This window comes from Pteropus medius, unplaced genomic scaffold (genome assembly GCF_902729225.1).
Source record: "Pteropus medius unplaced genomic scaffold, Ma_sr-lr_union100, whole genome shotgun sequence".
Classification (NCBI taxonomy): Eukaryota; Metazoa; Chordata; class Mammalia; order Chiroptera; family Pteropodidae; genus Pteropus; species Pteropus medius.
Window position 1 is genome coordinate 5141046 of NW_024352784.1, and position 115820 is coordinate 5256865.

The 115820-nt window shown below is 46.8% G+C and overlaps 2 protein-coding genes, 2 non-coding genes and 1 pseudogene across 9 annotated transcripts; 3 read left to right on the plus strand and 2 right to left on the minus strand.

The window, feature by feature from the left end:
• Positions 1-7848: 7848 nt before the first annotated feature.
• Positions 7849-75594, minus strand: ARRB1 (arrestin beta 1). 5 transcript variants are annotated; one of them, XM_039848061.1, is made up of 15 exons: positions 75422-75594; positions 29078-29108; positions 27145-27205; positions 25382-25426; positions 24389-24585; positions 22994-23053; positions 22055-22122; positions 19817-19952; positions 18856-18940; positions 18333-18405; positions 17390-17527; positions 16326-16409; positions 13934-14004; positions 13060-13111; positions 7849-11714 (listed from the first exon to the last, which is right to left on the minus strand). In XM_039848061.1, the coding sequence occupies exons 1-15, from the start codon at positions 75439-75441 to the stop codon at positions 11603-11605; spliced, it is 1233 nt and encodes a 410-aa protein (XP_039703995.1). In that variant the 5' UTR covers positions 75442-75594; the 3' UTR covers positions 7849-11602. The 5 variants fall into 5 exon arrangements, with proteins under 5 accessions (XP_039703995.1, XP_039703994.1, XP_039703992.1 ...); XM_039848060.1 differs by lacking the exon at positions 75422-75594 and adding an exon at positions 31944-34063; XM_039848058.1 differs by lacking the exon at positions 7849-11714 and adding an exon at positions 11721-12626.
• A 14978-nt stretch (positions 75595-90572) lies between these two features.
• Positions 90573-90691, minus strand: LOC120590595 (uncharacterized; annotated as a pseudogene).
• Positions 90692-101921: 11230 nt separating this feature from the next.
• On the plus strand, positions 101922-114041 carry RPS3 (ribosomal protein S3). Of its 2 annotated transcripts, none has more exons than XM_039848076.1 (7): positions 101922-102045; positions 103209-103339; positions 103609-103702; positions 104124-104218; positions 105948-106135; positions 106611-106807; positions 113632-114041. In XM_039848076.1, exons 1-6 carry the CDS (start codon positions 102016-102018, stop codon positions 106802-106804), a joined length of 732 nt encoding a protein of 243 aa, XP_039704010.1. In that variant the 5' UTR covers positions 101922-102015; the 3' UTR covers positions 106805-106807; positions 113632-114041. The 2 variants fall into 2 exon arrangements, with proteins under 2 accessions (XP_039704010.1, XP_039704009.1); XM_039848075.1 differs by lacking the exon at positions 113632-114041 and adding an exon at positions 107203-107276.
• Positions 102915-103063, plus strand: LOC120590691 (small nucleolar RNA SNORD15). Its single transcript, XR_005649747.1, has one exon. It is a non-coding gene; the product is annotated as a small nucleolar RNA SNORD15 (small nucleolar RNA).
• Positions 106349-106493, plus strand: LOC120590689 (small nucleolar RNA SNORD15). Its single transcript, XR_005649746.1, has one exon. It is a non-coding gene; the product is annotated as a small nucleolar RNA SNORD15 (small nucleolar RNA).
• Positions 114042-115820: the final 1779 nt, after the last annotated feature.

Sequence of the window (115820 nt, forward strand, 5' to 3'; positions counted from 1 at the left end):
TGCTAAGTCTTATAGTATGTTTAAATTTGTAAGAAACTGCCAAACTGTTTTCCAAAGTGTCTGTACCACAGCACAGGGAATATAGTCAATAATATTGTAATAATTATGTATAGTGTCAGTTGGGTACTAGACTTGTCAGAGTGATCACTTAATAAGTTGTATAAATGTGTAATCACAATGTTATACACCTGAAACTAATATAATATTGTAGGTCAACTGTAATTGATCAGCACGGGAGTTTTGACCTGCTCCATTTCCGACCTGGTCCAGCTCACCCCTCCTTAGGCAACCTGGTAGTCCCCCACTCCCGGGAGGTCACCATATTGATGCTGAACTTAGTGCAGACACCCAATCGGCATAGCACACTACAACCCAGAACTCCTGGGCTCAAGCGATCCTCCTGCCTCAGCCTCCTGAGTAGCTGGGAGTACAGGCGCATGCCATCATGCCTGGCGGTCAACTGTAATTGAAAAATAAATTTTTCTGTATCATTTTGCATTTCCACCAGCAGTGTACGAGTTCCTCCACGTCCTCACCAGCACTATTTATGGAAGAGACAACAATTGGAATGCCTTTGCACCTTTTTGGAAAATCGATTGACAGTATATGTGCAAGTCTATTTCTGGTTTCTGGATTTTGTCCCACTTTTGTAGGTATCTATTCTTTCACCACTACCACACTGTCTTGATTACTATAGCTTCATAGTCTTGAGATCGGGTAGCAGAGAACTCCAATTTTGTACCTTTTAAAAATTGCTTAGTTACTCTAGTTCCTTTATCTTTTCATATAAATTTTAGAATCAGCTTGTCTACCTATGAAAAACATCCTGCAGAAAACTTGATTTGGATTTCAATGAATCTATAGTCAGTTCAAAGAGGATTGGTATATTAACAATACTGAATCTTCTAATCCACGAACATAGTACATGTCTCAGTTTGTTTCCGTTCTCTTTGATTTCTTTCATCAACATTTTGTGCTTTAGAGATGGGCACAGGGATTATGCACATATTTTGCATATTTTATTTATACAAAAATAAATGTTATATTTATACATAAATATAAATATACATAATACCATCTAAAATAGCACAGAACTAAAACTATTTATGTATAAACATAACATAAAGTTTTATTTATGTATAAACATAACAAATAGTTTTAGTTCTGTGCTATTTTAGATAGTATTATGTATATTTATATTTATGTATTTGGCATTATCTTTTAAATTTCAATTTCTAGTTGTTTGATTTCAATTTCTAGTTGTTACTATACAGAAGTACAATTGATTTTTGTGTATTGATCATGTATCTTGCAATTTATGTAAACTCACTTATTAGCTTTTTTGGTAGATTTCTTGGGATTTTCTACATAAATAATCATGCTGTCTGTGAATAGAGGTCATTTTATTTCTTCCCTTATAATTTGTAGGTCTTTTATATCTTTTTCTTGCCCTACTTCACTAGCTAGGACCTTCCTAGCACTAGGGAGGTCTTAAATGGGAGAAAATAATCATCCTTGCCTTGGAGGAAAAACATTGTCTTTCACCATTAAGAATGGTGTTAACTGTGGATGTTTTGTAGATGCCCATTGTAATATTAAGAAAGTTTAGTGTTTTTTTCTTTACAAATGGATATTTAATTTTGTCAAATACCATTTCCTCATCTATTGAAATAATTTAGCTGCATCCAGTAAATTATTTTTTTCATTTTCATTTAATTCGCAGTATTTTATAATTTTCCTTGTGATTTTCTCTTTGACCCATTTAGAAATGTGTTGCTTAATTTTCCAGTATATGTGAATTTTCCAGATACCTTTCTGTTATTAGTTTCTAGTTTAATTCTGTTATTGTCAGAAAAGATATTTCTTGGTGAATGTTCCATGTGGACTTGAAAAGAATGTATATTTTTTTGTTTTGAGGTGAAATGTTCTATTAATGTTAACTAGGCCAAGTTAATTGATAGCGTCATTCAGGTCTTCTACAACCTTACTCATTTTCTGTCTTCTGGCTCTGGAAGTGTTGTGGGTTTGTATATTTCTCCTTTCAGTTCTATCAAGTTTTGCTTCAAATATTTGGAAACACCATTACTAGATGCATATACATTTAGACTTGTTATATTCCTTGGTATGTTGACACTTTTGTTTTTTATATTATGTCTCTCTTTATTCCTGTTAGCAGTCATTATTCCGAACTCTACCTTGTCTGATATTAATATAACCACTGCAGTTTTCCTTTTTATGATTATCTGCACAACTTATCTTTGTCTTTATATTTAAAGAAGGTTTCTTGTAGATAGCATATATTTGGATCTTATATTTTTAAATTTAATCTGACAAGCTCTGTCTTTTAATTGTTACGTATAGACCATTTACATTTAATATAGTTATTGATATCATTGGATTTAGGTCTATCACTTTTACTTTTTGTATGTCTCCTCTGTTTTTTATTCTTTGGTTCCAACTTTCCTGCCTTCTAGACTATTTCAATATTTTTAGTATGGTATTTTAATTTATCTATATTTTTGGTTTCTCTAGGAGTCACAATATATATACATAACCTTTCACAGTATACTTAGGATTAATATCGTATCACTTCAAGTATAATACAAAAGCCTTAGAAAGAAATAGATCTTATTACCTTCCCCCACTAACTTTACATTATAGTTGCCATATGTTTCGTTTATATACATTGATAACTCTACAGAAAATTTATAATTTTTTCTTTCAACAGTCGCACATATTTTAAAGGACTAAGAGAGCCTTTTATATTTACCCAAACAATTACCATTTGTTTTCCTCTTAATTTCTAAAGATATAGGTTTATCTCTGGAATCATTTCCTTTCAACCTAAAGAATTTCTTTCAGCTTTTTTCGAGAGCAGATCTGCTGGTGACAAATTCTCTTAGTTTTCCTTCATTTAAGAATCTCTTTATTTTACATCATTCCGGAAGGATATTTTCACTGGATACAAAATTCTGGATTGACAGTTCTTTTCTTTTAGCACTTTAAAGATGTTCCACTCTCTCCTGGCCTCCATATTTTCTGTTGAGAAAGCCACATCAAATCATCATTCTTTGTAGGAAAAAAAAAAACATATAATAATGTGTCATTTTCTCTGGCTGCTTTCAAGATTTTAAAATTTATCTTTGGTTTCCAGCAGTTAGGTTATCTGTATCTCTATGTGGTTTTCTTTGAGTTGAACCTATTTGAGATTTGCTGAGCTTCTTGAATTTGTAAATTTATGCCTTTCATGCAAATATATTTTTCTGCAACAGTATCTCTCCTCTCCTCTGTGAATCCAATAACTTGAATCTTAGACCCTATATTATTTCATAGGTCCCTGAATCTCTTAATTATTTTCAATGTTTTTTTCCTGTTTTTCAGATTGAATACTTTTTACTGATTTAGCTTCAAGTTCATTGACTCTTTCCTCTGTCTCCTCCATTCAGCTATTGAGCCCATCCAGTGAATTTTTTATTTTAGATATTTTATTTTTCAGTCTTAAAAATTTCATTTGGCTAATTTTTTTAGTTTCCTTATCTCTGCTGAGAACTATCTTTCTGTAATTTCAAGTTATAATAGCTACTTCAAACTCTTTTCTAATAATTCCAAATCTAATTCATCTTAGAGTTGGCATATGTTGATTGTGTTTTCCCTTGAGAATTGGTCATATTTTTCTGGTTCTTTAAATGTCAAGTAATTTCATATTGTGTCCTGGACATTATGAATTTATATTATATAGACTCAGTCCTTTTATAACCCTTTATAGGATGTTGATTTTGTTGTTGTTTCAAGAGGCAATCAACTAATTTAGGTTCAGACCCTAAGTTCTGTCTCACCTTCTGTTGTTGGTAGTTTTAATCTCAGCATAAATCCATAAAAGAGAAAAGAAGGGGAAATTTACCCCATGTAGATTACTTCTCCCAATTTTGACTCTTCTGCACCGTCTGCCTGCTTTTGTTTAAATTTCAGAGTCACTAGGTAGTTGTGTTTTGGATTTAATCCAGTAAGAGAGATAAGCGATAGTGGGCTTATTCCGTTTTGAACAGAATTTGAAACAACTATCCAGTTTATTTTGGTTTACTGGAGTTTTTTTAAAAGCTAGAGAAACTAAGTCCCAAACCACCATGAAGACAGTGAAAACAAGAGAAAAGCTCAGTGCTAAGGCAATAATAAATACCTCAGCCATGCTCAGAGTCCTGGTTTGATGTCAGGGCACTCCTTCTAAATTGTGGTATCTAGGACAATGTGATTATTTCTATTTTTTTGGATGAGAAGATTAAGGAAGAGCTGGTGATTCGCCTCTTTGGTCTCTGATCTAATCCCCTGACCTCCTGCTCTGTACTGCAGGACATCAACCATTGCAAACTACATTTCCCAAGATCCCTTGAAAATTAGCTTTTAATTAGATTCTGCCAATAGGAGGCACAGGCATGCAACTGGAGGGCAGGAGAAACCAGAGTATTTCTCCCACTCTGCTTTGTGCAGCATCTCAGCAATAGCTGTGTTTCTTCTGTGGTCTAGGTTCCTCAGATACTCTCTCTCTCTCTCTCTCTCTCTCTCTCTCTCTCTCTCATCATCCCTGGGCTGCCCTGGTTCCTCAGCTCCATACCACCACCTCCTCTCCCTTGTCCTTTCACCCTACAGGTTGTCATAGTTTCCTGTTGTACCTGATCTCTGGGTAGCTTTACATCCCGTTTGCCCTTTCAACTCTTGCAACAACTTTATAACCAGTTACTTCAGTGAAATTCCTGCTCTTGAAATACTGGCATAGGCTCAGTTTATCTGTACTCAGACTGATACAGTCTATGAGACAGCAGAACGAAAACTCTAACTCAAGTCTTCTGATTCACACGTCGGTATTTTCCCATTGCCTTTCTGTGGCTGAAAGGGAGCACCAAGGAAACAGACCCCCTTTTGGCCAACCAGAAGGGCAATGCTTTGATCTAGGTTGCACATTATTTTACAAGAAGGTAAAAAAAAAATTTTTTTTTATATATATAATCAGTTTTCTAAAAAAGTCATCTTATATTCATCAGCATCTTCCTTTTGTGTTTATATAGTACATTAGAAGTTAGAACTCTGAATATCCCTCACCTATATCCTCACTCCTCCCACATGTTCTTTTGGGACAGGAAGAGGGTAAGTCATGGAAAACTGAAGTGACTTCAGAAATACCTAGCAGAGCATCAAATGAGAACCAAACAAGAACTGGGGCTGGAACCGGGGCTGGAACCGGGGCAGGGCTCCAGCTGAAGTGGTCATGCCAAAGAGAAGATGGAATTCAGTGGTGTCAGAGAGTGATCAGAGTTTTGGCAACTTTCCCAAGGCCATAAGGCTGGGAAGTGGTGAGGGAGGGGGAGGGAGAAAGCCTTCTTGGTAGTCTCCAAAAGTGGGTGGGAGAAATTGGTTGAAGCTGGGGTCACAGACGAGGGAAGAAAGAACCTGACTCAGCCATGGACCCTGTCCACTCATCCAGACTGTGAGGGACAGCATTTTCTAGTCTATGTTCTGCCAGGGGCTTATGAGACAGAAATAAAAGCACAGCCAGCATCTGTCACAAAAGACCTTAATGGTCTCCTATTTATGATTCTTTTATTCATTTTTCCTGTTAGAATTGAATAAACTGGAATAACTTATCTGACATAATAAGGAATGCCACAGGTACAACAAATAAATCTGGGAGGTGGCCCAGGAATAAGGTAACACAAAATAATTACTTAACAAAAGGGCCACAGACTTGGAGACCTGTCCCAGCCACCTGTCACTCCCTGCTCCCAGTACCTGCACACAGTCACTGTGCCAGGCTGAGTGTTGGCTCCCACTGAGTAGAAAGAGGAACCCCACCCACTGCAACGTCTGTGCCTGGGCCATAGCAGAGGTGTCCTGGTAAGATGGCGCGTCCTGTACTCGTTCCCCTGAGTGCTCTGCTGATCTGCAGTGCAGGTCATGGCTGCAAGCCAAGTCTGTGAGGCTCCCACCTCTCATATGATACCATCTCTCTTACCCACCCCTCCTATGACCCTTGTAGTAATCCCTGTGAGGTGGACAGAGACTGGCACTAGCCCCCACATGGAGGCCTGAGGTTAGTGAGTTCCCAAGGGCACACTCAGACTGAATGTAGAACACCAGTTGGCACACTTTCTCCCATTCCAAGTGGCTTGCTGTGCCCTAAGCTTACATTTTCACCTAGAATACCCTGCGGGGGAGGGGACAAGCAAGATTTTGTGCCAAGGGCTGGTTCCAGGTCTCACCCAAGTGCCTACCCCTTAGTCAGTCCTGGTGAGGGGCCCGGGAACAGAGGCAGGCTGGCAGAGAGACTGCACGTGGGGGACCAGCCCCTCTTCAGTCACCTCCCGGTGGCCCACACCCTGTGGTTATCCACGAATGTGGGAGTGGAATCCTATTAGAATTGCTGGAGGGAAACTTGCTGCCTAAAAGGTTTCTGGACAGATCCTGCCCTCACAGGACTTTTGTCATAAAGTCTTTTCTCAGCATTTCTTTTATGAAACCTGGACTTTCATCTATCTGGCTGTATTTAAAGAGGACCTTGACATTAGTTTCTCCTTCTCCCATCACACTGCTCCTTTTGTCATCCCATGGTCCTGGGCCAGGAGAGTTGGATATCATACTGGGGTGCAGACACTAGTCCTGGGGTAAGGGTTGGGCCTGTTGCCTTGCTCCACAGTTCTCCATGCTACAAGGGCCAATTTCAGGGTCAAGATCCATCTTCATGGAGCACCGGGCCCCTGCCCAAATGAAACCTAGGCTAGAGCTTCAGATGGGGGGCTAAAATGTCAGTGTGTGTGTGTGTGTGTGTGTGAATAAGCAAATGCTGGGGCCAGGGTTTGTGACCCAAGTATCTTGGTACTGGAATGCTAGAGCCATTCCAACATGAAAAGCAAGAATAGAACCGTGCTTGCTGGTTTAAGATCAAATCTCAGAATGGTGGTTTAAAGAATTGTTTCTTCAAAAGAAAGTTTGAAGGTAAAACCTCAATAGGCAAGACAGATAAAAGCAGAGTTGTTCTGTTAAAAATGGGAATGGGGTGAGGGCTAGAGACCTAGCCTATGCCTCCACTCCTCTCTTCCCACTTTACAGCCCCTGACAAAGCTCTGTGGAACACCAGGGGTTCCACAGCACCTGGTTTGAAAACCACTGTGTTAGAGTGTTTACAGATCATGGGTCCTAGGGACCTGTGCTTTGATTTCTGTTTTAGGGTGAAGAGTTGGGATAGAGTGTTGGGGAAGGAGGATACTCCCCTTTCAACAGGCCTCTCTTTGAAGCTACTGTGCAATGTCCCTGCAAGGGAGTATCAGAGGTGGTGATCCTGCCCCAACAGGTAGGCCATTTCAGTCCTGGAGGGAGGGCAAAATGATGGAGCTGCCTGGGCCAAGATAGCAAAACACCAGGCCCAATGCGAGCTTACGCATGAGGGTGAAGAGAGTCTGTTTTGGTCCTTGTTGACTTTAAAAAGTGTCAGAACAGGTATAGGCCTATGCCCATGAGACCCTATAAGAGTTCAAGATTGGGGCCTTATGCCTTCTTCCGGAAGGGGTGGAGAATGTCCAGTCCCCAGTCACTGGAAGGAGAGAAGCTGCCTTGGTGAGTTGCTGAAACCACTGGGGGATGAGTCAGCTGGGGCTCAACTCTCAGCGTTTTCCCTGAGCCCGAATTCCTCCCAAGTGTCATCAAGAGGCATTGGCAACTGCAGCTGACCCTAGAGGGGGCCTTGTACTTTGAAGGGAAGGGGCAGGCAATTTCTATTCCACCTCACCCTTGCGGTTCTTTGATGGAGTAGTGATTCCCTAACCTGGACCTGAGCCAAGGCTTCCTGGCCTCTATACAGGCACAGGCTGAGAGATGGGAAATGTGGGTGACACTGAGCCTGGGAAGGTCTGAGATGGCACCTGTCCCAATCAATGACAATATCTATATCTCGTTTCTCTGTCTTGGTTGCTGGGACCACTATCCGTGGGCATGGCATTCTTGAATAGTATCTCAATTTCCCTCTCAGCTGGGTCACCAAAGCCAGATTAGATGCATCTCATGCTGGTTGATACCCATCTAAGAGAGAAGTGGGCAAGAGATGAACAGCGGTGGGAGGAGAGCTCAGCCTACAGCAAACTCCTATGTAACCTTGTGCCACTCCCCCAACGTGGTAGGTTCAGGGCCATGCAGCCATTTGCAATTTACAGGACTGACTTTCATCTCCACTGGCTTTCATCCTTCTGGACCTCACAATTCCTTGAGCTATGTGGGGAAGAGATTACTGTCCCATTTCTCTAGTCAGAGAAACAGGGCCCAAGAGGTTGAGCGATGTGCACAAGACTACTCAGTTGGTTGGTGACAGCCAGGACTGAGAGGCATTATGGACTTCCAGGGTAGTGTGCTTTCCACTGCACCATGTGGGAACCAGCTTGTCAGCAACTTCTCCAGCTGAACCAACACCCCAGGTGAGCCCGCTGTCACCTGTCTGGGCCCTGGGGCTGAGGAAGCCTGTGAAGTCCTACCAAATAACCTAATCCTTAATTTCTCATTGTTGGCCTTCTGCCTAGGGATTTTCACTCAAGACCATGCTCTTCCTTCCTGTCTAGACTGCTACCTACATGCCACCCCCATGGCCCACTGGAAAGTCCCCGACACAGTGGGCTGGTGCCTGGGGCCCAGTGGGGCTCCCCAACCTCCAGTTTCACTCCAAAGGCTCACATGCCTCCAAATGGAGAGGGGCCCTGCAGAGAAGCTTTCAGTCATGTTGGGGGAATACAGGGGGAGTGGGGTCTGGAGTCAACCAGAAACTTGGAAAGATGATCTGGTCCTTTCTCTCAGGAAGAGGCCAGAGGAAACACTCCGGGCCTGAGTGGCCTCTGGGCTCCAGCTCTTGGCTGTCCAGGAGGGCACCCGACCCAGGGGCAAGTGGAGCTAAACTCCAGGTTGTGCGCCATTCACAAAGCTGTACATTCGAATATGGGCTGAGTCCACCTGGAAAGGGCACTGTTTCTAATTCACATCAAGGCACTATATGGACTAGCAGCAGCCATGGAGCCCTGAATGCAATGGCCCCTTATTCTTCCCCTCATGACTTTCCTCAGACCATGAACTTCCTGAGGACAGGGGCTAGGACTGACCCATCTCTTTGTCTCCAGTGCTTGGCACTGAGCAGAGAAGTTATCAGCCAAGGATGGTTAAGCCAAATTCAAATGAACTTGTCCTCTGCCCTTCTGTAGTCCTGTGCCCAAAGAGTAAAGAGCTAGACACGGCTATAATGCTTTCTACGGCTGGAAAAATTTCAGGTAAATGCTGGGATATACCCAAAAGGGTGAGAGAGATGTTAAGGGGAAGGAGGCTCATGAAACCAGCCTGACAAGTCTTGTGTGCACAAGTTAAGGATGGAGCGGGGGAGGTTTATAGGGGAGTGATTATCTCAAATTCTAAAGGATCTTGTACCAGCCACAAAGTTTCCAGAGGAAGACACTGGAGACCATATACTTATCGTGCATTGCTCTAGCATTTCATCAACTCTAGAGCTTCCCGATGAGGTGCAAAGTGCCCTGCAAGCTCTCGTAGGGGCTGGATGCCCAAGGTACCTGCAGCTAGGATCCCAGAACTGGCCAGGGGAGTGTGACTGTCCCGAGCTGACTTGGTCCCTACCTAGGGTAAGGGTCCCTAGGATTGAGTCTTCATGATTTTCAGAAGGGGAGGGCTAAGGTGCAGTGCCAAGCATGGGAAATAGTTGCCCAGTCCACCCCAGGAGGGGCTGGACTGAAAAGTGTTGAGATTCAACTTGTATAGTAAAATTTGTTGTCTCCCTTTTCAGACAAGTATGGGATAGAGATAGAAGGGAGCAGGAATTAAGAGAGCCCCTTGCCCACAAATCAATATACTTGATTGAGTATAAGGTAAACTTCAGGAGTCTGCATCCACTGGGGGCTGAGAGCTATTGGAAATATTATCACAAGCCCCTCATCCCCACACCCATGCCTCAGACAATACAAGCTCTGTCCTTTTGTAATACTTGGGCCCTAGGGCCGAGCAGCTCATACTAGCTGTGGCCACATCTTGACATCAGGCAACCCTCCGAGGGTCCAAGAAAGGCCCCTTCCAGGCCTGGGGTTGGGGGTAGGAGCTCTCCACGGCCCTGCCACCGCTAGGTCTAATGAACCCTCATTGGAGGCAGACAGAACAGTCAGTGGCTCTGGCTCCACCCACCAGACCAGAAGCTTTAATGTTTACAAATTCTTAGGGGCCAGAGCTGGGGGGCCCTTTGTGATCATCCAGTCAAACCCCTTTGTTTTCTAGGTGAAGAACTGGGACCCAGAGAGGGAAAAGAACTTGCCCAAAGCCACACAGTAAGGGAGCATCAAAGGCCATTCGAGAATGGATACCTCTGAACACTTTTTACTATATCAGCTGCCTGCCCTGTTGCCCTGGAAACACCCCAGGTCCCAATCACACTAACACTAGCCAATGGGTTCTGGGTTCCCATGACACTGGGAACTACTTGGGGGGGAGGTCATTAAGTCCCCAAGTAAACAAAGGGTTTTTGCTGCTCAGCAGCCCCCTTTCTTTTAGGTGAAGGCATCTGATGTACCCTGCCACCTTCTGGGGAAGGACCGCCTTTTGACCGTGGGCCTCAGCCACTCTCTCCCAGCCTTCAGGGCCAGCGCAGTCCAGCCCTGGAGAACCGCAAGGGGAGGCAGGAGGACACGGGTGGACCAGCCCCTCTGGACCTCCAGCCTTATTTCTCATAAGGGATCACTGACTGCTCTTAAATCCACAAAGGAAGAGAATAGGGCTGGTTCTCACCTTCTCGCCCTGCCCCCACCTCTCAGAGCCACCTTTCAGGAAACCTCTGGAGCTTTGGCTCACTCTTCTGAAGACCCCTCCCTTCTCTGTCTCTGTGCATATTTACAGATAGAACACACGCATAAGATACAATGTAACTAGGAGGTTACATCCTGACAATACTGAAATAGACTTGAGCTAGTTCACACAGTTTGCCTTAGACTAGGGAACTGCTGGTAAGAAAGTCAGTCCAGTTACCTTTCTCCACTCTCGGGATCTATACCAATGTCACTGTCAAACACAAGGGTGGGGATGGGTGGAAGGGGAGAGGTGTTTGGTGGGTCAGAACTACAAAAGGCATTGAGAATCTATTCATAGTCTGCCTTCCCATCCGGAAGAGGGTGGCCTTCAGCGTGGTCATCATTGAGCTGCCAGACTGCATTAAACACCTAGGACTGTGGACATCCCTCACTTGTCTTGAGCCCTCATTCCCACCCCTCCAAGCCCTTGTGCCCCATCCTCCCCTCTCTGCTCCCCATCCCAAGTCAAATTCCAAGGCCAGAGCCACGGTGGCCTTTCTTGGGGTCAGCAGGAAAAGAGGGGGGATGGAGAGGTGACTGCAGTGAGAGGGGTTGGCATGGTGATGTGGGGCCCATCCCGAGGCCAGAGGTTCACCACCATGACCTGGAAGACCACTGGGCCCCCCTGATAGAAACCGGAAGAACAAAGGGGAGGGGGACCAGAATAGGAAGAAGACGAATAAGCAACTTAGTGCAGGAAAGTGGACCTGGAGCTGCCCAGGGGGAGGGCCGGCCCCAGTCTATCTGTCGTTGAGCTGTGGAGAGCCGGTACCATCCTCCTCCTCTTCCTTGTCGTCCTTCATGCCTTTCAGTCTCTGACGGGCAAAGTCCTCAAACACAATGTCATCATCACTGGTGGGAAAGACAAGGAAAACGGGGTGTGTTTGCAGGGCAGGAAGAGTAGGCTTATCCAGAGGGGTCAGAGGGCTGGCCCAGCTGGATGGGACTCAGGCTGGCCTCCAGGGCTGACCTTGGGCAGAAAGGCCTGCCAGGCTGGCACATCTGGATATCCACCAGTCACAGTGGACTGTTTATATATGGCCTCTGGCCAGTTGTGGAAATACCAGAGAGAGGCATGAGTTTGCCTTTCATGCCTAAGGGCTGGAAGGTAACCCAGTTCTTGAGGAGTTGGGGTGGCGGAGAGCAGTGTGGCTGGGCTAGAGCCAGAGGAAGAACTTATTCTCGCTGTGAGAGGCCAGGCCACCAGTAGTTTCACAACATACCCTGAATCCTACAAGATCAGGCCCAAGAAACCCCACCCACTGAACCAAAGAACTACCCTCAGGAAGCATGTTTGTGCACAGGAAGGAATGGGCTTGCCTTACAGAAGAGAAAACTGTAAAGGTCCTTTCTTTAGAGAAGTATCAGCTCACATTCTACCCTGAGGGATCCTGGACAGAAAGAGGTCTGGGGGGTGGTGGTGGCAAATCTAAATAGGGAAGCAGAGGAGGGACTGGTGGAAAAAGGGGTGCCTGAGTGGGGTTTCAGGATTTGGAACTACCTCCAAGAAGAGTGAGTTCCTTTCTACCATGAAACATGTTCGCTTAGTCCCACCCGCGTCCCCTGTCCACCAGAATTCAGCCAGCTGCATAGGGTGTCCTCATGGGGTGACTTGAGGCCCCACATCCCATATTTCTCCCAGGGGACAAGGGAAGGGTGGATTTGGAGCTGGAACAAGAAAGCTGCTTGGCCCTGGAGGTGGTTCGTGATGTCGGCCCAGGTCCTGCCCCTCTGGCCACTTTCCAGTGATGCGATGGCCTTTGACTGCAGGGAAATCCGCATTGGTCCTCAGAAGTCAGAAGCAATACGATCCCCAGAACCTTCCCCACCCCACAGCCTGATTCCACTGGTTGGCTGCGTGCGAGGCAGAAGAGCCCCAGCCCAGGTCCACGAACCAGCCCTGTGTGAGCTGAGCAGGCGCTGTGGATGGACGAACGGACTGACCGACGGACGTGCAAGGACGAGGGAGGAAGACAGACCCCACCAAGGCAGGAGGAAGAGGAACAGGCACGGAGGGTCCTTCAAGTCACATGCAGGCAAGCGGGTTGCTGAAGAGGCGGGCAGAGGTGGCTCTCAGCAGACGGGGTTAGACCAGCTGCTCCTCAGGGGTTAATAAGCATATATGCAAATGACCCCGTCACCCCGCCCACTGCCCGAGGCCCGCCCCCCAGACATCTGCAGGCAGGGTTCCGCTTACTTTGTGTCAAGTTCTATGAGATTGGTATCTACGGGCGCCTCGTTCTCTGGAACTAAACACAGGGCATGGGCAGGCGCCCATGGGTTAGCAGTGAGTGGGTATGAGAGTACAGGTCCCTGCCCTGAACAATCAAGCTAAGATAGGGAGGGCAAAGTAAGAAGGGAGTGGGGAAGAGGGGCTGGTTTGGTCTCAGAAACACCCCAAACCATCCTAAAGGCGGAGAGGATGGCCCAGGGAGGGCCCCCAGAGGCCCACTGCAGCCCCAAGAGAACAGAAAATCCTCTGGGCTTTGCTCCTTTTGGCATGTCTCCAATATGACTTAAGATTCATTTCTTGTATGCATGACTTTCACTGGCTCTAACAACCATTTTCTCCCCCCCCACCCCCCCCCTCCTCGCTTTCACATCTCTGAACTTGGGTTATTTTTATAATCGATGGCATTGCATAGTTTAATTGTGGGAACATTTTTCTTTGTGGTCATACTATAATATCTCTTTCAACTGAAACAGTCTCAGACTTAATGAAGTATGGGGGTGGTGTGTCGAGAGGCCATCTCACCCTCGTAGCCTCTTCCCCTACACTTGGATGCAAGACGAGGGTTCCAAGCATGGCCAGTAGGCACCCCACCCTCCATTCCCAGCTTCTCCCCTCACCCCCATGGAGCAGAGCCAATCCTCTCTATCTCCTGGGGAGTCAGATGAAAATAGGAGTGTGGACCTCACAAAAGATCCTGGGGAGCTGGGGAAGATAGGTGACCCTGGGCTGAGGGCTGACCTAGAAGGAGATGGGGTGATGGAGAAACATGGAAGCCGGTGGAGAAGGGGGTCAGCTATCTGGAAACCCCCCACCCGAGTGACCCAAAGTTCCTGCTTACCTTCCCGATGTGGGGGTTCTTCTTTGGGCTTGGGGTGCATTAGGGTGAAGGGCAGTTCCACGGCCACATCACTGAAACGAAGACCCAGACCCAGTGAACTTTGAGCCCAGTCTCAAGCTGTGAGACTTAATGCCCTGTCAATTTGAGGGCTGGGCAGGCTTTTATGGTCAGAGCTCTGGGCTGAGAGGTAGGAAATCTGGCCTCAGACCCAGTTCTGCCACTCTCTGAGCCTCAGTCTCTCTAGGAGTTGAACTAGGGGGACCTATTCTCCCGGCTCCAAAATGAAATGAAAACCCTCTCTTTCCTGAGAAGGATCCTTGGATTCTTACAAGCTGGGAGGAGGCATAGGAGTGGGAAAAGAATGCCAAGGACAGTGTGTATACACCTTGGGCACTGGTGGCTCAAGTTAGATGGGACCCATGCTTCAGGGCTGTCTACACTGTGCATAGAGGCTTGAAGCTGTGGGGGGGTAAAGGGAGGGGGTGGTAGAGAAGAACCGGGGAGGTACTGCCACCAGCCAGTGCTCCTGAGAGAGCCTCCTCTCCCCTTGGTTCTCAGTGAGCACTCAGAACGAAGGCTGGTGGAAGACTGAGTTTGCAACCTCAGGAAATCTTTACTGAATTAAATTGAACTGAACTGAATGGAATTAATTTCACCTCTTCAAAGGGACTAAGATTTCTTGGGATGAGCGATATGCCATCTTATGACAGGAGGAGGCAAAACCATTGCATTTGGGAAACGTTCACTTTTAGAATGTACTTGGTTCCAACTGACAACATAGGAATCATGTCTACAAAAGCAGATCTCCACAGGACTTCTCCTTAGCAACACTCAGCCAGCAGTTAATTCTCATTAGTGCAGAAGTTTGAAAGCCATGAAGCCTGCGTTTCTCCAAAACATTCTGTAATTCAGACTGAATGGGAACCACTCCAGGTCATTGGAGCTGGCTTTGCTATCTGCAAAGGTACTTGTCGCTTGAGTGGGATGCAAGAGCAGGGTGAGGTTTTTAAAGGAGAAACTATGTATCCCTGGTCCCTTCTAGTCCCTTCTAGTCATGAGCCTGGCAATTGAAAGTGACTGCTAAGATTCTTTCCAACCCAGTGCCCTGCAGTTCTGGAAGTTGTGTCAATCGGGTTGAAGGGAGAAACTTTACCTGGACGCAAGATCTCCCAACAGGCTGGGTAGGTCAGAGGAGGCAGGAGAAGTGGTCAGAAGAGAGTTCAGAAAGGAAGAAAACAGAAAGCATGTTCATTCACCACCTCTGCTGCCTGTTGGGGTAGAAAAGACCCTGGGACACCTACCCACCCACCCACCCCCTGCACAGCACACTGTAACTGCTCATTCAGGGACACATGGACATGGCATTAGCCCTGCCAGGGGATCTGAGATCCAGGCCTGGCTCAGCCATACCTCCTGCAAGGCCTCGCTGAGCCCCAGGATCCTCATCTGCAGAGGAGACATAAAACTAACCCTGTGCTGCCTGCCCTGGGGAGGCCCAACTAATGACAGAAGGAAGCAATTTAGGATTCACCAAGGAGTTCTCAAGGAAGCAGCCTGAGGCAGACCGTGGGTCCTGCAAGAATCACAGGACATGAGACTTGGGATTTGCAATTCGGAGATGTCCTATAATATGTGGTCAGTATTATATGCTGCCACCTGCATGAGGCATTATTCTCATAATAAAGGGGACTCAATGTCTAATGTTATTAGCTTTACAATCTTTTTGCAGAAATTTATGAATTAGGAAAAAAAAGACCTGTGATGAATTAGAATTCTTAATTCCAGGTTTATAACATGTAGGCTCAATATGTGCGGGGAAATAGTTCTTTGTGAGCCTCCCTCCACCAGACTCAGTACCCAGCCCATAACTGAGATTAGGGGAGATTGCAGGAAATGTTTGGGGAACTGTTTGGGCCTCTGTTTTCCCATCTTAGAATGGGAGAGTCAGAACATCCCCAATCCAACTATGAGATTCTCAGCCCCTTTAGCCATTTCTCTAGCAGATCAGCATGAGTATAAGTGGGGGTTGCTGCTGTACCCCAAGTTGTGATGAGGGGCACAGAACACCCTGGAGACCACACAGCTTAGACTCTGAGGAAGTCTCCCCACCCATGTTCCCAGAGCGAGGAGAGGGAAGAGAAGGGGGAGGAGGAAGGAGAGATGAGATGGGCAAGGTGGGGCTGAAGGCCTGTGAAACTGGAGAGGGGAAGGGCACAGAGGAGGAGAAAGAAGCAGGAAGGAAGAAGAGCAGGAACAGGCAGTCCTCAAGCTTGGTTCACCCTCAAGGTGGATGCAGCTAAAGGTCCGGCAAATGGAACGGGGCAGCAGGCTGTGAGTGGTCAGGGGCAACCCCTCAGCACTTCGGGGTCCTGGGCCAGGCTGGAGCACTTACCCACCCCGCGACACCACCAGCTTCACTTTCACTTTGTAGGAAACAATGATGCCCAGGATCTCTCTGTTGGCTCCTTCCCTCAACCTGCAAGGCGACATAGGGGAGCTGGTTCACGGGAGCTCACTGGGTGGATGAGACATGGCTGGGGTGAGGTGCGGTGAGGGGGCAGGGGCCATCCATCCCTCTCCTGGGCTGTTCAGCCATGAGCAAACAGGGAGCAGTGTGTAAGAACAGTAAGCTCTGCCCTGAGGGGGCGGGAGCTCTGAGCCCTGGGTTCCATATCAGGCTGTGCAGCCCTGGGAAGCCCCATTCTTCCCTGGGCCTGAGTCCCCACGGTGCTGAGAGGGGCAGCAGGCTCCTCCTGCTCTCCAATGAATGGACTCTGCTCCTCTCATTGCTCAGCAACCCATGGGGCAGAAAGAGCCAGATAGGGATTTGGGGAGTCAGTGGCAGGGGAGGGGCCAGAGTATCAATGATGACCCTGCAGGTCTTCAACCGGGTCTTGGAGACAAGTAAGATTTGAGCCACGGTGGAAGGAGAGGGCAAATGCTCAGAGGTGAGTGGCCACCATGTGCAGAGGGTGGTGAAACATTGTTAGGGCTGGAGCACAGGGTGCATGTTGGGAGTCCTGAGCAGGGGTGCTGCAGAGGCAGGCCTGAGCCCCACTGAAGGGCCAGATTCCAGTGGGAAAGGCAAGACAGTTCCCCATACCCCCAGGTCTTTTCAGAGAGTCAGTGATGACCATGGAGAAGGAAGGATCATATGTCTCTGGGATCCCCGGGGTGCCTTTGAGGTACACTCTCACATCTGACAGCAGAGCCCAGCACTGACTAAGGGAGCTGGGTCTAGGGGTCCATCTTGTTCTCTAGGTCACCCCTGGATAGCGGTGGGAGTAAAGGTAAATTTCCGGGCAATTCAACCTCCTGAGGATGGGCCCTGGACAACACCTGGGAAGAGGGTAACCCAGGCCTTGTGCTGGCAGTGGTGGGACCAAGGTAGGTGTGGATCCACTGGGGGCCAGGTGAGCATCCAAGAGCCTGGGACCAGGGAGGGCAGGTCCTCACAGGGTGCTGGAAGCCAAATTCGTGTCTTCGTGCTTGAGCTTCCCATCCAGGGCGAGGCCCCGCTTCTCTCGATTGTTGGCCAGGAAGGGGGTCAACGTATAGACCTTGCAGAATGTTGAGCTGGGTGCCACTGTGTCACTGGGAGGAAGGGAGGCAGGTGTAGACATGCCCCTGCCCCCACCCAGAGCCAACGCAGCCCAGCCAGAACATCTCAAAGACCACATAGTAACATTTAAAAAATATTTTTAAGTTGCAAAAATACTCACTGCTATTACATGTAAATGGACACACTTACAGAAAAATTAACTGAAATGCAACTGCCCCCCAAAATTATTTGCAGGGCCAGGAGAAAAAATAGGTATGTTTTATAGTAGGAGCATCTACTTCCTTTAGGTGAGAAAACATATTTCACTTGAGATCTCTCCTCTTCCCTTAGCTGCTAACAAGTTTGGGACAAAGTTCCATGCTCAATCAGAGTAACTCTCCTCAAACCCAGATTTTTAAAAAAATTATTGTCTGCCCTCCCACACAACCCCTTTTACCTAATGAGCTAGATTATTCCTTTATCAGACAAGAAAAGCTGTGTTCCTTTTCGCCTTGGCTGCCAGGAAGCTCAGAGCAAAGTATCTTCCTTTAATCTAGGTTTCTGATGCGGTGTAATTGTGACCCCAGTACCCTTGGATTCATTAGCTCTTATTTTGTCATTCTGATATTAATGGTTTGTTTGTTTTTTTTCCTTGAATGTAGCATGCCTTGTCTTGCAGCTAAATCAAGTGGATGTTTTCTAGAAGACTGTTCAGGATTATCCACTGCAAGTGGCAAGGAAGTCTGAGGCCCACCCCCTCCAGGTGAAGAAGAGCCATCTGGGCCTGCAACTGGACCCGGGCTCTCTCTTTTCTCCATTCAATCCCACACGCCCAAGGCTGGATTTGTGCTCACTTACTCAGCCTCTTCCATGGCCACGGGGCACTTGTACTGGGCTGTGTTGAAAAGGCAGATGTCCGCATACTGGCGCACTGGGGAGGAAATGGGAAACAAGGTGGTATGAGCCACGGGTGCAGCTCCCAGGCACTCCTGGCTCTCCCGAGTTGGGGCAGTTCAGCCCCAGGCAATGGCCAGAGTCCACTGGGTGCTTCTGCAGGAGACCACCCCCATCTTCCACTTAAAGGGCAGCCCAAACACACTCATTCCCTTCCATAACCAAAAATCTTTCCCTCAAGGACAGCTTTGCCCAGGCAACTCAGGCAACCTCAGAGGAGGTGAGTAAACTCATTACCTGGCCAATAAGCAGCCTGTGTTACCAGCCTCAAAAGCCTTACCCTTTGGTTTAGAGCAGGCCCTGGGCTTCCCTGCAGGCCAGTAGTTTATTTACAAGGTTATTAACAAGGAGAGAGCCTTCAGCTACTCCCTATTCTTGGGAGGATTCCTTCTTGCCCACCCCCTGGTCTGGCCTCTTCCCCGGATACCCGAGATCTTGATCTTCTTCACTGTCTTGTTGGTGTTGTTGGTGACATGAACATTGACGCTGATGGGTTCTCCGTGGTAATAGATCTGGGAGGTGTAAGAAGGGACAAGGGTTGGATGGAAAGATACCAAAGCTCTAGAGAGGAGGCAAGAGAAGAGGCCTCACATGCATCTCGTGGGATTCCCCAGACCTTGGCCACTCTGACACTGGCCCCAAGATCATCAGCCACTTCCCACTGATGCTAAGCCACCAGGTATGTTAGACTTCAGTTCCTCTGGGGGACCTTGAAAGATAATTGAATTAGAAGGTGATATTCCTGGGCTCTAGTCCTGGCATGGTCACTGGAAATAGTGATAACAATAATAATAACAATGATAATGAGGATGAGAGTGGTGTGGCCTTGGACAGGTTACCTAAGCCTCAGTTTTCCCCTCTGTACATAGGGAAGTTGGATTAAGTGACATATCGAGTCTTTGCCAGCTCTAGCTGCCTGGAGTTTTAGATACAGGAGGGTCTAGAAGGAGCAGGAGAGAGGTGGGAAAGGGCTGGCTGCTTCACTGAGGGAACCAGCTTTGAATCTCCACTGAAGGGCCTCAACTCACATCTTGCCCCAAGCACTTGCCTTCAGCTGTCTCCTGAGAGGAAGAAAGAGTGTCCACAGCTCAAGAGGGGATGATGGTGCAGGGAGATGGCGAGAACTCAGGACCCTTCAGGAGCCATACTGACTTCTGAAGTCGGTCTCATCCTTTGGGCTCATGTCTGCCTCTGCTATGCCTTTAGGTCCCAAGAGGCTTCCCTGAATCCTCCAAGAGAAGCTCAGGTCTCCTGAGCTCTGTGGTCCTAGGGCTGGGGGCAGAAGCTCCTACCCAAGAAATCCTGAGGCCATGAGAGAGCTGGGATCTGAGGTCCCTGCCCGGGTTGAGCAGCCCCCACCCCGCCCCCACCAAGTCCAAGCCTCTTACCTCCTTATCCAGGGAGGCCTCTAGATGCAGAGGCTTGTCTGACATCAGGAACTGCCTGGTAGTCTCAGCTGTGGGCTGGGGGCCAGGCCTCTCTGGGGCATACTGAACCTTCCTGATAACCAGGCGCACAGAATTCCTAATGGAGATGGGCAGAAGGGAAGATGACTAGAGTCGCCTGCCTCCATCCTCTTTCCTTGCAATCCTTACAACCCTCCCCTGCTCAAGGGACTGCCGTGGCTCCCCATGGCCTTAGAATCTAGTATAAATTGCAGAGGTTGGCATAGGGGCCTTGTGTCCAACTGGCCCAACTCTATCCTCTCCCATTCTGTCCCCAGCTACCCTCACTTCCTCACTACCATCTTTGATGGTCTACCTAGTCTTATCTCCGAGGCTTCACTTGCATTGGGCCCCCTTCCTATAAAACCCTCCTCCTAGTGCTTCTGTCCTTATTTCCTTCCTTCTTCAAGGCCCAGCTAAATGCCTCCTCTTCCAGGAAACCTTCCTGGGTCTGCCCACTTGGATCCTCTCCTGGTCTGAACTCCCACAGCATCAGAGCTGAACCACTCCCTGGCAGCACTTCACGTGGGTCTGTGTCTTGGTGGCCAGCAGGATGGTAAGAAAGGGACTAAGTCTTTACTTCCTGCATCTCTTGTGTCACCTGACACTGTAAGCTCCTTGAGGACAGAAATTTTTGTCTAAATTGTTCATTGCTGTATTCCCAGCACCCGTGACAGTGCCTGCCACCTAACAAATGCTTGCTAAATATCTATTAAGTAAAAATATGCAGAGGGGACAAGAGCCCCATGAAGAAATGGGGAATCGGAGAGGTGACAGGTTCAGTGAAGGGGCATAGATTTGGTCAGGGGGATGAAGGCCAATGAAGAGGATAAAGACTCAGTGAGAGATGAAACCCAGAGATGAGATGGGGCTTAATGAAGGTGATGGGGGTGCTCAGGGAGGAAACAAGGACACAAGGATTGTAAGACGGGGACCCAGCGAGGCAGTCTCTGTGGCATGCTGGGTGTGCTGGCATCTTCATCGCTTAGATGAGTCGCCTCCATTCCCTGGAACCAGACAGCCAGGGTTAAAGGCCTAGTTCTCCCCTCTGTGTCTTGGGTCCTCATCTGTAAAACGGTCACAGTGGCAGGACCAACTTCTTAGGGTAGTTATGGGGATTCAATTAGCTCACACATGGCCATCACTTTGCATAGTGTCCAGCACTTACAGTGTACTCGATAAATAATTGTTGCTATATCATTATTAGTAGAAATTCTGGTATGGACTTAAAATATCCCATTGGTGAAGAGGTGAAGGTTGTGGCTCTCGGTGTTGCTCCTCTTCCTTGCTCTGATCAAGCTCCACCCCCACAACCCCCTCCTTTCTCCTGGTCTTGGGCTTTAAGAAGAAAAAGGGGACAGAGAAGCAAGGGTGAGGGGTCCAATCTCCCCATACACGTGAGCAGTCCAGGTTGGGGAGAGAGATGACCGAAGTACATGCTATAGCCACCAGGTGGCAAACTCAGCCCACTTCCTAAGAAGTAGCGGGGCCCTCAGTCAACCTCCTGTAGGACCTGTTCCAGGCAGGGTGCGTTTGAGTTGGACTCTGAGGCAAGCATGAGAGGGGGGCTGAGTACTTCACCCCAGGAGTCAGGGACAGTTGTTTTGGGCTTCCAGCTTGGGCTCTCTGTCTGCCCAGGGCTGTGCCTCTCCAGGAGATCACTCCCCCTCACTCTCTCCTGCGTGGGCTCACTTTCTCTACTTCCCTCCCTTGCTTAGAAACCTCCACTGATCCCTGCCTCCCCCTTCCTCACCACCTGCTGCTGCTGGCCTCCCAGGAGGAGAACTGGGAAATGGGACTCCAGGATGGCCTGGAAAGAACTTGGTCACTATTAAAAACAATCTGAATTTCGGGGTTTTCCCCAAACAAAGCAAAAAGACATGCAGTCTGGAGGGGACAAAACCAGAGGCAGGGAGATGCGGGAAGCAGGTACAGTGGTATAAAGGAAAAAATGCTGAGGCCTGAGCCAGGGCAATTGAGCCACCTCCCCCAGGAAGCCCTCCACGACCTGCCAGTCTTCCAGAGTGCCCTTCTCAGAGCTCCCAAGGCTAGAATGTGGGCCTCCCCACTGGAACACTTCCAGGTTTGTTATTTATCTCTTCTTCTGACTCTGCCTGGCCTGTCTCCCTTCCTCTGTCAGCAGGCAGCCCACGCCCAGGCCGGAAGCTGCACCCTTCTCACCGCTTGTGGATCTTTTCCTCCAGGTTCTCCGCACAGAAGGCTTTGACTTCATAGTCCACACCACAGGCCTGTGGGGAAGGGGTCACTGACCACAGGGCCTTGGAGTGGGCAGGATCCCAAGACCATGGTCAGCCACTCTTTCGTTTTACAAACGAAGATGCTGGAGGGAACCCCAAGCTCCCACTGCCTGATAGCCTCTCAGTCTGACTCAGGAGCCCCGTGCTAGGTCTCAGGGCTGTGCTGCCTCCTTCTACAGCTGCCTCTCCCATCTGACTGTCCCACAGAGCTGCTCCCCAGCTCCCCCAACATGGGACATCCAAAACCACCCTAACCGGGCTCCACTCTCCAGACTCCTGCCTTATCTGGGTGACCATCCTCACCAAGGCAGCCGCCAAGACATAGCAACAGGTGACTCAGCAGCCCCGTTTGGGAGGATCTCCCGGGTGCATACCCTGAACTGGTGCGATGCTTCAGCATCTCACTCCATCCTCCCCACCAAACAAGGAGGCACGTTCTATTATCTCCATTTTACGAATAAGAAAACTGGGGCTCAGAGATCTGAGGCCTGTGATGCTGGTGGTGTCACCTCTCTCTGAGTCTCGGTTTCCCCACCTGTGAGATGATTGCATTTCCACACCAAGTGTGAGGCTAGATAATAGTCCAGAGAACAGTTTGGTCGTGTTGCAGCCAACACCAAGGTCAGCGAGAGTGACTCAGGAGAGCCTGGCACCTTGACACATAACTGAAATGTGGGGTGAAGATGCCACCGTATCTGCTTCCTGTCTGAGAAGAGACTGCTTATCTTAGGTGGGATTGGACTGGCCTAGACACAAGGAGGCTTCTACGGGGAGGGTTCCATCATCTCCTACAGAGAAAGCCAGGGACCTGGGGACACAACTGTCCTGCATTCAGAAAGATGTTCCCTTTGGAGTGACCCACCTTCCCTGTGTCTTCAGGCCCCGGCTGCAATGTCACAGAGCATGGAAGGTTTGGAGGGATCTGTTAAAGAGGACAGACAGAATAAGCCTCCTGTCACGTTCACCACAGACCTGCCCTTATATCCCACCCCACCATCCCCACATTCATCAGATCAGGGGCCCCTAAGGACAGGCACATCTCTTCCATCAGACGGAGGGCTCCAGAGGACAGACTATGTCTCCCCCATCAGACCATGCCAAAGCCATGCCCCACAGGCCCCTCTACTAAAGCCAAGGACTTCAATATTTTTCTAAAGGGTTTAGCCTAGCCCAATCCTCACAAAACAACAGTTGAAAAAGACCTTTCCATGATGTCTACTGTTGTGGATGGAATAATGCTCCCTCCCCACCCCCGCAAAGATGTTCACATCCTAATCCCGAAAACCTGTGACTATGCTACCTTACAGGCCAAAAGGGACTTTGCAGGTGTGATTAGAGACTTTACAGTTGTGATGAGGAGATTATCCTGGATGATCCAGAAGGGCCAGATATAATCACAAGGGTCCTTAACAGTGAAAGCAAAAAGCAGAAGAGTCAGCGTCAGAGTGATGGGATATGAGAAAGACTCACAGGCCATTGCTGACTTTGAAGATGGGGGTTAGGGGGTAGGCTGCGAGTCAAGGAATGTGATTGGTCTCTAGGAGCTGAAAAAGGCAAGGACACAAATTTTCCCCGAGAGCCATCAGAAAGAACGCAGCCCTGCTGGCACCCTGGTTTTAGCCCCATGAGACTTGTTTTTTGCTTCTGAACTCCAGAACTGTGGGGTAATCAATTTGTGTTTTAATTGGAGGGTTTAAATGCCACTATAAGAAACCCGTACACCCACAATGGAGAGGATATCCGTACCCTCTCCCCTTCTCTAACCCTCCCAGAGAGCAAGGGGATCTCACTGACTCAGAGTCTGAGAAACAGGACATTTTAAAACCCAGAATCTTGGAGTCTCCAAATGGAAAGGTGGCAAAGCAGGGAAATCTACTCGCCACCCCTCATTTGTAAGCTGGGCTGAAGCCGGACAAGTGGACAGCCAGTCTGAGGGAGGAGACAGCCTCACAGTGACCCAGGAACAGGAAAGGGCTCCTTCTTTCTCTGCAGACCCCTGGATCCCCCTTTCTCCCACCAAGGACCTGGACTCAGGAGGGTCTGAAGAGTGGCTCAGAGGTAACGGTGACATCCCTAGCATAAGCCAGAGAAGAGACACTTACCAGGCAGCGTAAGTGACAATGCCCCGGGTTTCAACCTACATTGGGAAACTGGGTGACGTTTAGCAGCTGCCCCAGCTGCCCCCATGTGCCTGCCCAGAGGGCTTCCTATAGGTGGTGCTTCTGGAATGGGGTCCCAGGGGCCAGCAGTCCCTGACCTCAAAGGTGAAAGGGTAGGCGTGCTCGCCCAGCTTCTTGATGAGGCGTTCCTGCAGCCGTGTCAGGGGCTTCTTGTCCTCGGGGGCCGGTGGGAAGGACTGCACATTGGCCACAAACAGGTCCTTGCGAAAGGTCAGGCCCAGGACATCCAGGTCCTCTCGACCATAGCGGAAGGCGCAGGTCAGTGTCACATAGACTGTGGAAGCAGGGGGCACTGAGGAAGGGCCTGGGAGGGCAGCAAACAAGCCCCCCAGAGCACAAGCTGTAGCCCTGAGATTGGTTCAACTGGAAGCCACGGGTCTGTCCCAAAGTTCCCGTGGGGAGGGCTGCACTGCCCTTCGGACAGAGATGTTAGATACTTAGAAGAGCCCCCCACAGCCTGGCCCCTAGGAGGAGGTGGGGCTGACTGCTGGATCATTTCTGTCTTCCACCCTATACTCCAGCCCAGAGGATGTGAGATGGGGACAGGGTTGGTGGGAGCTGGAGTAGGGTGGCAGAACTGGGGAGCGGGCCTGGAGAAGAAGCATGGTTGGAGAGAGCAGAGAGAAAGGGAAACAAGTGCCGGACGGTGTCTGGAAGGCACGAGGCCTTGTCCCAGCCCGACCCCTGCCTCCTGTCTTCCTGCTGACCTTGGGCAATCCCTTCACCTCTCAGCAATCAATTTTCTCTTCTGTAAAACAAGACTCTCACTTCTGCCTTGTTTGCTACCCAGTCTTGGGATCGTCATGAGATATTGATGTGAAAGCGCTCAGGGCATTGAAATGATTCTCCCAAGTGGTCATGGGCAGCAGGGCTGCCCCAGGCCGGAGGAGGCCAGGGCACCGGGTCTGATGTGCAGTTGGGGTTATGGGAGTAAAACCAGTGGGGATGGGCAGGGAGAGGCAATAAGATTGGCAGCTGTCCTGCCTGGGGGTCAGGGAGGTCCTAGGCTGGATGAAGGCTGGAGGGGGAAGAGGAGGCCCCGGGACAGGCTGGGGGGTGGGGGGCCTCACCTCTCCTCTCCTTGAGATACTCAGGATCCACCAGGACCACACCATCTGGAGGAAGGGCAAAGAGTTGAGCAGATGCTCCCAATCTGACCTGTCAAACTCCTAAGCCCCAAGCACCAAGCCAAACCCAAACCCAACCATCTCTCTGTCCAAAAGCACCAGGAGAGAAATGGGGAGGCTCTCACAGAGCAGATGGCACCACCATACCCCACCCCCCAGCCCCAGGCTGGCCTTATGGACTCAGCTGGTGACTTTAGGCAGGTTACTTAACTTCTCTGTTTCTTCATCTGTTAATAAGAATAATAATATGGGTCCAAAACCCCTATTATTAGGTATACTTTGGAATTTAAAAGTTTTGAATTATAGAAAGGCTATACAGTACCTCTTCCGTATATTCTGTATCACACTGCAGGGTCTGGGCAGCACCCTGTGATGAAACCCATTGATATCTCTACCGGGAAATGTGAATATTTTCTCTAAGAGGCTAATCAAGGCATAAATAGCCTACTACCCTTTCAGATCAGGTTTGCTACTAAATAAATCCTGTGTTAAACTTATGAACAATTTTAGGCTTTCAAAGCTTTTTGGATTTGGGATTTGCAGGTCAGGGGTTGTGAGCCTGTAGTAACTACGTCATAAGGCTCCTGTGAGGACTGAATGAGTTAATATGTATAAAGTGTTAGGCAGTGCCTGGCACACGTGACACCACAGAGAATGTCCCAAGGCTTGGCCTTGGGAGTAGAGTCCAACCAGACACAAAGGACATTTTCTCTGCCTAGAATCCAGGAGGCTGGAAATACTGGCTTAGAGTCACCCCCTTGCCTGACATCCCCAGTCATCTCTGGCCAAACTCAACCCAGCCATATGCATTGAACAAGCAAAATTCTCTCTCTGCCCACACCCGAACACTCCCCACCCCATACTGTCCTCCACAGCTGACCTCTCAGGGAATCTCAGAGACCATGTCTGGAAGTGAGTCCCCCGAGGGCTCTCGGTCCTATCTCAAAGCTGGGCATGTCCAAGGACAGCTAGTCAGGGGAGTGTCCACCCATCCCCAAAGCCTGCCATGCATCTTCCCTCTTTTTACTGTGAGTTTTCCCTCTGTGACTGGGCACCAGGGGCTCAGTGGAAAATCAGTGCAGAGGGCATCCCAGTGAGGGCACTCCCCCAAACAAGGGTGTCAGGGAAGGCTCCCCGGGGGAAGAAGGCTGGAAATCAGGCCTTAAAGGGCAAGTAAGAGTTGTCAATTAGATGACGAAGGGGCAGCAACAAGGCAGGCAGCAGAAAGATCGTGGCTCTGAGGCTTGGGAGGGAAGATCCTGGTGGATGGTGGAGGAAGAAGGGCCAGGTCTTACTTTTAAGTGTCAATGAGATCAGGGGGCTTGGATTTGCCCCTGAGCTTGAAGTGGAACCATGGGGATAGTTAAGCATTGGGAAGACATAATTAGCTCAATGTTAGGATGAAAAATATATTTCTCACTGTGGGTTATTTGATCAACTCTGGACAAGGCCCCAGAGCTCTCTAGGCCCTCCAGAGCCCAGCAAAGGGCCTCGCATGAAGTAGGTGCTCTGTGAACCCGTGCTGAATAGCTCCTGGGGTGCTGGTGTACTGGTAAAGCTGGTTCCTCCTGTTCCTGCCCTTCCCCCAGTCTCTGTACCACTCTGCTGCTATCCTTAATAGGCCAATGGGTTGGAAACTGCACCTTCAAGGGGCCTGGCCTGCCCCGCTTCCCCTGTCCTTTCCTCCCTGGCTTCTGTAAACTCACCCACAGGGTCCACGAGGTCGATGTGGTCCACAAAGTCTCGCTTTCCCAGATAGACGGTGAGCTGGGAGGAAAGGCACAGGGGCGTTAGCAGCTGTGGGCCCAGAGAACACACCCCTAAAAAGTGTCTGGTCCCTGACCTGGAGAAAACCTTGGAAGCTGCCTCTGAAACTCCTAGACCCATCCCTAACCCTCATCGAAATTCTAACTGGTCTTGGACCCAAGCCCCAGCCCTAATACTAAGAATGACAAACCCTGGTACCATTTTGGAAGCACCTGTGAAGAAGCTGCTATTGTTCCCATTTGACAGATGAGGACGGAGGCCTGGAGTTATCTTCGCTCCAAGCACCACTAAGGGTGGAGCAGCAACAGTGGCAAAGAGGTCTGTTGAATGCGAGTGCTGGGCAAACCTCCAAGAGGACAGGGAAATCGAGGGCAGGGACAGAGGTGTGGCACCCTGGACATTGAGTTCTGTGAAGTCTGGCAGAAATCGAGTCATGTAAGGGCCGGTTTTCTGAGCCGTGAGAAATCCAGAGCTAAGGCCTAACATGGTAGCCAGCCTTCAGAGAAGACCCTGAGCTAGAATCCCTGAGGGTCATCCTAGACACTTTCTGCTCCTCCACGATCCTCTTAAATCCCGATGAGTCTCGCTCCCTCACGGTTCTCAGTCCATCCCCTCCTCTCAGGCCCCACAGCCACTCTTGCCTGAACTGCACACCAGCCCCTCCATGGTCTGCTGCTTGCAGCCTCACGCTCCCCCTTAGCCAGACCGGCCATCCTAAAATGTAAATCCAACGATGCTATCCCAATTTGAAAACCCTTTAATGGTTCCTCAGTGCCCAGAGGTACGATGACAAATGGGTTTCATTCTAAATGCCAACTCTGATCGATTGGTCCGAGCTGCCTCGGGCCCTGGGCTGAGAAAGAATCTAGGATGGAATCCTGGCTCAGCAGGAAAGGTGACTGGTAATATCTGCTGTGGGAGCACACGAGGTGCCATTTGCCAGCCCAGACCAGAAGCCCATGCTCCTAAGCCTGCCACAGGACTCCCTAGGACCCAGCCTGTAGCCTCCCTGCCTCAGCCTCCACACCCTCAGGCTCCCTCTTGGCGCTCAGACACAACTGCCATGACCCCCGACACACTCCCTAGGATTTAAGTGCTTGCCCGGAATGCCCCTTTTCACCCTGCCTTGCCTGAAAACACGTGCCTCCTAGGGGCAGCTGTCCCTGACCACCAGGCTGTGTCCTGCAGGCCCTGGGCAGCCCTTTATCTCACCCCTGCCACTTTACATTGGAATGATCGGTTTCTTTCTTTTTTTTTTTTTCACGTGGTGAACACACTTCTTTAATATGGGGGGTAGGGTACTTCTGTCTCTGAGAAATGGTCAGGTGCCACGTCTGCCTGCCTCATCTGGCTGTATGTGGCACAGGCTGTGCCTTACTTATCCGAGTACACCCTACCCCAATCCCTACCCACCCTCTGGGACCTGACATGAATGATGTTGGTAATATCTATTTGCTGAACTGAGAGGAAAGCAGGAGGGAGCCTGGGGCCTGTGGAAAGAGAGGAAGCAGGACAGGCTCTGGGAGCTGTCCCTAATGACTAGATGAAGCCAGAGTTCAGCAAAGAGGCTCCCAGGCCTCTGACACCAGGGCAAGCAGTGCCCCTGAGGCCCGTGGCATTGATCTAATTACTGCACGCACACTGAACCCTCTCTGTGATAGGAGCAGAGGCTCCTAAAGTCCAAGGGAGCTGTACCATGCTCTGTCCCCTAGGACAAAAACTCTCGTGAGAGGACCCCACCATCTGTGGTCAAGGCTTCCTAAGGACCTCAGAAGGAGGTGTGCGGAGTCCTGCATGGTCAGTAGACACGTTCAAGAGAGAACAAGAGTCTGGGGTTAGGGAGGAGCCAGGGCGCAGCTGTTGTACACTCACCTTCCCATTTGGGCTTGCCTTCTTGAACACCCTGTGGAAAGAAAGAAAAGGAAGTTTGGGGTTAGCATATCCCCCCCAGGGAAGACTCTTGCAGGCCATTCCTCAGCAGAACTGAGGACAAGGGGCGATTTTCAGGCACTGTCCAAGCCTTGAGAGCTGGAACAGTGCCTGGCATAATAAGATCCCACCAGTTCCATCACTACCCACTCCAAAGCCACCATTATTGCCATTACAGCTCTTCAGGGCTCCGGTCACGGCCCCCTTAGTCTATTCTTCAACCAGCAGGTGGAGGGAATCTTCCAAGATGTAAGTCAGATCACTTGCTCAAAGGACAAGCCTTGCCTGTGCGACTGCCCTGCTTCCTTGACTTCCTGGCATCATCTCCCACTTTTCTCTCTCGCTTCTCCAGCCACAGAGCCTCCTTGCTGTTCCTCTAACACGCCATGGTGATTCTTGCCTCAGAGTCTTTGCTCTAGCAGTCCTCTCCCTGGGGACTCCCCCCCCCCGCACCTGCCCTCTTGATCAGCTTACCCAGCCTTATATGATGGGGCTTCACCCCGTGCCCAGCCGGCACTCCCATTCCTTCTCTCACTCTACTTTCCCTTTTTCCACAGCACTTGCCACTTTCTAACCTGCTACATAATTGCTGATTGCATTTATGCCTGTCGACTCTGCTAACATGTCAGCTCCACGAGGCCTGGCATCTTTGTCTCTCCTGACCACTGATGTATCCCCCAAGTACCTAGGAGGGTGCACACAGTATGTATTCAATAAATGTGTTAATGAATGACAGGTAGCAAGCACTCAATAAATTATCAGTTGAGTGGGTGAATGAATGAATTAGTGAAGGAATCAACTGAGAAACTGAGGCCTAGGAAAGGGAGGGGGTTTGCCTGTGGCTACACACCAGAGCACTGGATGCAGAGTCAGGCAGAGGTGTGGTCCCCAGCTCCCGCCAAGTGCTCACGCTTCCGGAACACACTGCAATCTCCAGCAGCTCCCTCCACCCTCTCTCTTCAGCTGGGTCTGGGAGCCTGAAACCCCACCATCGAGCCTCAGAAATGCTCAGAGTAATGTTGGGAGGGAGAGAAGGAAAGTGAAAGAGACAGAGACCCAGGGGATGAGAGAAGGTGTTAGAGGAGGGAGGGAAAGGAAGGAAAATACAGGAGAGCGACATGGCCCAGAAGGTGTGAAAATAAAACATGGAATGAGAGATGAAAAAAACAAATGAACAAAAAACAAAGCAAAGGAGAGAGAAACAGTCACAAGCAGAGAGAGATGGAGAAGACACGGAGCGCGCGGTGGAGCAGGCCAGCGTGTTGCCGAGAGGAATCACACAGCCCAAATCCTTCCCCAGGGGCGGGAGGTCCAGCAGGCATCCAGGGCAAGGCAGGGTGAGGACCACGGTTTCACAGCGACAGTCGCTCCTCCAAGCAGGGGAGTGGGAGTCGGCCATCCCCCACATATACCCCTTACATACCCTTTACACATATACCCCTTACAAGAGACCACTGATGGCTCTGAGCTTGTCTTGCAGAGAAGGGCCTGGCACATCCCTCCCCCACTTCCCCTAGGAGTTCTGAGCTTTTCTCCTCCTCATAAATATTTATCAGTGTTTGGAGTGTGAAGATGCCATAGTCAGCTGGGGTGTAATAATTGCTAAAGTGAGAAAAAAAAAAATACAGATCACATGGTTTGAACCAGCAGCTCCCAAGTTGGGCTTGACCTGCAGAGGAGATCAGAGATCCCTAAGAGGGGCAAAGGGCATCCTGGTCACAAGAGGGGCTGGGAGCCAGGCTGGGAAGAGTGATAATCAAGAAGGGAGAAAGGGAGGGAGACAGGGAAGGGAGGCATTTGTTGAGTGCCTAATTAATTATTTCTCCTAATAGCACTATAAAATGGGCATTAGAACCCCATTTTATAGAAAATGAACTAGTGGTTCAGAAAGATGTAGTAATTTGCCCAGCAACACACAATAAGCAAGGGCCTAAGTCAGGATTCAGACCCAACCAAACTGCCTGTCTGCTTCCAGAGTCTGGATACTCTATATCCAATCAACCCTGCTGCTTTCCTAAAGCAGGTGTTTTTATCAACATCGGGAACAGAAAAGAAGGAAAATGAAGGCAGGGTGGGGAGGGGAAGAGGAAGGAATGAAAGAGCCATTTATTAAGGGATAAGAAGGAGAGTGAGGGTGACTAGAGGCAGAAAGCATGACCAATGGTGGGGAATGTCCTGTCAGCTAGCTCGATCGGCCCCCAGTGGGGACCACTCCTCAGGAAGCTGGGATACTAATGGCTTCCTCAACAACAAAAGCAGCTGCCAATGACCTGAGAGCATGTTATGCCTTAGTCCTGTCTCTAAGTATTTTCCCCAGAATACTGCTGATCCTTCAACAATGCCATTTCAGAGATGAGGAAATTGAGGCTCAAACTATGGCTGCCTGTCTCTACTCCATCCTTTCCACCCTGTCCCACAGCCAAGCCCTCTTTAAGCAACTCCACCAGCTTCCTGACCCCAATGCTGTCAGAAAAAAGGCCCCTATGGAGGTGCTTCCAGGTCACTGGGACCCCTACATGTGCAGCGCCACACAGATGGCTTCTGTCTGTCCACTCTGAAGAGCAAGCGCAAACACGCAAGACTGTGGTCAAAGCCAAACTTCCAAGTTGTGGGATGGCTGGGTCTGGTTTGCCCCTGAGTCCCATCTATGCCCCGCAAGCCTGATTCTCAGAGTCAAAACTGGGTCTCGTAAGAGAAATACCAGTGATGTTCTAGCTGATTAAGGCTCACTGGAGACAAGGAACAGAAACCCACCAAGGGTAACTTAAGAAAAGGAGGAGGGGGTATAATAAGGAGACAAAAATCTCACGGGAAGAATGCGCAGGCAGGATGCACTGGAGCCAGAAACGGGGAAGCCATCAGCCTCTCAGACGGTTGCTCGCTCTCTCCACCTCTCCCTCTGGGGCTGCATGTTCTCCCAGCTGCACTGCTCTCTGTGCGGCTGCTCCATTGTCTCTTGTGGACCAACTCTGTCTGCTTAGTCAGGGCTTTTCTGTTCCTCCATCATTTTGGCTTGCATCTAACTCTCACTCTGACCCTGTTTTACTCTGCCTCTTGCTGAGCTTCCCACTGTTAACTGCTGAATGGCCCAATTCCAAATTCCCAGGAGAGGAATTTCACTGGTCAGCTTTGATCAGGTGTTCCCACGCCTGAGCCAATCGGCTCTGCCTAGGGTGTGTCATGTGGTCCATGAGGAATGGGCAGAAGGCAATCTATAGAGCAGTGATTTTCAAACTAGTGGTCATGACCCATTAGCCGATAATGAAATCAACTTAAAGAACTGCCACCAGCACTTTGTTGTTGTTTTAACAGAATAGAACAGAAGATGTAAGCATGAGGTGCAGATAGCAAGGGTATAATAGATACTACTATATTTACCAACCCTCCATTCCCCTATAAGGCTGGGCAAATTTCTTTAGTCTTATGAAGTTAGGCATGTCCATGCGGCTTGCTCTGGCCAATGAAATATGAGCAGAAGTGCCACATGTCATTTCTAGGCAGAGCATTTAAGAGCTAGTACATGATTCCATATACCCTTTGTATTAGTTTTCTATGGAGCCTATAACAAATGGCCACAAACTTAATGGCTTAAAACAACATAAATTTATCTTACAGTTCTGTAGTTCAGAAGTTCGAAATCTACCTCACTTGATTAAAATCAAGATGTTGGCAGGCTACGTTCCTCTCCAAAGGCTCTAGGAGCAAATCTGTTTCCTCACTCTTTCCAGCTTCTAGAGGCCACCCACATTCCTTGTCTCGTGGCCTCTTCCTCCATCTTCAAAGCCCACAACAGCAAGTTGGGTTCTTATCACATCACATCACTCCAACCTATTCTGCCTCCCTCTTCTAATTTTAAAGACCCTTATGAATACATTTGGCCCCCTATTTTAAGGTTAATTGATTAGCAACCTTAATTCCTTCTGCAACTGTAATTCTCCTTTGAACTGTACTATGATCTATTCAAAGGTTCTAAGGATTAGGATGTAGATATCTTTGAGGGGCCATTCTTCTGCCTACCACACTCTCTCTCCTCTGCCACTGAAACCAGCAGTGATCTGAATGGGGCAGCCTCCAGCAACCTAGATTCCAGGGCACTCCTGCTACATGATAGACAAGTAGCATGAAAGAGAAAGAAAGAAAGCTCTTACGCCACTGAGATAGAAGGTTGTTTGTTACTGCAGCAAACCAGCTTCTCCTGGCTGATACAAAAGGCATTATTCAGTGAAACTTTCCACCTTAGGTGAACTGAGTTATAACATTAATTTCATGCTGCTAGTTTTAAAAATCCACTGTTCTAGAGAAACATGCCTAAAACAAACATGTTCTATCAGTGTCTGCAGCCTGTTGTAGCCTATTTCCTGATTCCATCCCATCAAGGTGATGCTGCCAGGTGGGCTGGCAGGTCAGCTCTCCATTAATCAGAATGTTGGCTTCTCCAGTGAGCTCCATTCCCCACCTGCAGCATGGGGTACTTGTCAATCAACTTTGACACTAATATTTGGCTGTTCCTTTGTGAGCCACCAGTCCTCCCAGTGTCTGTTATTTTGTGCCTGTAGGAAGAAGCCTGCACCACAAGGAACCCAGAACAAAGTACATTCCATGATAGATTACCCAACAACAAACAATCCTGTGTGGTAGAGCCAAATGATGGAATATTACATAGCAGTAAAATTATGGTTGCATCTTTCATAACACAAGGAAATGCCTATGGTAGTATATGAAGCAGAATAAATCAGGATTCAAAACAATATATTTGGCATGAGATCAATTTATACTCAATAAATAACAAAAGAAAAAAATGATAAGACTTAATGTTGTTAAGATGGCAATACTCCTAAACTTGATCTACAGAAGTAATGCAATCCCTACCAAAATCCCAGCTGGCTTTTCTACAGAAATTGACAGGCTGATCCTAAAATTCATATGGAAATATGACGGACCCAGAATGGCCAAAACAATCTTGAAAAAAAAGTAGAAAAAAGTTGGAGGACTCATACTCCTGAATTCACAATTTAATACAAAGTTATAGTAATCAAGGCTGTGTGATACTGACATAAAGATAAACATACAGATCAATGGAGAGAATTGAGAGTCCAGAAATAAACCTATATATATGGTCAATTGATTTTTGACAAAGGAGACAAGACAAGTCCATGGGAAAAAACAATAACAACAATCTTTTCAACCAAGACAAGTCAATGGGGGAAAAAAAACAGTCTTTTCAACAAATGATGCTGGGACAATTAGATATTCACAGGCAAAAGAATGAAGTTAGACCCCACCTCACACCATACACAAAAATTAACTCAAAATGGATCAAAGACCTAACTGTAAGAGCTATAACTGTAAAACTCTTAAAAGAAAACATGACCTTGGATTAGGCAATAGTTTCTTAGATGTGACACAAAAAGCATAGGCAACTAAAAAAAAAAAAATAGATAAAACTGACTTCGTCAAAATTAAAAACTTTTGAGCCCCAAAGATTACTTTCAAGGAAGTGAAAAGACAACTCACAGAATGGAGAAAATGTTTTCGAATCATGTATCTGATAAGATCTAGTAGCCGGGATATTTAAAGACCCTATTACTATTCAAATAACCCTATAATCAAAAAAGGACAAAAACAAGTGTTGTCAAGGATGTGGAGAAACTGGACCCCTCATACACACTGGTGGGGATGTAAAGTGATGGAGTCACTTTGGAAAAAAGTTTGGTAGTTCCTCTAAAAGTTAAACATTGTTTTAGCATATGACCCATTTCTAGGTTTATAACCTAAGAAAACTAAAAAAAGATGTCTGCACAAAACTGTATACATAAATGTTCACAGCAGCATTATTCATAATAGTCATAAAGGGTAAAAAAACAACCAAAATGTCCATCAATTGATGAATGTATTTTTTAAAAATGTGGTATATACATACAATGGAATAGTATTCTGCCACAAAAAGAGATAAAGTACTTATTCATGCTACACCATGGATGAACCTCAAAAACATTATGTTAAGTAAAAGAAGCCAGACACAAAAGACCATATATTGTTTGATTCCATTTATATGAAATGTCCAGAATAGGCAAGTACCTAGAGACAGAAAGTAGATTAGTGGTTGCCAGAGGTTGTAGAAAGGGAAAATGAGAAGAGATTGCTAATGGGCAGGAGTTTCTATTTGGGGTGATAAAAATGTTCTGGAATTAAATAGAGGTGATGGTCAGACAACTTTGTGAATATACTTATAACCACTAAATTTTACATTAAAACTATGAATATCATGGTATGTAAATTATATTTCAATTAAAAAATAAAACTAAAAACAAACCCCAAAAAATGAATGAAAGGAAAAGAAACGTGCCTAAATATTAACAGGAGTTGAAAGAGACTCCCTCCATGCACCTACTCACTTCTTTATATCTGTTATTTTTCCATTCTGTACAATAAGCATAAATTACAAAGATGCCAGGACTTCCTTAACAAGATATGTCTTATAAGAAGTCTTGGTGAAAGGAGAGTCTGCAAAAAATATTATAAGTGAAGTAGAGAAATATGGATCCTAGAGTCTGAATCCTTTGACGTTAGAGCCTCTGGTTGTATAATTTTACAGTCCAGATTCCACATCTCTGTGATGCCTCGGATCCCTCCCTAGGCCTGCTGGGTCAGCTATGAGAACTCCTGTGCTGTCTTCTGCTCAGCTTTCTCATTCTCCAGGAAGCCTTCCTGACACCCTCCAAGTCCAGGTCAGATGCCCCCCAACTCCCACACCCAGTGTGTCCCCATTCACAGCATTTCCCACACTTTATAATGGTCTGTTTACTCACGCTCTGCTTCATTTATACAACTTCAATAAGAGTAGAGATCTTATTTGCTTTATTGACATTGGATCCCTGGGGCATAGCATGGTGCCTGGGGCACAGTAGGTGTTCAATAAATAAATACAGTCTGAATGTTGTTAAACAAATGCTCTAAGAGAATTAGTCAGGAGTGAGGATGGATGAAGTTTAAATGATGGTGATGGTGAGTGGATCCAGAGATCTCTTCTGCCTATACTTCTCTTTGGCTGTCAGGGTCAATGGGTATTGGGCTTAGAAAATGCTTCATAAGGTCAGGGTTTCAGTCACATCAGGTGGAGTCAGGAATACAACTGATATATCCAAACGGGCCTCTGCTCAACTTTAGACCCAATAGCTTATTATTTACTTACCCATGTTTATACAGCCCCTACCACTGCCAGGCTCTGGGGGCACTAAGATGAATAATTCCTGGTCTCTGCCGACAAAAGACCATGGTATAGCCAAGTCAGAGAACTCCACCAAGGATGATGTCCTGCATGCATTAAGTTCTCCCTAGGAGCAAGGTGCTGTGCTAAGCACTTCACACAGGTTAAGATATTATCTTATTCCATCTAAATATTCCCATTTTCTCAGAGAAGAAACCTAAGACTCGGTGATCCTAAATAACTTATCCAAAGTCATAAAGCCAGTATCAGAAAACTCATACAGGACAGCAATCCCCTGAATGGGGCCACCTAGGGAAAATCATTTAGACAAAATATGTCTTACTCAATATCAGAAAGTCATCCTGGGGAGACTATCCGTAAATGAAGATTCACTACCAGTGACTTGAGAGCATTCCTCTGTGAGCATCGGAAAATTCATGTTGGAGAAAAATATTACGAATACAGTGACTGTGAGAAGAGCTTCAAATATTATTTGGTCTTCAGTCAACATCAGAAAGTTCGTCCAGGAGGGAAACCAGGTGCCAGTTCCTGCTCTAAGTGGGTCACAAATATTAACTCATTTGTTCCTCCAACAACCTTGTATGGAGGTACTACTATCATCCCCATTTCACAGATAAAGAAACTTGGGCAAAGAGAGTCTAAGTAATTTGCCCAAGGTCACACAGCTAAACATTAGAGCCCAGGCAGTCTGGCTCCAGAGATCGCACTTTCAGCCACTCACAATTCTACCTTGTAGGTGGGATTGTGTGGTCTGTCTGGGAAGTCAAGAAAGGCTTCAAGGGAGGAGAGAACAAAGAGAAAGATCCAGAAAAACACTCAAGAGGTAAAAAGGTGACAGCACTGCAGGCAGAGGCTTGAAGAAGGCTGCTGAGCCCACTGGGTGCTTGGTGTAGCTAAAATGTGTCTGAGTGCCTAGGAGGAGCACCAGAGAGGATGATGGGCCAGAGAAGGGTCCACTCACTGCCCGGATAGTCATGAAGCACCTCCATGGACCAGGCCTTGGGCTAGGTGAGAAGGGTCTTAAATACTGAGTTAAGGAACTTGGACCATATAGAAGGCAATGGGAGTGATGGGTATTTGGGGGAAGGAAGGATGATTGGGGAAGCAGGGACTGTATTTTCGACACAGAGATGCCCCAGACCCCATAACTTTCCCCTACCCCTTTCCCTGATAGTAATGCAAGGGGGCATTCACTCTCAGGTATATAGCGCCCTACATTCTGACCCACTTTCCTGGGTGTGAGAACAGCCATCAGGGAGCAGGGAGGCGTGAGGAGCAGGTGGCTGTGGCAGCAAAGAGGTTTCTAGGGCCCTTATCACATTCTCTCTGGTAGCAGAGTTATTTGTGTACAGGCTTGTCTGCTCTGCCAGAATTGAACAGCCCTCCCTGTGTCAGAACATTGCCTGTTTGTTTACCCACCATTAGTGCACCTGCTTCTCAGGACAGCCCAGGAGGGGGAAGGAAGGAGGAAGACAGGAAATGTCACCCCCATTTCACAGATTTGTGGAGCCTGAGAGATCACAGTGCGGCCTGCTGCATTTCCCAAATAAAGAAAGTGAATCCCAAGGGAGAGAAGAGTCTTGACTTGGGGCCAGGAAACTCAGGCTCAGAGACTCACTGATGTGCCCAGAGCCACAACAAGGAGGAGAGCCCCAGGCTTCTGGTGCTCCTGTCGCATCCCGGCTCAAAATCCCGCATGGCTCCCTTGGACCTCTACAGGCTCTCAGAACACATGGTGGTGTCTGGCAGATCTGAGTGGCAAGGGAGGGGGGCTGACCATCCCAGCCTCTGGACTTCGCACAGGCTTCTAGACAGACAGCAATTCCTTTAGCCTCCTGTCTCATTCAGGGGTTCACTTTTGTGGCCATGATTTTATATTTGTGGATATTGTCAGGGGGTGAAGAGCGAGGAAGGAGGGGAGCCACCAGGTAGCTATGACAAAGGGAGAGTTTCTTAAAGGATCATGGGCCATTTTCTGGTAATACAAGAAACTAGAAATATGAAAGCCAAAGGCTAATAAAAATTTGACCAAGCGGGCTGGTAGCTGGATCCCAAAGAGTCCACAGATAGCACCTGAATGCTCTCCAGCCTTTTCTAGAGAAGGCAGGAAGGGAAGGCTGCTGGCAGAAGAAACAGCACAGATGCAGAAGCAAGCAGACATCGCCTGAGTCCTGTGTGACTCCAGGTGAGTTTAGCATCCTCTCTGAGTCATATTTTCCCTAGTCTGGAAAATAGGGGTGACATCTACCCCATAGGTTGAAGGTCTATATAAAGACTTGGTACCTAGTAGGGAATTGATAAAGGTACTATAATTATTACCGTTATCACCATCACTCCTCTGGCCAACACTCTGCCCTCCTCTCCAGTGCCCAGAAGAGAGTTCTTGCCCTTTGGGGTGGGAGGAGGTAGTTATGTTGCCCCTGCCCTGCTAGAGACAGGGAAGTTTTTTAAGTTGTCTGTTTCCCTCCCAGTCTCAGATGAAAAACAACAGTTTAGGGCTAAACTAAACTCCAATTTAGTCCCTCACATTCCAGAAATCTCCAGGGACAAGCCCTGTTATTCCCTCTTTCTGTACTAGCCTTCCATCAGTTCTCCCAACTGCAACCCCTTCCATCCTTCCTTCTCAATGTCACCTCTTCCAAGAAGCCCTCTCTGCCTGCTTTATTCTAAACCACCCTTGCCCTGACTCCTCTCAAGGAGGTGGGTGGAGGGGGGCTTTTAATTTCTCCTTCCCCCTCCATCCTTCCCTTCTTCCTCTTTCCATCCATCTTTCCTACCACCTCCTTTCTTTTCTTCCTTTTATTTTACCAATCTCTGGCCCTGGCACTGTTCTTACCTGCAGGAAACACAGCCCCTGTGCCCTGTTCCCAGGGCACCTATGCTCTGGAGCAGGGAGACAGATGTTCCACAAATAAACAAACCCTCCCTTAAAAGCACAGCAGGAGGGTAGAATGAGATGATGATGTGCCCAGCTCAGCTCTAGGCACACAAGAGCCACCCAACACAGGTGCACCTCTCTCCCCCTTCCCTTCATCCTGCCCCATGTCCCTCAGCATCCACATGGCGCCTGCACATCTCCATTCTTGAGTAGATAACCTTGAAATTAAAATCCTGACAAACTCCAGAGAGCAGGAACCCTCTTCCTTCAGTCATTCATTTTCCTGGGTACATAGTCGGTGCTTAAAAAATATTTTGAATGAATGAATAAATGAGAGCCAAACTCTGAGCTCAAAATTGGAGAGAAATAGGACCTGGGTCAAGCAGCGAATCAGAGGCAGGTGGCATGGCCACCTGGATGAGACACAGTGGGGCATGTGCAGCCTCAGCAGGAGCCCATTAGATACAGATAGGGTAGCCGTAGACACAGGGCAGTCTGTGATTTTCCCAGCGGGAAGAGTTTATTCAAAGTTTTATTGGTTTTGTTTGACAATTTGAACATATAAACTTTTAGGAATATATAATAACATATTAAAATGAGATATTAGATTCAGAAGCATTACTTTTTTCCCAGTGTCACATTTCATAAAATGTCAGAACAGATCAGTAAGGTCAGGCATCTCTAACTCCCAACTCATCAACTACTGTGGGGGCCGGGCAGGAGCTGAGAGCCCAGTGATCGGGTGCTCTGTAAGGAACTGAAAGCTGCGTCCTAAGGTGACAGCTCTTTCTTAAGAAAGAATTTTTGGGGTGGGGGAAATCCATACCTTATATTTAGTCAGATATGGTGCCCTAGATGTACTCATACAGGCTCATAAGAGGCAATTGTCACATTCTTAGGAATTTTGCGAGCTAGTTGTCAAACACAGCCCTTACCAATGGCTCTATACTGGGGGTGAATTTGCCACCCAGGGGACATTTGGCAATACATGGAAACATTTTGAGTTCTCACAACTTTTGGTGTGGGGAGCGGGGGGGAGGCTACTGGCATCTAGCAGATAGAGGCCAGGGATGCTGCTCACACAATGCATGGGGTCAACCCCCTCCTCACCCTCAACAAAGAATCCTCAGTCCAAATGTTAGCAGTGCTGATGGTGAGAAATCCTGATAGAAACTTATAATTAAATACATTACATTAAAAACAAAGGGAATACATACTCAAAACTTATCACTTACTTTTATAAATTTTACTATGATGCTCTTGAGGTTATTTACGTCTACTAATCTGTAGAGTGAGAATGCTATATGATGGCGTCCTACTGTATTCTTTTTCCCAACTCCATGTTCAGGGACTTCACATTAGTAGGGTGAAATCTGTAGTGGGAGAATTCGTACCACAGAAATAGGCAAATACCACAACCCGAGCTCCTTTTGTTCCTGGACAGCCAATTGTCACCAGTGCGCCATTGGGTGTAACTCTGAGTAGAGAAGAGAAATTCACAGGCCTGGTGGATGCTTCTAAGTTACAGCCCAGGAAGACAGCTCAGCACCAGCCTGCTGTATGCGTTGCAGAACAAGGATCTGAAACATGGCCACATGCATAAACTCTACACGCTTCATACACACACACCATGCACACCATACCCACCCCACACCTACATCCTACACATAAACCCTGCACATACCCACAGACACCACACGCACATACTACATCTCACAGAAATACCACACACCCTACACACATACCTACAGACACCATGCCCACATATACACAACACATCACATGTCACACACATATGTATATCACACCACACCATAAATACATTGTACACACTTGCCACATACATCTACACTTCACACATACTATAACTCACACCACATGTATACCTCACACAGACACTTATACATACCACACACACACAGACACCACACACACAAATATTAAGCACACCCCACTACATGACTGCATCACACTCCCCACACACATCTCACATACAACCTCACACACCTATACCATACATGTACCCCACATAAATACATATGCTCTCCAACAGCAGCCCTCTAGCCAACAGAAGACTAACTCAAATAATGAGAAAATAAAAGAAAAACAGTTTGGCCGACCACATTCTTGAACGTTTGAGCACTGTCACCTTTACTACTTCCTCATCTGTGGCCCACCTTTCCCCATGTACCCCCACACCCAGCCTGCTGTGGTAAAGGTCTGGACACCCCCCTGGGAGCACCGCTCAGTGACCCCATCTCAGAGCTCAGTCCCCTTGGCTACTGGAGCCCTAGCTGAGTGGTCGCCCACCCTGCTCTGTGCCCGGCTCTCTATTGGCTCTGGAGCTGAGCCTGACTGGCTGTGGTCTTCAGAGTCTGGCCTCCACCCCTTCCCAGAGCCCATGACAAGTAGTTCCCTGGACGACTCCACCCACTCAGCCACTTCAGCTGCCACCAGATGCTGGTAAGTCCACTCCTCCATCTCCAACCAGACCTTCTCCGACCCTACACCCACCAGCTTTAGGACATCTCTACTCAGATGTCCCCCAACTTCTCAGACAAGTTCCAAACAGACTTCCTGTCTGCCTATGACTGTTCCTCACCTACGCACTCTGCCCCTGCCTGCTCCAGAGGTCAGCACACAGGAAGTGCTCAAGGCACATCTCAACAATGTAAAACCTATAAAGAGAAGAAAAACATACTTCCTCATGAGGCAGATAGAAAGTCTTACCCCATTTTACAGATGACAGCCCTGAGTCTCTTTGAAGTTAAGGGGCCAGCCCAGCAGCAGCAGCCAAGGCAGGGGACCCAGAACAGGGGTCTGCAGGCGGCAGCCGCCTGGGCCAGGCAGGCCCTGCAGGATCTGCTCTCTCTAGCCCCAAGCGAGGGGGTTAGTTACAAAGAAAAGGAAAAGGCGTTCCTGATATGCGTCCTGTTTCCTCTCCTCCTCTGGGCTTCTCGGGCCTTGGAGGGCGGATGTCTCTGGGCTGGCAGTGCTCGGCCTGCGCAGGCTGGCTGAGGGTGAGGGTCTCCAGGGTCTTTACCTCCCCAGCAGTCTGGCCTCACAGAGACAAGGGCTCCCTGGAGTCAGCCTGGGGCAGCCAGTGGATTCTCGTCACAGCCAGGCGCCTCCTGTCCCTCTGACTCTCTCATAAAGGCACCTCCACAGGGAAGCCTTCCATGTCACCCTTACTTGCTATGGGGACCCCTCTACAGTCCCCTTTCTTCCCTTCCTTCCTGCACCACAGCAGCCAAGCCCATCACTCTGCCTAGCTCTCTGTGGCTACTGCCTATAGACTTGGGCTTCCCATGAATCAGGTGGGGAGGACAGGCAAAGACAGAGACCATCAAATGAGGCTCCTTGAGTGAGAGTTGACAAGAGGAGCCTCCCCACTAAATAGATGGAAGAAGTCAGATCTCCTCTATAGATTAAAATTTCCCTGAGGGAAGTGGCCATGACTCCTCCATCAGATAGGAGGCTTCTGCAGGACAAAGGTCATTTCTCATTCCTCAGATAAGGAGCTGCAGGAGGACAAGAGGGCTATGTCTCCTTCACCAGATAGGAGCCCCAGAGAACAGGAGCCATGTTCCCCTACCAGACAGAAGTCTCTCTCCTGGAGGATAAGGCCATGGCTTCTCTATCAGACTTAGAGCTCCCAGAGGGAACAATCCCCATCTGCTGCCCCAACAACAGATGCCAGAACAGACCTGTGCTCGGTCTAAGGCACAGAGAAGGGCTTCCTTCTGGGGCAGAATCTGGGTGAGTCTTGCCCACATCCTCCCTTGCACAGGGCCCCATGCCAACTTCTCATTCATGCCCTCAACTCAGCTCAAGCTTCCTCACCATCCTGAAGACAGCCATGTGTCTGGGCAAAGACCAGTGGCTACCTATCCTGGCCAAGCCATCGACTTCTCTAGAGATAGTGAAGTGAGCAACTGGGAGATCCCTGACAAGAGAATTCCCAGGACAGGCCATGTACCTAGCTTTGGTCTTGATGTGCCTAGATATATGTGCTGAATGGGTCTCTGTTCTTGGCTCTGCCACTAAGGCAAACCTCTTCCCCTGTGGCCACTAATCACTCTCCTCCCCAATCTCCCAACTCTGTTAGTACTCACCACTGGCTAAAGTGGCAGGAGGCATTGGGAAGAGGGGACAGCAGGGCCTTTCCCAGGTCCTGTCTTGAGGACATCACTGGCCTTCCCCAGGGGGGCCATCCTTGAGCCTGGTCTAAGCTGCCTCCACAATCGTTTTTCCTACATGTGCCAGCTCCGGGGAGCTGCTATTAGTTAGCATCGATCCACAAAGCGCTTTGCCTGCACATTTTATGAGTTCAGCCTCACCCAGGCCCCAGGGAGCTGGGAGCAAGAGGTGGAAATGAGCAAGCCCAGGACACTGGGCAGAGCGAGAAAACAGCTGAGCCCCAAGACCAAGGCCCAGACAAGCCCAGGGCCCGCACTCAGTACATGTTAGCCAAACGTGCGTTTGCTGAAAAGCAACCTGACTGGACTTGGTAACTTAATCTGGGTTTATTTTCTTATCAAGAAATAATAATAATGATAATGATTATAACTGATGTTTATTAAGTGTTTAATACAAGCTAGGCACTATTCTAAACATTATATTAACTCATTTAATCTTCCCAAGAACCCTATAAAGTAGATACTCTCATTATCCCTACTTGACATATGAGGAGACTTAGACACAGAGATGTTAAGTAACTTGCCCAAAGACACAGAGTAGAAAATAAGAAATATACCATCTGATTGGTAAATTAAGAAGTAAAAACATAACAATGCTTCTGAATTTTAAAAGAATTAGATACTATTGAAAGATACAATTTATCCTACGTATGTTCCAAACCAAATGTATTCATTATTAGACATATTGTGGTACAGTTTAGGATGTAAGAGATTCTATACGAGAGTAGTATTACAATGTAAAACATGTGCTTATTGGTCATCTCAAAATCATAGTCATCCTTCTTTTGAAACTTTTAGCAGTAGTTTTATTAAAATTTAGGAATAAACTATAATAACAATTAAGATTTGTCATGTATTTGCCATGGGCTAGGTACTTTATATGTTTATCATGTTTAATCTGGAAGACAACTCAAGGGGGAAATAAAAGGCATTATTCCCTCGAGGCAGGCTTTATTGTGCCTCCAGGATGAGGGTGCCTATTTCATACACCTCCTTGGTGGGTGTGCCACCTCCCTCCCACCCCAGGATGGGAGCTGTTCCAAGCCAGAAACGTGCTTGGCACAGAGAAGTTGCATCACAAAGGAGTTAAGAGATTGGGGTTGGGCAGGCCTATCGCTTCATCAGCCTGGATTTCAGCTGTCTGGAGTGTTAAATGAGGCCCTGGCACACAGTTGGAGCTCTGTAAGCTGTGAAAATACTAACCACAACCACCACCACAATAAACAGACTGGCTGGTTGGCCTTGGACAGGTCTTTGCCCACCGTAGGCTTAGCTGGCTCACTGGCCCTCAGTGGGGGTCACGTTACCTCACAGGGGCCTGGACAGCGGAGAGGAGATAATGGATATGAGGAGTTCCTGGGAGGCCGGAGTGCTGGGCAGGACAAGGATGAATTATCGAGCATTTTTAAGAAATGCATTTCCATTACTTCCAAGAACACACAGGTCTGCAGATGAAGTGGTAACAGTGAAGCCAGCCAAGAGCAGCTGTCTGTGAGGCAGTGAGCAGGGAGGAGCATTCTGGGGCACATCCAAACCTCTTCCCAAACCACACCCTGGGGCTTGGTAACAAACACCCCCATACTCACCCCAAACCCTCCGTGTGTCCCTCAAACCAATTCACTTTCTTTTTCCTGGGGCATAGTAAAAAACCTGCCAGGAGGATAGTGCTGGCCCCTTCCTTATCTATCAACCTGTCTGGAGTGACAACTTTGGAACCACCTCCACATGTCCCAACCTAGATGCTCATTTTTCCCTGAGCCCAGGGACGCAAAACAAATGGTGATGGACATGAGGAAGAGCAATTGGGAACAGGGTCTGAATCTCTATCCTGTCACTTAATGGTTCCTCACTTTACCTGTCCTTACCTGGATAATGGGATAACATGAGCAACCTCCAGGGTATTGAAGGGAATGAACAAGTTGATGTCTGCATATGGCACATAGTCCAAGTTTGATATAGAAATGGATTAGTGCACTTGGAAGTGCCAGGGTGAACAAAGCTATCCAGGGCCCTGCCTTCATGTGGCTTAAAGTCTAGTAGGGGAAAAGACTTAAGTAATCACACATAGCCACACATAGTGGGGGTAGAGGAGCCTTTGACTACCATGCTTCATTCATCTTCCATCATTTATTTGGCACTCTCTGTGTATCTAGTGGACCGTACATAGGCACTGGGACATGGGCCCCCTGGGGGCATTTAAAGTGTGGTGGATGAGCTTATAAAACATGCCGCTTAAAGTCCAGACACTCCCTCCCTTAACACTCTCCTACTCCCTTGGCTCAGGTTTCACCCTCATCAGGAAACTTCACGACCAACATAGCCCCCTTAGTGTCCTGATTATCAGCAGGAGGTCCTGGGCAGTGGGCATGAGCATTCCCATCACAGAAAGAGAAAGGCCTTGTACCTAGATGTTTTGAGCTTGGACTCCTGTGAGTCAGTCATGGGGGCCTGCTCAATTCTAAGGGTTGGACTGCCATGTGGGGACCTTGCCCAAACCAGGCCCTGGGAGGCCAGCTCCTTCGCCATCCTGCCTCTGTCTGTCACAACTATAGTGACCTTGAGAAGCAGAGGGGTTTTTGGTGAATGCACTGCCCACATATGATCGGGATGACAGATGCACAAACCAACAACTAGTCTGCAAAAGGTACCACAAGATGGGGTTATAAAAAAGGTGACAATAACTCCTGGGGGGAGAACCTCGGTTCTTCACACACAGACAGGGGCTGCTGAGGAAGTTATAGAGAACAGAGAACAGCTGAGCTAGGACTTAAAAGATTAAGAGTTTGTCAAGGGATGAAAGAGAGAACATTAAAGCTACATACATATGCACGGAATTATACATTCTTATATATCAGAGTGTACATTTCAAAGCACTATCTCATTTGATTCTCTCAAATACCATAATGTTATTACATTCTTCCTCCCCATCACACACACATACACACACACATGCAAGTAAAAAAAGTGAGGTGCAGAAAAAGCAGATGATAAGCCCAAGGACAAATGGTGACTGCCTTGTGAGCAGAATGAAGGGGTAGGGATGGACGTTGGCTGAGATGGCCCTCTTCTCATGAAGGATGGTGGTTATTTTTATCAGGCAGCAATCCCTTTCTGGCCTCTGCTGGTCTGTGGCACCCTCCTCCCGTTCCCAACATACATACCGGGCCCCAGGGCCTCTCAGAAGGGGCTCTTGCAGAGGGACAGAGCGGCATGGCCAGGGCTAGGCCCAGGAGGCAGAGAAAGAGCCAAACATTCTCTAAGGTCCAGCTTGGAGGCCCTGCCTCACCCTCTCCCACTAATCCTGAGTACTGATAACTTCAACCTCTCCCAGCGTAAATTTATTCTGGCCTCTCCTCGCTCCTTGTCCCTTCTCTCACAGCCACCAGCCTCTCCCTCTCCTCCCTCCACCCCTCGCCCTCCCCAGGGATCAGTGAGCTCAGCCTTTCCCATCAGCCATCACTGGGAATGATGGGAAATGCTCGTCAGGCCAGGAACCGACAGGAGGCCTGCCCTGGCAAGGGAGGAGGAGAGAGGGAGGCTTTTTGAGGGCAGCTGAGGGCTTCCTGGGAGCAGGGCTCAATTCTGTTGCTTCCTAGGAATTCCACACTGGGCCAAGGGCACAGTTGGCCTGTCCATACTGCACACTCTAAATAAGGTGGGATCCCACTGGAGCTGGATGGGGCCTCATTTTATGGATGAGAAGACAGGTCCAGAGAAAGGAGGGAAAGAAAGTGTACTGAAAAACTGACTGCCATGTCCCAGGCACTGTTTGAACGTTTCGTGTCTCATTCAATCCTCCCAACTGCCTTGCAAGGTATGTATGATAGGCTGAATAGTGGCCCCCCGAGATGCTACATCTTAATCCTGGGACTTTGAATGTTAACCTTACATAATAACAAGGATTTTGCAGATGTGATATAGTTAAGGATCTGGAAATGGGGAAATTATCCTGCATTATCTGGGTGGACCTAGTGTGATCACAAGGGTCCTTATAAGAGTGAGGCAGGAGGGTCAGAAAGAGAAAAGGTAATGTGACAACAACAGAAGTATTGAGAGACTGGAAGATGCTACAATGCTGCTTTAAGATGGAGGATGGGGCCAGGAGCCAAGGAATGCAGACAGCTTCCAGGAGCTACAACAGGCAAATGAATGATACTCTCCTAGAGACTCTGGGGAAAAAAAACAGCCCTGCTGACCCGCTTCAGGACTTCTGAGATCTAGAACTGAAAAGAATAAATTTGTGTTGTTTTAGGCCACTAAATTTGTGGTAACTTGTTACAGGAACAGTTGGAGACTAATACAGGAGGTAGTCCCAATTTCATTTTACAGATGAGGAAACTAAGGCTCAGGAATGACACATGCCTTCCTCAGGTCCTGCACGCTCTCCTCTACAGCACACTGGTTTGCTGGGAATCGCTTTGGGCTCTTAAGGCTGGAGCCTCTCGGCCAGTGCTTCAGGGTCATGGGGAGAGTCTGAGGAGAAAGCAGGGGTTTGCTGCTGCAGGGCCAAGGTTGAGGGCAGGGAAGGGATCAGGGGAAAGTAAAGCTTTGCCTCCAAGGGGTTGTATAATGGCTGGGCCCTTTTGGAGCCAGTGATTGAGTCCTGCCCTGCCCCAAACTGTGAAGCAGGGAGGCATGTGACACAGAGGAAGGGCCTTAGCTATACGGCTGGGCTGGGTGGGCCTGAGTATTTGCAGGATTAACTGGGATTAGATGAAATCTCCCCATGATCTTTCTTTGATCCTCATATAATTCTTGGGAGAAAGGCTCTTAACCTTCTTCCCACATTACTGGTGATGAAAATGAAGTCCCAGGGTTAGTGACTGGTCCAAGTTCTCATAGCTAGTAAAAAGTCAAATCTGGATATTTATAATGACTGACTTAATGAAAAGCATCCCAACCATGACTAATAGCTATTGAATGCTACATGCCTGATACTGTGTTAACTCAGGCTGGCATTTTCTCAGTCATTCTAGAGGCAAGCCTGATCAATCTGTCTTCTGTCTAAAGTCTCTTAACTGCTCCTCACAAACCCTTTGCAGTCTGGCCTCTTCTCTCCCTTCCAACCTCTCCTCCCATGCTCCCCTACCTCTACTGCCCCTCTCCCCTACTCTCCAACCACACTGCCCTTTGGGCAGTTTCCCAGAGGCACTAAACTCTTTCTAACTTTGGAATCTCCCACAGGGCTCATGCCCCACCAACCCGAATCCACACACAGTTGTAGTAAAGAAACCACATGTTTTGGCCACTCCTGCTCCTCATGTGTAAGGGAGAGGGAGCAGGGCCCAGGGTCAGCCCCAGATGGCAGGAGGCCTGGGAGGCTGGAGCTGAAAGGGCCCGAGTAAGCAGGTCATTTCTACACAGGAAAGGCAACAGCAGCCTGCATGTGGGACAGAATGTGTGGTGTCACAAGCTGGGGAAGCAAGCCCTCCCAGAAACGCAGACCCCAGGACACCAGAAATGGAGGTAGGGGGCCTCGAAGAAGTCAGATCCCACCCCTCAGGGCGCACATGGCAACTTAGAGGCCAAGAGAAGTGAAGGACTTGCCCCCGTCCCACAGTGTAACACTATGTGAGTCTGTTTGGGATAGTGGTTAAGGCTTTGGGGTCACTAGCTGAGTGACCTTGGGCAAGGAGCAAGTCAATGATTTACCTCTAAAATGAGAATAATAATAGTGCCTCTCCTGATGAATGCATGAGAAGAATCCGTGCAGTAAGAAGTCTATGATAAATTAAAGCTGCTTTCACCATTGAGAGAGCTGGGCCTGAACTCATGACTCCAGATGGGGGCGCTCACCCCTCTCCGTGCTGTAGCTGGTGGGTTTAATTTAACCCCCAGGTTAGACCCAGAGGGAGAAATGGGTACTTAGCTGTCTCCAAAGCCACTGCTTCTGGACCCCCAAAGCTGATTAGTCCTTCATCTTGCCTGATCATCTCTAGGAAAGGGATTATCAGTCTCACTTTTCTTACAGCTAAAGAAAGGACTCCCTCACCCCAGTCCCCGACTCCTCCAAAGGAGCAAGCCTGGGCTAGAGGGGATCCTAATCCAAACCTGAACTCCCCACTTCCACATGAATGGAGGGAAAGAGGACTGAGCACTTCCTGAAGGTGGCGCTGTGCTGGTGGGGGGCTTCAGTGCAATACCTCACTTCGACCTCACCACAGCCCACTGAGAAAGGGTTATGAGGCCCTTTTTGCTGAAGAGGAAGCTGAGGTTCCTGAGCATTAATAACTTGCCTGCCTGCCTGCGGCACCAGCTGGCAAAAACACATTCCTACACTGCTCCAGGAAGCATCTAGGAAACGGCCCGTTCCTATTCTAAAGCACTGTGGTCTAGAGCAGTGGTCCCCAACCTTTTTGGTACCAGGGACTGGTGATCCTATGAAATCTAATGCCTGATGATCTGAGGTGGAGCTGAGGCAGTGATGCTAGTGCTGGGGAGAGGCTGCAAATACAGAAGCTTCGCTTGATTGCCCTGCTGCTCACCTCCTGCTGTATGGCCTGGTTCCTAAGAGGCCACAGACTGGTACCGGTCCACAGCCCGCAGGTTGGGGACTGCTGGTCTAGGGCCTTTCTGAAGGGAAGGAACCCAGAGCAGGCCCTGAGGCCTCAAGGCTGCCTTCTAACTCACCTTCAGCCCCTGTGGCCCATCTCCTCCCTCCAGGCCTTATCATCACACCTCAGCCTCCCTCCCCACAGAGATCTGTCATTAATAACTAGGAAAAGAACACATTATAATGCCATTGCCTCTATCTGCACAACGCTGTCTACCCCAACACCGAGTTCACATCCACTTCGTCTCACTTCATCTCAGATTTTTACTTATTAGGCACTTCCTCAGAAAGCCTGGTGACTCTCAACTAGGTCAGATAACCCATTAGGCACTCTCGGAGCACTTCTCACAGTGTGCATCTCTGGCAGGCTGTCTCCCTGCTCCAGAACATAAGCCCCATTAAGCCAAGCACAGTGTCTGGTTGCTGCTGTGTGGCCCCCAGAGGTGTGCCCAGCACTGGCACACGGCCTCAGGAAGCCACTCTCTACTTGCCTGGGCTGGGCACTGTGCCAACTGCTAAACCGAGGCATTACATTTAATCCTCACGATTACTCCAGGAGTTGGGGACTATAACCCTGGGGACAGATGAAGACAGTGAGACTCAGAGAGAGGAAGTTACTTCCCCGAGGATACCCAGCTGATCTAGAACATGGCTGGGACCAGCACCCAGGACCAGCCACATAATTCGTGAGCCCAGTGCAAAATGATAATGCAGGGCCCCTTGTTCATATTTCAAGAGAGACAGAAGAGCATTAAACCATTCGTAAAGCCCTTCTGAGCTCAGGGCCCTGTGCGACTGCAGAGGTTGCAGCCCATGTAGCGGACCCTCGTGTTCTGACTCCAGACTCAAAACCAGGCTCCTCCCACTGAGGTGCCCTTGGGCATCTGTCTGTAAGGCAGTGGTTCTCACGCTTGAGCACTGGTCAGAATCACCTGAGAGGCTTGCTAAGACCCAGCCTTCCAGGGCCCACCCCCAGAGTTCTCATTCAGTAGGTTTGAGGTGGGCCTGGGAATTTGCAGTTCTAACTGTTCCATTTCTAAAGGTGATGCTGATGTCGAGGACCTAAGACACTGAGACCCACTACCCTGAGAAATGCATATTTAACAGGGGCATTCCCAATCCAGGACCTTGTGGAAGGAAAGATTTAGGGATGGACTATCAGGGCTAAAGATGTCCAGAGTCCTTAAATTATGCTCAGTCCAAAAGGCCAGCCCTGCTAAGAAGGAGAGCAGTGTGGGATAGGAAGAGGAGAAAGGAGGAAGGAAAAAGGAAAACTTTACACAAGTTACCTTGTTTAATTTCTGTAACAATCTTGGGAGGTATCTTCTATTATCTTTATTGTAGAGGAAACCATAGTATAAAGAATTTAATAATCTGCTCAGGGTCACAGTCAGGAAATTATGGAGACCACAGTTGAACCTGGTTCTATTTTGCCTGTTGTCATGAAGCCTGCTTCAACCAGCTGGCCCTGCCAGGTTCTAATCCCACAACCTGCTCGGCCCAGGGGCACAGAGCCAGTAACCTTGGGATGCATTTACACAGTCTTAAGCCCTGGCAAGCCCCCAGGGCCCCCCTCTTCCACTGCCTGCCTAGCCTCCAAGCCCAGGCCAGCAGCACAAAGACATGGGACCCAGTTGAGGATGGCCTTGGAATTGCTGGCATCATTCCAGAAGGCCAGCGTGCCCACTCCCAGATCAGAGGTTCTTCCCACATCCAGGCCCTTCTCTCCAGCCTCCCCTCTAGCCACTTCCCCAACATACCCTAAACACCATCTGTTTCAGAGTCTGCATAGGCCGTCTCTCTGGAATGCCCTTCCAACCCTGCCTATCTGTCCAACTCTTACCCACCCTACAAAAACCCAGGTCCGCTGTATCTGCTCTGGGAAGTGCTCCCTCAACACTTTGTCCTTCCTCGAGGCTTCAGCATGCCACTTTCTGCTTCCCTGGATGCTCCTCCAACCATTCATTTTACAAATATTTGTTGAGCATGTGCCCTGCTCTAGGCACAGTGCAAGGTGCTGAGGATACAAGGCCCAGACTGAACTCCGTCAGGCCAGGGCATGGGTTTGCTTCACCCTGTGAACCTCTGCCAGGAGGGGCAGACAGAGAGGGGGCCAGTGAAAGTCCCCAGAAGGTGATGGGACCTCATCTGGGGATTTGAAAAGGTGGAGGGAGTAATGCAAATTCTACATTTCAAGCCACTGCCAAGTTGTGGGGAGCAGCTCCCCAATGCTCCCACGCCAGAAGTAAAAATCCTTGGCAAAGCAGAACAAAACTACTACCAAATGAACACAAGGCATGCTATGTGCCTCTGTGCCAAGGGGCTGTGTTGGCTGTGGGCTGCCCCAGGAAACCGAAGCCCAGATGGGGAAAGGGATGAGCCCAAAAACCCACGCAGAGCAGGAGGTGGCCCTGGAGTGGCCCTGTAGCCTCTTCTCCCAGGAGATGTGGGTTTTAAATGGTGGAAGAAGGAGGTGGCAATGTGTCCCCAACCTGAGGGTCGTGCCCTGCAGACCCCTCCTCTGGGCAGAAGGTATTATGGGCACACTCTGGAAAGCCACAGCCCACATAAGTCTCACGTGGGAGATGATGACTGGTGTCTGCCCAAGGAGGGGAGAGGCTGGAGTGGAGCCAGGCTGGCAGAGGAAACATCTTGAGAGGGAAGCGGGAGGAAGGGAGGAGGAATGAGAAAGGAGGAAAGAGCCAGACACGCAAACACCTCCGCCTAGTCTTTCCAACTAAAACAGAATCCCCAGTAGAATGAACCTGTGAGGAAGAAGCCAGAGATAGAAGCTGAGGCCTCAGAGGGGCAGGTGGCTGGGAAGGTGCTAGGGGCTAGAGCCTCTGGAAGCTTTAGGGGCTGGGTTGCCCTGCCAGCGGTGGGGGTGGTGGGGAGACCCCATCAACCACCAGGGCCCCCTCAGCTTTATACCCAAAAGGCCAAGGCTCAGGAGGAAGGGGATGTGGGCTCCACCTGGTCACTCCTACTGCTCCTTCAAGGCCCGCTCAGGTGTCAACTCTTCCCAAAACCCCCAGACCTGGCCTCTGGGCTGGCTGGGCTCCAGTACAGGGAATTACCACAAACTCGGAAAATACTGATCCGATGGCAGAGTTTAGGCCTAGCCCTTAGAAAGCCCACAGTCCAGTGGGAAACCCATGGAATTCAAAGGAAGGAGTGTGGGCACTGAAGCTGCTCTGGGCTCCCAGACAACCAGGGGCTAGCAGCCACTTCAGGCCAGTCCACAAAGCCACAACAGAGGCCTTTTCTCTGATAGGACACACTGCTGGGATAAGGAGTCAGGAGGAGCTGAGGGTCTGAGGAAGAGGGAGGCATCATCTGTCCCCCGTTCTCACTACTCACACACTCTCTCTCTCTCTCGCTCCTGGGAGCTGGGGGGCTTCCAAGGACCGGGGTTCTGATGCTAGCTCTGGGACTTGGAGAAACCCCTTGACGTCTGTGGGTCTCTCCATTCCCTCGCCTGTACAGTGGGGCTCTCCTATTCCATTCCCCTCAGGGTAGGGAGAAGGTGAAGAATGGACCTCCAAGCCATAAGAACTGAGGCCTCTGGTACGACTTCGGCACGTGGGAGAGAGTCCCACCCGCATCCCACCCCCACCCCATCCCTGGCTGGCACCCCCTTTCCTCAGACCTCCATATGGTACAGCCAGCCTGGGAGATGGGCTGTGTTCAGAAGAATAGGCAGCCAGGCTTGGCACCAAAGAAGGAGAGTGGCCCCAAAGCAAATCCACTTCCTGTCCAGGGGACTTTTCTCTCCTTCTCTCCCTCCTTACTCATATGTCCTTACCACCACTTGAGAGGCTTTATTGTGATGATTTAAGTCTAGGCTTTCCCTCACAATCCTCATCTGACTGGCTCTAAGCTGCTGGAATTTAAGGCTCCTTCTTTCATTAAATTTCTTATCATAGTGAACCAGTCTGCCTTGGTTGAAACCTCCATTTGCTAAAAGCCATCAGTCCAGTGACTCCTCCCCACTCAGCCTGTTTCTGCCTCTGTGAAAAAGGGCAGACAATAGAGCCTATCCTAAAGGGCCGTTCTGAAGATTAAATAAACATAGCGCCTGGCACCTAGTAATACATTAGTCTATTACTATGAATAATATTCAACAAATATTTGTTGAATACCTATTATGAGTCAGACACCATTGGCCACCAGGGACATATGGTTGACTAGGGCAGATTTGTGCAATGGAACCTGTCTACATGAAGTTTCCCTTCCGGCTAGTAGGAAGACAATAGGGCCCTGGACTGTACAACTCCAGAGGGTGCCATGGCACAGATCACAAAGCCAACAGCATCCCCTGCACATGTGCAACACAGCAGCCCTGCAAGACAGACATCGAACAAATAAACAGCATGCGGTAACTGTTTTGATAAATGATGTCAAGTGCAGTGCTCCAAGAGGCCAGGATGGGTGACCTGACCAGCCTGAAAAGTTGAGAAGGCTTCCTCAAGAAGTAGTATCTGAACTAGGAGCTAAAGAAGCAGCAGTAATAATTTTGGAAGAGGCGAGGAGTTCGCATTGAGGCAAAACAAGACAAAACAAAACAAAAAGGACCTGCAGGTTGAAGGCTCTGGGGGAAGAAGCCAGACTCACTGAAGGTACCTCATGAGGAAGATCGATAGGCTAGGCCAGCAGTGGCCGGGCAGCAGGGCCTGGTCACCGACTGGCCTCGGTCAGGGGTTGGGATTTTACTGTCGCCGTGATAAGACATTGGTGGGGTTTCAGCAGGGAAGGGACATGATGTAGTTACACTTTAATATGCTCATTTTGGCTGCTGGGTGGAGAATGGAAGGGCTGAGAAGATAGAGTGGACACAGGGAGACCAGTAAAGGAGCAGGATCAATAACAAGATTACTCTAGGTTCGAATCCCCTATCTGCCATTTATTGACTGGAATAAAGATCACGACAGCACCAGGATCCTTGGATTGTTAGGCAGATTAAATGAACAACTTCATGTATATCAAGAACTTGGAATAATACCTGGTCCACAGAGAGTGCTGTGTGTTTAGCTGATATCATTCATCCAGGTGAGAAATGAAGGTGGCCCAGATTAGAGAGGTAGCAATGAAAGAGAGACAGACATGGCCAGATTCCAGGGACAATATCACCAGCCCCTTTGCAAGCACCCAGCTGCTCCAGCCCCTTAGCCAGCTCCAAGCACATAAGAGACCCTGAGCTAGAACTGCCCAGCTGAGCATTTTCCACATTCCTGACCCACAGAAACCGGGAGGTAAGAAGATGAATATTGTTGTTTTAAGCTACTAAATTATTGGGTGATTGGTTAGGTAGCAAAAAGATAAATGGAACAACTCATATTGAGAGTTACCTGGAGGGAACCTCCTCTCCCTACCACCCCCAGGTAAGAAGCTCACTTTAGGATTAAGAAAGATGTGCAGGGGTGGGGAAGGAAGGTGGCAGCCGAACCTGGGACCTCTGCAACTTCCAGAATTCTGCCCTCAGGAAGTGACTGGATAGCTTCAAAGTTAATCACTTCAGCATTATTTACAAGAGTAAAAAACTGGAAATAATGTAAATGCCAAATAAGGGGATGGTTCAGTAAACATGCACATCCACATAAGGAACTTTTTGTGTGGTTAACAAATACGGAAATTAAGATAAGTTAATGGCATGGGAAATGCGGAAGGAAAAAAGTCAGTAATCCAAATGTCACATACAGGGTAAGCCCAGCTGTGTATATGGGGAGGTGCTGACTACACCGAAAGGGAGGCAGAGGCCCAGTCCTTGAAGGCTGGAGCCCAGGAAGGACCCCCTGACTCCCAACCCAAACCCTACCCTGGCTGGCCAGCCCCAAACACTGTCCATGCTTTCTCCCACTTTCATATAATCTTTCTTACATTCCCTCATAATCTCAAATGTATAAAAGAAACAGCACATGGTTATTCTCTGAAGCATTTATCTCAGTCTGTTGAGAGGTTGCTTCCAGGTGTATCTGCTGTCTATCTCAAATAAATTTTTATAAAAATTCAAAAAGAAAAGTCTGTCCACTTTTTATAAATCAAATCTCAGCAGATGTGACACCTCAGGCCCAACTCAGTTCTAAACACAGGCTAGTGAACTATGCAGCTCAGAGGTCTGGAGGTTGGAAAACACTGGGAAGAACCCTGGAACGCAGCCAGTCTGATCTCTCTGGTATCAGGTAGGGAAACTAAAGCCCAGGGACTTGCTAAGGTCCCCACAAACCCAAGGCAGCAGCCTTCAAAACCCAGGGCGTTTTCAAATGCCATGAAGGAGGGCTGCCTGGTTCTGGGGAGACAGTGCCTGCTCAGGCAGCTCTGGAGAAGCAGGTGATGAACACTTTTCTTTAACAGCTGAAGCTGTAGAAGCAGCAAGGGGAAGAGGGTGCTGCAGGTGTGACTCCTGCACCAGGATGTGAGGGAGCTCCTGAGAGCAGGCCCTGAGTCATGCTCACAGCTGTGTCCACAGAATGCAACCCAGGGCCAGGTTCACTGGGGGTGTTCAGTAAATGAACAAATAAATAACAATGTGACTGAGTGAGAATAACAGCAGCTAATACTTATTATTCGGTACTTTGTGTCAAGCGCTAATCTAAACACTTTACAGATACTAACTCGTTTAATCCTCAGGAAAACTTCCAGGTTTCCATAATAAAAGATTAAGATTCCCATAATAAAAACTTTATTATTCCTATTTTATAGGTGGGGAAACTGAAACAAAGAGGGATTAAAGAAATTGTCCAAGGCCACACAGCTTTGAACCCCGGCAGTCTCGTTGAACCCTTAGTCTTAACCATCTGCCACACTGCCACCCACTTGACGTCTTTACCCTGTCACAGCTGCTCACTCCTGCACCAGCTTTTCCCTAGTAGCCTCACCCCAGCACCCATGTTTCACCCTCGGTATCCTTTCCTAACAGATGTCACCTTTTTTATTAGCAATTTTAAAAAATAATTTATTGGCGGGGGAGGGGGGGTGGCGGTGAAATTCACATGACATAAAAGTTACCATTTTAAAGTGAATAATTAGTGGCATTTAGTACATTCACAGTGTTGTGTAAAACCACCACCGGCTCCAAAACATTTCCATCGCTTCACAGTAAAATCCTTCACCATTTCTTCTCCACACCCCTCCCTTCTCCCAGCCCCTGGCAACCACCAGTGTCAGTTTTCTATGTCTATGGACTATCTATCCTGGACATTTCATGTAAGTGGAATCATATAATATGTGACCTTTGCGTATGGCTTTTTTCATGTAGCACAATGTTTTCAAGGTTCATCTGTGTTGCAGCGTGAATCAATACTTCATTCCCTTGGACGACTGAATACTATTTCATGGTATATGGATAGACCATGATTTGTTTATCTAGTCATCCACTGATGGACATTTGGGCCATCTGTTTCCCCCTTTTGGCAATAGCGAATAGTCACTGCTGCCTTTTGATCCACAACATGACTCCATGAGTAAGGGCTGTTGTTCTGTCTCATTCCCCCAGAAGGTGACACTGAGATTCATTTGTGGTAGAGATGGTGACTTGGACTGAAACCCCCTACCTCCCAGACAAGAGTGTCTTTCCCTATGTTCTCATCTCCCAGCAGCCAGTCACTCATCCCCCGAGTCGCACCTTTCCTGGGCATCAGTTACCACATGCCAGGCTCTGGGCCAAGTGCTGGCTCAGGCTAAGCCCCAGTCTCCACTACAGCCTGAAGCCACAGATACAGGCTTCTGCCCAGCCCCGGCGTTCCAGGATCCAGACACATCATGTTCAAAATGAGTACAGAGGCAGGAGTGCCCTGCTCCTTTTCCTTCCTGGGTCAGCTTTGCTCCCTGCAAAGACGGAAGATGGAGGCTCCAGAGATCTGCATAGCAAGACTATCCAGTGGAGAGGAATTGCTAGACTGGAAGGGCCTTCGGGAAACATAAAACTTACAACCCTGGAAAGGGGAGGGTGTGTGGGACCAGGACAGCCAGTGAGGGCCTCCCTTGCCAATCAGTCATTTTGCCTCCTAGACATGAATGCACTAGAAAAAGCCCTTTGCTACTTGTCTTCACTATTCCTTCCTGCTATATAACCTGGAACCAAACCTTCTCTGAGCCTTCTCTGCTCAAAGGCAGGGGCTCAAGGATCAAGAATTCTCAGATTCTAGGTTTGGAGGAGTGGGTCAGCCTTAGAAGGCCCTTCCTGTTGAAGATTACACCCATTCAAGTATAAGATGGTGCGGCTATGACCACTAGAGGTCCATGGAAGCCACCCCCTTCCTGGCCTTCCAAGAAACAGCCTTCTGCCACACATTAGCCTGTTAATGGGACCATCCTGAGGGAGTATCTGACATTCAGTATGGGCACAAAAAACAGTATCAGCCCTCCTCAGGTCCCCTTCACACATGACAGGGGCCCAACAAATACATGACGGATTGATGAATGAATGAATGAATGAATGATCAATCCTTTGGTGATTTCCCAACTTCTACCCTGTCTTCTCTAGTCTATTTTTCTACACAGCTACCACGTGAACCTTCAGGTCCTGCCTGCCCGGCAATTAGTTTGCCTTGGGCAAACTAATTAATTTAGCTGAGCCTTGATTTCCTCATCTGCAAACAGGGACTCTACTTATGGGGTAAATAGGAAGATTTTAAGAGAAAGCACATACCAGCACCTCAAGGGCTAAGCTATTGAAGGAAAATGTTTCTCTTTGGCTCCTCACCTCACGCCACCCCTCCCAACCCTAATCCTTGAATCTCTCTCTGTTCCAAAGGCTGGAGGGAAGAGCCTCACCCCTGGGCTGGCCCCTGGCTGGATGTAACTGTTTACGCCAAGCCCAGCCTCCCAGGGACAAGTTATTTTCTCTGCTTGTAATTAATTGCAGAAGGTCGGCTGGGTAATAAACTCTGCCGGGGAAACATAAACAGTTTGCACAGAGCTCCAAATCCATTGTGAGGCCAGCAGAGAGGGTCTGGGGAATGGAATGTTCTCCCCGGTCTCCTCCTAGTCAGAGGTGGTGAGGACGTTGAAGGGCAGAAGTGGAAGGACCCTTGGAGAGCATTTGAAGAATTGCAGCTGACATGATTTGGGCGCTTACTTTGTTCCAGGCACAGCCGAGCACTTCTCTGGGACCACTTTTTTCTCCATTTTAAAGAAGAAGAAACGGAAGCTGAAAGAGGCAGGGTGACTTGCCCCAACTAGACAGTGGCTGGGCTGGAAGAGATACCTAGCCTGAATTCAGAGAAGAGAAAGAAAAGGACAGCCATTCATTCAACAAAAATGCACATGTGCCCTTTGTGCTAGGCACTGGGACGTGGGGACATAGCTCTGGCAGCCCTTGCATTCCAGTGGGGAAAGACAGATTTTAAACGTTGACCAAATAATGATTTGATTACAGGGATGCTAAGAAGAAAGGAAACAAAGTCGCTTGTACAGAGAATGTCACTACAAGTTACAAGTGGCCATTGGAACTCTGAGGGGCAGAGACCACACACCAGGCCTCAGCAGGAGCACATAGTAGGTGCACAGGAAGTGAGTTTCTGGCTAAAACTCAGCCCTCTTTTCTTTTGGCCAGTGCAGCTTCTTGTCAACCAATTCAAGATACCTCGAAGGTACTGTGCCAGGGCTGGGGGTATAATGATGGAAGACTAAAACATAACCCCTGGCCCCAGGGAGCCTACAGTCCAACTGGGTGCTAGCACAAATGGGTAAAGGGGTAGAGTGCAAGACAGGTTGATGAGGGTTATGGGACAGGAGAAAGGGACAATCAACATTTATTCAGCACCTACTAGTGCCAGGCTCTGTGCTAAGCCCTACATTATCTCATTTAAGCCTTACCACAGCCCTGGAGTGGAAGGGAGGATATTATCACCCCCATTTTAAAGATGAGAAAACTGAGGTTCAGAAAGATTACATAACTGTCTGAAAGTCATAATCATAAGAAGCAATAAGAGTGGGATTTGAAACCTGGCCTGACACCAAAGCCCATGTTCTTTCCTCACAGCCCGCACCCCAGTCTCCTCCCTCCCAACCCTGAAGGGGGCACTTAAGTCCCAAGGGCCTGGAGGCAACCCTTCCCTGATTCTGCAAGGGGAAAGCAGCGCCCTCTGCTGGCTCGGCTTCCTTTCTACACAGGGAAGGTCAGCTCTGCCTGCCTGGGAACTTTTCTGAGGCACAAAACTGTTCAGGCTCCTCACCCACCTCCTAACCACCACCCAGGAGAAGGAAAGTCAGTCCAGACTTCCACCCTCCCCCTCTCCCCACAAAAGGGCCACTCAGTTTACAACAGCCCCTTCCCAGGGAGCTGTACTTCACAGTTTATAAACACTTTCACCCTCTTAGCTCATCCGAGTACCACCACTGCAACCCAGCAGCCTGAATCCCCAGCAGCCAGCATCAGGCACAGCACAGCACTGGTGAATTTGAAAGACAGCAGAACTGGCTCCATCCCAGTGGAAGGGTGGGCTCCCCTGAGCCATCTCCATCCAGCTTCCACGAAAATTTACTGAGTTCCCACAACAAGCCTGAGGATGTACAGGCAGTTTTATCTGTGGCACATTATCTAAACCTTCCTACAGCCTTTTCAGGTAGGTACTATGTCCACTTTGTAGATGAGTGAGACTGAGGGAGAGGCCTTTCCAGTCTCTTATTTATACAGGAGGCAGGAGCTTCAGGCTTAGCCTGGCCCAGAACTGGCTCCCAAGATGCCTTTAAAGTCCTGCCTCAGCAGGAAGGGCTCTAACTGATGATCAGGTCCACAAGGTGGAATGAGATCTCTCTGAGGACATGCGGCAATGAGGTACCACCATCCTGGCACAAGGGACCACCCAGCCAGACTGGGGGCAGATCTAAGCTTGAATGGGCCTGAAGCTCATATAGTTTGGAAGCCTCCTTTAAAAAAAAAATAAATAAAAGTAAAAAAAAAAATCTTCCTTTTGCACATTTCACAAAACCTCTGAGCATGTAGACACATGGCTAGGCCTTGGAAAGGGCCCTGGAGCGTGAAGGGCCTGAAGCTGCAGCTGCACCAGCCTCATGGTGAGTCTGCCTCTGGGCTGGAAGAAGGATCCAGAGGCGGCTGGGTACAACCCGCCTTCACAAAGGCCCTGCCTCCAGCCCAACAGACGGACGAGGCTCCGGGGCTCCAAGGCTCCGGAGGACACTCCTTCTTGTCACACATCCTGCTGCTACCAAACCCTCCCTGCAGTTGGTCCAAGTCTGACTGTTTTTCTCTCTCTTACCATGGTTTCAGAAGAAGCAGAACCCATCTGAATGCAGGGCCTGCCCGCAGGGTATGTGTGCACATGCAGACAGCACCACTGTATTTCTTTCTGATCCTGGAGCACATACCTGGGAAGATCCTTTTATGTCTGGGTGGGCAGAGTCAGCCCCCACCTGTGCCTGAAAACCTGAGCAAGCAGGAGTAGCTCTGTCGAGAACGCCATCCCCAAATATTTGAAGAGTATGACATGGTTTACCAGTGTTCCCACATCCCACATCCTATTTGGCCCACGTAACAGCACTGGGAGGTATGCAGAGCAAGTTTTATTGTCCCCATTTACAGAAGGGGATAACAAATGATACTTGTTGTGTACCTACTATGTGCTAGACATGCCATGGTGCCTTCCATAAGTGACATCTTATAGACACCCTGGCAGGAAAGGCTGTATCCCCATGGAACATGTGGAAAAACTGAGGCCTCACTCCATCTCTGGGCCTGGGCCTGAGGATGGGGCTGCAGCCCTGCTCTTCCAGCCTCTACCCAATCTCATCTCAGTCTGGAGTGAACAGCTCAGAAGGCAGTGGGCAGACACTCTGCAACACAGTGGGTCAGGCTTCCAGCTTCTGAGGCAGAGGAGCAGCTGCGGGGGTCGCTATAGGCCTTTCCAGAAAACGTGGAAATCAATGATTGCCTTCTCTCTGGATGTGTCAGAGGAAGAGTGCATGAGCCTTGGAAGCCTGAAATATGCTTGAAGCAATAGCCTTAGAGACTCAGGGTCTTGTGTCTCCCCATAACCTGCGAAGCAGCAGAAGTCTCCATTCCTGCTTTCCACCTGCTAGGCCTTCCAGACCCTTCACAAGGCCTCTCCTCTCACCCACAAGCCAGCTGCCTAGCACTTCCTCTTGCTCGTCCAAGTCCAACCTCTGTCCTTCCCTCATGATTCATTCACTCGTGCATCTGCTCCATAAAGCTTTATGAAGAATGTAGCATAGACTGACCAATTGTCTCCATTTGCCCAGGACTGAGGGGTTTCTCAAGATGTAGGACTGAACAGCCCCAGGAGAACTGGGATGCTTGACCACCCTAATGTACCGTGTGTCTGGCCCTGTACTGAGGACACACTGGACATGGTCACTGCCCTTAGCAAGCTTCCAGTCTGAGAGTAGGTATCACTCAGTGAGGAACCACTGTCAAAGCCACCTGCTCAGCACCTCACACACATTATCAACCGCAACCTTATAACGAAGGTATTATCTCCTCTGTGGTATACATGAGAAAACTAAGGCTCAGAAAAGTGACGCGACTGGTCCAGAGTCAGAGCTGTAAGTGACATGCCAAGAGTTGAATTCAGACCCAGTGAGACAGATAAATGAAAGAGCAGGTAAGAAAACAGAAAAATATAAATACATGTTTTATTTGATTGATTTTGTAGCCCCAATATCTGGCACATCCTGGAAGTTCAGAAAATGTGTGTGGAAGGAAGAAAGGAAGGGAGAGAGAGAGGGAGGGAGGGAGGGAGGGAGGGAGTAGATGCCTTATTTAATCATCTCCAGACTGGAAAACCCCAACCCCCAATTCAAAATATATACATTTCCCTTTTCACAGTCAGTTTCAGCTGTTTCCTTTCAGCACCAGGGTCAGGAAGGAAGTGAGTGCTTCTCCTTTGGGTCAGCAACTCGGAGCTCACTTCCTCCAGGGAATCTTCCCTGACTCATTCCCCTACCCAGCCCTGTTCCCCGTTTGAGACCTCTATCAGGAGTCCAAGAGGTCCCAAACACACGTCTGCCCTCTAGCACAGAAAACTGACACGTCAACAGCCAGCTACAATATAACACGCCATCATGGAAGCCTGCAAGGCACTAAAGGAACATGGAGGAAGGAATGGACTGTCTGGGCAGGGAACATGGAGTCAAGAGAAGGCATCATGCCCAAGCATGCAGCAGGTGCCCAGTGCAGCATGTTCAATAGAACTGCACTGAGGTAAGTTTCAATCTTAAAATGTAAGGGAGATTTCGCTAGTCAAAGAGGCTGGCTTGAATAAAGGCCCAGAGGTGTGGAAAGTACAAAGAGTGGAGAAACATCCAAAACAGACAGTAGAGCCAGAGTGTTGGCTGTTGGTGGGGAGAGTTAGGAAAGAAACATGAGCAGGAAGTTTTGCACAAACTATGAAGGGACTCCAGTGCCACCCGAAGAACGTGGACTGTCCTATGGGAAATAGGGAACAACTGATCAGTTTTTAAGCTGGGGAAGGGCAGGATCAGATGTGAATTTCGGAACAAGAGGAGGTGTTACAGGGTTTAGACTGAGGTGAAGGACAACAGAAGACTACTGCAATAGTCCAGGCTAGAAGTGGAGCTTGGACTCAGCTGGTGGCAGTGGAATGGGGAGAAGAAAACCACTTGGGTGATGGGGAAATGTATCCATCACCATTAGGTTGGGTACCCCAGGGGTTAGGATTTCCCTTCTCCGTGGAGCTCCATGCATACACACCCCCATTCCTCCAGCTCTACACTCTGACGAAAGCTGAGGCTAGGGGAAGTTAGGTCAGTCTGTGGCCTGGGCCAGGGCTCAATCTAGGACTGGGTCATGGTTCTCTGTTTGAAAGTTCTTCCTACTAAATAATTTTCCTTTTTTTTCTTTTGCAAAGTTGACTCTGCAAAATGGTGCACATCAGAAATGGCTAAATTGTTTCAAGTATGCATACCGAGTCACTGTTGCTGAAGTCAGCACTTAAATAATGCAAGAAATGAATATGTGCATATTAACCAGTCAGTTATGCCCTGTGATCATCTTTGTCATTTTTAGGATATTTAAAAAAAAAAATCCGTTGCAAAGAAAAAGTCCTCCTTACTGAGTTTAAAAATGCCTCCAGGTTTCTTCCACTGCCCTGGGGCTATATAGACCCTTAATAAAGTCAACCTGCTGCTGGGTGTTTTCATTAGCACAGATGGAACAGAGAAAGCATAAAAACTTTATGCCCAGAGGCCGAAAAACTTACCACAGACACAAAGCTACTGACGGTGGGGTGGTGAGAACTCCAGGCCCCTGCCTCTCTTCACCAAACCCCAGGCCCTCAGAGCTACAGCAGTGGCACAAGCACTCCCACCCGGCTACAACCCCACAGCCCCAAAGCCTAGAGCTGTTTCTCGTATGACAGTTTCCCGACTATTTCATGTCCATCGCTCATCTGGAAACAGTCATCAGACCTCTGCAGGGTCTCTTTGCAGGAGGGAAGGCTTTGCCCGTCCCTGCCCTCTGCCAGAAGAGGCCTGGGCAGACCCTGGTTTCCAATGGTGGTTTTGCTGAGCTTGGTGTCTCCTCGTATACCTGCCCCAGTTCCTCTGTCCGAGCCCAAACACTCACTGGACGCTACATGGCAGAACTTTCACTTTCACCCTAGATTTCGTATCCTCAAGCAGTCTGCAGTCCCTGGACACCCCTTACTGACAGCAGATGAAGTGAGTGTCTGACACTGTGCCTGGCACATGGTAGGTTCTTAAGCATCTGATAAAGGAAGTCAGTCTCGGCTGGAAACATCTGTCACAAATACCACCAAAACAAGCATCCCCTGTGGCTCACCTCAAACTCATCTCCAAAGCCAGCTTCTCTTCTGAGGAGCTGCCTCTGACATCTACCCACTGGGCTTGCTCTGCTTGAATGTAAACTGATCCACATTACCTCCCTTTTTACAACGTGTTGCAACGATACAGTTCCTTTCCCCCAAAAGATACGAGCAGCACCAGGGCCGAGACTTTTCTGTTTCCTCTTCATACCTCAGGTGCCTGGCCCAGGGCCTACGATGTGGCAGATAATCACAGAAGTAGCTGTTCACAGGCACCAACTTGGGAGGGGAAGGGTGGTCAGATAGAAAGGGTATAGGCCAACCCTGAAAACACCTAGCCCAGAGGCCCCAGGAGTGGTGGTATTCCTCATTCTGATGTTCCCTGCCACCCCAGAATCCAGGAGGTCTGGGCTCCGCCCTATGAGAAAGAGCATGGTCTTAGGTAGGAGACAGAAGCAGAGCTGCTCCTTAAGTCATCCTTCCACTAGGAGAGAGACATGTCACTAGAGTGGGCCAGGCAGCTTCAGGGACCTGCCTTGGGTGGAGGTCTGGGCCTGGCACCCAGCAAGTGCTTGAGAAATGTTTGTGAAACTGAATGGAACAAACCGAAAAATGCTGGCTATTTGTTCCTCTGGCAGAGAAACCAGCTCGCCTCTGAGGGCCCTTTGCAAGCAAATTATCTCAGGACATGGCCTGTTTCCTCTAATGAGGCTTCTCCTCCTTTGCAGCTCTGCTCCTAGGAGTATGGGAAGGGGGGCAGTGCACAGAGCCAACCCTAGTGGCCTGCACTCAGGTAGCACACACAGCTCTCCTCCCAAAAATGGTATGGCTAGCACCTACCACCACCCCAGGCAGGGGCATAGACACAGAGACCTCTTGGGCCCAGGAATTCTGTGTAAAGCAGCACCTCCTCCGAGGCCCCTCTGGGGAGGAATAGAAGAAGGAAGCCGGAGTCGTACTGAGTTATGTAACCAGCTTCCTCAGAGTCAGAGGCCCTGGCATGTCACAGCCCAGCGCTTTGGGGAGAGGCTGGGGGAGGGGAGGCGGCTTTCTTTCCTACTTTTGCTGCCTCTCCTCCAGATCTTGGCAAACCTCTGCGTCAGGCGCTGCTTTCCAAGCACCAAGGAGGTACCTCCTTCTAGGGGTTGGGAACCAGGAATGGCTGTTGTTGTCCGAGTGTGTGAAACAATGGCCTGCTGGCTTCCCTGGCAGAAAACCAGGCTCTAGGCTCCTCACTGGCAACTAGAAGCAGGGGCTAAGGAAGAGAGGCCTCTGGCCCTCCACGCCGCCCACCCATTCTCCTGCCTTCCTGCCCCTCATGTCCTCCCCACCTCCTACTAGAAAATCCCCCATGGGTAAGGGGCCAAAAGGGAGGGATCTCCGGCTGCCCCAGCACCACATGGTTCCACCCCTGCTCAGCCCTGGGCAATCTCACTTCCCTTTCCTGCTATCTTCTCTGGCCCAAAGCAGGACCCCACCCAGCTGTGTGCACAGCCCAGGACAGGCCAGGAGGGAGGGGATGCGTAAGAGAGGGGGCAGAGAAAGAAAAGCTGAGATCCACTCCCGGTCTTGAATAAAAATAATGACTTTTTATCCAAGTCCTTAGTCTCTCTGCCCCCAGCTACCACATGCATTGGGAAATATTATTACACCTATTTCACAAATATGAAAACTGATGCCCAGAGACTTTGAGACCTTTGCCCAAAGATCATGGAGACAGTGAGCAATATTGCTGGACAGTAAAGCCGAGTCTGTCCAACTCAAACCCATACTCCAAATCTCGTGGCTCCACCTTCAGGGAGCCCCATCCTCACACACCTGGGGGTCTACTTGGGAAATTCTTAGACACTGTGCAGCCTTAAATGTTCACTCACTAAGGACATTAGCTTGCTAGGAAAGTCATGAGGACAGGGCGGGGATAGGGCACAACAGAGGCCGAGGGCTTGCCTGTTGCCGCCACAGTCTTCCCTTCTGATGAACCTACAGCAACTCGGTCTCAGGCTGGATCAGATCCATACACAGTCTGCCCCTTCCAGAGGACAGGGCTGCTAGAGGCCAAGCTACAACACCACCTACTGTTGATACCTTCTCCCCTTTTAGGTCTAGAACAGAGAAGGAAAGGTCCTAGAGACTTTCTGGGCCAACGCCTCCCCTGCTTCCTGCTTGACACATGTAGAAACTGAGGCCCAAAGAAGAAAAGCAGCTTTTCCATGGTATCATGGGGACAGTGAGAAGTGAGACCCTGTCTCCTAGGCCAGAGCGCCCCTGCCCCTGAGTCATGTCACTTGGGTGCTGTCCACATATAGCACCTTCTCTCATCTGTCTGTCTCTCTTCCTGTTCCCCTACCTGCTCTCCCCACTTCCCGCTTCCTTTTTCCAGCTCTGCTCAGCAGGCCCAGTTTCTGAACTCCCCCTGCACAGCATCCTTCTCCTCATGTCTCTTCTGAGCCTCACCGTTCCCACCCCCTTTCCCTCCACTTCTCGGGGCAAGGAGCAATTCTTGGGTGGTTTAATTAGCTGATAATGACCTCAGCCTGCTGGATGCAGTGCCCAGAACTCTGTCCTCAGTAATTAGGTGGGTTATGAGTACTTGCCCAGAGGAAGTCGATGCCAATTTCTGTGCTCTCCAGCTGCATAAAGAGCTCCTTGATCACCAGTGGGTCATGGTCCCCTCCTTAGGCCAGGTCAAACCACATACTGTAGCCAGATCCAGATGTCCATCCCAAAGGGGGGACTCCCTACCCTCCTGTGCCACTGCCTAGGCTCAGCAATGCCTGTGGATGGGAATGATGAATTTAGCCCACCCTCTGGGGATCAGGAAAGGATGGCTCCATGGCTAGGGCATGTATTTAGGAAGTCAGATTAGGACAAGCAGAGAGAAGAGAGGATGGCACTTTAGATGCAGGTAGCAGCAGGAGCAAAAGCACGGAGGCTGGAATGATCCACCAATACCCTCCCTTCCCAGGTACCTCTGGCTGTCAGAAAACACATTCTCCTGGCAAGGTAAAGCCAATCATCCAGCGACCTCTTCCCTTTGGTCACAAAGAATAACCTAATGCCTGTGGCTCTGGGCCACCTTTAGATATTTCAAAATCAGCAATGATGTCCCATTGTCCTCACCAACCACATTGCTTACCCGCAAGTGAAACACCTACATTCAGCCTCCTTCGCTAAACAAATATTTACAGAGCTCAGTGCCATGCCAGATCTGCACAGGTGCTAGGTACAACAGACCAAGGCCAGGTATCCTTGGCCTCACAGAGAGGACATCGCAAGTGTGCAAATAACCAGGACCCACGCAGAGAGAGGGAGAGAGAGGGGGAATGGCATGAAAGGTCACAAGGCACTCCGAGATCAGTGATCCTGTCCTTAAAGGACAGGAAAGGTATTGTGTAGGGTCAGGCCATCACCCTTGTACTGAGGGCCAATGATAAAACAGGCTTGTGCTGAGTCCTTTGCGGCCTCAAAAGTGAATCAACCAGGGTCCCTTCTTGGGGGAGCTCACAGCCTGGTGAGGGAGGCAGACCCAGCAAGAGGTCATTCATGAGTTAACCTCACCTAACACTGCCCTTGTGCCAGGGACTGTCTCTAAGTTTTACCTATTTTAAATCATTTAACCTTTCAGACAACCTACCAAGGAGGCACTATTACTATCTCATTTTACAAATGAGGGAGCTGCAGCAGAAAACGGGTTAAATAATCGGGACAAGTCACCCAGCTGGTAAGTGGCAGAGCTGGCATTTGAAACCAGGAAATCTGGTTCTTGTTAGAGCCTACCAGTATGCTAATCAGCCTGTAATCTACGCTAATCAGATCACAGAGGGGCTGTGGACATCCAGGGGAGGGTGTCCATGAGGAGGGAGCAGCCTGGGCAGAGAGAATGAAACCTTTGAGGACCTGCCAATTACTGCAGGTGCTTTGAGAGGTGGAAGGCTGCTGAGATGAGGACCCACAACCCATACCACCCAGTCCCTGCTTTCCCTGGTCTGTGGCAGAGGCCTAAGCTGCCCAATCCCCCACTCTGGTCCTCTAGAAGAAAGGTCACCCCAAAACATGCTAGAAGAACACAGAAAAGGGGTTACACAGCTGGAAGGGCCTCACACTTGCTGGCTGATTTGACTTCTACAGGAAAATCAAGACCCAGAGAAGGTAATGTCGTGCCCAAGGTCACACAGGAATGGGCAAGCATTAGAACATACCTCTGGGACCCACCTGAGATGATGTATCCCAGCTGTCCACGCCCCACCCTCTCCCCTGGTCTTTTGCCAACACCCATGCCCATTGATTGCATAGGCTGGGAGAAGGGAATGAAGCTGCAGAAGGAAACAGCATGCAGCTTCTCTCTCTCTGAGTGCACCCAGAGGCTCAGGGCCAGTATGTGAGGGACCTCCCGCCTCATCTGGGCCCATACCTATTCAGTTTCTGGGCCTCTGGGTGCATCCAAAGAGAGGAGTTGCACCCTGCACGGCCAATGAACAGCTCAGACTGAGTGAGGAGCCCCGCCTCCTGTTGGCCTGATGTCAGCCACAGCACCCCACCTTGATCTAGGCTCTTTAGCCCAAAAGACAGATCTCTCTGTAGGTACAGCAAGCCCCAAAGGACCAGCTGTGGTCTCAGCCAGGCCCAGCCCTGCCTAGGTAGAGAGAAAAGCTGCTCAATTACTGTGGTGACTTCAGTCACACAGAACTCCAGGGACCTATCTGGCCTAGTCCCTGGGCCCTGATCTCCCAGGGGCCTCATCTGGCACCAGGTCTCCTGGGAAGGAACAAGCAGTTCCTCTAAAGTGGGACTAAAGATGGGTCAGTCCCAGGAAGGAGGAGGCATGTCTCCAGAGAGATGACCCTGCCAGGACCCCTTGGGGGATGAGGGAGGGTGTTGAGACAACAGCGTCCTTTGTTTCCCTCTTGAAAGCAGCCACTCTGTCCTGCCCCAACTCCTCTATTCCACACCCCATACTAGGACACAATCCACCCCTGGGGCAAGACCTCTCCTGCACACAGGAGGGAGAGTGTCCAGGAACCTGTTCTCATTCCAGGGATGTGCTGGAGATACGCCCCACACTCAGGAGACCCCAGTCGGATGTAGGAGACATGGCTCCCTCCAGCGGAAGTCTGTCGATGAGGGAGAAGCAGGCTCTATCACTGAACCTCCATTCTGATAGGGGCGGTACATCCCCTCCCTCAGGACTTCCCAATATAATGCAGGAGACTCCTCAGTACCCAGTCTAATGTTGGAAGTATGGCTTCTATCCTTAGGATTCCCCAATGAGAAAGACCTAATGTCAGCACTTAGGGAGCTCCTAGGCTGAAAGCAAAGGCAAGAAGGGAGAAAGGAGTTCAGTCCCATCAACAAATCCCTGCCAGACATCTCCTCTGGACCCAGAGATGCGTAATGGACCAGCAAACAGGAAACAGAAATAGCCCCAAACCACAAGGAGCTCACCAGCTGGGGAACAAAGATACCTGGGTATGAATAAATGCGTAAGAAAGTGCCTTGAAATGCACCTACCCCAGCATCCAAGGCCCTCTCTCCAGGGCTGCTACCTCCCTCAGCAGCCTCACTCCTCACACTCATGCATCCCCACCCACTATCTGTACCTTAACATAGGCTCTTCCTTCTGTCTAAACCACCTAAGCATTTCCATATGCTCCAGGACCCACCTCAGGGGGCACCTCCTCCAGGAAGCCTTCCCCACAACCCCCAGCCTGAGGCAGATGCCTTTTCTTTCAGGAGCCAGCACAGACATGCCTCCCTGTGACCAGCTCACACTCCCATGATGTCCCTCACAGCCCTCAGCTTAGCCTCACATCCCCAGGTTCCCACGCCCAGAGCCCCTACTTCCTCCAGCCCATGGCCTCACATTCTTCCTCCAAGATGCTCACTCCAGCTCCAGACTCTGAGAATAGCAGAGTCTTCTCCCTCTCTTCAACCCCTGGACCTGGCCTTGTCCGCTCCATCAAAATCTCCTCACCAAGTCACCAGCCACATCTTCTGACTAAATCCCAGGGGTCTTTCCCCAGCTCATCCTCTGTTGGTTCTTCTCTGCGTCTTTGGCTCCCAGGACACAGCCTCCTCCATGTCCTCACTCCATTCTCTACCCTCAGCCATCATTGCTCTCCAAAGCCCCAGCTGTCCCTAACCATCCTCTCTTCATAGGCCATACCATCTCCTTGTACCATGTCATCCACAGTCCCCATGCCAACTACCATTTCTAAACCAAAGACTTTCAAATCCCCACCTCCCACCTCCAACCTTCCCCTCCCTCCACCCCCAGGTCCTGACCCATCTATGCAGAAGTCTCCCTATAATCTCCTCAACTTCTAGTCTGGCTTCCTGCCAAGCTACTCCCCGCTGCAGGCCTCATTACATGGTCAGCATGGTCACTCTGGCAGCAGTGGAGGATGGCCTGGTAGAGGCCAGGAAGCCATTCAGGGCATGCTGACCCTCAAGCCTGTTGTCTTTCTATTGTCACAGCCCCGAGGTGCGGCCTGCCCAGGACTCAGGACACCTGAACCCATGCGTCAACCTCTGGCAAGGAGGCCCAAACTTGGAGGGAAGAGAGCCACGGAGAAGTCTGAAGCCCAGAGGCTGGCCTAGAATTGGGGATCAGAACTCAGGGATCAGAGATGGCGGATCAGGCTGAACACTTCTGTTCCCAGCAGCCCCACAAGTGACCCTGGCCAAAGCCACAGGACTTCCCCATGTTCTAGCCAATATGGGTCACACAGAGCTTAACCACCAAGACAGACAATAGCCAAGGCTCACAGAAAGCTGGTGATTATGTGTCCTCATCACACCCACTCTCTTCCCCCGCCAAAAAAGAAGAATTCATAAACATCCGTAGGAAAAGAAAGTCTGTCCCACCCCACTGCCTCTCAGGAAGTCCCTCCTGTTATCTCACTGATCCTCCATGTTGCCAAGTTAAGTAAGAATAACAAGAACAAGATGAGAGGATGGGGCCACCAGAGAGGTGGGGGAGGCCAACTGTGAGCCAGACAAGCCCCCTCCCTCTGCGTGAGAGCATGGAGCAGCAGAGGGGCTTTGTGGGCAGGTAGGCCTGGGTTCAGAAGCTCATTGACTGAATGTCAGTGGACAAATTACTTAATCTTTCCTTGTCTATTTCCTCATCTGTGAAATGGGAACAACAGTCCCTACATTAATAGGATCATTGAGAGATCCAAAGGAGAGCATGCATGTGATGCCAGACACATACCAGACACCCAACTGGTCAGGCTAACGGGCTCCACCTCCTTACTCATGTTTCTCGGTTCCATCCTCTACACAGCCTTCATTCAGAGTTCGCCTTCTCTAGGCTCCTCCTCAGGCTCCTCCCTGGTCTCCCTGCTTCTAGGCCTGCTCCTCCCATTCACTCTCCTTGACATTGCCAAAGGCCCCCTCTGAAATGCAGATCTGCTCCCATCCCTCTCCCTCGCTAGCCTCTCTGAATCACCATGGACTTTGGGAGAACTGCCTTTCTCCTTAGCTTTGACATTCCAGCCTGTTGATGACTGGCCTGTGTTTACCCCTTAAGGCTCAACCAACATCCCAGCCCAGCCCGCAAGCTGCACATGTTGCTTCATGCCTCCAAGCCTTCATTCTGCCCTCGGCCGAATGACATGAATCCCCCTTGCTTCTTCTCCTTCAGATGAGCTCAGTAGTTCCATAGCTTCCCTCCCTGTTACACCACCCCCTCTGCCCACACACACACACACAGAGACTGGGTTGGGGACTCCTCCTTAGCCTCCCACAGTACATGTCACCCTGCATTATAATCACCTGCTCTGCTCTAAATTCTTTGGGGACAGAATGGAGTCATCGATCTTGAACTCCCAGCCCCTACCACTCAGTCAACTTTTGTTGAATGGATGCGCGATTGCTCTCAGAGCTCTTCGTAAAAGCAGTCAGCTTACTACCTGCCCTGCAATGAGTCCTATCCAGGTATTTATCGCATCCCCTCTTTCCCCCTTGACCCCGGAAGTTCCTAGAAGGCAGTGACAGTTTCTGACTAATTCCCATCGTCACTTTCATATGGCGGGGTGCAAATCTGGGTGCAGGGATGGATATGATGACTCCTGATCTTTAGAGTATTGGGTATTTGCTGTTTCCTCATCTAAGTCCAAGATAAATCAGAGTCCCATGGCTTATGGAACAAGGCAAGGTACAGCCCATTATCGATTTTGCCTTTCTCTTTGAAATTACTCAGGAAACCTGTCTGGAAGGGAGACGGAGGCCTCCTGGGGCTACAGGAAAGATTGAGAGGGGAGCAGGGCTACTGCTGGGTGGAGTATAGCCAGGTCTAGGCTGCAGGCTTCAGGCAGCACCTCTTGCCCTGCCCAGTGAATTCAGTAAACACAGGAGAGCCCTGAAAAGTTTAAGTGTTAATATTTTCAATTTACAGATGGGAAAACTAAGGTCCAGAAAGGTGAAGACAATTGCCCAAGGTCCCTAAGGTTCCTCAGTGAGTTAGAGGCAGAACGGTGCGGGGAGGGGGTCATGGAAAAGGTTCCAAAGATAGGGTCTCCAATAGGTGCCTGGCTGCTCATGGTAGTTCCACCCTGCTGACAACCCATGGCAACAGGGGACCAATGGCATTCCTCCCCAAGTCACAGAGAAGCAAGCCAAGGCCCAAGAGTCGCTCTGATGGTGAAGCAGCACAGGAGGAACGAAGGACAGGAGCAAGGGCTCCTGACTCCCCACAGGGAGACAAGTCCAATCTCAATAGCCAGGGAGATCTTGGCTTTGGGCGACATGGCTATGGTGGAGAAGAGAGTCACACAATCTCCTGCTGAGGACGGAGACCCGCTCACAGTGCTAGCCAGCAGACTGCAGTGGAGACTAGCCATCAGGTACATGCAGATGCCTCATGATCTTCCAGAGCATCCCCACCAGCCTGGGCCTCCACACAGAGCAGGGCAGCCCACCCTGGCCTCAAACTTAGGGTCCACAAGGGCATGGCAGTGCGCGAGGGCAAGTCACAGAGAAACGGGCGGAATGGGCTCTAGCCTCAGCCCTGCCTCTGATCCCTCCTGACCTTAAGCAAGTCGGGTAACCTGAGTTCTGGTTCCTCTTCCAGAAAGAGGAAAATTAATCTTGAAGAGCTGAACAGCTGGGAAGCGGTTTCTAAACCTTAGGAGCACAAGTTACATCTGAGCCTCAATTTCTTCTTCCAGAAAATGGGAATAATCTCTGGAGGACCTTTCTCATGCTGTTGAGAGTGTCAAATGGCAGTGGGTGTGAAATTGCTTTGTCAGTGGTCTCGAAACATGACAACCACTGGGGCTGTTTCTCCCTAGTCTGTTAGCTTCCTCAATGTACATCTTTGACCCCCATACTATGTGTAGTACACAGTAGGCACTCAATAAATAATTATTGGAAGCAGTGAGTGACAGAGGAAGCATGGAGAGAGGGAAGCGAGAAGGGAGGAGTGGAGCACAAAGATAGGCGAGAGGAAAAAAAGAAAAATGCAAATGAGGGCGTTGTAGAAGGTATAGGAGTAGGAGATAAAGGAGAAGCTTCTATCAAAACTTAAGGAAGTGGGTAAACTGAAGAGGCAGATCTAGAGTGACAAAACTGAGCACCTAACCAGGGCTATCTCCAGGGTTCTCCCTTCCCTAGCTGCAGCCCCCTCCCCCTTTTTGTCCCAGTTTCCCATTTCAGAGGCATAGTATCTTCCTTTCTGAGTCAAGGCAGGCTCCTAAGAAGACAGGAGCCCCTCTCGCCGTCCCCAGCTCAAAGCAGATCCTGGCCAGCCACCCAAAGCCTAGGGAGTTCAAGGGGAAAGGAAATACAATGGGTAGGATGCAGTTTTCCCAGGCTCCGGGGGGGCTCCCACCCTGTGTAGTATGTGTGTTTCCACTTCTGGCCATGCAGGGACTGGAGTGTGTCAGCAGCCCCAGGAGCTCTTAGCTTGTGACAATGTGGTGCCAGTTTGTGTGGGCATTAGTTTGATTCGTGTCTGTGGGGGTCATTGTTGGTGTGATCTTGCAAACAATGTGTTAATGAGATATGTGCCAGCACATGTGATCATTGTCAGTAAGTGTGATAACGTGTGTGCACCAGTAACTGTTACAGCGAGTGAAAGTGACAGTGTATGTGTATCACTATAGACCAACATGTGTGGGCCAGCATGAAGGTGTGTTAGAGTTGATGTGTGTTGGAGTGTGACCTGTGTATGCCCACATGACTGTCAGCAAGACTATGTTGAAAAGTGTATACCAGTGAGTATGTGTCACTGTATATGATGAGTGTGTGGCAATGAATGTCAGTGTGCGTGCCAGCATGAGCATGCCCATGGATGAGTGTGCCCGTGTGTCCACATGAGTGTGTGTGCCATTGTGTGTCAACCTGCCCCCCCCACACACACACGCACCCGTGCAGATCTGCGTCTGCTGGCCAGTGCTGGGTGTCAGCGAGTGAATGTGTGTGAGTGTGTATCGGCGCCAAGGAGCCAGGAGCCAGATGGGACAGCCGGTTCTCGTCTCCCGGTACCCCGCCCACGGCTCCAACAGACCACACGGAAGACCTCTGAGGCAGAGGAGAGCTGGGTGCCGCCGAGCCTGGCGTTGGGGTGACTGCGAACGCAGAGCCAGAATGCGGACTAGAACCCCTGCCCGTGCCCTCACCCAGGTCGCCCACACGCACCCGGCCGGGCCACCGCCCGCACTCACCGTGTCCCTTTGTCGCCCATGGTCCGAGGCGGCCGCAGGGAGGTCCGCGGCGTCAGCGCCCAGGCTGGAAAATCCCCGGCGGGCAGGAGGAGCGCGGGCCAGCCGGCTGCCGGCTCCCTGCTCCGCCTCCTCCGCTCTCTGGCCGCCGCCGCCGCCGCCGCCCCCGCCCCGGTCCCCGCCCGCCAGCCGTGCCGCACAGAGCCCAGGCCGCGGCCAGGGGCGTGGAGCAGTGCGGGGACTGTGCGTGTGTGTCTGTGTGCGCGCGCCGCCCAGCGAGCCGCCGGAGCAGGGCAGCCAGACGCGTCAGGGCTCGCAGGGTATTTGGGGGTTCACACGGGTGCGTGTCCAGCTGCCCGCGCGCGCGTATGTCTGTGTGTGTTTCCGTGTGTGTCTGTGTGTGGTGTACGTGAGGGCGCACGCTGGGGTGAGTATACGTGCGAGAGTGTGCCGGTGCGGGTACGTGTGCACGCCGCGTGCGCGGGGCGATGAGGAATGTATTCTTGCGGATGAAACCGTGTACACGTTTTTGTGCAGCTATGCGAGTGTGCAGGCGCGCTTCCCCACGCACGCCGGGGAGGCCTTTGTGTGCGCGGAAGGTGAAAGCCGAGCTTCTGCCCACCCCAAGGCGGAGCTCTTTCAGGTGCCTCTGTTGGGGTAGGCATGCGGGTCGGTGGGAGACTTTGGGTGCCTGTCAAAGCCTTCGCCCTCTGCTCCACCCTCTCCCCAACCTAGCTCTCTGCTCTTCTGTAGTGATGACACCCAGCAACCCAACGGGGACAGGAAGCAGGGTTGGCCCGTGGGGGTGGGGGTGGAAGGCAGAAGATACTGTCAATGCTGAGGAACTGAGAAGGAAGTGTGGGGGACTGGAGGGAGTAGGGTGAAAGTAGTGGCAGCCTGGAAGAGGAAGCTGTGAGAAGAGAAGATAAGGCTGGCCTGGTGGGGTAGCATGATGGAAATCACTCTGGCCCAGCTCCACTGCCTGCTGTAGGTGACCCCTGACACCAGCCTTCTGGGAACCAATCTCCAAACATGTAAAATGGGGGACTAATTCCAGCTTGCAGAATTGGTCAAAGGTGTTTGCTGGTTTCCCCTGAGTGCCTGACACGCAGTAGGTTCCCAGTAGATGTTAGCCCATCTTCCTGCAGGCCTCTTGGTGTCCTGTGAAATCCTGGTTGAGACCTTGCTTTGTCTGAAGTCTCTTCTTGTTTTTCAGGTAGTGGGAGAGTGTGAGGTCTTTCACTCCTGAGATTTGGCTAACTGGCCTCAATAAGTCCCTAAGATTGGCATATTAATGGGAAGAAAGGAAGCTATCACTTGCTCAGCTGCGATTGTGGGTCTGTAAACATCTGTAATTACACTCAGAAACAGTGCATGGTTATATATAGTCAGGTAAGGCTACCCCAGTAGAATCACTATAATTATGTTCAGATAGGCAAGTGGTTGTGGGGACAGGAGGGTACTGATAGGCAGGCAGGGTGCTCCAGGGTCTGGGCAATGTTAGGAGGGTGTGAATTAAAGCCCCAAACTCTCCTCCTGGCCTTGATATCTGGGCTTCATCCTCCGTCTCACAGGGGAAGGAGAGGTAGCCACCTGCTATTTTTGCTAAGGTCAAGGATCTTGAGAGGAGTACACCACAGTCCTGTGTGATGACAGGAGGTTCACTATGTGAGCCTGAGAGGACCCACCAGAATAGAGAGGCCAACTCCTGCCACGCTCTGCATCAGTTTTTCTACCTCAAAAACAGGTGTTCAACCAAACCACATGGTCTCCAGTGACTCTCCCCATGATGATGCCCAAAGCATTATTTGACTCAATATAAAATATAATGTTGTAAATTACTTCCAAGTAAAACAAACAGCCCGGGAAGATGCATCAGATGGTTTCAGGTAACTCCTACCTGCACACAGCTCTTCCTATCCCAGTTTGGAAAGTACGGCTCTAACATACTTGCGACATTGAATGGATTGGTTGCCTATGGAGTCAACTTGTAGTATTTTAGGTGCATCTCCACTAGCCTATAAACTTCATGAGGGGTTGTATGGTGTACCTGGCACTACTTGATGCTTGCAATTCTATGAGATAAATGCTCTTTTCCCTTTTTTATAAATGAGCAAACCGACAGTTGGAGATGTTAAGTAGTTGCCCAAATCCATAGCTTTCTCTGAACCTTGGCCTCTGACCTCCCCTCTTTGGGCCCTCCCCAAAGGGAGGCTAATATGTAGTAGAGCCAGAATGTGGCCTTTGATTTACTCTTTATTCAATAGCTTTGTTGAATGCATCATGCATGGTTCTAGGAACTTACAAACAGATCAATAGGACAAAGGGAGCTGTTGTTCCAGTGAGGGATCTAGGATGGGGAAGAAGAATAAAGGGAGTATTTTTGCTTTACCTGTCAGACTCTTCAGACAATGTTGTTACATATTCCTAGTATAATTAAAATTAATAAAAATGTAGTAATCAAAGAGACCTCTATAAACATAAACAATCTAATTTCAGGCAGTGATAAGTGTTATGAAGAAAATAGAACAGTGATGAAATAAAGCATGATGAGGCAAGTGTACTTAGAAAGAAGCTCTTCAAGGAGATGACCTCTGGGCCAAGACCTGCAGGTAAGGAGCCAGCATTGTGCAGTGTGTAGGGAGAGCCAGGGGAAGAGCTACCCAGGCAGAGGGCAAGAGCAGCAAGTACAGAAGCTGGGCCTTTCCTAAGCCTAGGAAAAAAGAAGATGCCTGGGTTTGGGTGAACAGGGGAGGAGTGGGGCAGACCACACAGGTTCTGTGGTCGGGGCTGAAGAGTTTAGGGAGACAGGGGAGATGAGTAACAGTACCTGCTTTACATTTTCAAAGGCCATTCTGGATGTTGGAAAGAGATGTCTTGGAGCCAGACAAGAGCAGAGGCAAGGCATTCCACTATTGCAGCAGGCAAGAGAGAGCAGATGGTAGTTTGGACTAAGGTGGTGGCAACAGAAATAAAGAAAAGTAAAGGAGTTCATATATATTTGGAGGTAGAGCCAACAGCACCTGCTGAGGGACTGACTGTGGACAGTGGGGGATCCAGGCTTACTCTGAGGTCTATTTGTTCTACCCTCCATGCAGGCCACCTCCCCATGCATTTCTCCAAGGGCACTGATGGTTGAGTGAACCGGAGGCTCCTTTTTTCCTATCTCAACCCCATTTGTAATATAGCCTCCACCTGAAAACCAGAATTTTTTCTAAAAGTCCAATGGATTCTACTGCTGAAGCTGATAGGAGATGGTCATTTCCAACTATGCCCCAACTTGGGCCAGTCACGTGCCTGAAATTTTACCACTCAGAATAATTTCTTACCAAAAGATAGGTAGTAGATAGAGAGAAAGGAAGTATTATTCCTGCTTTATAGATAAGAAAACAGGCTCTAAGAGGGAAAGTGTCTAAGCCAAGGACATAGCAAATAAAAGATAGAGCTGTAGCTCAAACTGAAAGCGTTTGCTTAGCTGGTCAGGTAGGTGAATGTCAGATTGAAGTATAGGCAGGCAGATAGGTGGGCGGATGAGTTTTCCACATTTAACAAAGCATATGAGGCTGACTGATGCATGCCTTGGAGATGTTAAAGGTTAATAAACTAAGGAGCTTCCCAGCTCTGCCCCAACAAGAAATCTGGATGTCATCCTTCACTCCTCGGTTGTTCCTCTCAATCCCATCAAGCCAGTCCATGATATCTACCTCCCAAGTGTCTTCCTATGAGGCTGGAGAGGTAGGCAGGAGCCAGACTATGCTAGGCCTATAGGGTCATGTTAAGGAATTTGGTCTTTATCCAAAGATCAATAAAGAAGCTTTGGAAGATTTTAAACAGAGCAGGGACATGCTCACGCATGCATTTTGAGAAGATGGCTCTGGCTCTGGCTATTGTGTGAAGAATGGATTGGACATGGGCCCGAGGGGATTCAGAGGGGGAGACCAATTAGGAGGCAGTGTCGGCCGTTTAGGGGAGGGAAGATAACTGCATTCCAGGGAGAGGATATTCAACAGCTGCAAAGCCAGGGAGGAAGGAAAGGGCAAGACGGTTTGGAGGAATTCAGATGGATCTGTGGCCAGAGCACAGAAGAGGAGAGGAGGGACTGGAAAGAAGAATGGGCTCATATCCTGAGGAAGCAGGCTTCCCAGACTGGTCAGCTCCCAATATGGCAGGGGCTGTTTTAGGTTCGTCTAACAAGATTTCTCCATGATGAGATTACTGTTATTTAACTATCGCAAGGTGGACAATTCAAGGTTCTCATTTATAATCAACAAAACCAGTACTGGCTAACTTAAACATGTAAAGTATTGACAGGATATTCAGGTAGCTGCTACTGCTGGATAAAGAACACCACAACTCATACCCCCACTATTGCCAGCACCAAACTTAGCCCCAGAAACTAGAAATGGCCACCACCACCTCTCACCAGAAAGGATTCTTTACTGGACCTACATCTTTGAGTCTAAGTCCCCCATGCAGGATGGACCTCGAGATAATCATCCCAAGCGAAATAAGCCAGACGGAAAAAATCACATGATATCACTGATGTTGTGGGATATAAACCTAAAAGCAACAAATGAACAAGACAAACAAACAGAGACTCAGGGACATGGACAATGGACTAGTGTTTACCAGTGGGTAGGGAGTAGGGGAGGAGGGGAGAGGTAAATGGGGTAAAGGGAGTCAAATATAGTGGGGTAGGGGATGGGTGAAATGGGTAAAGAGGATCAAATATATGGTAGCTGAAGGAAACTGGACTGTGGGTGGTAATCACACAATAGAATATATAGGTGTCAAATTATAATGTACAACTGAAAATTATATAATTGTATTAACCAATGTTACCCCAATAAACTTAATAAAAAAAAAAATAAGTCCCCCATGCATCAAACTGGCTGAGCCTAGTCATATGCCTTTGCCTTAGGTCATGTGACTCTGCCCTTGCTGCAAGGACGCAGACACTGTATTGTTGACATTTATGATTTCCATATAGGACCTGGGCTTTAACTTACTCCAAGAATCATAGGGTAGAGAATTCCCCAAACATAAGAAGAGAGTTTAGAGGCTGAGTAGCCAAAAAATACAAATATCCCTTTACTGGGAAATGTAGCCAAGAGAGCTACAGTAACGGCTCAGAGCCAGGACATGACAGGAAAGGACAGATATCCTTGTTAACAGGGTGGCCTTTGCCAGGTTGTCTTACTATTGTTAGTTTTCTAAAAAAAGAGAGAAAATGGTTCTGTTTCCAGTAATGGTGAAGTATCTTGTATCAGAACAACCCACCTACAGATATCTATATAAGCTTTGGACAAAATTAAAAAAAAAGGATTCGAAAACAGTAGATGAATGGATAAATAAACTGGGGTACATCCAGACAATGGAATATTATTCAGTGCTAAAAACAAATAAGGTATCAAGTCATAAAAAGACATGGAAGAAACTTAAATGCTTGTTACTAAGTGAAAGAAGCCAATCTGAAAAGATTACATTTTGTACAGCTCTAACTACATGACATGCTGGAAAAGGCAAAACTATAGAGACAGTGAAAAGATCAGTGGTTGCCAGGCATTGAAAGGGAGGGGAGGGATGAATAGATGATCACAAATGATTTTTAGGAAAGTGAAAATACTCTATATGATACTATATTGGTGGATACATTTCATTATAAGTTCGTCCAAACCCATAGAATGTACTACATGAGAGTGAACCCTAATGTAAACTATGGACTCTGAGTGATTATGATGTGTCAATGTATGTTCATCACTTATAACAAATGTACTGCGATGGAGGATGTTGATAGTAGGGGAAGCTATACATGTGAGGGGATAGAGGGCACAGGGGGAATCTCTGTACCTTTCTGAATGCTTTCTCCTTAAGATCAGGAATGAGGCAAGGATCTCAATTCTCACTACTTCTATTTTACTTGATACAGAGATCCTAGTCACTGCAATAATGAATGATTGTAATGCAATGTAACTTATTACATAGTAGGTGCTCAATAAATATTTAATACATGTATTTTAAGGAATGGGTTGGATATAACAATCTGGTTTCCTCCCAAGGTCAAATGGTATGCCCACAGCCGTCCAATTTTGGAGGCAAAGAAACCACCCTACTTTAATATACCCCACTCCACCTCTCCTAGTTCTCTTGCTTGGAGTCCTCTTTGCCCTTCACCTTAGCCATCCAGAAATCATCATCACCAGCTCCCTGATCTGTGCCTCCCCTACCCTACGACTGCAAATGCTCCCAAAATTCAGAAAGCAGATCATATTGTGGACTCTAGAAGTGACACCCGCAAGCCTTGGATTCTTTGACTTCCTCCAGCATAACAAAGACCAAGGAGAAGTGAGAGGCGAGGTCAGCACTATTCCCTTGGAAAAGATGACCAAGTGCCTATGTTTGCCCAGGACAGAGAGGTTTCCTAAGAAGAAAGACTTCCAGTTTAAAAACTGGGACACTGGTGGGCAAACCGGGAGGGCTAGGCAGGAATCCTCCCCCGACCTCCTTCATCCTGAAAAAGAAAGTGCACGTGGACTATACACCTTTCTCATGGTGGGAAGCGCCAGCTCTAGGGGAGCAGTCTTTTGTGTTTAAATGTCAAGAGCAAAGATAGCTCCATAGGCTCTGCCCAAAACAAGATCTGAAGCTCAGCCGGTTCTAGGTAGATTGTTGGCTGAGTGAACATGCTGAAGGAGCAGAGGAAAGGGGCCCTGCCTCTGGGAACCCCCACCCCCACCCGAAGCGGGTTGTTTTCTGCAGCCATGACCATGTATACACTGCACCTCATCTAGTCTTGTCATTTTTTCCTTCCCACCCTGCATATCTGTCAAGCACCAGAATGTTTTGCATTCAACATTTACATACACTAAAATTATTTTTATAAAATATTTTTATGAAAGTAATACATGTTAGATTTTTAAAATTCTTCTAAGCATTTCTTTTTTTTAAAATGTTACTAGGGAAAAATTCACTTTTGTTCCATCCTATTTCACCATACCCTAGGGCCTCTCTCTAAAGGAAACCTATAATCTTTCCTGCTTTGAGATGTGATGGCTTTCACCACAAATCTGATTAATATGCATATACCTCCATTTCTTGATGAACTGAATAAATATTTACTGACTCCGCTCATGAAAAACATGAAGAAATCCTCTCACTTACACTATTGCTCATCTTCTAATTCCTTCTACCTTGTGTTCGTTATAGTGTTAGTTTATTTTCCTAGTGATTACATCTTCAAGCTCAATAATTGTTTAAAATCTTTATTTCCAGTTGCATGTGCTTTAGTTATTTCATGATTTCTACTATGTAAAATGAAATTAGCACCCGTGCTCTGTTTTACCTCTCCTCCACCCCAACCTTTGACTCTGACAGTTATATTATTACTTTTACATTGCCAAGAATTACCATATTTACATATGTTCTGTAACTATAATTAAGTCTTTCATGCTTTAACTAAAAGGTAATTCTGATCATTTAAATTCAATAAACAGCATCTACAATGTTATGATTAGAAGTAAATTCTAATTTGAGATTATATCAGGTCCATAAAACAAGAAAGGACTGCATATAAAAAGGATCGATAAGAAAGCACAAAAATGGTTTGGGAAATAAAAAATGTAATTGCCAAGATAAAAATACATAATTTGACAATCTAGATGCTAGTGCCAGAAAGTAAGGAAGTGCTTAAATAAATCAGGATGGAGTGTGTCAAAGGGACACAGAAGCCAACCTGAAAGAGCTCTCATAGCCACAGCTGGGACAATTGGAGCAACAAAATAAATAGTGCAGTTTGAGGATAAGCCAAAGTCTAAAATAAATATACATGAGTCCAGGCCAATCTAAATAAATGATTGAATAAATAAATACATGGGGAGAAGGGACAAATCTTCCTTACAGCAGAATTCCAAATAACATATGTAGCTACTCTCTTCTCCAGATGGAGCTTAATTGGCTCTTCTGCCATGATTGTGTGCTAGATTTAGTGACTTGCTTCCAAAAAAATAGAGTGTGGAAAGGGAAAAAATAGTAACTTTTCAGTGGACAAAACTGACAAATTGCTTTAATCAAGTGATCAAGGTTATGGTCACCAGCTGATGTCATGTGATGAGAGGGTCACTTCACCATTGTGGTATTCTCCTCTCATGATGTTTAATCATAAGGAAAATCCAGATTGGGAGATGTTCTACAAAATACCTAACTAGTACTTCTCAAAACTGTCAAAGTGATTTAAAAAAAACACACACACACACACACACACACAAAACAAAGAAGGACGGAGAAACTGTCACATTGTAGACTCAGGAGGTATAATGACTAAATACATGGATTGGATCCTGGAACAGAAAAAGGGTGTTAGAGGGGAAACTGTTGAAAGTTGAATAAAATCTGGAGTTTCGGTAATAGTAATGTACGAATGTTCATTTCTTAAACTATGGTTATGTAAGATGCTAACATTAGAGGAAACTGGGTGAAGGGTATAAAAAACTCTGTATTATCATTGCAATGTCCCTATAAATCTAAAATTATTCCAAAATAAAAAATATGCTTAAAAAATGTCTAGAAGCAAAAGTCATAGAATTCTCCAAGAATATAAGGAGAAAAATAATTTTTTTAATGAGGGGGAAAAATTGAGTCATAAAAAATCAATTCAAGAGCCTGACATCTGTGTAATGAGAATTCCAGAGAGAAAAAAGAAAAGAGAGGCAAGAAAATAATCAGAGAAATAATAGAAGAAAATTTCCTCAGAGCAAAGAGAAAAAATAGACTTTAGATTTAAAAATGTCCATTGAATTCCAAGAAGAATCAAAGAAAAAACATACATACCTAAGGCCTCATGAGATTTCAGAAAGCCTAACGGCTTCTGGCAGTTGAAAGCAAATAAACAGGTTATCTGTAAGGAAATAAATATTGCATTAGCATCAGGCTTCTCTGAACCTAGAAACTTATACACAATGGCCGCAAAATTCTGAGGAGAAATGTTTTTGAATCAGCTAAACTAAAAGACTGCTGCTGTAGGGGAAAAATAGACTTATGAGAAGGAGTAAAGTTTATCTCCCATGAACTCTGGCTTAAAAAAAATTAATTGAGCTTGTGCTCCAGGAAAACAAAAAAGGAAGATATAGTTATTTGATTCTCAAAGTATATTTCCAAGAGCAGAATCTCTCAGGCCCCACCCCTGACCTACTGATTCAGAAACTCTGTGAGTGGGGCCCAGCGATCTGTATTTCAACAAGTTTGAGAAGTTCTGGATGGTAATCTCAAATCGCCTTCACCAGCCTGGTACACTCATCGCCCAGCTACTGTGAGTTACTGCACAAAATGCCCTCCTGTCTCAAGGGAGACAAACTCTGGAATCTCTGTGGGACCAGCTGAAGCTAGCCTCCTGCCAAGAATATTTCCTTGCTTGGCTTTCTTGCCCTGCTCTGTCCTGGCAACAGTGATTAACTGAGAGAATGGTCTCAATTTCACCAGAATCCTTGTCTCAAGCTCTGCTTCTGGGGAGCCTGACCTAAGATACATAATAGCCACGAAACAGTAGAACTAACCCAGATACTCATTGACAAGAACTGTCAGGATGATAAATGTTTGCCTGGAAGTATTTAATTTAAATTAGAACAGGAAAACAGAAGGCTCTGAAAACAGTGTCTTAAAAATGTCTTCAAGAATAAAGTGAATTCCAGTCAATAGATGGTACAATTAAGAAGCTAGAAGCTCTTAGTCATATGGTAAAAACAACAACAACAACAACAACAAATAAACAACAACAACAAAAACACACATTTCTCCTCTCAGAAAGGAATGGAAAAGGTGCCAAGAAACTCTAGGAAAAACACAAAACTATACCAGAAAATTGTGATTGAACTATGAAGCAAAAAAAAATGTGGCATGATTTAAAGCAATTGATGACATGTAAGGAAAGAGAAGTATTTGATTTTAACATTGGAAATATTCCATTGTTCGGCCTTATTTTATTTAACTTTTATGACGGAAAAATTCAAACACATGCAGAGATAGAAAAAATAGCAATCACTCAGCTTCAATGGTTATCAAGTTCTCAATCTCAAATATCTAGTCAGTTTTCATGTTCCCCTAAATGTTTCGTTTTTCCCCTTTTTAACAGTTGGTTTGTTTGAGTCAGAATCCGAACAAGGTCTATAGACTGCACGTAGCTGCAGTCTCTTAAATCTCTCCCAGGCTGCAGAGGAACACTCCACTTTAGACAACACTTGTTCAGGGCCTTGAAATGACATTTCCTTTTCTGCTGATCCAGTCACCATCTCAGATCTGCAGGAGTCGTTTTGTTCCTACTTCAAGGCCAAACCCTTTGTCTTAATCACTAACATCTCCTGAAATAACCACTGGTTAGCTGTCAAGTTCAGGCTGCTTCAAGCTCTCTCAAATCTTCGGTTTCTTTAGAGTCAAAAGAATCTCCAGTTTCTTTTGATCTTAAAGGACTTTGCCTTGGTGTCCAGTCTGTATAGAAATTTGAGATTCACCATTCCAGTATAAACACTGAAGCAGGTGTCCGATGTCTAAAAATCTTGTGGAGTTTTCTGTTTACCAAAGTTTAGTGAGAGCGCCCCTGGTTACTCATGTTATGGATACTTAAGTGCCAGTTTGGGATTAAAGAGATCCAAACAATGCTCTAATTTATATCTGGACTTCTCAGAAAATCCAGAAAGTTTAGGTTAGGAACCAAAACATGTTTGGAGCTGTAGTTAGTTGCAAAAGACCCTTGGGGATGATCTGCAGCCACAGGTCCCAGGTTTTGTTATAAAGAGCCCATTTGACCAAGAAAATGAAGGATGTGGCCTGGCCTGGGGCACAGTGACTGCCATCATGGAATCTTCTGCCCAACCCTGGATGATAGTTCTGGACTTTACACTTTGCCTCCTCTTTATCGGAGTAGCTGGTTATAGGAGGGGCAGGAAAGACAGGTGGCGCTAGAACACAAGAGAAAAGGAACTTTGACCTGAGCTGACCAGAACCTGACAGCCACCAAGTGGTCAGGCCAGAGTCTGAACCCAGGTCAGTCTGGCTCGATATTTTACCCCATTCTCCTTCCTCCTCACTCCCACAGAACCTGGAAGCCAATAGGAAAAGTCCTAATGCGACCCAGTTGTTCCCCAAGGGGCCCAAAGGGGAACACCTGGAATCAGAATGGCAGAGTTTCCTGCAGTGAAACAGGTGATTCAGACAAATATCAATAGACACTCCCAGAAACATGAAACCAAAGGTCAACCAACCAACAAAAGCAGTCCTTTTGACAGGTAAGGGAAAAATCAGAGAATTATTCAAGTCAGCCTCTTCACTGTTGCCCTAGAGACCTGGAGGACTCAGATGGAAAGCAGATCATTTTTGTGGGGGCGGGGTGGGTGGATACTGAGTCCCTACCCTCAAGGAAACGTCCTGGGTGTTCTCTCCCTGTGAATGAGGGACCTCTGAACCAGGAACGATTTTAATCACGTTCTCATCATCTATTCTCACTGCCAGAACAGGGCCGGGCACAAAATAAACCCTCACTCCATGAATGAATTTCATTTTTGAAAATTAGCCCAGTCTTTCCACCACCTGATCATTCTTCAAGCATTTAGTGATTTTGTAAATGTTTAAAAAACAAGAATCTGTAGTCAGGGAAGGGAACTGAGAAGTAAAACAAGGTATGCTGCCTAGTAGACATTTTTTAAATGTCTTTCTGGGTAAAGTAAGGGAAGCAGAGGAAAAGAACAAGCAGTCTTAGAACAGCACCCCTATATCTGCTGAGGGAAAAGGTTTCACTTTCTGGAGGGAGAGTGGGGCCAGCAGGGACTATGTGAGGTGTTCAAGGGTTTCTAAGGATACACGGCCCTAAGGTTGGGAAGGAAGCAGACTGGAATGGTCTTCAGGAACATATCTCCAGGCTTCCAGGAATGAGTTAATTCATTCGTTCAATGTTTTATTTATTGAGCACCTACAAAGTGCTGTGCTGTGTTTGAAATGCTTGGGATATAGCAATGAATAAAATTTTAAGATCCCTGCCCTCTCCTAGAGCTTATAATCTAGTCAGGAGAACAGGAAAAAAATTAATAAGTCAAATAAAATTATAAGTGCATTTACCCCTTGACCTAGCAATGCCATTTCTGGGCTTCTAGGATTTTAGGATAGAGTTTCATCTGCACAGTAAAATGACACAGGCACAAGGTTGTTGATTGCAGTGCTATTTGTAATAGCAAAAGACTGGGCACAGCTTTGAACCTTGAACCATGTGAACATAGTATCCACTCAGATCAAACCAAAAGATTCTTAGATTTAGTATAGGTTTTATTAAACAGTGATAAATGTGCTATGGAGAAAAATAAAGGAGGGAACTAGGTAATGCTTGGAGGGGTGTTGCCATTTCACACTGATAGTTAAGGAAGGCGTAATGGGGAAGATAACATGTGAATAAGAGCCTGAAGGAGATGAGAATGTACTGGGGATGTGTTCAGGCGGAGGAAAAAGCAGGTGCAAAGGCCCTGAGGTAGGAGTCCTCTGACATGTCCAAGGACCAGCACAGGGACCAGCTGGATTGGAGCAAAGTGAGCGAGAGGCAGAGGGTATACCTGCGTTGCCACCCTAGACACTCTGAGTCTGAGGGGCTGCAGCTACAGTGGCTCATGGCCTTGGGAGGCTCCCTTCTCATGCTGGCCTCCCCAGTTCATTTAAACATTTCGCCTAATGACACCTGGTTCTCCTCTGGATCTTCTCTGCCCGTGAATGTTCATCCTAAAGTGTGAAGCCCAGAACTGTGCTGACTAGTGTCCTCAGTGTCCTCCATTGCCATCCCCAGCTAGCCTACCTCTCAGGCTCCCTCCTGGGAACTCTTCGCCACTGGCTTCCCAATGCCAATCCCTCTGACCACTTCTTCTAAGTCTCTCTCACTGACCATGAACACCAAGCTCCCAGTCTCTGTCCTCACCTTCTTCTCTCTCTTACCACCTCTTGCCTCCTTTGCCCCAGGGCTTCTGCCCACATTTCTCCCCCAAGCCCGGGCACGCAGATCTTTTTCCTCTTGGACATCTGTCCTGGATGTCTCAGGCACCTTGGACTCCACATATGTTTAGAGCTGGACTCACCACCCACTGGATCACCCCTCTGCCCTCCAGACTTGGCAGGCTGGTCCTTGGGATGCCCTCTGCTGGCTGGCTCTGATGCACCCTGCCTGCACCTTCCATACCCGTCCACCTGAGCAGAGACCCGTTCGGCCTGATGGCTGATGCCTTCCCAGCATCTCGCACAGCTCCTGGCATATAGTGAGTGCTTAATAAACTATCAAATGACTGAGTAGTCTCACCCACTGCCTCCAGCTTCTGAGTCTGCTCCCCTCTCCCAGAGATCCCTGACAGGCACGGTGGGCCCACCTCCAGGGCCCTCACCTCCCCAAACCCTGAGTGTAGGAGGCCCCATGAACTTCCCTTCAAAGCTCTGCCAGAGACCAAGGTGTGCTTCTTGGGGAGATTTGGAACCCAGGAGGCCGCTGGCCTTTTATACCTGCCCACTAGAGGGGGGCTCAGCGTTGTTCTTTGGGTTTCAGTGACTTCTGTCTGTGGAAGACAGAGTGTGAATAGGTCACAGAAACCCTTGGAGTAGCAGTTTGAGTTGGAGGAAGAGGGAGAAGCAGAACAGGAATTGAAGGGCCCAACCAGCCAGGCACCCAGTACAGCATCCTGCTGTTTGTTCTCCATGGTGAGACTGTAAGCCCCACGGAGCAAGCAAGGATGTCTTCTATCTTCTCCTTTATGTCTGGTACCTTATGGCAGAGGCTGTCAAAGGAGGGCAACCCCTCCACTGCCACCCCTAGATTTTGCCAGATAAGATATAGGCCACTCAGTTCGATTTGAATTTCAGATAAACAAGTAAATTTTCAGTATAAGTATGTCCCCCAGCCAGTATCTTCTTTGAGCCGTATTTATACTAAAAAAGTTATTTGGTGTTTATCTGAAATCCAAATTCAAATTTAACCCGGGTGTCCTCTATTTTTATTAGTTAAATCTAGCAACCCTACCTCCAGGTGACTTTTGGCAATGTTTGGAGACTTTTTTGGTTGTCATAATTGGGAATGGGGTGTTGCTACCAGCATTTAGTGGGTAGAGGTGCCAGGGATGCTGCTAAATATCCTTCAGTGCACAGGACAGCTCCTCACTACCAATTGTTATCCAGATCAAAATGTCAAGAGTGCCGAGGTTGAGAAACTCTCCCTATGGGTACCTAGAGCACAGAGAATCTCCGTCCCACCTCCGCCTCTTGCCCACCTGCCTTCCTTCCCTCAGGCCGTTGAGAAAGATCTTAGACCTGTCACAGATGTTAGCCAAGGCTAAGTTATGAAGTTAATGAGAAAAATAGAATACAAAATTGTGTACCTTCTCAACACTGCACAAGGGTAAACTACGCACTAAAAACAATGGAGGAAAAATGACTAAAATGTCAAGATGGTTACCTTAGGCAATTGAAATGTTTTTTTCCTCTCATTTTCTTTCTTTTCCCACACATTTCCTGAGGACCATGTTTGTAAAATATTTTGAATTTTTAACTTTTAATTATGTAAGTATTGCATGAGTACATTCTCCTTGTATTAAAAAAAAAAAAAATTGGAAACAGTACAGCAAGTCCAGTGTCCTTTGACCAGCACCTCCCGTCTGGTCCCAGGCCTCTGCAGAAGTACCTGCTGCTGCTGCTGCTGCAGAGCTCATGTCCAGCTATGGCAGGACACGGTTCTACCTTTGGCTTTGAGCTGACACTGGAAAATGGAATTGTGTGATCATAGGCAAGTACATTTTACTAGATATGACGAAGTTGTTTGAAAGTTAGTTTACTCTGCTGCTAACAAGGTATGACAGGACCAGCGTGAACCAGCATTTGACACCAGACGTGAAAATGCTGGCCGATCTGATGGGTGAAAAGTATAATCTCATTGTTTTAATTTGTCTTTCCTTTATTATGACTGAGATTTTTTTCCCAGCTTCATTGATGAGATATAATTGAAATATGACATTGTACAAGTTTAAGGTATTCAGTGTGATGACTTAGGATATGTTTGTTTGTAAAATAATGACCACAATAAGATTAGTTAACACATTATCACCTCACATAGTTACTCTTTTTTGTGTGAATGTGGTGAGAACTCCCCTCACCTCCACTACAGCACCTGGTCTTCCGAGGTGGTCTCCCATCCAAGTACTAACCAGGCCCGACCCTGCTAAGCTTCTGAGATCAGACAAGATCGGGCACGTTCAAGGTGGCATGGCCATAGACATGGTGAGAACTTTTAAGATCTACTCTCTTAGCAACTTGCAAGTATACAGGACAGCATCGTTAACTATAGTCACCATATTGTACATTAGATTCCCCAGGACTTATTCATCTTATAGCTGGAAGTTTGTACCTTTTGACCTTCACCCATTTCTACCACCCCTCAACCTCTCTGGAAACCACCAATCTACTTTCTGTTTCTAAGAGTTTGGCTTTTTAAATTATTTTAATTTTTAATTTTTATTTTTTAGATTTCACATATACATAAGATCACATAGTATTATTAGTCTTTCCCTGTCCAACTTATGTCACTTAGCATAACACCCTCAAAGTTCATCCATGGTGTTGCAAATGGCAGAATTTCCTTCTTTTTTATGACTAATAATATTTTATTGTATATATTTACCACATTTTCTTTATCCATTCATATATCGATGGACGTTTAAGTTGCTTCCCTATCTCAGCTATTGTTAATAATGCTGCAATAAACATGGGGTTACAGATATCTCTTTGAGATCATCTTTTCATTTCCTTCAGATATATACCCAGAAGTGGGATTGCTGGATCATATAGTAATTCTATTTTTTATTTTTTAGGGAACCTCCATACTGTTTTCCAGTGGCTGTACCAATTCATATTCCCACCAACAGTGCACAATGGTTCCCTTTTCTCCACACCTTCACCAATACTTGTTATTTCTTGTTCTTTTTTATAATAGCCATTCTAACAGGTATGAGGTGATATCTCATTGTGGGTTTGTTTTTTCTACGCCCACCGCACCAGGTCTTCCTAGGTGGGAAGACTACCCAGGCCCGACCCTGCTTAGCTTCCGAGATCAGACGGAATCGGGCGTGTTCAGGGTGGCATGGCCATAGACTTATTGTGTTTTGATTTGCATTTTCCTGATGTTTAGTAATGTCGAGCATCTTTTCATATATCTGTTGGCTATCTGTATGTCATCTTTGGAAAGATGTTACCACTGAGATTGAATATCTTCAGGTGTTCATTTTTTAAATTAATTAAAAATTTAATCAATATACATTCACATCATTCAACATTCAAAAAGGGTAGTCAGTGAGAAACCAGCCTTCTTCCCATGTCTGGAGCCCAGGTTGGCAGCCCCTACACAGAGACAATGTCCGAAAACAGTTTCTAGCATTTCTTTCCAGAGATACTCAGTGTGCAATAGGTACTTATATATATATAGCCTTTCTCTTTAGTTTTTCCACAAATTGTAACATTTTCCACACTGTTCTACACTGCTTTTTTTTTTAATATGGAAAGTAGAGCCATGTACATAGAGCCTGTACATGGAGCCATGTCATTCCTGATTTCATAGCATCCCATCTGATGGGTACATTGCAATTTTTTTAAACAATTCCCTAGTGTTGGATATTTTGGTGCCTTCCAATTTTTTGCTACAATGAATATCTTGTGCATATATAATTTCTCACATATGGGAATACATTTGTAGGTAATTCCCAAGAAGTGACATTTCTGGGTCAAAGGGCAAGTATATGTAAAGCATTTTAGGTTGTAGCCAAATTGCCTTCTCTATCAACTTACTGATTATGTCATTTCATGATTGTAAAGAAACTATCTTATTGTTTAATCCAAAGAAAAATATAGCAGTCATTGTCTTTGATGATAAGAAACCATGACTTACGAAACATCTACTATGTGTCAGAAACTTTACACATATTGCCATGACACCTGTGAGGCACGTGAATCAAGTCTTTTGTTTAAGGCTCCGGAAAGTAGGCGACAGAGCCAGAAATCAAACCTTGACCTGTCGGGCTCCCTATCTTGGATCTGGGCCTTGTCACCAGTCAGGAGGCTGACACCCTACTGTGAGGAACTAGATTCCAGCATAACTCAGGGAGATGTCACGTGACAGGTGTCAGGAGGCCTGAACCAAGGCCTGGGAGTACATGATGGGGTGGGCTGGACTGGAGTGGCTGAAAGGGCTTTACAGAGGTGAGAGCTTTTGAGGTAAGGTCTAAGGATTGAAGGAATAGATTTTGCTCATGAAAAGTAGAAAAGGGGGGCCCATACTTAACTCAGGAGCCAGACTGGATTTGAATCTTACTTCTGCCACTTCCTAGCTGTATGACCTGTTTCCTCATCTATAAAATATAGAATCTAATTCATAAAGTTGTTGTGGAAATTAAATGTGTTAAAGTAAGTTTAAAAAGGAAAAAAAAATACACCTGACACTTTGTAAGCATTCAACAAGCATTAGCCATTTATTAGCGAATAACTAAATTGTTTTCAAAAGTATTTTAATTGATAACGTTTTTCTGTATGTTGTTTAAAAACATTAGTTGGCAGACTGGTAATGACGGGATTCATTGTTTGGTTGAAGGTGACAGGAGGTGATGTCATAACAGATTGATTCAGGCACCACAAAGTGATCAGAGCAATGCCAGGCCCAGCACAGTGGCTGGCAGTAGTTTGTACATTTTGCCAAATAATAATCGTTTAAAAGTGTTGAAATGCAGTTACACAAATGTTGATTTTTAAGAGTTAACATTTATTTAGCTTTTACTATATGCCAAGCGCAACTTCGAGTATCCCGTCTAATCCTCACAATAAGCCTATTGGGTAACTGCTATTATCGTCCCCATTTTACAAATGAGGAATCTGAGGCAGCAAGAGACTTTTAAGCCATTTGCCAAAGGCCACCATAGCTGGGATCCACACTAGGCTTGGGAAGATTACAGCCTGCTCTCACCTCTCTGCATATCTGCCTTTCTCGGTGGGAAACTAGATCTAGAATCAAGTTATTGTTGGCATCTTCCCAATCATTGCGCTCTTTTGAAGTGAGGCAATCTAAACCAGCAAATCTCCTCAAACCTGAACAGCTCTGGTCTCAGATCACAGGAGAGCACAGGGGACAGGAGGAGCCATGAAAGTTTCCTAATCTAGGACTTTTAGAAAGCATTTTAGAAAACAGCTCTGGTGCAGCAGAGAGGGGGCCTGAGAGACGAGAGAGAGAGCAGCGCACTGGCAGAAATATTTGCAGGTGTTTGGTGACTGTTGGTCAAAGCTATAGATAGGGCCAGGAGAGGTCCTTGGCCTGACCTTCTTGCTCCCCATAGGATACTGGAATCCTCCTAAGGCCCTTGTCCTGCAGGAAGTACTTACTTGCTGGAGGTTAAATGTTTATAGTCACAAGTGGCTATTGAACCCTTGAAATGTGGCTAGTTCAAATTGAGAAGTGCTGTAAATAGAAAATACATAACTGATTTCAGACTTAACACCAAAAAAAAAGTAGGATAGCTCAATAATTTTTCTATTAATTACATGTTAAAATGATATTTTGGATCTATGGGTGAGGAAAAATATTAAAATTAATTTTTTTTCTTTTATAAATGACTACTGGAAAACTTCAAATTATGTATATATTTCTATTGGACAGAGTTGTCTGGGCACCTGCCTCCCTTTCCCTTTGTGAGAAGCTGTGGGCTCTGTTGTGAGTGCTGGGCAGTCAGATGTGTTCTCTGCCAGGCTTTCTGAGTTCACTCCCCAACCGGACGGAGGCTGTTTCTAGGGAGCAGTCTGGGTCTGCTGTGCTCTGCCGCCCTCTAGCGGCTCCTCTTCCAAACTGTCCAGTTCTGTGACATTCCATCTTCGTGATGGGACTGGACTGAACTTGGTATCTTGAAACACGTTTGGTCCCCAATCATTTATTCCACTTACCTACTATCCTGTTTTGATTTTAGTTGATTCAAAGTAGCTTTACAGAAATAGTTTTAAAAATGGCCTGGTGCCTAGTTACTATCTTCTCAACAAGTCTCAATACAATTAAGATACAGACATCTTCTCTTCAACTGTGGCTCCTTATTGGCAGAAAATTATCAATAACGTCTGGAAAATAATATTGCCTAACCCTTTAAATTCCTGGATGTTAAGTAATTTTATTTAGGGGACTAGATTTTGGGTCTTAAAAGGTAGTTTCTTTTTGTTGTTAAAATGAGTTAACAGTATGGTAAATAGGTTAGATTGCATCATGAAGAATATGGGGCAATAATGCATATAAAGCACTCAGCACAGTTCCTAGTACTTGGTAAACTCTCGATATATGAAGTGATTAGTATGTGAAATTACTCGGTGTTTACATAAGTAGTGACCTTTTAAGAGTGTTAAGGTTAGAAGCACTTGTGCTCCTGTGTGCTAGCACCCTGGTTCAGAACTTTCCTGATGAGTAAACAAAGGGCAATGGAAAGAAACTAAATCTCAATGGTCACTGAGCTGGGAAAACACTCAGCTGGTTTGGGATCTTCCTGGACAATCACCGAGCTAGACCAGACCCAAGTTAATTCAGCCAACCAGGGCAAGGAGAGTGGACAGGGCAGAGGTCACAGATCTGCTCTACGGAGACTCCGCATTTACCCGGGTGCGTGAAGACATTCCCAGGCCTGTGTGGAGTGGAAATGTAAGTTCAAAGAGAAAATGGAACAATATAAAATGTGCAACTGTTCAAGAAAAATTTGTTTGTGTATGTTTTAAGTGGATAGTTGTGGGTATCAGATCACTGTGGCATTTATATCTTTATGGAGACATTTAAAAGAATGACTAACTGCTTTATTTTAAAGTGTTGACTTTATGATAATGCTGGAAATTATAGTCTTTGCAAGTTTATTTAAACATGGTGAAAAGTTCTACATATGTTAAAGTTCTACATAATTTAGACTATACAAAGGAAAACCGCAGCCTTCATATTCTTGTAAGAGAGAATGTGAGCACAAAATTTTGAAGATCAGGCCCTAGGCTATATACCCAGGATTGAATTGTTGGGGCTTGGGGTGCAAAATCAACATTCCTTAGGATAAAAAACTTTCCAAAGCTGCTGTGCTAATTTACGTTCCCCCCAGCAGTGGAGGCAGGTGAGTTCCATTATTCAGATTCCTCCCCAATGCTGGAGAACTGTGTCGAAGTCTGCACCATTTACCAGGCAGAGATGTCCATTATCTCTCTGCAGAAGCTCAAGGCTAACAGAGTTTACTTGGAGCCAGAACCCTAGGCCTTCCGAGCCTGTGGAATCAGACTCTGGAGAACTAGATTAGATGGTTCTAATGGCTTCTCTCTATAAAAGCCCAAAACAGTCATCTCTAAGAAAAAGCCCGCTTTGTTCAGAGCCAGCCCCATCATACCCTAGGCCTGGCTCCTGTCCCTGAGCAGCATTGGCTGCATGCCAGCCCTTGGCTCTTACCTTTCCCCATTTGTCTCCAAGCTAACCAGCCTCCTGTTCACACGCCTTGCTCTGGGCAGGAAGCTGGAGAGTTGGTAGCAGTGGCTTGTTACCATCTTGTTCCTGTCCTCTGGTCACCTCAATGCAGTCACAGTAAATTCAGTCCCTTATGTGTGGGTTTCGCTGGAAGCCAGCCTCTTGCTTTTTGTTTCTGTTGGCAGTTCCACCTCCCCAGCTATATCTGTCCCATATTCTCAGCCTCTGGAATGAGTCACCAAAGATGCCCGCTTGGTTAGTGGACTAGTTGAAAGGGTAAGGAGTGCGGGCTGGGCGAAGCAGCAGCCCCACCTTTTTTTGGGAATGAGGGTGACCAAGGCGCTGTAGTTGCCAGTCATTGCTGCCAGAGAGTGAAGTATGCAGCGATTTGGGAGAGCCAATTTATGAAAAGTGGAATTTCTGCATTCTAAAATTAAACTGCACAAACTTACTGCTGGGTACAGCAGCTGCGTTCCCTGATACTCCAGCTGGTGTTTCTTACCTGCCCCTCTCCCACCACTGCTCTCCCCAGCCTAGTGCTCACTGGTTCTTGGCAGGTTCTTGTTACAGTTGTCCTTGGGCCCCACCTCTTCAGGCCAGACCTTGATCCCATACCCCTGGAGGAAGCCTGATGGTTTGGAACCTCCATGGTCTTTTTCTTTCCTTTGGTGGCATCTTTCTGCTTCAGCGATCTGATATCTGGCCCAATTATTCTCATATCTTTCCTCTAAGGAAGTTTCTCTGCCCTATACATTGCAGTAGTATAGCCCTTTTGCTTATAGTCAAATTGTGCCCGATGTGTGTGTTATATAAAGAGCAGAGGGGAGAGCCCATGTATTGGTGTTGGGTAGTACTTATTGAGGTGACTCATCCCAACCAAAAGCACTGAAGATTACTGGAAACCTAAATGCCAAGTTGTTTATTTGCACTAAAAGCAATGATAATCTGTCCCATTTTACAAACACTTTCCATGTGCTATGCTGAGTGCTTTAAAGATACTATCTGATTCAACGACAGAAATCCTATGAAGTTGTTAACGTAAGAAATGTCCAAACCTGTAGAGAATTTTTATGAGTTTATTTGAGCCCCAAATGACAATTGCCAGGAAGCAAGATCTAAAATGCTCTGGAGAATAACAGTTTGCAGTCTCTTTTATGTTTTTGGAATGAGGGAGGGAATTTAAATAAGATTACATGAAGGTGGGAGAAAGCAAAGTGGGGTTAGGATTACAGAAAAATTAACAAAATCATGTGCTCTCTTGAAGGAGGTTCATCATCAAGAGGTATTACTTCTGGCATTTCAAAGGTGTGTTAACTTTGCTGCATAAGAGCAATGGACAGGGCTGGCTTAAAACCTTTCACTAAAGGAGTTACAGGCCTGGGGTGTGACTATCCGCCATGATCTGCCCAGTTAGGAATTTATAATTGATCGCAGCACCCCTTTTTCATCCAGGTTAATGACAGTTTCTCCACTTCTCAGATGAAGAATCTGAGCTCAGAAAGATTAAGTGACTTGCCTGAGATCACAAAGTTTGTAAGTGGGATATGAGACAAATTGAGCTGGCTCCATATTTTCCCACTGTCCCACCTCTGACCAAGCTGTCCACTGTCTTGGTACCCTCCTGGTATGACACCAGCATCCTTCATGGCACCCGTGCATTGTGGTGACCCCACATGGGAGACATTGCAGGTGCACACGTTCTTCACAGTGCATCTCGCTGCCTCAGAAGGAATCTGGAAGCATGTACCCCAAAATGTTTACATGGCTTAACCAGAATACTGTTGTTCTTACTTGCTTCTTTATCCTTTTCAACATTTTTTATTAACGTAGTTTATTTTTTGAATCAGAAGAAAAAACTATCTTTATAATTCAAGGAGGAGATTCCTTCTTTTGCTCCTAAAGCGTTCTGCGCATTCATTCTGCCTGATATGTCAGCTAGTCTGGCAAACGCCTGAGTGTCTTGTGAGCCTCAGCTCAAGGGTTGGAGCTCTGTGACATCTTTCCCAACACCTTGCCCTTCTCAGTGCTCTGTTGTCCCTGTCATGACAGGGTACTTATCACACTTACTTATCTGTGTCCCAATCCCGCACCCCCAGCTATGAGCTCCTGAGGGCAGGAGCTGAATCAAATTCATCAGTGTCCCCAGGACATTGCATAGGCAGTGGATCCAAGCAATAAATTGAATGCCAATTGAGCACTTACTATGTTCTAGATGTTTTACTATGTGCTAAGCACTCTGCCTGTATTAATTCATTTAATCTCGGTCATCCCATGGGGTGGGTTTATTATTATTTTCAGCCCATTTTACATGAGAAAACTTATGCAGAGATAACCAAGGTCACGTAGCTAGCAAACAACCAGACCAGGGATGTGGACCCAGGCTGTCGTATCAACTCTGTGACTCTAAACACTATGCTACCCTGAACAGATGCTTTGAAAAGTTTTGCTGAGTGAAAAAACCTAGAGTTTCACCAAAGCATCATTCAATCTGAAAGAGATTTTGTCTGGCCCCAAACGCAGGGATTTAAATCCATACCCAGCTGTTGTGTGGATCCAGTGGCCACACAGGCAGTTTGTTTAGAAAAACGTAAACAAGTTTAAATGGTTGTTCTCACTGAGTTTACCTCTACTTGTCCACTGGACCACTTGGGCCTCAGTTTATAGAGGAGAAAGGGTGTATGTGGAAGATGGGGCTATGATGCTCTCACTTTCCTGTCTTTAGGGCTCTAGAAACAATCCTAAATTCTACAGGATAAGCCTCCTCCACCCATGGAGAGCTGATCTGAGCCAGGGTTGGGTCCCAGGAACTCAACTGAACAAGAAACTTAGCTGAGTTTCCCAGGGCCTCAGGCAAACAGGAAGCAAGATTGGTAATACTCCTCCTTACTTTCTTTTGTTCAATAAGCCTGTAAACAGTAACTAAATGCCCTCTCTCTGCCAATCACTGTGCCAAATCTCATGGAAATAAAGAAAAATAAAACACTATTGATTTCTGTGGTCGAAAGATTACAGTAGCACTGCCCAACAGAAATATAAGCCACATATGTAGTTCTAAATTTTCTGGTAGCCACATGGAAAAAAAAAAAAAGCAAAAAAAACCAGATGAACTTAATAGCCTATTTTATTTAACTCAGTACTTCTCAAATGTTATTGTTTTGTTATTGCTTTAACATGTAATCGATATAAAAATTATTGATATATTCTTTTTTTTAATACTTTGAAATCTGGATTGTATTTTATACATAGAGCTGTTTTCCACTCAGGCCAGCCACATTTCAAGTACTCAGCAGCCCAGTGAGGCCCGTAGCTACTGTATCAGACAGAAGAGATTTATAGTCTGATTAAAGGAATAAACTTTTTCTTACCTCAAGCTTTCAGAAGAAAGGATTATAGGATTTGGTGTTTGAGGCTGGGCCATTTGCACTGTTTCACAAGTAGCCGTATGATCAGAAATCCATATATGTATGTTTTTCCTTTTTTATTCATTTTCAATTTCATAAGTAATACATGAGTATATTTTTATTATAAGAAAAGTGAGCAATAAAAGAAATTGCCTCTTAACTTCTGCAAATACTGCTCCATCCCAGAAGTAAGCTTAGCTATCCAGTAGTTGGGTATAGATTCTTCAATACATTTGCATGCATAGTGTTTTATTTTATTTTACATCAATATTATATAGTTCATATTGTTCTATAATTTGTTTTTTTCCTGCAACAATATTTCTTGGTATTCTTTTCATATGTGAACATACAGCCACCTCATTCTTTTCAATCACTACACAATAATCCATAAACACTTCCCCACTGAAAGGCCTTGGGGATGGTCTTAATTTATTTTGTCACTATTACTAATAGGGTTATAATGAGCATTCTTGCATTTACCTCCATGTATATTTGTGTAGATGTTTTTCTGGAGTAGATAAAAAGGAATGTATTTGCCAAGCCAGAGGGAATCTAGATCTTAAATTATGGTGAGTACCATCAAGCTGCTCTCCAAAAAGAAGCCCAATTCACACCCCACCTGCAGTACAAGGATGCTTGTTTTCTCACACTCTTTCATACACTGAATCTTATTTTTATTGTGAGTAGGGGTATATGAAATGTGAGTCCCTAAGCAATGACACAAAAATGGTAAAAAAAAAACATTTTTTTAAAAAATTGTTTATAGCTAGAAGCAACCAGGATGGTTACAACCTTGGAAGAAGTGACATATTTAACATGAAGGGTGGTGAAAGAAAGAGTTAATAAAGGAAGAATATCACAGGAAAGGGAAGGCATGATTGGTGGAACAAGGTCTCAAAGGAACGGAATTTAACTTGAATTAGAACACACAGGGGAGGCTGACCTTGGTCAAAAAGTGGGTCTCTTTCCTGAGCAGGGAGGAAAGAAGGGAAGAATGGATAAGGACACATACAATTATACTCCTATATGAGAGGCAGTTCTTGCCTGTACAATCTATTTGGGGGGCAATAGGTTAGAAGGCAAGTTGACTGCTGATAGTGAGAAGGGGATTCTGATTTGACAAAGATTATAATAGGCACCGTGGGAGAATGAGGGGGCATAGGTGAATTAAGAAATATTTTGGCCCCAGCATGCAAGGCTGGATGCTCTCCCACAGTGCCCACATCCCAAGTGAGGGCATAGTAAAGTCAGGTAGGTAGATTAATCCAGGTCAAGATTTTAGCAGCCGAGCACCACTGAATTAAAGGCTGTAGAGCTGGCTAAAGAGTATAGTAAAGAGCAGAGGGAGATGACACATGAAGAAAAAAACCTGTCCCTGGGTTCCTCATCTCAGTGAGGGTTGTTGCTAAGCACCTAACACTAGAGTTAGAAAGTGGGTTGCATTCTCAATTCCCCTGCTTCAACCTCAATCCATCATCAAGATACATCAGATCCATAGACTGTATCTTTGGTTCATCCATTTCTTTTCCTCTTCCCTGGTCCCTCTGCTCAGCTCGCCCCCAAACTCTGTTAATTGCATGATTATAGGACAGATCTTTGTATGAGAGTTGTTTTATAGCTGGGGAAAGCTCAAATGGCTTCTAGGACCAGACAAGAAATGAATGAAGCTGCCAGCGACTGTGACACATGACAAAACCTTTTGCTATCTAACAAGGAAGGAAAGCATTGTCATGAAGAAACATGGGCCTGGTATTTTGCTAAATCTTTCTATATTTTTAAGAAAAACCTAAAATAACTTTATAGAGAAATCTCCTGATTTTGAAATGCAGGCAAACTATCCAAACTTAAAATAAAACTGTTGAAGTGTTTAGGGGTGAAGTGTACTGATGTCTGCAACTTACTTTGAAATGCATCAAAAGATGCATTGGTAGGTAGACAGAGGGATGGATAGATATATGATAAGGCAAATAAAGCAAAAGTATTCATTGCAGCCCTTAGGTGATGCATATATGTGTGTGCACTGCACACTTCCTTCGACTTTTCTGTACGCTTGAAAATGTTTAAAAATGTTTATGGTAAAATGTGAGGGAAAATATTTTTAATTGAAAAAGAATCGTGAGCCCATATGCTACTACTTTTTTACTTCTGTTACAAGTTGCAACAGACTTCAATAAAGTGAGTTAGGGGGTAAACAAGTTAATAATATAAAGGACATAGATCAGTCCCTAGCATGCTTAATAAATATTGGATATTATTATTATCATTTGGAACGGAGGAAATAAAAACAGATTGGAAGAGCTGGGTGCCTAAATTAATTTCACTCAGGACTTTCAATTTTCATTACTGTATAAAGAGTAGGGTTCCATGCTTGATAAATTCCGTTGCTCTACGAATTTATACTTGTAATTTTCATCTCTGTGCCTCACGCTGTTAATTTTTAAATTACAGTAATGAGAATTGTACTCTAAGTTCCGCTGCAGTTTCGAAATTCTGATCGATCTGCTGTGGCCGTTTCTGCTTATAGGTGCCTTCATTACTCTTCCCTTTCCCTGACCGCTTTCCGAAAGTAAAAACTACATTTCCCATGAGGCCTCACAGGTGTCGACGCCGCCATTTTTTGTCGTCATTCCGCGCCCTTTATACCCACTTCCGCCCACGAGCCACTTCCTTTTCTTTCAGCAGCTCGCGACGGCAAGATGGCGGTGCAAATTTCCAAGAAGAGGAAGGTGAGACATTGGGACCCGAGTCCAGGGGATTGTAGCGCCGCGAGGGTCAGGGGCTTCTTGAGGTGCCGTTGCGAGACCTGCAGCTCTGTGCCCTGCCCCAGGAAGTGGTTTGGGCTGCGAGGCATTCTCGCGGGCCGCGGATGGAGGTGGATTGAGTGTGGGGCCCGAGCCGGCCGAGCACAGTGTGGCGGAGGAAGGGTGAGACGGTTTCTGCCGGTTCCGGGCGGAAAGCAGAGATGAAGCACCGGGCACCTCACCTCCCCCAGACAAGATGCTTGTGAGCATTTCTTGGCAACAAATATTAAATTAGTAAACGTGTGATATTTTGAGGGCATGAGCTATTCCCTTCACGTCTTAACAGCATGGCTTTGGGAAGAGGAGGTAGCAGTGTATTCTTGCTTTCTTACTAGCCGTGTCTGGGTGCAGGCTTCTGACTGCAAAGACCTTAACTGGAAAGGCTGCTGATAATTTCTTGCTCCATCTAGGGCCCAAGGAAAAGCCATGGGCTAATGGAGGTAGAGGACTGGGAAGAACGCTTCCTCGAGTTTAACTTTTCGCCTTTCCACAAGAGAGAAGTCTAAAGTCCATTTACTTTAGAAATAATCAATTAGTCATTTTTTGTATATATACATCCATGTTAAAATTAAATTCACACGCTTCCGTGAGTTCGGATTTGCCAGCTTTGTAAGATAGGTACATCAAGTAAGGCAAGATAAACATACCTGGGATTCTTTTAGTGATCAAAGTTGTGTCTACAATGCAAGTGTGCTTACATTTGCGTGGCATCTCTGCTGTGCTGAATGAATGAGTTGTGCCATTTTAAAACAGTTTTTCATTTAATGTGTGTACATATAAAGACAGCCTTAACCCTTCAATGAAGAGAAGATGACGAGTCTGACTGGAAGTGTTATCTTTGTCCAGGTGTCCCTGTACTGTGTTGCGTTCTGTGACACAGTTTTAAGGGCCCTGGGTTAAAGTAACTTCCAAAAGATGACCTAGAGGCATTTGTCTGAGAAGGGTTGTTACATTCCTGTTGGAATAAGGGTAATGTGATGATGGGGCATTTATTGGAGGTGTCAGATTTTGATAAGGGTTGCATTGCATTGGCTGAAGGAAAAAGTGAGCCTACCCACATCCTTATTTGAATTTTACTTTTTGGTTAGTTTGTTGCTGATGGCATCTTCAAAGCTGAACTGAACGAGTTTCTCACCAGGGAGCTGGCTGAAGATGGCTACTCTGGAGTTGAGGTCCGAGTTACACCAACCAGGACAGAAATCATTATCTTGGCAACCAGGTAAAAACTCATTTTCCTGGCAGTCACCTACAGTTGTTACATATTCTTACATCCTTTATTCTGTAAACTCAAGAGGACAACCGATGAAATGAATTTGGCCTTAGGGAATGAATTATTTATTTATTTCGTTTTTAAATCTAACTCTAGTATTTGTTATCTAAACTTTATACTTGTTTGTGTCATGGACTAGATTTTACTATTACATGCAAGATTTGAAGTTACGTCTGGGATATCGTGAGAGCTATGAATTGTCACTTTATTTTCCCCAGGACACAGAATGTTCTTGGTGAGAAGGGCCGGAGGATCCGAGAATTGACTGCTGTGGTTCAGAAGAGGTTTGGCTTCCCTGAGGGCAGTGTAGAGGTGAGTGATCTTGGGTTATGCCAGAGATTACTGTGAACCTAAAACTGGCTCCTTAGGGTGGTACTCCTAAAAACCCTTACCATCACACTGAAGACTTTGTTCGTTCATGATCAGTAAATATTGCTCATTTCTGGTGGTTAAGGGATTTTACATTCATCTTGGGTATAGTAAAGATACATATGTTGGATTGGCTGCCCCATTAGTCTCCTTGGTGTGGCTGTAGGAAGAGCTAGGGGATGGGAGGAATGACTAAGCCCATGTCACCAAGTGTGCTGGGTGTGAGTGGAAGTGCTTTAGTAGTTAGGGATACTACAGTGATATATATACAAATGATATGCTTGTATGGCGAATACTGAATTTTAATAGAAAATAATGGTGAAGGTAACGCGTTAAAAAGATATACCTTGCTTCTTTCTTAAAGCTTTATGCTGAAAAGGTAGCCACAAGAGGTCTGTGTGCTATTGCCCAGGCAGAGTCTCTGCGTTACAAACTCCTAGGAGGCCTTGCTGTGCGGAGGTGAGTGTCCCTTTTTTTGTGGATCAGAATATAGTGTGTCTGCCATTGTGTTAATTAAACAAATGAACTCTTTCTAAATTGCAGGCTCTCCTAGTCTCTGAGGGTTTTAACAATAAGATTGCCAGTTCATGTCCTCGCCGAACTGGCAGTCTAGCAAGGAAGACTGATAAAGAAGCAAGTTTTTAAAAAGAGGATCACTATTATGATGGAGAACTGTTCAAAATGCTTTGAGATTAAAAAATAAAGCTCCAGGGAAGGGAGGTTAGGATTTTCCTCCATCATGTGTTAACTTTTCTGGGGACTATAAGGAGATGAGACAGTCTAAATGGGAGAGAACTCAAAATCTAGTCACTTTATATGCTGCATATAGATAGTAATGTTAGGAGGCATGGACTGTAAAGGACACGAGGTAGTTAGATGGCCCTGAAGCTGAGGCTACAGGTAATATTTTAGTAGGCATTTGTGCAGTTTGATTATGAAATGATTGGAACGCCTTACTTAAGTGTTTGGAATTGAGTCAGTACTTATTGTCATAAGATCCCTGCGAGGTTTTTCAGCAGAGGAGGGACATGAGGACTGTGCTGTAGGCAGGTATGATGGGTAGAAAAGGCTATAAGCAAGGACATTTAGAAAACTGCCTACCTGGTTTGAATTCCAGTTTCACCACTTAGAAAAGTGACCCAAAAGTTTGGTCCCTGGGCCGTCATCTGAGGACTAGTTATAAAAACAATTTTAGTCTATACTGCAGACCCATTGAGTTGGAAAGTGAGGGTGTAGCCCATCTAGTCTATCTTAACGAGCCCTTTGCATGCACTGAAAATTTTGACTTGGAAGTTCTGAGACTCCAGCAACTTAATTGAACTTCTGACCCTTAGATCTCCTATCTCAAAGATCATTATTCCACTCCCTTTTTGTGATGATTAAATGAGATAATGTGTAAGTGCATGGGGCATAGTGGTAGATCCTTTCCTGTTGAAAGTGGCTGCTGGCTCCCAGGTATAAACTAATAAATGAGGTGTACATGATATTTTAAGGCTTACTATCAATTTTATAGACCTAGAAATGTTTTTCCCAGCATGTTAATAATACTAATAGTTACCTAAATTAGTAGTTAGGATTCCTAATGAACATGAATTCCGGAGATTGAGGAATATTTTAGTAAACCATAAAAGGGGTCGCTCAGTAACTGCGATACTTCTGGGTTCTTACTGATTGTTTGCCTGATTCGGAAATCCTGAGTTGGCAGAGATGGACTCGACTGGAAAGGCTTGCTCCAGGACGATGGAGGGTGATAATCAGCTGGCAAATCAGCATGATAACTATGGCTTTAAGAGTACAGATCTCAATTTTGGTTGAATCGCCTGGAGAGTATTTTTTAAATACCCGTGCCTGAGCTGTACCATGCCTACCTTCCCAAATTGTCAATTGGCCTGGCATAGGCCCTAGGCTTCAGGGGTGGGAATGGGGGTTGTTTTGTTTTTTGTTTTAATCTTGAGGTGATTCTAATGTGCAGCCATTGTTGGAAAACATTTGGTTAGAAGGAATTAGCCTAAGATTAGGTTTTATGGAAGTGGAAGAAAATTTTTCTTTTGGACCAGGCTCTGGTCAGATATATTCTCCGTTAAAGGAACATTGAAAACTGTGTAGTCTTTATTTATTTTAATGGGGGTGGGGTTGGGTGATTCTGTCTTTGGTAATAAGTGGATATCTGTCTCTTACTCTCCCAAAGGGCCTGCTATGGTGTACTGCGGTTCATCATGGAGAGTGGGGCCAAGGGCTGCGAGGTTGTGGTGTCTGGGAAACTCCGAGGACAGAGAGCTAAGTCCATGAAGTTTGTCGATGGTCTGATGATCCACAGTGGGGACCCCGTTAACTACTACGTTGACACTGCCGTACGCCATGTGCTGCTCAGGCAGGGTGAGCAGCCAGGGTTTGGGCAAAGGGTCTTAGTGGATAGGTGTGGTTTTCCATACATGCCTCAGTGTTTGGGGAATTCGTTTTGGGAGTAGCAGAGCATGTTTGTACTCCTTGGATTTATTGATTAGCTGCACTAAACTGTAAGAAGTAAATTGTTGAGAGATCAGTCAGATCCAAGCATTGGTTTGTCCTTGTCTCAGCCACCTGTGTACCCTTCAGTGATGACACGATGACGAGTCAGAAAGGTCATATCTTGCTCTTGGTCCGTGTAGGTGCAACGTTCTGTGGCACTGTACATGGGTTCCTTTTGCAAAAGTGTCCTGTTCATTGATTGATTAGAGGCATTTGTCTGAGAAGGGACCAGAACCAGGGATGCTAAAGTAACTTAATGTTCTCTTCCTCTACCCTATCCTATTGTGTAGGGCGGTGGCTGGTGAAACCACAGCTGGGTCCTAACCATGATCCTATCCTCTAGGTGTGCTGGGCATCAAAGTGAAGATCATGCTTCCTTGGGACCCAAGTGGTAAGATTGGCCCTAAGAAGCCTCTGCCTGACCATGTGAGCATTGTGGAACCCAAAGATGAGATACTGCCCACCACTCCCATCTCAGAACAGAAGGGTGGGAAGCCAGAGCCACCTGCCATGCCCCAGCCAGTACCCACAGCATAACAGGTATGTCTGTAGCAGCCTCTTGGGCAGAATAGGACCCTATTCCTTTGTGTCTCTCTAGTAAGCACTTAATGAGCAATAATGGGATTTACATGGGAGAACGCAGGTTAGAGCCAAATGGTCCTTTGAACCCAGGCTGTTAGGAGTGTTTGAAATAAGAATTTTCCCTATTGTCCTCCCTTATTTGCTCAGATGTTTCAAAGCACTCTTGCTAGTAATTATCCTTAAGCAACCCCCTTGAAACAGAACACCTTTTATGTTTTTCTAAATGTTTTGTGTGTGCTTACTAATCTACGTGCAAACTCTATAAGTGGGAGTGTATACCCATTTAGTAAATGGAAGAGCCCCATACTCAGATGAAGTTTCGTTTCTTACTGTTGTGCTTTATTTGGTTTTAGGGTCTCCTTGGCAGCTGGATCTGGAGTCTGGATGTTGCTCTATAAAGACCTTTAAATAAAATCCTTTAAAAATATGCATGGCCTGATTAGACTGTACATCCAGTATTCAGACTGAGGGTCATGTTGCCCCATTGGAGCATTACTTGATCTTAGAGTTGCTTGGCTCATAGTGTTCTGTTGTTTCCCTGAAATCCTCTTGGTTTCAACTACACTTAATGAGGCAGTGCCAGAACAGGCAGACCAAGCAGAGCTAACCAGAGAGATACCCTGTTGGGGGTAAATGGTGACAGTGAGGGCTGATTAACTCATTTGCAGTTCAGGGTTATAGGTTTAGAAGAGGGATATTTGTAAGATGATTTCCTTGATGCATAAGGGAATCTACATTGCAGATAGAAAATAAATACACTGGTCATTATAGTTTGGGTTGTACTATGCTCTGGGTGTTGTGCTTCACATACTTTTTCATTTAATCCTCAACATCTCTAAAGTGTAAAGAGAATTTGCCATTGATGATGAGCTTCAAGCATAGAAGGAAAGAACATTTAAGTTGACTACCGTTTTATCTGTCATACTTTGAAGTGTTTTCTACTGATGTCTTTACAAAGTAGTTGGGTGTTCTTGGTATACTCAGGTGAAACTAGTGAGGGACAGACTGGCATGATAGTTCTACAAGACATAACTAGATTGATTTATGACAGAGAGGGGATCTTCCTTCCTAGTGACAGCTTTCATGGTCCTGGAAGGCCAACTCGGGTAGCCACATCATCCTGGTAATGAAGCCTGGCTGCGAAATACCCTGGCTTCACAAGACTGCCTAGTGGGTGCTCTGATTATTTGGTTGTCTTCTTGACTAGACTGTGAGCCGCACAAGGACAGGGCTTAATATATGAGAAAATTAATTATGTTAGGAGTGCACTGATATGTTATCTCTGGGTCCCCCTCCCCCCACTTTTAAAAAAGCCTTTGATGTTTATGTTGACTTTGTACAGTTAACATCTTTGTCAGTATTGATGGAATTGAGACCACATCTCAATAGAGGTACTCCCCTTTATAAGGCTTTATTTATCCCTTGTGGGTAAAACTCTTGACATTTTGCAGTTTACTGGAAATGTGTTTGAACTGAGCTAAGTTACTTTATTCCTGTATTTCTGGACTTGCGTAGTTTGGTTGTGAGAGTATTTTTTAGTGAAACTAGTTCAGCTAATTTGATCATCCACAGGGCTGAGTGCTAGCAACAGGTTAAGACAATCCTGGTCCTCTAGGATTTTAGCATCTAGTACTAACACAGCCAGTCACAGGTCTTCATATATTAGGTGATCTTTTAAATTCCTAACTTTCCTAATGAGTTTTCTGCAAAGCTCAGTCCACTAAAATTGGAAGTTAGTCTGTGATTCAGTAGTGCTGTTAACTTCCCACAGGTGGTGCTGTAACAAAAAAATGTGCGCCAAAGTAGCATCTTGGGAAGAGAAGAATAAATTTATTGAAGTAGAGATGCTCCTTGACTTAAAATGGGGTTATGTCCAGATAACTCCATCATAAGTTGAAAATATTATAAATCAAATGTATTTAATGCACCTAACCAATGAAATATCATAGCCTAGCCTACCTTATAACGTGCTCAGGATACTTACATTAACCTATAGTTCTGCAGTTATCTTGAGTTTCATCTCACCAGAAGCAGGAAACAGATTGGCATTTTGTAGACATGATGGGATGTGAAAACAAAACACTCCAAAAAACACAACACAGGACACTACAGAGTATTGATTGTTTATCGTCATGATTGTGTGGCTCACTGGCAGCTGCAGCTCACCATCACTGCCCAGCATCCCGAGAGTATCATACTGTATGTTGCTAGCCTTGGAAAGATCAAAACTCAGTTTGAAGTACAGTTTCTACTGAATGGCTTTTGCACCATCATTAAGTTGAAAAAATAAGTTGAACAATTGTAAGTCAGGGACTGTTAACACGCATGCAGAAAAGTATGCAAATTAGTGTACAGCTTGAAATACCCTTGTATTTATATTGCTTAGAAAAAGGCTTTAAGATAAAGCCATTACATAAAAGGGAGAGATTTTTAAGACTATTTCAGAAAACCACACAAAATTAATGTAGAGGTTAGGTGAGCACTCAGTAACCACAGCCCATTAAGAGATGCAAGCTACCCAGAGATATCACCACCATCCCCCAGGTTCTCCCAGTGAATTTTTCAGCTGTCCTTTTCTCTACATCACTTCTTGAAAGTCAAGCTTCCAGGTATGAGCATCTCACTGGCCAAGTCTAGTATCTGACCCAGCTGCCAAAAGTGAGGAAAGAGATAGCTGGCCCCTTTGGCTTTCACAGTGGAGACGAGGTCCAGATTTACACATTGCTCCTCTCAGTGTGGGCAAGATATTGATGCTGGGCAGCCAAAATTTGTGAAACAGCCCTTAGGACTCATTGGTAGAAATATGGCTGTTGGCAGTATGGAAGCAAGTACTGAAGCCTTTCATGGATTTCACCAAAAAGTTAACTGCCAGTCTTTGAAGAATTAGGTTCGGGTCATTAGGATATGTGGCAGCTGGTGATGGGGCCTCAAACAAGTTGGGAGCTGATCCATCAGGCAAGGAAAGAACACCCGCTGAAGTCTGAGAACCTGGGAATAGACCCAGAGGGCAAGCAAGAGTTGGAGACAAAGAGACATCACTGGAGAACCAGGAAAAGAACACAGGAATGGGAGGGAAGGGGATCAGAGGAAAGTGGTTGAAGGGTTTTTTGGAGGTGGGGGTTTCTGCCTCCAGAATCTCGGCTTGCAAATTACTTGCAAAGGCTGCTAGATCTCACAGCAGAGTCATAATCTGTGGATCCTGTCCCCGTCCCCTAGCTATGATTTCACATTCCCAAGGGCGGGTCTAAGAAACCAGCCACAGACCCCCAGCTCACCACCTCCAGTCAGCCAGCCTTCCCCACTCTAGCTGGGAAGTTAGGCAAAGGCTATGAGGCTGTCAGCCAGGAATGGGGTGGGGCGGAGGATGCCTTTCTCTGCAGAGCATTTTACAAAGGGGACTAAAGTTGGGAATCTGAGCTTTGCAATCAGAAACCTAGGATCAAATCCTGGCACCAGAACTGATTCACTGAGAGGCTGACTTTGGACCTTTCTAATCCTTAGTTATCTCACAGGGCTGCTGTGGGAATTAAAAGATACCTAAATGCCAATACATGTCTCTTCTCTAGTATTTAGCATCTAATGTTATCTTTGGAGACAACAGTTAAAAGTCTAGGCCTTCAGGTCAGACTCTGCATTTTAAACCATGTCTATAATTTAGCAGTATGAGCATGGGCACTTCAGTTATATCTCTGCCTTAATTTGCTCACCTACATGTAGAGTTCTTAGCACAAGTCCTAACTCATACCAAGTGCTCATTAAATGCTAGTTGTTAATTAAAGATACTCTCTTGGAAATCATTAAAACTAACATGGTAATAGATTCTCCCAATTCTAACTATAAAGAGACCTGACCACAGGGACAGAGACTGTGCTTTCTGCTTCTACTGTGAAGTGGGCATAGCTGAGCAGGTGTCCTCATTTTACAGGTGGTGAACTTGGCCTTTTACTGTTCCATGTACCATCCATTTTACAGGTGGTGAACTTGGCCTTTTACTGTTCCATGTACCATCCAGTGATTGTTTCAGAGCTCTAATGTTGCTGTGTGTAAATGCAGCTGTTGTATGTCAGAGCCTGCCAACGTCAGAGCAGGAAAACATTTACGTACCCTTCAGAGTCAACATTTTAAACTTCAAAGATTGTTTTTCTTGGTGTTGTGTTCCACAAGGACATCAGATTTTTTATGTTACTTAATGTTTGAAACAAACCATTTCCATTTTTGTTATTAAAACTATATTTATAGCTCGATGAGCAGAATGACCATGGTGCGAAAATAATTGTCATGTTCCCTGAGCATGCTGTAAGCATATCCCATATAATCTTCCCAACATCTCTGTAATGGGCAGATTGCATTACTAACATCATTTTACAGCAATTTTAATTAATTCATATAATACATCCCAGGGCAATATGTGATTTCTCTTAGGCATTGAAAAATCTTTAGAGTATCAGGATTCTCACTTCTGATTTGAGGACAAGTAACATGAGACCCTAAGTAACATGAGATCCTGTACTCTAAGCTGGGAACAACTTACCTGATCACAAATAAAATGGAGCCCAGTAGCTCTGAAATTCAGATGAAACCACTGAGCCTCTGCTGTTCAGTCCTGTATTGTACCAGCTCAGCCAACCAGGTGCAGCCTGCCTTTGTCCACTGTGCAAGGAGGACTCCTGTGATGGATTCATTCCGCCCTCACTGGTGGACCATCATCTGCCTCCATGACAGCCTGCACCAGGCAGCCCTCTGTGTGGTGAGCCAGAGGAACTGGACCCTTTGATTCTTCTATATTGCCTAGAGAGAGGGTAGGGCTTTCCTGGCCTTTAAGAATATTTTTGCTTTTTTGGAGGGGAAGGGAGAGCACAGACAGTAATAGAGCCACTTTCACATAGAGGGAAGGGGACCAAAGGAGATGGATCTTTTGATCACTGTATACCAAGAAAAAGAATCATCACCATTTACCCCTATATTTTAAGTCATTTTATAAATAATTTACAGAAGAAAGGATAAAGAAAAACAACATAAATTTTAACTATTAGTACAACTCTGAATATACTAAAAACGATTAACTTCAAATGGGTGACTTGTGGTATGTGGATTATCTCATCATATATATATGAAATGTGTGTATGTATGTGTATATATATATATACACATATATACATATATATGTGTATATATATATATATATGTATATATGTATATATATATATAAGTTAAACAAGTTCAAATTTTCCTGGTCTTGAAGGTATATATACCCAAAATGAGCAACTTACTTTGAATGCAATGCCATGTGTAAAGCTGGAACTTAGTCATGTAACTACTGATTCCAGATTTCAAGTACATTCTCACAGGCTCAAGTTTATCATTGCTTCTGGGGGTTTTCTGTTTTAGTTTTGTACTTGCATTGTTAATATGGAATATTTTTGACGGCTTATAATTTTGTGAAAAAAAGGACAGCCATTTTCTTTGCTCCATAATTTTAAAACATTTTCATTTTTAGGTTTATGAGAATGACCAAACCAATGAATTAAAAAAAAACTTTCTGCATCTTTCCCTCCAGTCAGTCACGGTTGTACACAACTATCTGAAGTATATCTCCACTTATGAAGTATAACACTGTGTCAAGTAAATTTGGGGGCATAAGCATCATAGAAGTTGAAAGAACATTGTCACACCACCTTTTAGCAAAGCAGGATGGTCCAGGTTTTTGTCATAAAAATCCTTCCTGTTGAATGCCTTAATGACTTAAAATACCATATTTTCTTTCAGTTTTTAGCAATATTCATACACAAATTTGTGAGTTTGAGAAAATTGATCCAGGAAGGATTTTCCTTATGTGACCAATTTCCTCCTCATCCTTAGAGACTAGAGAACTGCTATGTACCTCTGCATTCATTTTCTAATTTGTGTAATAAGTGTGAAATGTCTTTTGTCAATTTTCTTCTGTCATTATGGGTGAAAAGTGAAAAATCCTGAACTCCTAACTGATGTTTCTAGACTTATACCTTCTTGAAAGATAATACTTTGAGTAATGCAATATAGAAACTGAAGGATGATGTAATAGTGACGTTTATTTCATTGCATCAATCTATTGGCAATACCATCATTCTCCCATTTTCTTACTCTTGTTTGGCATCGTTGGGAATAATTGAGTAATATGAACTAATTTTTAGGATGATGAAATAGCAGTTTTTCAAGATACAGGAAAAATAAATTCATCAAGATCTCATAATGTATTTTAGATTTATAAAAGAATCCAAATATGGTGATTGCAAGACAGAATGAGTTTTATTCTATTTTTAAGTAAGTAAAGAGTTGTATGGAGAGCTAAGCTCAGCGGATGTAGGGTGCATCCCCCCACCACATAGAAACGCCTACCAAAGCTTTCTTGTTTGGACCCAGACTCCAATTTGGGGGTCTTGTAGCTGGATCCCCTAAGAAGAGAAATTTTAAAGCAGTAAGAAAGCAGGTCAATTTCGAATACTGTCAGACTTTCAGTAATTTCTCTGTCCAGCCTGCCTTCATTTCAGTCCTTCCACATTGCTCCTCTGGGTTTGGACTGTGCCGGAAAGAACTGTGCCGGAAAGACAGCTGTATCATACAGGCAGCAGTTCAATGAATTTGTAAATACCGTACCTACCAAAGGATTTAATAAAAAATTAAGGTAACCTTGGGAAATTCTAAAACAGTCACTTTTCACTTCTGGGAAGTAGATGGTCAGGAAAAATTAAGGCCACTGTGGAAGTCATAGACCAGATACATAGATGGCATTGTGTTTGTTGTAGACTCTGTTGCTGTTGAAAGGATGGAAAAAGCCAAAACTTAACTTCATAAAATAACTAGGATATGAGAAAACCAAGGAGTCCCTATACTAATAGTTGCTAACAAGTCCTGAGGAACTCATTGAGAAATTGTCAGCAGTGAGTGAACTGTGCAGCCCACCTGTGCAATCATAGGAGATGGACTAAAGGAAGGACTTGAGAAACCACATGATATAATTAAAAGAAGAAAAATTGCAGCAACAGAAAAAAGGTGAATGGTGATACCTTTCATATCTGTGTGGAGTAGGTTTTCTCTGGTCTGATTTTGCCTGCCTGCCCTCCTAAATGCTGTTAAAGCTTTGTTTTTGTTGAACAGATGCCCTACTCTTTTGCCTTGTTGAAGATGAATAAACGCAGTGCTGCTTAAAAAGGTCTCCCTGACCCACATCTTTTGGTACTACCATTTTGGGAAGTCAAGCAAGTATAGTAAATTGACCAGGAAACAGTTGTGGGAATTTGACTTGAAGTTAATGAAAACTTTGAAGAATGTCCAAATAAATTTTCTCGTTCCTTGGAAGCCCACTAAGAATAAGTCATAAAATATTAATCTTACAAATAATAGGAACTGCTCAAAAAGAAACTCAGACTAAATTTGGCTCCAGTGACTTCTGATGGTATACCAAGAGTCAAGTCTTTGTTTTGGCAAACCTGCATGGCTGATGGGCCATGCTCAGGATTCATGCTCTGGTTTTGTGGTGGGGAAGCAGTGGACTAGGAGCCAGGGGGACCTTCCACATATGGATTATTACGTAAACCAAGAGACCAATATACTGGGTCTAAACAATAGTCCTAGGAAATTAGGACATATGGTGTCATCTTTTACTTGTGTTTCTGTGAGCTTCACTCACCAGAGACATGAACCCTGTCTCCCCTCATCCAAGGAGGGCCCTAAGGGCAGGAACAGTATTCTATCAGGCTGGGATTTCCCATGATGAAAACGATGTATCTCCTTTTCAACAACAACTGTGCTTTACTCAGCACCCATTTTCTGATTCACTTTCTCAGATTAGCAGAGCCTGGGTGAGGCTGCAGGAGGGAAGGAGCAGGCTTTGGAGATAACTGAGCCCAGGTTGGAATCCCGGCTCTGCCACCATCACCAGCTCAGTGACCTTAGTAAGCAAGTCACTTCACAACTCAATCTGTTTCCTCATTTGTGAAGGAGGGAGGTGGGCATTAGTACCAACTCACAGGTATTCTAAAGTAGAAAACCAGGGAACTTAGATTTAATGTATTCAGTGGGAGGCTTTATTTTGAGCACTGGGAGACACAGATGTAGTTGACACCTATCCTGCCTCAAAGGGCAAATGGGTGTGCTGGGAGACTGGAGACACAAAGACCTGACCATATGTCATATGATAGAAGAGAGGCAGATAAGGAAGGGCTAGAAGGAAAGTGGTAAATAAACTCTGTGACTAGAGGGTGTTGGTTCTGCCCAGACAGCAGGAAAGGGCATCAGCACTTGCATGAAAGAGCACTGGGGGCATGAACAGTCTGCTTGGCACACAGAAATTGCCCATCCCTGGTGAGATGCCCATGTACTTAGGGAGAGCTTGCCCTGGATTTATCCCTATCTTCTTCTCTGGGCTTTTGGTGGGTTAGGCAAGTAATATAGCACCACCTTTGATTTGTAGTGGGTGTTAACCATGGGGTGGGAGCAGGCAGGTTCTGAGGGGCTGGGCTTCCACTGCATTCCCCTCTTCCCTCTGCCATTATCAGCTGTGTCCAGATGGTCACAGGCTCCTTAATCTGGGATAATCAGAGAGTAGGAGCTCAGCTGGGACCTGGGCCTTTGTGCTGGGCTATGAAGGGTCAACCCCAGCTGGCAAGATCTTGCAGAACAGCCCTGGGGCTTTGGAAGATGGGAGGGGCGGGGGGCTGGCTCTGTGCTGGGGGAGTTGCAAGGAGCAGATGATAGCTCTACAAAAGGCAATCTGAGTGCAAATGAGAGGAAGCCCCAGATGGAGTCTGGCCAGCTCTTCCATCGGGTCCGGGCCTTAAAAATACAGGCACAGAACCCGAACTGCTGGGCCTCCACCTCACAGAATCTGTTTATGGCATCTTTTGTTCCCTTTATCCTCTGACCTCACCCCTCCTTATCCGGCAGTTTTATGTTGCTATCCCTAGAGCCACAGGACAACCAAGGTGCTTATAAT

Coding starts and splice junctions, on each gene's coding strand:
- ARRB1 (XM_039848057.1), bottom strand. CDS start 31,993: ATGGCTTCCCCGTTTCTGGCTCCAGTGCATCCTGCCTGCGCATTCTTC. Junction 22,123..22,993: donor GGCCTGAAGACACAGGGAAG/GTGGGTCACTCC, acceptor CCTTCCCCACAG/GCCTGTGGTGTGGACTATGA. Junction 12,627..13,059: donor CTCATAGAACTTGACACAAA/GTAAGCGGAACC, acceptor ATTTCCCTGCAG/TCAAAGGCCATCGCATCACT.
- RPS3 (XM_039848076.1), top strand. CDS start 102,016: ATGGCGGTGCAAATTTCCAAGAAGAGGAAG. Junction 102,046..103,208: donor AAATTTCCAAGAAGAGGAAG/GTGAGACATTGG, acceptor CTTTTTGGTTAG/TTTGTTGCTGATGGCATCTT. Junction 104,219..105,947: donor GGAGGCCTTGCTGTGCGGAG/GTGAGTGTCCCT, acceptor ACTCTCCCAAAG/GGCCTGCTATGGTGTACTGC.